The sequence below is a fragment of the Loxodonta africana genome, chromosome 3 (genome assembly GCF_030014295.1).
Source record: "Loxodonta africana isolate mLoxAfr1 chromosome 3, mLoxAfr1.hap2, whole genome shotgun sequence".
NCBI classification, from domain to species: Eukaryota; Metazoa; Chordata; class Mammalia; order Proboscidea; family Elephantidae; genus Loxodonta; species Loxodonta africana.
Window position 1 is genome coordinate 57,075,323 of NC_087344.1, and position 143,526 is coordinate 57,218,848.

Here is a 143,526-nt window from a genome sequence, read left to right on the forward strand (position 1 = left end):
GAGCCAGGAGGCCACCCACTTGCTGTGTGATCTCGGGTAAATCACTGCCAGTCTCTGAGAAGCCTCTGTCCTCTCTGCAAAATAGGAACGATAATACTTTGCTTCCCAGGGTAGCAAGGATCAAAAGAAATGTCATTGGTGTGTTCTGCAAACTATTTTTTCTAGTTTTTGAACAGCAAGCACTGGGGAAAGATGTGCCGAGTTGAATACTAAACACGTGAGCCACTCCGGCCTTGCGCATGCGCGTTGGTCCAGCGCAGCGGAGGCGGAGGAGGAATTTAGGCTCCGCCTCGAGCCGTCCCAGCCTCTTCCTCCCCTCTCCATCCCTCCCACTTCCGCGGGCACCCGGCCGTGCGTCGCCTGCGTGGTGACGTCAGGTGCGTGCCCCTGTCCGGCAGTCGAGGAGACCCCGCGCAGTGCTGCCAACGCCCCGGCGGAGAAGCTGAGGTGAGTGCGGGGCCTCAGGCTCCCCGAGGGAGCGACTCCCCCATCGTCTTGTCCCTACCGCGTCCCCCCCAGTCTTTCCCCATTCTCGGGGACCCGTGGCCTCCGGGATTCTGGGACGCCTGGGAGCGCGGAACGCGGGAGGGTGCCCGGCTCGCGCTGCGCCCTCCGGGCGAGCGCGGATCCGCGTTCTGTAGGGGCACTAAGGGGCGGGAGTCGCGGCGGGGAAGGCAGGGTGCGCGCCCGCTGCGAGGCGCGGGGCCGGTGCTCCGGGTGTCGCCCCGAGGGCACGGGCGGGGCCGGGCTGTCACCGGGCAGCGGCGGAAGGAAGGGGTCACACCCATCCCGGCCGCCCGGGTCCCCCTCCCCCTCCGGCCGGGCCCCGTGGGCACCCAAGGGCGGGCGGCCGGGCTGGGGCGCCTGGGGCCCCGCTTCACGGAGCCGCGCGCGGGCGCTGGAGGCGGAGGACGTGTCGGTGGCCGGGGCTCGAAGGCTGGGTGCTGCCCACTGCGCTCGGCTTCGACTTCCTGCTTCGCCGGGCGCCGCCGCGGACATTTTGCGGCGGGCGGGGGGAGGGGAGCGGCCTCGCGACCGCGGCGGGGAAGTGGCGGGCGGGGAGGGGGCAGTTTGCGGAGTGGCCCCGGCCGGGCCTGCGACGCCCTTCCCGCCGCGGCCGCCCAGCTCGCCGGCTTCTCGGGGCAGGGTGGGTCCGGTCGCCCTCTGGCCGGGGTCCTTTTTCCTGCCCTAGGTAGAGTTGCCCACAGCGTTGCCGTTTGCTCCTCCAGCACCTGACGCTCTCCTGGCTCATTCAGCTGCGGCTTCCCCTTCAGGGAGTTACCTAACCCCTCCCGAAACTGTCGCTCGGCCGTCGGCTTAATTCCTCTTACTAAGGGGAAATTTTCTTTGTTCGTTTGTTTTTTTCCTCCCCTTTAAATCCTAGAGAAATGCAGTGTGGAAGATTACGTCATCGCAGTCTAAGGGGTGAGAGTTTTAACTCCTCCAAGTCAGGGACTCAGCAGAGTAAGACAGCGTTTTTGCAGTTTCAGTGGGTCACCCAGAGACTTCCCTTGCTCCGGTCCCCAGCGCGTCATATTCGGAGGTGGTTTTTTTTTTTTTTGATATCCTGTTACTTTTGTTCTTGGCCACCTCAGTTGCATCTAAAGGAAGGTTTAAATGTCAAAATTAGGTTGTGACAGAAAATAAAGCGTAAGACAACACCTTCTGTAGCCATTTGCATAGAATATAACTTTAAAATTCCCCTCTGACTGTACTTGAACGAAGCCACCTTATTTGTGGGTGCATTTTTTTGGCCCCCAAATGACTTTCCGGGAGTGATTGACTTGTCCCATATACTTGTTTGATGCACGGTACCTACCTAGATTGCCTCAGTTGCTCTCTTTGTGGCAAGGGTGTGGTAGTGAGAGGATCAGTTTTGCTTCCTAGGCACTTTAGTTCTTTAATTCAAAACAGTTTTGAGCTTTTACCAAAAAAAAGTAAATGAGTGATATTTTTAGGCTTTTGGGATCACTGTTTTTGTTCCCAAGAATGTGAGGTACAGTCTAAATTTTCCATCCTTGTACAGAGTACGGTAGCACAGAAAAATGTTAGCATTGTAAAGCAGATGAATTTCAGTTGTGTGAATGCATTGTTACAAAGGGTAGTTCATGTTGGTACAAGTACTTTTCTATTGTTTCTCATTTGTGTAGAGAGAACAGATTGTTTGTTAAGAACCACAATCTTTAAGAAGTGGTAGATTTAAATGCGCTTTCTCCAGTGTGGGTGTTGAAGATAGGTATGGCACATGAATCTTCTGAAATAGTTTTCTTTGCATTAAAGTGGTATCTTGCTTTAGAAGTATAAAAATGAAACACTGGTCTGCTGCCTTATTTCTCGAGTCCTCCATTTTTAAGAAGTCTCTGTGTATCAGTTCACATCTTTCTTCTTAAAAATATAGCAGAATAGTTTAAATGAACAATTTTTAGACTGAGACAACAAAATAATTGAGGATTGAAAATGAGCTCTTCCAGTAATGTCTTTAAACATCCTCTGTCTACTCTTAAAATGGTTTCATGTAGTAGCCAACACTTGTGCTCAGTGAAACTTTTTTCTTTGGAATTTAAAGGTAAATACACAGCTTTGAGTAGTCGGGGCTTAAACATCAGTGAGATTCTTAAAGACTACCAAGACCAAATCTTGAAGTCTTTTTGTAACTTCAAGGTTTGTTCCTCTTTTTTAGGATGCTTTTCCATTTGCACTTTTGTGGACTATTTGGAAGAGCATTTCTTGTTAAACGGTTATGCTAATAAAATGTTTTGATTCAAGAGCTGTCAAATTTGGAAAACTACAATTGCTGTGCCTGTCTGACGAGTAATATTGATAGTCATTCTTGAAAGTAAAAGTCAAGTTATACTTGTACTTATGGATAGATTTCTAAATGCATTTGTTTATTGTTTTAGTGTCTTTTGAGAGCAATGAAGAGCACCTAATGAGAACTGTAGGCTACAGGGCTTTTCGGGGAGCAGGGAGTAATAGTGTGTTAACTTATTTCCCATATATGAATCTGTATATCCTCCTATTTGTAAAGGGCTCCATTCTAGTCTTTTATTATAATTCCTTATTCAGTTTTCTTTTCTAAATGTGTTTGTTGTCAGTCTCTCCCACTAGCATGTAAGTTCTGTGAGGGCAGAGCTTTGGCCTGGTATGGTCACTCCTATATCCTAGCATCTAGAATAGTGCCAGGCACAAAGTAAGTCTCAAGAAATATTTGTCAGGTGGATGAATTTGATACTGTCTAAGGGTTGACATTTTTCGTCTATGCGTATTCCATAAGCCCTTGTACTTTGTTTCCCAAGGCATCTTTTGTGCTTGATCAGCTGTATCCATATTTGGGCTCATTGAAGTGAAATTACTAACTTATACTTGCTTGAGTTTATTTATCTGCAGCTTCATTACCTGGACAATTTACCATCACTTAGAAAATCTTTTCTGATGTCCAGCTCCCTTATTTCCTTAAAAATTACTCAGATTTAATGTTTGTTTCCTTATCTTCATCTATTTCTTTGCTTGCTGATAACAGTTTATTTTCTTCCACTTACTCCCTTCTAACCTGTTACTGTCGGCGTAGAATTGCCTCACAGAGTTTCCAAGGAGCGGCTTGGTGGATTCAAACTGCTGACTTTTTGGTTAGCGGTGGAACTCTTAACCATTTCTCTACCAGGGCTCCTATTCCCCTCTACAGTATCAAATTCCTAGTCATGTTGTGCTTTGTCCTTTACCAGTTTCTACTTTTAGTTCCTCATCCCTTCAGTCCAAAATATTTTTGCTAAAGTAATTTTCACTGCTTGTCATTTCAGCTGTGTCTGCCAGTGCTGCTATTATAAGTCCTGGGTGTCAAAACTCTTCTTCACCTGTCACCCCTGGGACATTGGTTCTCAAATGGTTTATTCCCTGAGGTGAAAACCAGGTGTTTTGCCACCAAAATGGTATCTTTCCTTTCAATTCTAGAAAAATATTTTTTTTCTTCAAATACTTGGCATTTTTTTTACTTGGCATTAGCTCTTATGCTAAAGTTGAGAACAGTTTTTAATGTAGCAAAGAACTACATATTGTGAAGTCTGGTATTCACCAAGCAACAAAGTTTGTAGGTGGTCTGTCATCTGAAGAGAACCTCTAACTTAGGCTATGTTACTCTCTGTTTTTCACTTTAATATTTGGCATTCTGTTCTCCAAAGTAAGCTGTTTCTCTCCATTTGCTGTTTTAATTCTGCTACTCTGTGTTCTTGAGACATGTACTGCTATTATAGTGGTTAAAAGTGTAGACTGTAGAACCAGATTTCCTGGGTTCAGATCATGGCTCTGCCATTTATTATCTGTGTGATCTTGGGCAATTTAAGTATGTCTCTGTGACTTAGGTTTCCTTTTTGTAAAATAGGGGTAACAGTAGTCCCTATCTCACAGTATTGTTATGAGGATTAAATTAGTTAATATATGTGAAGTGCTGTCTTACTCATGTATTGCTGCTGTAACAGAAATACCACAAGCAGATGGCTTTAAAAAAGAGAAGTTTATTTCCTCACAGTAAAGTAGGCTTAAAGTCCAAATTCAGGGTGTGAGCTCCAGGGGAAGGCTTTCTCTCTGTTGGCTATGGAGGAAGGTCTTTGTCCTCAGTCTTCTGGTGGGGGAGCTTCTCAGGGACCCTGGGTCCAAAGGACACAGTCGGCTCCTGGTGCTGCTTTCTTTGTTGTATGAGGTTCTCAGCTCTCTGCTTGCTTCCCTTTTGATTTCTTGAAAGAGAAAAGGTGGTGCAGGCCACACCTCAGGGAAACTCCCTTTACGTTGGATCAGGGATGTGACCTGGTAAGGGTGTTACAGTCCCACCCTAAGCCTCTTTAACGTAAAATTACAATCACAGAGTGGAGGACAGCCACAGAGTACTGGGAATTACGGCCTAACCAAGTTGATACACACATTTTTGGGGGGACATAGTTCAGTCCATGACAAATGCTGTATAGGTATTTGCTCTTGGCATTACCACAACCTCCCTCAGATCCTTGAGACACTATCAGTGTTTCTCCCAGACATCAACATTTTAATAACCATCCTCTCCCAGACTAATCTCATGAAATCATAAACACTATTAAATGAAGTGGGGGTTGTTACTTCCTTTAAAGTTTTATCCATTCTTTTTACCAGTGAGGAGCCCTGGTGGTGAGGTGGTTAAAGCCGTGACTGCTAGCTGAAAGGTTGGCATTCGGAACCCACCAGCCTCTCCACGGGATAAAGACGTGGCAGTCTGCTTCTATAAAGATGTATAGCTTTAGAAGCCCTATGGGCAGTTCTGCTTCTGTAAAGGTGTATAGCCTTGGAAGCCCTACGGGGCAGTTCTGCTCTGTCCTGTAGGCCACTGGGAATTGGAATCAACCCGACAGCAAACCACATTCTTACCCGTGTCCTAGAAGGAAGGGTGTCAGGCATCAAGCGTGCAGCATGTGGTTGAAGGACTAGTAGCATAAGCGTCACCTGGGAGCTGATTAGAACTCTCAGGCCCCATCCCAGGCCTACTGAATCAGAATTTGCATTTTTTACAAGATCTCCACTTAATTTTTATGCACATTAAAGTTTGAAGCACCCCGATTAGGGCTGCTAGACTAATGTGTTAATGAATTTTATTAACAACGTGGAGTGCTTTTATTTATAAAATTTTATTGTGTTTTTAAAAAAATATATAACAAAACACCATTTTAAGCATTTTTAAGTATACTTTTATTCAGTGACATTAAATACATTCACCATGTTGTTTGAGTGCTTTATTTTATGTTTATTTTTGTTCCTTGCTTAAGTATAATGTAGTTTTAGCTTATGTGACAGAACTTACTGCAGGAATGATAATCTGTAGAGGAATCTCAAGCCTGTTTGGCTTTTAAAGGAATTAGTTAATAGTTTTTCTTGCCTGCTGTGTAGAATTGCCTCATGTCGATGCTGATTATCAGCAGCTAATGTGCTGATTAAAGTTAATAAATCGGCCACTGCCCCCGATCTTAAGTTCTAGTTCAGTATATGAATTAATATTTGAACCTAAATGATGCTTTATTGAAAACGAATTGTTATAAAGTGTACGATCAGGATAATTCGTATAATTATTGACTATGAAAACTTTAGATAAAATAAAAAATTGGTGTTTAGCTGGTCAAATGTAAAAATGTTATCTTCTTTCTTTGCTAAAATAAACCTTGTTGCCACTCTCAAGGGAAAATGTTAATGACTAAAATCTAGTCCCATTTAGCTGCCATCCTGGAAAAAAAATTATTGCTATTTTGCAAAGACTAAATTGAATTTGGGGGCATTGGTAGTTCAGTAAAAGGAGACCTGGTGGCACAGTGGGTAAAGTGCTTGGCTGCAAACCGAAAGGTTGGCGATTAGACCCTACCAGCTGCTCTGCAGGAGAAGGATGTGGCAGTCTGCTTCCATAGAGATTTACAGTCTTGGGAACCTTATGGGGCAGTTCTTCTCTGTCCCGTTGGGTTACTAGGAGTTGAAATCGACTAGACGGTAGCAAGTTTGGTTTAGACTGAATTTGGGAACATTGGTAGTTTAGTAAAAGGAGCCTTGGTGGCACAGTGGTTTAAGTGCTCGGCTGCTAACTGAAAGCTTGGTGATTTGAACCCACCAGCTGCGTCTCAGGATAAAGATGTGGCAGTCTGTTTCCATAGAGGTTTACAGTCTTGGAAGCCCTCTGGAGCACTTCTCTTCTGTCCTTTCGGGTTGCTATGAATCAGAATCGACTGGACAGCAGTAGGTTTGGTTTCTGTTTTTTGATAGTTAAGTGGTACAATTCTCGTCTTCCATGCAGGAGGCCCAGGTTCAATTCTCTGTCAGTGCACCTTATGCACAGCTACCACTCACCTGTCACTGGAGGCCTGCGTATTACTATGGTGCTGCACAGGTTTCAGCGCAACTTGCAGACTAAGAGGAACTAGAAAGAAAGGCCTGGTGATCTTCTTCCAGAATTCAGCTAGTGAAAACCCTATTGATTGATTACCATGGTCCGGTCTGCAACTTATCATGGGGATGGTGCAGGAATAGGCAGCATTTAGTTCTGTTGTGCATGGGTTTGCCGTGGGTCGGGAGCTGACTTGGCAGCAGCCGACAAGAAGAAGATTAAATTTATATCTCTAATACTTTCAGATTTTCATTTTTCTTAAACTACTTGGTTTAGGAGAAAGTGTCGTAAATGGTTAAGTACTCAGCTGCTGAACAAAAAGTTGGTGGCTTGAACTTACCCAGTGGGGCTCTGCAGGAGAAAGACCTGGCAGTCTGCTTCTGTAAAGATTACAGTCAAAGAGAAACTAGGTAACTGGGAGCCCCTAAGAAGCAAACACCTATGCTCATCCAAAAACCCAAAACCAAAAGAGTAAAAAGATTACTTACAGACTGGGAAGAAGTTTTTAGCTGTGGCATTTCTGATCAGCGTCTGATCTCTAAAATCTACATGATACTGCAAAAACTCAACTACAAAAAGACAAATAACCTAGTTAAAAAATGGGTAAAGGATATGAACAGGCACTTCACTAAAGAAGACATTCAGGTAGCTAACAGATACATGAGGAAATGCTCACAGTCATTAGCCATTAGAGGAATGCAAATCAAAACTACAATGAGATTCCATCTCACTCCAACAAGGGTGGGATTAATCCAAAAAACACAAAATAATAAATGTTGGAAAGGTTGTGGAGAGACTGGAAGACTTATACACTGCTGGTGGGAATGTAAAATGGTACAACCACTTTGGAAATCGATTTGTCACTTCCTTAAAAAGCTAGAAATAGAACTACCATACGATCCAGCAATCCCACTCCTTGGAATATATCCTAGAGAAATAAGAACCTTCACATGAATAGATACATGCACACCCATGTTCATTGTAGCACTGTCACAATAGCAAAAAGATGGAAGCAACCAAGGTGCCCATCAATGGATGAATGGATAAATAATGGTGTAGTCACAAATGGAATACTGTGCATCAGTAAAGAACAATGATAAATCCGTGAAACATTTCATAACTTGGAGAGTCTGGAAGGCATTATGCTGACTGAAATTAGTTGCAAAAGGACAAATATCCTATGAGACCATTATTTTAAGAACTCTAGAAATAGTTTAAACAGAGAAGAAAATATTCTTTGATGGTTACGAGAGTGAGGAGGGAGGGAGAGGGGTATTCACTAATTAGATAGTAGACAAGAACTATTTTAGGTGAAGGGAAAGACAACACCATACAAGAGAGGTCAGCACAAGTGGACTAAACCAAAAGCAAAGAAGTTTCCTGAATAAACTGAACGCTTTGAAGGCCAGAGTATCAGGGATGGGGGTCTGGGCTTCATGGTTTCAGGGGACATCTAGGTCAATTGGCATAATAAAATCTATTAAGAAAACGTTTTGCATCCCACTTTGGAGAGTGGCATCTGGGGTCTTAAATGCTAACAAGCGGCCATCTAAGATGCATCAATTGGTCCCAGCCCACCTGGATCAAAGGAGAATGAAGAACACCAAAGACAGAAGGTAATTATGAACCCAAGAGACAGAAAGGGCCACATAAATAAGAGACTACATCATCCTGAGACCAGAAGAACTAGATGGTGCCAGGCTACAACCGATGACTGCCCTGACAGGGAACACAACAGAGAACCCCTGAGGGAGCAGGAGAGCAGTGGGATGCAGACGCCAAATTCTTGTAAAAAGACCAGACTTAATGGTCTGACTGAGACTAGAAGGACCCTGGAGGTCATGGTCCCCAGACCTTCTTTTAGCCCAAGACAAGAACCATGCCCAAAGCCAGCTATTCAGACAGAGATTGGACTGGACCGTAAGATAGAAAATGACACTGGTGAAGAGAGAGTTTTCTTGGCTCAAGTAGACAAATGAGACTATGTGGGCAGCTCTCATCTGGAGGCGAGATGAGAGGGCAGAGGGGAACAGGAGCTAGTTGAATGGACACGGGGAATACAGGATGGAGAGAAGGAGTGTGCTGTCTCATTAGGGGGAGAGCAATTAGGAGTATATAGCAAGGTGTCTATAAATTTTTGTATGAGATACTGACTGGATTTGTAAAGTTAAAGCACAATTTAAAAAAAAAAGATGGCAATCAAGAAACCCCTGTGGGACGGTTCTGCTCTGTCACACTGGGTTGCTAGGTTAGAATCGACTCGACAGCACCCAGCAACAATATCCCTGTGCAGTATATCTCTAGAGTAGTACTTCCTTAGGACCTTTTTCAAATCGGGGCAGACATAGAAATATTTGTATGCTGCACTGGGGTAAATTGATGGTGTTGCTCTTGGCTAGCTGTATGTGCTCCAGACCCCAGGTGCCATGAGGACTGGGGGATCAATGTCTTCAGGCATAACCGTGTCCCAGCCTCTTTGTCCCAAGCGGCAATATGAAGCCGTAGCCATCCTTTGAGTTAAAAAGGTTATCCTGTTACTTTGTGGAAAGAGAAGAGCTTGTTTGAGAACATCAAATGAGCAGTGAAACCAGAGGGAGAGACAGAGGTGGAATAAAAGATACTTTATTAGCCTTAAGGAGCATGAGAAAAGAGGATAATTTCATAGAAGAAAGTAAGTGCAAGATTTCAGTTGCAAACTATTTGCTTGGTTGGCCGGCGATTCAGGAAGAGGTATTTGGTTTTTGTTTGTTTTTAAATCTGATTAAAAACAAACGAGTGGGAAGTCAGAATAGATTCTTAACAGATAAAGAATGCTGTCTGTGGTTTCAGGAATTTTCATTATAAGACAGCTTCACTATTACGCATGCGCACGAAAACCAGTGGCCATTGAGTCAACTCCGACAGGTGAGGACCCCATGTGTTTCAGAGTAGAACTGCGAGCCATGGGATTTTCAATGGCTGTGATTTTTGGAAGTAGATCACTAGGCCTTTTTTTGGAGGCACCTCTGGGTAGATATGAACCGCCACCCTTTGGGTTAGTAGCCGAATGCTTAACTCTTTGCGCCACTCAGGAACTTTTTAATTTCATTATAAACCTAAAACCAAACCCGTTGTCATAGAGTTGACCCTGACTCATGGCGACCCCATGTGCTTCAGAGTACAGCTGTGCTTCATAGGATTTGCAGTGGCTGTAATCTTCAAGAAGTAGTCCCCAGGCCTTTCCCAGCGCTGCTGGGTGGATTTGAATCACCAGCTTTTTGGTTAGTAGCTGAGTGCAAAGTATTTGAGCCACCCAGGGACCTAAAACTTCACTGTAGCTACTGATAATGTGTCACTAGCTGAATGTTACTTGAGAGGAGCTCAGTTTGAGAATCCCTTCTGAAATGTAATTAAGCCAATCATATCACTTATTACTTTCCCAGAAAGCCGAATTTTTAATGTGGGGTTTAAGATTAACATTGCTATATTTAAATTATTAGATTTTAAAACGTATATTTTCATTTATCAGGTTAAGGAAAACAATGGATAGATAGTTCCTATGAGTTCCACAGTGGTAGGTTTTAAATCAGTATCTAATACTTTAATTTGTTTCAGAAAGTGTACAAATAGTATTCCTAACATATAAGCTTAATGGAAATATTTAGATTCTTTCATGTCATGTTGTTTATTTCCTTTTCTCATCATAGGGCTAAAGGGAATGTTAGATCATTGTATAGTTTATAAACCAGTTGAGGTATAAACCAGTAGGAAATAATTGTAATTTTTAGACTAATGCCTATTTTTTTTGTTGAATGTGTTTCAGGGTGCCTGTAAGATGTTTCCATGGGCTATAAAATAAATCGAAAATCTACTTTTTTAATCTCTCCTCTTTGGGAATTTATTATGTGCACAAAAACCAAACCAAACCCATGCTGTCAACTTGATTCCGATTCATGGTGACCCTGTGCGTAGAACTGCCCCATAGGTTTCCAGGGAGTGGCTGGTGGATTTGAACTGCTGACCTTTTGATTAGCAGCTGTAGCTCTTAACCACTGTGCCACCAGGGCTCCCGTTGTATGTATAACTTTATTAAAAGTTCAGAGAAGTCAGGGAATCTTTTTAACTCAGTGTTTCTTAAACTTGTTTTGTGAACTTTTTTTTTTTTTTTTTTTTAAGGCTCGAGGGCAGTTGGTGTGGCCAAACAATGTTTAGTATAGGTAGAAAAAGGGGGAAAAATTCCTCTTAAGTTCCTGAGGTAGGTGAATGGAAGAAACTTCAGCAGAGGCCATTGATCATCTAGTGGCTTTGGCCAAAACCCCACTGGGGAGCTGTTTTACAGCTACTCTAATTTGGAGTTTCTTGAGATGGGACTGAACATGCTATGTATGTGAAAAATCTTTGTGGTATCTATGGGAAATGGGCCCATCTCAACCTAGAATCGGGACAAGGGAGAAGTAGACCAATATTAGGGATTGGGGAAGGGATCGTCCGTTGGCTGCGGGAAAACTTCTGAAACGGAATCCATGTATCCAATTTCTTCAGGTCTTGAATCGGTGAAACTAACTGGAGTATTTTATTGTTTTCTAATGCTCTGAAAAGCTTGCAGTAATTTCAGAGCTATATTTTAATTTGGAAACCCTGGTGGCGTAGTGGTTAAGTGCTACAGCTGCTAACCAAGGGTTGGCAGTTCAAATCTGCCAGGCGCTCCTTGGAAACTGTATGGGGCAGTTCTACTCTGGCCTATAGGGTTGCTATGAGTTGGAATCGACTCGATGGTATTGGGTTGGGTTATATTTTAATATTCTGAAAGTCATATAATTCTTGTTTTATTTGCTCTTCAAAGAATTTGATAGTCATTATTGCTATGTAGTTTTTTCTTAATCGTTCACATTCATGGAAAGTTAAGTTTTTGGGGAGCTTGTGGTAATAATTTCCTATAAATTTTTTGTATTTTTACAGTTCAGAGTATTTCTTTTGCTGTTTATTCTTGGGGTAACACACACCTCCCAGCCCATCTCATCCTCTGAGAAACTTAGATTCTGTCCTTTAAATTGAATTTTCTTCTAGTTGCGGGTATTAACGTGGGCATGAAAATGGTATCATTTTGTACTCTTTAAATGTTGAACTTGGTTCTAGTTAAATCAGAGCCAGGAACAGAGAAATCATTCCATTTCTCTTACATCTGTGTTACCAGTTACTCAAGAGACATGGAGGAGTGGGGAAAGTTGTAACTTTGTATATCACGGTTAGGGGTAAGCATTCAGTTTGTTTTATATCTTAAAACACATTGCTCTTTTTTTTGTAATTCAGTGAATTTTCTTCAGGGTCAAGATTAGTTAGTATCCTGGATATGACATGTTGAAAAGACAAAAGTTGGTTTTTTCCTGCCACCAAATCCTTTACCTCTTACTCACAGTTGGGGAAATTGGTATCATTTCTCCTCTTAACTTACAAAAAATAAAAACCTGCGTCTCTTGCTCTCAGTCTCTCTCTTTTTTTGTCTAAAGATGAAGTCATTATTTCCAGATATCAAAAAGACAAGTTTGTAACTAACTTAATATGTAGAAGCAGCTTTTAAAATACAGCCTAATCAACGGCAAAGACTTTCTGAAGACCTAAATTCTGGAGGTGATTCTCTGACAATTCCGGGATTCCTTAAGTTCATTATACAGTATTTTAATGAATTGAAATCCAGGTAGATTGTTCCAGAATTAAAGGCATGATTGTAAAACTACGGACTGTAAAATGGGTTACACTGTTTCAGTGTGATACTCCTGTAGTTTTTGAGAATGCTGCAGCTTTTTGTAGAGTGTCTTTATTTTTTTTTGCTAGTTTCAAGGTCAGTAGAAGCATGCATTCCCAGAAGAGGATAGAGTTGCTCATGATGATACAGAATGTTTATCCTTTGAAAATGATACTGGCTGGCTTTAAACGTTTGGTGTTAACTACTTTAGCTAGTTTAGGTTGTAGACTTACGCTTTAGGAATAGGATTTTTCTCTTTCAGAGGGGTAGCCATTAATTTTTTTCTCTAGACAGTAAAGGAGAGGTTTTAGGTGCTTTGAGGACGTGTTAACAAGTGTATTCTGCATCCACTGAGCGAGTGTTTTGATGTGCTGTTTCTGTTAACCATGCTGTCTTACTGTTCAACAAGTCCTGGAGCACTTGCTCTGACAGTCACTGTCGTAGGTGCTGGGGCTACGGCTGTGGATTAGACCACAACCAGTTTCTGGCCTCATGAGATTTACATTGTAGTGTATGATTTGGAGAAACATGAAGGGAGGGTCAGGGATAGGGTGGAGCGGGGTACGGTAGGGTCTAGTAGAACTCCGGCTGCAATTTAAAATAGGGTAGTCAGAGGAGATCTCACTTAGAAAATGACAATTGAGCAAAGACCTGTAGGGAAGATGACTGAGTGAGCTATCCAGGCAAGAGCATTCCAGGTAAAGGGAACAACAGCCAAAGTGACTTTTAATCAGTGACAAGTACTGTCGTGCTTAATTGTGTATGAAACCTTTAAAAATAGACATTAAGCAAATGTATTCTGTAATGCATTAGGGGAACCATTATAGGAGATTTATTTTACCAAATATGATGTGTATAATTTCCATAGAAAAAATTGATAGGGTAAAAGTTTGTGCCTTGATGCTGGTGTTCTTGGTTTCAAAGTATGCTTGAAAAGGCAGATCTGTTGCAAACGCAGGATTGGTTATTTTTCAGAGTCTTTGCAACTCCGTCTTTGTTGTTTTTCTCTTGATCTCTTTTAGCGGATAGAATTATACTGTGACTGCTGTGCAACCAAGCCGAACCATCTGCAGTCATGCCAGCTGTACTGATTTGACACAGACCTCTGTACAAATGCTGTACCGTCTCTTGTTTTTCTTTCTGGAATTATTCATGAAGTTTCTGATTGAATGCGTCTATGGAAGTTCACTCCGTTAATAACAGGCTTTACATCAAAATAGTAGACTGCTTTGATTCAGAATCTTGGTAATCTTATCTTGCCCTTTTAAAAATGGCTTGTGGTTTATAAGATTGTTTGGGAATTTGAATGTGAGTACGTCTCCTTCATCAGATATGACAAAGAATCATGACTTGTTTTGTAGTTGGCACTTACTCTGGTGACCTTCCAAAGAATGTGCCAGGGTCCCTCATTTGGCTCTCAGTTTGTCACTCATTTACAGTGTTGCTTAGATAGTACAGTATAGTGATTTATTTTATGCTGCAAATGTATGCATGTATGCAGGATTTATGATATAATCTGGCACATGATTTCATCCTTGATAGACTTATGATCAAATTCCTCTGTATTGATTTTGAAAAGGGTGTAGTGGTTAAACACTCAGCTGCCAGCTGAAGGGTCAGTGGTTCGAACCCACCAGCTGCTCTGTGGGAGAAAGATGTGACAGCCTATTCTGTAAAGATGACAGCCTTGGAAACCTTACGGGGCAGTTCTAGTCTGTTCTGGGGGTTGCTGTGACTGGGCGTCAACTCGCTGGCAGTGGGTACGCCCTTGGACATAGGAAGGAAGCACTGGTGATCTGCTTTAGAGAGACCAGCCGGTGAGAACCCTGTGGGTCGCAGCCGTTTGATCTCGTCGGGCCTGAGGTTGTGGTGAGGCCGAGGCGACTCATGGCAGCTGAGCGGCAACCCTAGTGTAGGTTTTTCCATTTAAGTCTCGAATTATTGCATTGGTTTCTTAGCAGAGTTCCCTGACTTTTCCGCTTGCTTTTAGCAGTCTACTTTGGAATATAGGTACAAGAGTGATTTTCCTAAAAAACTGTAGTTCTTGGATAAGATATAAATGATAGCTTCCTGCTCTCTACCAAGTTAAATTAAAACTTCTCTGTCTAGCTTTCAGAGACTCTCTGACCTGGACTTTTCCAGCAGGTACTACTTATGCCATTTTTCTTGGTATTCCTTCTAACTGGAGATTTATTTTCACATTCTCCCAGACCACTCTCTCATACTTATTATTCTTTTAAAAACCTGTGGCACTTGGAGTGTGTAGTAGAAGTTCGTAGCAATCTGAGACTATTAAAATTGTGTTAACCTTTTCCTTTTATAGCCAGTAAAGTATATGGGTGATGTATGTCAAGTTGTCTGGCATAGTACTTGGCACAGTGCAGACATTGTGTAAATTATTGAAGTGTTTTGAGGGCAGGCTTTCTTTCTCACCTAGTGTTGTGCTATTATAGGCATTTAAATATTTTGCTGACGTGTATAGTTAATAGAATCGCTTCTTGGAAAAACAGAAGCCTATTGTAACAGATGTTTTAGGCCCTAACTTGTGTTCAGATGCAATTAAGATTGAATAGGATCTGTTCAGTCCTTGGGCCCAGCATAGTTACTGTTAAACTTTTTATTTGTTTTTTTTTCCCCCAATAGAACAACAATAACAAAAATCTTAACCATTAGTGATAATGTATGTTTTTAATAACATTAGGTGTGTTACCATGTAGATAGTCTTCACAACTATTTTTCATATGTATAGCATTTCATCCTATAGTGTACTTTTAATCATTTTTCTCTTGCATTAACTATTTTGCTGTTATAGCATTCCAGTGTTTCTTGATAAAGTATTTTTTTTTCCTTTTGGATAAATTTATCTAAGGTGGAATTACTGAGTCAAAGGATGTGAATATTTTTATGCCTCTTAAAATATTTGTGCAAGACTTTTTTTTTTTTTTTTAAATTTTTATTAAGCTTCAAGTGAACATTTACCATTCCAATCAGTCTGTCACATGTAGGTTTACATACATCTTACTCCCTTCTCCCACTTGCTCTCCCCCTATTGAGTCAGCCCTTACAGTCTCTCGTTTCGTGCCAATTTTACCTTCTTCCCTCTCTCTCTATCTTCCCATCCCCCCTCCAGTCAAGAGTTGCCAACACACTCTCCTGTGTCCACCTGATTTAATTAGCTCACTCTTCATCAGTATCTCTCTCCCCCCCACTGACCAGTCCTTTTCATGCCTGATGATTTGTCTTCGGGGATGGTTCCTGTCCTGTGCCATCAGAAGTTCTGGGGAGCATTGTCTCTGGGATTCCTCTAGTCGCAATCATACCATTAGGTGTGGTCTTTTAATGAGAATTTGGGGTCTGCATCCCATTGGTCTCCTGCTCCCTCAGAAGTTGTCTGTTGTGTTCCCTGACAGGGCAGACATCGATTGTGGCCGGGCACCAACTAGTTCTTCTGGTCTCAGGATATTGTAGGTCTCTGGTTCAAGTGGCCCTATGTGCAAGACTTTTAAAGAAATAGATCAAGGCTTTTTGTGAATTTGGTTTACTAGGACTTGTTAGGCTGCTGGACCTCAGGTCTGCCGATGATGTTTTTCTTAATTGTTGAATATGTTTTGGACGTTTTTTTATTTTAGTAAATTAATTTCCCTTAGTAGATTGTTCTTTTAAATAAATGAAAATGTTACATGCATGTGGTGTAAAAATGGTGTGAAGGCAGTGTTTGACCTCCTCTAACTTCACCAGGGGGAAGGAGAATCAAGGTCAACAGCCCAAGGCTGATGCCTGTGAGGTGGAGGTCAGATGTGCCTCTTCTCTCTGCCATCTTTACCAATTTTGACACCAACCGTCCCTCCCACAGCACTCTATTTCTCTGCTGGGTTCAATAATTCATTGCAGTGGCCACAGAGAACTCACAGATGGTACTCAGGATTATGGGATTTATTAGGGAAGTAACGTTACAATTCAGGTTCCAGAATGCTCAGGATACAGTTCTTTGATCAGAACAGCCCGCCCTCAGCCGTGTCTGCAGGCAGACCTCTCTCTGACCCCTCGGCCTCTGCCCTGCTTGGGCAAGTGTTACGAAGCCGTTTTAGCTCTGGCGATCAGTGTCCAGAGACATACTGCCCAAAGGCACTCCTGTGGGCCCGTGGATGCCTACTGCTCTGTCTCCTGCCTCTGTTTCTTGCTGTCTTCAGTGTTACAGCTCTCTTTGTCTGTCTCCTGGTTCCAGGAGCTTCTTGGCGCAGGGATCCTAGGTCCAAAGGATGCACTCCACTCCTGGCTCTTCTTTCTTGGTGGTGATGAGATCCTTTCCTCCCGCTTCTGGGATGGCTCATTTTAAGCCTAGCAGAATGGCAAAACTGACCAATCCCTTTGCTAAGGTTCCATAGACATTATCTGCACAGCCCCATCCCCACACAGGTGTCACAAACTTTATTTGCATTATCATCAAGCTATCCAATCCCCTTGGTGTGGGAGACATTTGCCTTATTTACATGGTCCCAACCAGGTACTTGGGTGGGAGTTAGAAGGCCATGTCCGGAAGGGCTGTGTAAAAGCGATCCGCTGCGCTGCACGTGGTGGAAACTTTAGTACAAGAGGGAGTACGATGATATCCATATCTCCTTCCCAGAGGAGCCAGTTACCAATTTCTTAAATATCTTTGCAGATAGTCTTTAGGTGGTGTATATGTGTATACACACATGCAGTCCCTGACTTTAACGGGGTTCCATTCCGATGACTGCATGGGAAGTTGGCTCTGATGCAAGTTGAATACCTCCTTTTTTTTTGAGTTTTCATTGATGCCTTTTATTATCAGTATCTTCATAAATCTCATCTTTATTTGTCTTTGGGGTTGGAAACATTACGTTTAAATTTACAGATATATTTTAATAATATATACATAAAAAAACTACATGTAACATAATTTTCTCCGATGAAGAAGAGTTTGATGACATTGGTGTTCTGTCAGTTGCGGTAATAACTCCACTTGTGGAAGGTTCTTGATTATCTGGATTATCCCTAGGAATGGGGATGGTGTGTCTCATCAGAAAAGTAGTGGGAGTTGTCTGTATGGTCCTTTTTTTTTTCTTTATTTATTTTGTAACATCTCACTGCATCCTAAACATGTCTGTCAGCTTTAGCAAAACGATCAGCGTTTGGGTCCATGTTTTCAAGCAGCTGAAGCCCCTGATGTAGTGTAGAAAAAACTCCAGCTAATCATTGCACCGTAAAGTTCTTTAACAGCTGCTGCTGCTTCTTCATTATCTCTTTCTCCTTCAGCATTTCTTTCCTCTTCAGCATTCGTTAGATTCTGATATGTCAATTCCCCTTCTTTTGTGATCTGTGAGCTCTTTTACATTGGCGATACCAAATTCTAAATTCAGCGTTCTTGCCATATGGATGATTTTTCTACTGATCTCTTCCATCGTATTATTCTGATCAGATGCTTGGAGCGTGTTCACATAACTCAGCAATTTTTCCAACATCCCCTGCACCCCTGGATGCATTTTCCCTGCACGTGAACATCTGAGAATGATAACATCAGCAAATTACGCATTGCAACACTGTGTGTAGTACATATTACTAACGATAAAATGTACCCAAAAAGTTAAAAAAAAAAAAAAAAACCCAAAAACCAGATGGTTGTAAGTGTGGTTTGTTTTAACTCAAATACGTTGTAAGTCAGGAACTACCTGTATGTCACCACCAGTTGTTGTCAAGTTGATTGCAACTCATGGTGACCCTTTGTGTGTCAGTAGAGCTGTGCTCTATAGGGTTTTCAGTGACTGATTTTTTAGAATTAGATCTCCAGGCTTTTCTTCCCAGGTGCCTCTGAGTGGAGTTGAACTGCCAACCTTTCACTTAGCAGCCCAATGCCTTAACTGTTTGCACCACCCAGGGATCCCAGAGAAGTTAAGTAGCTTGGCCAGAGTCACACAAGAATAGGGATGTGCGCTTAGGACTGCTTGACTTGAAAGTCTATGCTCTTTACTGCTACTTTATATTGCCTTTCTTGGACATAGTTGAGATTTGGTAAATATTTGTTGAATGTTGAGCAGTGTTATTTTGTCTCTTCTTAAAATAGAAGTGGGTTATATCCCTCTCTAACATTCAGAATCCCCTGACTACAAATGTGACATTTATTTTAAACCTCTCTTTGAGATCAGAGGTAGGGAATTTCAGAAAGGAATGATCAAGTTAGCTAATAACCCTGTCAAGTAGAAGCAAGAATTTTTCTGAGTTTTCTCTTATATTGTTTAGATGCTTTCACCTAATAGCAGTAGTTCTGAACTTTACCACAGGGCCATTTGGGTTTCTCTCAGTTTGAATTGGAGATAAGGATAAAGGTGTCGTATTTGGTGTTTATTCTGCCAGGTGGCCTACTAGTGCTTTATATACCTATTTTATATATAGCAGTTTTGCGCATAAGATATTCTGTAAATGAGAAAATTAAGGTATAGCAGTGAAGTGACCCGCCAGGATCACATATTGAAGTGGAACCCATATATTTGCTTGTCTTCAAAATCCTATGCTTTTTTTCATATTATTACATTATAGTCAACGAAGTGTTAAAAATTTTTTAATACTTTACTTTTTTCTTTCCCTAAATGTATACTCAGTACTGTATTAGGTGCTTTGCGAGGGGGATAATGAAGTGTATAAAACAGAGAGCTTAAAATCTGTTAGAATAAAAACAGCGTGAGTAAGTACTCAGGGAGTCCCTGGGTGGTGCAGCTGGTTAATGTGCTTGGCTGCTAAATGGAAAGGCTGGAGGTTTGAGTATACCAGAGGCACTTTGGAAGGAAGGCCTGGCCATCTACTTCTGAAAAAGCAGCCACTGAAAATCTTGTGGAGAACAGTTCTATTGACCGACATGGGGTTGCCGTAAGTCAAGTTTATCCTGAGGGCATCTGGTTTGTTTGTGTGAGATCCATTTACTCAGTGAGTGAGTACCTATTGTGTGGCAGATACTGAGTTATTTTCTGAGAATATAGCAGAGACTAACATGTCCACCTTTACAGAGGTTTCTTTCTTTATTATCTGTCTCCTTTACTGTGATATAACAAACAAGATAATTATAAATGATGGCCCTGCTATAAAGGAAATAAACAGGGTGATATGATAGAGAGTGAGGAGGGAGGGGCAGCTACTCTGGGTAGTGTACCAGGAGAAGATTTTCTGAGGAGATGATGACTGAGTTGAGATCTGAAGGATGAGAACCTTTGTTTTAGTTACCTAGTACTCCTATAACAGGAATACCATGAGTGGATGTCTTTAACAAAGAAATTTATTTTCTAACAGTTTAGGAGGCTAGGAGTCCAAATTCAGGTTGCTGGCTCTAGGGGAAGGTTTTCTCTCTCTGTCGGCACTGGAGAAGTGTCCTTGTCTCTTCTGAGCTTCTGCTTCTGGGCAATCTTCTTGTGGCTTAGCATCTCTCTTGCCACATCTCTGCTTCTCTCCCTTGCTTGTTTTCATCTTTTTTGTCTCAAAAGAGATTGACTCAAGACACACCTGTATCATTAACATAACAGAGACAACCCATTCCCAAATGGGATTATAACCACAGGCATAGAGGTTAGAGTTATAACACAGATTTTTGCGGGACACAGTTCAGTCCATAACAGTATTGTAGGCAAGTGTAAAGCCCTGAAGGCAGGACAGGGTCTGGAATGTTTGAGGTCTGTGCAGCTAGAGCATGGAGAGTGAAGGGGAGAAGAATATGAGATAGGAGATTTAAGCTGTAAGAACAGCCTTGCCTTGGGAGGTCAGAGGAGAATTGGGGGTAGTTTTTGAGAGCTGGAATAGTTTGGGACTGCTTCCCAGATAAGGTGGGATTCTGGGATAGAAGCTTAGAATAGAAATAGAAAGAGTTGTAAAGCCAGACATCCAAGGTTTGGGGGAACTATGTGAATAAAGACTTTGAAATAAACAACAAGCCATGCTGGATAATTTAAATATTATCAGGCACTTAGCAGTTGATTAGATGGCAGAGTAAGATGCATAGAAGCTGGTTGATCAATTTCTGTCTGATTTTCTCTAGGTTGTTTAGACCTCAGTCAGAGCTGTGGTAAACATAGCTTCGAGAATTGGGATAAGCCAAATGCTTTTATCTTTTGTTATCTGGTCTTTTGCATGAAAATAAGAGGATTAAAAAAAAAAAAAACACTCCTTGTTAAGAAAGTAGGATTGTGTTGCCCTTTATTAATTTGGAAACCCTGGCGACGAAGTGCTTAAGTGTTACAGCTGCTAACCAAAGGGTCTGAAGTTTGAATTCACCAGGTGCTCCTTGGAAACTCTACAGGGCAGTTCTTCTCTGTCCTATAGAGTCGAAATAAGTCAAAATTGACTTGACAGCAACGGGTATTTACGGGTTATTAATTAGAGATCAGGATTGTGGGAAAACTGCACATCAGTAATGTTACAGAGGAAAAATATGTGCGTTAGAAGGGTGATGCTTAATTTGTTCATTGTCTGTCTACTCCAGTAGGATTCTTGCTCCAAGAGGCATGATCTTTGTTCCAGATTTTGGGGGATGTGACTATGTATAGGACAATGCTTGGTGCATAGCAGATGCTTCCTAATAGCTTAATAAAGGTTTGTTGAATAAATGAATAAATCTACAAGTCTTGAATATTTGTGGGAAAATCTCATTGTAATCTTCATCTCTTCTAATGGAATACCTTGTTAGTGCTGTTATATGTTCATGCACTCTTCAACTTTTCTAAATTACTTGTTTTGAAATAATCTAAAATTAAGTAGCTTTATTTAAATAATTACCAATTTAATTTTTAAATACCCCCCCCCATACAATATAAAATGATGACTCTGGCTAGTATCCCTTAGTTTTTGTAAATTCGAGGAAGGAAACTCAGCATTATAGTAAAAATTCTGATACAAGTTCTCATTGTATCAGACATTCCAGAATGAAGTCATTTTCAGAAATGAAGCTGAGACAGCAAACCCCTGCCACTGCTGAAAACATCTTTTACCACATAGAACTGTAGCCCTTCATTTTATAAATGTCACATCAGCATATTTTCTCATGTATGTTGTGATTTCACAACATGGATCAGTTTCACATGAGGCAGAAAATGAAGGAGTTTGAATAATTGCTTCAATAAGTGCTTGCTTAATATTTGCCATCCAGCACTTTACATGTATAATGCATTTAATTGGCATCTGGAGATGTTAGTTTTGCAGCCATTATGTGGGAGACATATGCTTGAAAAATTCCAGATGGTATGTAGATTTGCCAAAAACCCAAAGATACTTTTGCTTTATACGATATCTGAAAACGTCAGTGTCTTTCCCAACAATCAAAAGTTGTAGTGGTGCCGTTGTCACATGTCTACATGCATCTATGCTGATTTCTTTGACTGTTTTTTTGTAAAATATCGATGAATTTTTCACATATTCACCAGTCTCATGTCAGAAATCAACAAGAGGAATGCAACAACAGGGTTCTCTGCCATGTATCATGGAAACCCTGTCCTTTAAATTTTTATCATGATTTGATCTTAGAGGTGGATACATGAAATTTGGATAGAAAACAAGATTACCTACAGCTATTCAAGGATAGTAGAGAACAAAACAAGATTTACTTGAAAGATTAAAAATGTAATTTGCGTTCTAAATTTACAGCTAAACAAGCTAATAGTAAATAATTCTCGTTTATTTTTATAAGCTCACTGTGAGGAACCACCTTGCTTACCACCTAATTGTTCTTGTTAGAATAGACACACCTAGAAGATGGAACATGAACTAATTAAACAACCAACTCCTAGAGAAGATATGCTGGCTGGTCTAGGAGTGAGGGGAAGAACAAAAAACCAAAAACCAAACCTGTTGCCGCCGAGTTGATTCCGACTCATAGCCACCCTATCGGACAGAGTAGAACTGCCCCATAGAGTTTCCAAGGAGCACCTGGTGTATTTGAACTGCCTACCATTTGGTTAGCAGCCGTAGCACTTAACCACTTAATGCCGCCAAGGTTTCCGAGAGGAAGAAGGTAGAAAAAAAATGCAAATTATTTTAAGAACATTTTATCTCTCACAAAGTCAGTCAAGTAAACAATGTAAGGGCCTGGGGGTTTTATTTTATCCTGCTTACAAGCTGGCACGTTAACCTGGTACTAATGAATTAGCTGGCAGAAGACACAAGACTCCTGGGTCAGAGACGAAGAACTTAATTACTTAAGGCACACTAGGTGGCATGAGCATTTGGTGTAAAACCCATGGAGAGATACAGAGGCCCAGATGAAGAGTTTGCTACACAGCTGGGGAACACTGAGTTTGGGGAGCCCACCATTTAACAGCAAGCAGTAAGCATACCTAGGCTTTGTCCTAGAGGGAGGTGTTACTGCGTACATTTATCATTGAGAGCTGAAGGCAAACTCCTGGTGATATTCAGCCTCTATTGGGTTTTTGTTAGAGCAAATACTTTGAGCAGTAGCTGAATTACTTTGACTTTAAGAGTGAGTGCCAAAAGTTCTCTTGAGATTATTTTCTGCCTACTGAAGACTCTGAAAACAAATTATAAAGGTAAATAAGAACTGTCTTTATATAACTTATTCTGTATTTGCCAGAAGTTATAAGAGTTGGAAAAGAATGTCAGGATAATTGGGTGCCAGATTTCTGGCTTTGGGGCAGGTCTCTTGGCGGGTTAAGTTAGTTCATTAAGGGACGGTCCGTTTCTTTAATTAAAAAAAAAAAAAAATTCATCCTTTGCTTTGATTCTTTTGAGTAATATTGGCTGAAGTCATATGTTTTAAGTTCCCTTAAAATTTTTTCGAAGTGCATTTCAGGTTTTAAAAACATTCCCTTTACAGTGCTTTCTTTGTTTTGCTGGAGAAAGGTAAATGTGGTAGAGGTGTAATAGGATTTTGGGGTAAGACTTTATAGGCAGTATTTTAGTCTCAGTTGAACATACAAGGTCAGTCATATGCTTTTTATTTTCATATATGAAGGAAATAAAAAACCAGGCAAGACAATATGTTAGCACAAATGCATGGGATACATCTCTCTAGTTTTGTATACTTAATAATCACAAAGAGCAGATATTTAAAAAGTTGTAGTTGAGGTATGCTACCATAATGTACAGCAAAAAAGTGCCTGGATTTGATAGGAGAGACTAGTGGTCTTGACTTTGTTGTTTATTCTATCTATAGTAAATTCTGCCACCAGACCAGCTGTTCCGTTGGATTGGTACAGAGGCTGACTTGTGAAATTAGGTCATTTCTCTTGATTCTTGTAGTGCCTCTTTCCTATGTCCTAAGAGTGAAGATGGATTACTTTAGGGGAACATGTATTTCAAATGAAAACAGCTTTATTTTTAGTGTATTTTGGATTAGTGTGAATTACCAAAAATTTGGTTTGCCTTTTATTCACATAGTTTACTATTATACTTGATATAGTTTTATGAAAGATACAATAATCTGGTTGAGAATACACATTTTGTGCAAAACAAACACACTTATTAGCAAATACTTAATCTCAAAGCTTTTCGTAGGTTATCTGTTCATTGTACCTAGAATGAACCATGGGACACTGGACGATAGAGTATCTGTAGCTGCGACCTTCCTCTTTGCCCATGCAAATCCTTTTATCAGGGATTGTTTATGGTGGAGTTTAGTTGGCAGCCAACCGGTAAGTATAGTGGTACTGAAGAGGGTTCAGTAGCTCCTTAAAATCTAGAGCTCGTGGATCTCTGAAAACTTCAGGGGCTTTAGCCCTAAGATTCTCAAAGGGTAATTGGGCCACCAAAGCATTAAGATCCTACCAGGTACAGATACCGGCATGGCTATCTGGTCGAGGGATAGGTGCTGTGAAGGAAGGTGACAGATACACCTTTTCACAATCTCACATTTGCCTTGTAAGCCTCAGAACCCCACCTCCGATTCTAAGTTGTAGTACAAATGATCTTCTATTAAAGAGAGATTGTTGTTGTTTTTGCTCAGTCCTGTGCCATTTTCACGATTGTTGGTATGTTTGAGCCCATTGTGGCTCTTATGTTAGCCCATCTCGTTGAGGGTTTCTCTCATTTTCGCTGACCTCTTTACTTTATCATCATGATGTCCTTTTGTAGTGATTGGTCTTTCTTGGTGATGTATCTGTAGTAAGTGAGCCAAAGTGCCATCCTTGATCCTAAGGAGCATTCTGATCCCAGTTTCCCTAAACCTGACTGGTGTGTCCTTCTGGCAGTCCCGGGATAGTGAGTGTTCTCATCGGCACCACAATTTGAACGCATCAATTCCTCTGTCCGTTTTCATTGCCGAGCTTTTGCATGCACCTGAGGCGACTGAAAATACCATGGTTCGAGGCAGGTGCACCTCAGTCATCAAAGCGACAGCTTGGCTTTTTAAACTTTAAAGAGGGGCAGTATTCAGTTTCTGGGGCACAATAATTTTTTTAGCCGCTCTGGACAGCAGAATGGTCATTGGTACTATGTAGCCTCTTTTCTCCATAGTGATTTGACATTCTTTCAGTAGAAAGTGAACACAGATGTGCAGACAAGTCTGGCCTACTTTCCTCCATGCTGTTAAAGCAAAACCGGTCTCCTCCTTGATCGCTCCCTTCCCCCAAAATCTGTGGGTCATCTGGTGGCATTTTAATACATGAATTTAATTATTAATACATATCAGATGATTTGCGGAGTAGTTTTTTTTAATTGAACTTGATTCTAAAATGATCACCTTTGTAATGGTGGTTCTGAATTTGACTGCATTTGTGATAAGAACAATGAGTAGTATAATTTTAGGCAATAAATAAAATTTTTTGTGTGCTTCTTTCTAAGCAGGTTGGAATTGTTGCTGTTTTAAAACTTCTTGTATTGACTTGAAGGTGCCCTTAATCTTTTAAGAGTGATAGTTAAGATTATCAAGTATGTACCATATGCCGGGCATTGTCGTAAGCTCTTTACATGTATTATTTTATTCAGTCAATCTGTACCCTATAAGGAAGGTACTACTGTGTTCATTTTTAAAGAAGGGAAAATTGAACCACAGAAAGTTTAAATAACTTGCCCAAGGCTACATAGCTAGAGTGGTAGAGCCAGTCTGACTCTAATACCCATGCCTTTGGTTTGGGACCCATAACCATTTCCAACAAATTGCTGAGCTATCAGATCAGGGAGCCTAAGAAATGGAAGGTTTTTTTGGCAAATAGAGAGGAAGAGCAAATTCTCTCCTTGCCTCTCCCTCTCCATTAAAATTCAGTAGTTGTCTGCAGGATGAAGAACCAGGAAATGAGTTTAACTCCTATTTCTTACTTCCTCTTGAAATTGTTGGCAACTGTCGTAGGTATCCAACCCAAAACCAGTGCCGTCGAGTCGATTCCGACTCATAGCGACCCTACAGGACAGGGTAGAACTGCCCCATAGGGTTTCCAAGGAGCACCTGGCAGATTCGAACTGCTGACCCTTTGGTTAGCAGCCGTAGCACTTACCCGCTACGCCACCAGGCATATATTACTTGCAATTCCTATAGCAATGATCTTGTTTGTCTCTATTAATGTTACCTCTTGCTTGAAGAGTATAACGTTTAAGAGCAGGAACTTGGGAGTCAGACTGCTAGGGTTTAAATCTCAGTTCTGCCACTTACTGATTGAGTAAACTTGGCATAGTTACTTCATTGAGCCATTTTTCATAGCTGTAAAATGGGGATAATACAGTACATGCCTAATAAGGTTGTTTGGGAGAATGAAATGTGTGGACATGCTTAGGACAGTACCTGCATTACCAGGTCTCCACAGAGCCTCTAAACCAAAACCACTGCCGTTGAGTCGATTCCGACTCATAGCGACCCTATAGGACAAAGCAGAACTGTCACACAGAGTTTCCAGGGAGCACCTGGTGGTTTTGAACAGCCGACCTTTTGGTTAGCAGGCGTAGCACTTAACCACTACGCCACCAGGGTTTCCACAGGGCCTCTAGGTGGATTCAGATCTCCAACCTTTTGGTTAGTAGCCGAGCACTTAACCATTGCACCACAGGGCTTCTTGATATTCTCTTACACAACCACAAAACAGTTACTAATTTCAGGAACATTAACATTGGTAATTATTGTCATGCAATTTATTCTCCATATTCTACCGATTGTTATTCAACTAATTATTCCTCAAGCATAGCAAGGATTGTGAGGATGGCGCAGTACCAGGCAGTGTTTCGTTCTGTTTTACATAGGATTGCTGTGAGTCAGAACCACCTGAATGGCACCTAACAGCAGCAACAATTCCACTAATTTTTTGATAGTATTTATTTTCCTACTCCAGGACCCAGTCTATAATCACAGATAGCATTTTGTTGTCATGTCTCTTTGTTGTGGTTAATTGCCATTGAGTGGATCCCAGCTCATGGCAGCCGCATGTGTGCAAAGTAGAATTGCTGTTTGAGAACACTTATTGGTTGTGTTACAACCTCGCGTTTAGTAATTGTGTTAAAATTATTATAAAAATCCGTTGTAAGTTGATTCTGACTCATTGTAGCACTTCTGAAATCTCTTGGTTCATGACCTCTCAATATCTAAAGTGAGATTTATTGATCATTTGGATTTTACTTTAAAAAACTCACTTCCAGGTGACCCAGAATACCAGTAATGTTTATTTTAGCTTGGATTCTTGTGTTATGGGTATTCCTCGTCTTGCTCATGTAGGGCAGTGATTCTCAAACTCCACATTGTGTATTTAGAATTACATAGGGAGCGTTGAGTTCTAATTTAGTAGATCTGGGGTGAGGGCCCAGGAATCTGAATTGTTAACAAACTCAGTCCAGGTAATAATGATGTTGGTGGTCTGGGATGCTATTTTGAGAATTGCAGATTTAGAGGCTGAATTCAAGCATAACAGGAAAAGGTAATGACTGTCAGATTTTTGTTAGTTTGCATAAAGGCAGTGATGATTTGTAAACTAATAAAGCATTTAATTTGGTGTTTAAAGATAGGGTTAGTTCTTGTATACCTAAATTATTTTGTTAAAACCTGTTAGATAACTTTGTTTTGGGGACTACTCTGTAAATACTTAAAGAATAGTATAGAAATCTTCAGATGAAGGAGAAATATTTGAGTGGATTTCTTGGTTTTTATGTCATTAGCTAACTAGCAAATATATTCATTCAGCTCATTTTAACTTTTGTTTTTGGTGTACCTGCTATGCAAAGTGTGAAAAGTTTTGATTAGATAACAGTTCACCAAGCAGGGAGAAAGTACAGTATAAGTTTTTTTTTGTTTTGTTTATTTTTTATTTATTGTGCTTCAAGTGAAAGTTTACAAATCAAGTTAGCCTCTCATACAAAAACTTAAACACACCTTGCTATGTACTCCTAGCTGCTCTCCCCCTAATGACAGCACACTCCACCTCTCAACCCTGTATTCCCTGTGTCCATTCAACCAGCTCCTGTCCTCTGCCCTCTCATCTTATCTCCAGACAGGAGCTGCCCACATAGTCTCATGTGTCTACTTGAGCCAGGAAGCTCACTCTTCACCAGTATCATTTTCTGTTTTATAGTCCAGTCCAATCCCTGTCTGAAGAGTTGGCTTTGGGAATGGTTCTAGTCTTGGGCTAACAGAGGGTCCAGGAATCACGACCCCCGTGGTCCCTCTAGTCTTAGACCGTTAAGTCTGGTCTTTTTTACGAGAATTTGAGATCTGCATCCCACTGTTGTCTTGCTCCATTAGGGATTCTCTGTTGTGTTCCCTTTCAGGGCAGTCATTGCTGGTATTTCTTCTGGTCTCAGGCTGATAAAGTCTCTGGTTTATGTGGCCCTTATCTGTCTCTTGGGCTTGTATTTACCTTGCGTCTTTGGTGTTCTTCATTCTCCTTTGCTCCAGGTGGGTTGAAACCAATTGATGCGTCTTAGATGGCCATTTGCTGGCGTTTAAGACCTCAGATGCCACTTGCCAAAGTGGGATGCAGAACGTTTTCTTAATACATTTTGTTATGCCATTTGACCTAGATATCCCCCAAACCCCCGTCCCTGCTGCTCTGGCCTTTGAAGCATTTGGTCGTATTTAGGAACTTCTTTGCTTTTGATTTAGTCCAGTTGTGCAGATCTCCCCCGTATTTATTGTGTGTTGTCTTTCTCTTCACCGAAAATAGTTCTTGTCTACTGTCTAACTAGTGAATACCCTCCTCCCTCTCTCCCCAAACTTATACTCATCTCAATATAAGTTTTGACCCATTGGACAATCAAAAATACATGTGATTGAATTGATTGATTGGCACGTAGTAGAGGGAATGCATGTATATTGAATCTGTGCTGTCAGCCAGGTTCTTTTATGTTACTGAATCCTCATAATAACTATGCAAGGCATTGACCTAATTCTATTTTACAAATGAGAAAACTGAGCAAAAAAGATTAGCTAGTAAGTGCTTGAGCAGAGATTAAAACCCAGAGTTTTCCTAACTTCAGAACTGCTCAATAACTTAGTCTTAAGTTATTCTATTGGGACCTTGAGACTTTGGAGTTTTTTTTACCCCCCACCCTTTTGGATTCATCATCTTTGCTTTGTTGATATTCTTCTCATTTGATTGCACTTAAGATTTGATTTGATGTGGGTGATTAAAACTCTCGAATTGTTACATCATTTGTCATATTTTATTTTTCCTTTTTAAAAATACGACAGATTTAAGAACTGAATTTAGACGTTGTACAGTTTAGAGCAGGGATTAGTAATTTGTATATTTTCAGTATGTTTACAGCTGTTTCAGAAAACAGAATGACCTTTTTAATCTAGAGATTTGTTGTAATCGTGTTCTTTTAAGAAGAACAGCAGGTAATCACAGGAGTATTTTATACTGTAACAGATGGACAGAAACTATAACAGTCCTTTTAATTATTACTAAAAATGGCAAGTTTATGTATTTTGGATATTTTTTCCAGTTATTAGGCAGGATACACGAGAATGACTGAATCGACTTGGGGGTGGTTTCTCCTATCATAAGAAAATAGAAATTAAGTTCCCAAAGTGGTAGTGTCTCTTTAATAATCTAGCCATATTGTCTGCAGAGCACTTTTCTGCTCTATGAATTCTATGTTATGTGCTATTGGAAAATCCTAAAGCTCTCCCTCAGAAATTTGGCATTTAATTGTAATGAATTCATGCTTAAGGATATAGAGATATTTTAAAAAGTACACATTTAGAGGATAAAACTCATGAGCCGTTTTGAAATATTGCTATTTAGCCCTAAGCTTACCTTGCAAATTTCTTTTAATGCAAGTTGTGTTGTGATATGTGCTTAACTCAACAGCTGTGAGTTTCCTGGTAGCCAGAATAGTCTCGTTTTTTAACATTTTCTTATACTGGTTCTTTGTCTCAGAAAGAGAGAGAGGGGTACAGCATTTAAAGTTGCTACTACATAAAGAACCAATATTCTAAGACAGTTTATTTGTAGGTGGTCTTCTGAAGACAGTTCATTTTAAAGGAGTTTCCAGATACATCTATAAAAAAGGAATTCAACTTGAATCAGATCTAAGTTCTTCTCCTTTAATGCAGTTATTAATGATAGCTTTTCCTTTTTCTGAAATGTTTTAGACAGCTCTGACCTTCTCCAGCACAGCTGTGTTTGTGATTTAGCCATGTGTCCCTCAGCTCATCATACTCTGGGAGCTTGTGTGTTGCGTTGATGCTGGAAGCTATGCCACCGACACTCAGATACCAGCAGGGTGTGACCTATGGCAGACAGGTTTCAGCTGAGCTTCCAGACTAAGACAGACTAGGAAGAAGGACCCAGCAATCTACTTCTGAAAAGAATTAGCCAGTGAAACCCTTATGAGTAGCAGCGGAGCATAGTCTGATACAGTGCTGGAAGATGAGCCCCCCAGGTTGGAAGGCACTCAAAAGACGACTGGGGAAGAGCTGCCTTCTCAAAGTGGAGTCGACCTCAGTGATGTGGATGGAATAAAGCTTTCGGGACCTTCATTTGCTAATGTGGCATGACTGAAAATGAGAAGAAACAGTTGGAAACATCCATTAGTAATCGGAACCTGGAATGTACAAAGTATGAATCTGGGAAAATTGGAAATCATCAAAGATGAAATGGAACACATAAACATCGATATCCTAGGCATTAGTGAGCTGAAATGGACGGGTATTGGCCATTTTGCATTGGATAATCATATAGTCTACTATGCCGGGAATGACAAGTTGAAGAGGAATGGTGTTGCATTCATCGTCATAAAGAAGATGTGTCTTGCAGTACAGTGCTGTCAGTGATAGGATAATATCATACACCTACAAGGAAGACCAATTAATACAACTGTTATTCAAATTTATGCACCAACCACTAAGGCCAAAGATGTAGAAATTGAAGATTTTTATCAGCTTCTGAAGTCTGAAATTGATTGAACATGCAGTCAGGATGCATTGATAATTAGTGGTGATTGGAATGCAAAAGTTGGAAACAAAGAAGAAGGATCAGTAGTTGGAAATATGGCCTTGGTGATAGAAACAATTCCAGAGATTGCATGATAGAATTTTGCAAGACCAACGACTTCTTCATTGCAAATACATTTTTCACCAACATAAATGGCGACTGTACACATGGACCTCACCAGATGGAACGCACAGGAATCAAATTGACTACATCTGTGGAAAGAGATGATGGAAAAGCACAATATCAGAACAAGGCCAGAGGCTGACTGTGGAACAGACTTATATGCAAGTTCAAGCTGAAACTGAAGAAAATCAGAGCAAGTCCACGAGAGCCAAAATATGACCTTGAGTATATCCCACCTGAATTTGGAGCCCATCTCTAGAATAGATTTGACCTGTTGAACACTAATGACTGAAGACCAGACAAGTTGTGGAATGACATCGAGGACATCATACATGAAGAAAGCAAGAGGTCATTGAAAAGACAAGGAAGAAAGAAAAGACCAAGATGAATGTCAGAGGAGACTCTGAAACTTACTCTCGAACGTCGAGCAGCTAAAGCAAAAGGAAGAATTGATGAAGTAAAAGAGCTGAACAGAAGATTTCAAAGGGCGTCTCGAGAAGACAAAGTAAAGTATTATAATGACATGTGCAAAAAGCTGGAGATAGAAATCCAAAAGAGAAGAACACACTCGGCGTTTCTCAAGCTGGAAGAACTGAAGAAAAAATTCAAGCCTCTAGTTGGGATAGTGAAGGCTTCTATGGGGAAAATATTAAACAACACAAGAAGCATCAAACGAACATGGAAGGAATATACAGAGTCATTATACCAAAAAGAATTGGTTGACATTCAACCATTTCAAAAGGTGGCATATGATCAGGAACCGATGGTACTGAAGTAAGAAGCCCAAGCTACACCGAAGGCATTGGAGAAAAACAAGGCTCCAGGAATTGACAGAATATCAACTGAGCTGTTTTCAACAAATGGATGCAGCACTGGTGGAAGTGCTCACTTATCTATGCCAAGAAATATGGAAGACAGCTTCCTGGCCAGCTGACTGGAAGAGATCCATATTTGTATCTGTTCCCAAGAAAGATGATCCAACTGAATGTGGAAATGATCAAACAATATCATTAATATCACATGTAAGCAAAATATTGCTGAAGATCATTCAAAAGCGGCTGCAGCAGTATATCAACAGGGAACTGCCAGAAATTCAGGCTGGATTCAGAAGAGAACATGGAACCAGGGATATCATTGTTGATGTCAGTTGGATCCTGCCTGAAAGCGGAGAATACCAGAATGATGTTTACCTGTCTTTTATTGACTATGCAAAGGCATTCGACTATGTGGAGTATAACAAATTACGGATAACATTGCAAAGGATGGGAGTTCCAGACCACTTCATTGTGCTCATGAGGAACCTGTACGTAGATTCGAACAGAACAAGGGGATACTGATTGGTTTAAAGTCAGGAAAGGTGTGTGTCAGGGTTGTATCATTTTACCATACCTATTTAGTCTGTATGCTGAGCAAATAATACGTGAAGGTGGACTCTGTGAAGAAGAACAGGGAATCATGATTGGAGGAAGACTCATTAACAACCTGGGTTATGCAGATGACACAACCTTGCTTGCTGAAAGTGAAGAGGACTTGAAGCACTTACTGATGAATAGCTAAGGGTACAGCCTTCAGTATGGATTACACCTCAGCATAAAGAAAATGAAAATCCCCCCAACTGGACCAATAAACAACAACATGATAAATGGAGAAAAGATGGAAGTTGTGAAGGATTTCATTTTACTTGGATCCACAATCAATGCCCATGGAAGCAGCAGTCAAAAAATCAAAAGATGCATTGCACTGGGCAAATCTGCAAAGGACCCCTTTAAAGTGTTGAAAAGCAAAGATGTCACCTTGAAGATTAAGGTGCACCCCTAGCCGTGGTATTTTCAATCACATTATATGCATGTGAAAGCTGGACAATGAATTAAGGAAGACCGAAGAAGAATTGATGCCTCTGAATTGTGGTGTTGGTGAAGAATATTGACTATACCATGGACTGCCAAGAGACTTACGTGAGAAATAAATTTATCTCTAATTAAATCTGTCTTGGAAGAAGTATAACCAGAATGTGCCTTAGAGGAGCCTAGATAGCAAGACTACGTCTTACATACTTTGGATGTGTTGTCAGGAGGGATCAGTCCCTGGAGAAGGACATCATGCTTGGCACAGTTCAGGGTCATCGGAAAAGAGGAAGACCCTCAATGAGATGGATTGACACAGTGGCTGCAACAGTATGCTCAAGCATAACAATGATTGTAAGGAGGGCGCAGGACTGGGCATTGTTTCGTTCTGTTGTGCACAGGGTTGCTATGAGCTGGAACTGACTCGATGGCACCTAACAACGACAACAAAGTCATATTCATGGCTTTAATTGTAGAAAGTTTTTGTTTCCAATTTCTTCTTCCTTATTCCCTTGTTGTGTACCACCAAGTCAATACCAACTCATAGTGACCCTATAGGACAGAGTAGAATTCCCCCATAGGGTTTCCAAGGAGCCACTGGTGGGTTTGAATTGCTGACTTTTTGATTAGTGTTGGAGCTTTTAACCACTGTACACCCAGAGTTCTCTTTACTCCCTAGGGAATAAATGAAAATTTCAAGAAATGATAGGTCTTCCTTTACTAGAAGTTTAAAGTTTATAGATGGCCTCTTGGTCTTAAATTTGCTTGTTAGTGTGGGGTATAATTCTTAAAAGTGAATACCAGATATAGAATGATGATAAGGAGTTTTGCCTTTAGGGATCACAATAAATTTGATTTCAACCACAATTAAAACTTAAACACAGCATTTCTTTTAGGTGATTTTGAGCCATGAAGCCAGTGATCAAGTTTCACTATAAAGTTACTCAGTGAATCCAAATATTTTTTATTGATTCTAAGCCTTTCCCACATGCATCGTCTCTGAATTTAGAGTGCATGTAATTGTCTTCTGTTAGAGTCCATAGGATAAGTAGTTGATTAGAATTTCAGTTCTGTTGTTGTAACAGAGAAATCCAAAATACTAAGGGAGATAAGTTTCTTTCTTTCTCATGTAAAAGTCCTGAAAGACAAACCAGGGCTGGCCCCTGCTGTTGTGTTGGTCATCCTTAACATATAATTTCTATCTTGTGGTTCAGCATGACTGCTTCAGCTCCCACCATTATGTCTGCATTCCAGCCTAAGTAGGGAAGGCTATCCCCTTTGCTTTTTTAAGGCTACTCCCAGAACTTGCATCTATCACTTCCATTCCCATTTTCCAGAGCCTAGTTACAGTGGTCACATCTAGTTGAAAAGGACTCTGGAAAATTCTTTATTAGAGGCCATATACTTAGCTTTGGGAGCCCTGGCAGAGCAGTGGTTAAGTGCTGGGCTGTTAACTGAAAGGTTGTTGGTTTGAACCCAGCTCTGCAGGAGAAAGACCTGTTGACCTACTTCCGTAAAGATTACAGCCAAGAAAGCACTGTGGGACAGTTCTACTCTGTAACACATTGAGGTTGCCGTGAGTCGAAATCAACTTGATGGCACCCAGCAACAACGTGCTTAGCTAAAAATTGTACTAAAGAAGAGGGAAAGAATTGGCAGACAACTTGCAATTTCTGCCACAGTGATCAAACATTAATTTCTGTCCAGTGTTGATGATTAAATTCTATGCTAAAAAAGATCACCTAATAATACTGGTCAGGAGAAATAGAAGATAGGTAAAAGAACTGAATTTCAAATACATTTATAGGTAACTGCAAAACAGTCTGCAGAGTGATCAGAACTCTACCTGCTTACCTTGTTTTCCTTCACTCTGAATTGAAAAGAAGTTCTCCAGAAGACCTTATTTCTTAGTAGGACATTGCTCTGTTTTTCACAGGTGGACGCATAGGAACCGTGAGAGGACAGCTATTCTTTTTCCTTTTTAAATTTTTATTGGGAAAATATATACAACAAAACATTGGCCAATTTAATAATTTCTGTGTGTATAATTCAGTGACATTGATTACGTTCTTCATGTTTTGCAACCATTAACTATCCTTTTTAAAATTATTCCACCACCATTAACAGAAACCTCCTAAGCAAAAACTCCGCCTTTACCCACCCCTCCCCCTAGTAACCACTTATAATCTTTGATTTCTATATATTTGCTTATTCCATATAAGTGAGGTCATAGAGTATTTGTCCTTTTGCCACTGACCTATTTAATTTTTTTTCCAATGACTTATTTCATTTTGGGGGGGGGGTTTATTTCATTCAGGACCCAAAACCCACTGCCATTGAGTCGATTCCGACTCATAGCGACCCTATAGAATAGAGTAGAATTGCCCCATAGAGTTTCCAAGGAGTGCCTGGCGGATTCGAACTGCTGACCCCTTGGTTAGCAGCTGTAGCACTTAACTGCTACGCCACCAGGGGACAGATATTCTTTTTTTTTATAATTTTTATTGTGCTTTAAGTGAAAGTTTACAAATCAAGTCAGTCTCTCACACAAAAACCCATATACACCTTGCTACACACTCCCAATTACTTTCCCCCTAGTGAGACAGCCCGCTCTCTCCCTCTACTCTCTCTTTTCATGTCCATTTTGCCAGCTTCTAACCCCCTCCACCCTCTCATCTCCCCTCCAGGCAGGAGATGCCAACATAGTCTCAAGTGTTCACCTGATCCAAGAACCTCACTCCTCACCAGCATCCCTCTCCAACCCATTGTCCAGTCCCATCCATGTCTGAAGAGTTGGCTTTGGGAATAGTTCCTGTCCTGGGCCAACGGAAGGTCTGGGGGCCATGACCACCAGGGTCCTTCTAGTCTCAGTCAGACCATTAAGTCTGGTCTTTTTATGAGAATTTGAGGTTTGCATCCCACTGCTGTCCTGCTCCCTCAGGGGTTCTCTGTTGTGTTCCCTGTCAGGACAGTCATTGGCTGTAGCCTGGCACCATCTAGTTCTTCTTGTCTCAGGCTGATGTAGTCTCTGGTTCATGTGGCCCATTCTGTCTCTTGGGCTCGTAATCACCTTGTGTCCTTGGTATTCTTCATTCTCCTTTGACCCAGGTGGGTTGAGACCAATTGATGCATCTTAGATGGCTGCTTGCTAGCGTTTAAGACCCCAAACGCCACTCTTCAAAGTGGGATGCAGGATGTTTTCTTAATAGATTTTATTATGCCAGGGGACAGATATTCTTATTTCCTTCTCTTTCCTGTCCTGGAGTGGCAAGAGAGCATGCTGGCAATTTTATAGACTTGGGCCTTGTCTCAGAGCATAGTACCTGAAAGACAATGTTCTGATTATCATTGAATTTCCCTCAAATCTAGTAAAGGACATTCTTCTAGAATAGTTCCCTAGAATTAATTTAGCTTTAAGTTTAGTATGCTTGGTTTTTTATTTTGACAAATAATTTTGATTTAGTTTAGGGATCAGATTCTTTAAACCTTTATTGCTATTTCAGTGTGAGTGCTTCTCTGGTGTGTAATATAGAAAGGAAAAAGGAGAGATAAAAGAAAGTTAAAGAAATAGAATCGAGATGGTTTTGGTGAGAAATGGGAGAGAGTGTATTTTCTGTAGGTTACTCATCCACGAATAATTGAGTTTCATGTTGTGTATTTTGTTTGTTGTCATTATGTGATTTTCCATCCATTCAAGAACTATGTGCCAGTCTTTGTGCTAAGTGCTAGAATTTCAGTGGTGAGTACCTGCTATGGATTGAATTGTGTTCCTGAAAAATGTGTGTCTACTTTGCTAGGCCATGATTCCCAGTATTGTGTGATTGTCTACCATTTTGTCATCAGTTGTGACTTTCCTATGTGGTGTACATCCCACCTTTATGATGTTAATGAGGCAGGATTAGAGGCCGTTATGTTAATGAGGCAGGACTCAGTCTACAAGATTAAGTTGTATCTTGACTCAATCTCTTTTGAGCTATGAAAGAGAGAAGCAAGCAAAGAGACAGGGGACCTCATGCTACCAAGAAGGAAAATGCCAGGAGTGCAGTGTGTCCTTTGGGCCCGGGATCCCTGCGCTGAGAAGCTGCTAGACCATGAGAAGTTTAATGACAAGGACAATCCCCTGGAGCCAACAGAAAGAGAAAGCCTTCCCCTGAAGCTGGCACCCTGAATTTGAACTTCTAGCCTCCTAGACTGTGAGAGAATAAATTTCTCTTTGTTAAAGCCATCCAGTTGTGGTATTTCTGTTATAGCAGCACTAGATAATGAAGATAGTACTGATTTAGGAATATAGAGATGTTAACAGGCATTTATAAAATAATCAGTTTGGTTAAGTGTTGTGAAGGTGCTGTAGGAACACACAGACATGGCATCCAACCCATTGCTAGGTGGTTCTATGATATTTTTATGTTTAATAAGGTGGTAGCTCTAGCCAACAAGGAATTGTAACCCCTTTAGGTTTATAATTGAAACTGAAATTTATCTTAAAAACTAGGCATACATGGGGTGATTTTTTTTTTTTTTAATGTAGTTAAAAAATACACAACAAAAACATTCGCCAATTCAACAGTTTTTACATGAACAGTTCAGGGGCATTGACTATGTTCATCATGTTGAACAACCTCACCACTACCCTTTTCCAAAGTATTCTACCACAATGAACAGAAACTCAGTGTCCCCTAAGCAATGGCTCCCCCTTCCACCTTTCCATTCCTGGTAACCACTAATAAACTTTGGTCTGTGTATTTGCCTCTTTCATGTAAGTGGGGTCATACAATATTTGTCCTTTTGTGACTGATTTATTTCACTCAGCCTGATGCTTTCAAGGTTCATTCATGTTGTAGCATGTATCAGGACTTCATTTCTCTTTATGACTGAGTCATAGTCCATTGTTTGTATATATCACATTTTATCTGTGTATCTGTTGATGGACATTTTGGTAGTTTCCACCTTTTGGCTGTTTTGAAGTGCTGCAGTGGACATTGTTGTAGAGGTTTCTGTTTGCATTCCTGCTTTGAATTTTTTGAGTATATACCTAGGATTGGGATTGCCGGATCATTTGGTAGCTCTGTGTTTAACTTTTTGAGGAATTACCAAACTTTTCCATTTTGTATTCCCACCAGCAGTGAATGAGCGTTCTAATTTCTCCATATCCTTGGTGTTTCTTTTTTATTCCCCGGAAAACTATACATCATTTCACTGAATCTAAGATGCCATTTATCCCAATTTTGTAGATGTCAAAATGTTGAGCGAAATGGCTGATAATGATTGTTGTTGTTGCTGTGTGCCATCCAGTTGGGTTTTGACTCATACCAACCCCATGTGACAGAGTAGAACTTTTCCATAGAGTTTTCTAGGCAGCAGTCTTTATGGAAGTGGAACATCAGTTCTTTCTCTCTCGAGCTGCTGGGTGGGTTTGAACTGCCAACCTTTTGGGTAGCAGCCAAGCAATTATTGTAAGGCTCCCTTAATAAAGACACATTGTGATTGTAGAGATTGTTTAAATGAGAAAAAAAAGTATCTCAGAAGTGATGAAATAATAATCTTTACTAATCTTTGCATTTGTAATAACATCTTAGAATGGAGGAAGAGAGTAAAAGAAACTGAAGTAATATATCTGTCTATAAGTCAGAATGATTTAGAGCAGTCTTTTCATTATAAAATGTAGATTTTGGCCCTTCATGTCATGAATATTGAATTAGTAACTAGGCAACCTAGTGCTGAGACAGCTGCTGAGATCAGGGAGCAATCCCCCCGATGTTTACCCAGCTCCTCATGCTGCTCGTGTATCACAGGGAGGTAGCGGTGATGCCCTGCTGCTTGTTGGTTATAGCCTGAGCAACTACAACTCTGAGGCTGGGCAGATGGACAGTTCTTTAAAGCAGTGCCCTTTGTATTGCAGTCTGGTACACATACACATACATATGTATGTGTGTGTGTACACACCACTGAAGGAAAGCTTTCACAAAATAATACGTGTGATTCATTCAGATATAGCTTCTTGTCTTATAAAACGAATTATGCTGCTCATTACACCACTTGGACTTTTTTTTTTTTTTTAATACTTAAGTCAAAATAACCAGGGGTCAGAAATTTAGAAAAATTGACTCAGATTTGGTGTTGTGACTTTCAGTAAGTCACTAGTTCTCTTCTTTTAGGTTCCTTTGTCTGTAGTAGTTGTGGTGCTCTGGATCAGTGAGCTTGTTGCAAATTGAGAAAATAATACATGTATAAATATATAGAAGGAAATAAAACAAATATAATCTTTTTATAGGTCAACGTCGAATCTGAAATATTTAAAGTGGATACAAAACTATTTCAGCAATGCAGACAATTAAGTGTGTCGTTGTGGGTGATGGTGCCGTTGGTAAAACATGTCTCCTGATATCCTACACAACAAACAAATTTCCATCTGAATATGTACCGACTGTAAGTATAAAGGCTTCTGTCTGTTCGTAAAATGTATTGTGATTTGCTATCCTTTTGAAAACTTTTCTTCTTTGTGTACTGAAATTTTTCTGTTGTCTGCCTTTGTTTCCTGTTTTTAAAGATCTTGACTTCTCATGGGTAAATTATATACACTTTAAAGTTAAACAGCTGAAAATTCAGTGGAAAGTCAGAAGGGGTGACACAAGGGTTTGCAAGAAGTACTGGGAGGCAAATCTCCAGTAGACAAGATTCTAAAGAGTGGTGGTCTCAGTTTGGAGAAATATGCCCTACATCTTGGAATGAGGTGACTTTTATTTTTCTTTGATATCTTAGCCAATGATTGATCAGTGCTACAAGGTTCCCTAGGATGTTTTTTAGGATTTTGTAACTTCAGAGAAACTAGTGTGTCTCCACTTAGAGGGAAAGGAAAGAATCTTGTGGAGCTATTTCCTTAGAAATAATGGAGTTCCACACTGGTTCTTAAGGGTAGAGAAGACATGTTTTGTATGAGAATACCCATCAGTAGCCTTTTGGGGTCCTTTCCCACAATTACTTTACATCAACTCCTTAGGAGGAGGGTAGAGGGAAAATGGGAATAACAAAGATGATAGAGAGAGAGGGGACACAACTTATTTAGAGTACCACTCACTCGTGAAAGAATGGGTTTGGGATCTAGTGTTTGTCCCAGGTTGGTTGACTGACCCAATGGTATAATTACGTTAAACATAGATGTCTATTCAGTGGTGAGAGGGAAGTTGGGGGTGACCTGTCATGGCAACAACCACCTCTGTTAAGTGAGCTGTTTTTAGGGGTTATGAGGATCCTATGTGTAATTAACATGGGACTGATATTCTTTGGAAGTGAAAAGGAAGGAAATATGTGAGTAATTTAGGTTAATCATCAGAGATACGAGCATTATTAGGAAGATGAATATAGGGTTAAAGCCTTGGTAATTGTGTTCCATCGGAATTAACAGTCTCCATAATGTTCCAAAGGAGCACTGGTGATGCAGTGGTTAAAGTGCTGGGCTGCTAACCAAAAGGTCAGCAGCTCGAACCCACCAGCCGCTCTGTGGGAGAAAGATGTGGCAGTCTGCTCCTGTAAAGATTTACAGCCTTGGAAACTCCTGGGACAGTTCTGCTGTGTCCTAGAGAGGATTGTTTTGAGATGGAATTGACTTGAGGACAATGAGTTTTTTTTTTTTTTTTTAAATAATATTCCAAGACAAGAAAAGAGATTGAGGTTATAGGAGAAAGAAGGTGAAGTTTCTTAGAGGGGGAGAATTCGAAGGTGTAATTAAATACAGAATCACATTTTTGGGTTGGTTCACTGGGGACGGTGTAGGTGGATGAAGTTCTGAGGTTGAAAGGGACTTTTAGATGCCAAGATCTTGTGTAAGAAAAGGACAACTGTAAGAATTTTTGTGTTTAGTCTTCATTAGAGTTATTTACCTATAAACATAGTTTCTCAGTGTTTTATGACTTTGGTCATTAGGTGTTATATTAAAGGTGAACTTGTGTTTGTATGTGAACCTCTGGGAAAAGGGTAGGGATGGGGGGTAGTAATAGAAAAAAAAAATTTAAATAAACTTTTTAAATACATGGACCATGAAGCACCAATAATGTAATCATGGTATCTGTTTAATCTGTTATGAAAATGAATTTGGTATGAAATGCTTTTTGTGTCCATATATAAACTGGGAGTTGCCATTTCTAAAAAACAAATTTAGAGCTAGAAGGGATTGTATCATCTTAACGCCTTCTCTTATAGTTGAGGAAGGGAACTCAGGCTGAAATGAAGGACGAGACTTAATGTCTTCAGTAGTCAAACACTAGATTAAGTGGACTGGAAAATGGAAACCTGCTTTTCTGACTCTTAGTCCAGTCTTGTATGTGAACAGTCAGTAAAGGAGGACTATTTTTGAATTTCTTAAATGCGACTTAAAATAACTTGTACGTTTTGCAAGCTTAAACAAATTCATTACATCTTTTTGTTCTTGTTACCAAGAACCGAATTCATTTAACTTACGACCTTTCTCATGCCCTTGCTTCCGCTCTCCACGTTTAAACCAACTTCCAAACAACCCATAAAACATGAACCAGCACATTTTAGAGGCAGATAACAAGATAAGCAGCGCTGGTCTTAAAATACAGCATCTTTCCCCTAGTTTGAAAGCTTCGTTTGTCAATTGTAAATTAATTCAGAGGAAGCCATGTCTTAGTGTTGGATCTTTACTACGTTCTACAGATACAGTACCGTTACCTCCCTTTTTCACAAGTACTCAGTCCAACCAATATTAGTATAAACTGAGTTTGTTATGGGTTTTATGGCTTATTTATAAATAAAACATTAGTCAAAAAAAGTATCCTAGATCATGTGATACAGTTTTGTATCCAATAACGTGAATTTTCTTCATGAAATTCCCAACAAATAATCAGCCAGCCCTTTCTTGGACACTTTCCTTGAGTACCTTGAGGGACCCTTCATTTCTCTCAAATGGGCTTGTTTGCAGCAAGGTTCTTCTTGACTTGGACCTTGAAAGGAAGAAGATTACCATGACTCTAGGAGATTATAATTTTGATTAACAGGAACTGTTCCATTAAGAAATAATTTTTTTAGAAATCACATTGAACACCGAAGTAAACTACTGTCTCAAAAGTTTAAAACTTGAGCAATTAAACTCAAAAGTTTAAACTCGTATAGCTAGAGGACTCTGCTCCTGTGACACTTTTAGACCTTCTGGGGCTCTTTATCCAAGCTGCTGGGGTAGAGCAGACATCCAAGAACACATCCCCTGTCACTTTTTCCAAGAACCATTTAGCTCTTCCAAGAACTTCATTGGCAAGTTTGATATTATATAAGGAAGAGGGATAAGTCTTAGGAAGGAAACATGGCCTTAGTTTGGGAGTTTTACAGTCCCATCCTCCTGCATACTAATGATGTTATATTTTTGTGTTTTTAGGTTTTTGACAACTATGCAGTCACAGTTATGATTGGTGGAGAGCCATATACTCTCGGACTTTTTGATACTGCAGGTGAAAACTTAATGTCTTTTGTAACAATGTTCTGGGCTATAATTACAACAGTTGCTGGTTATCTGTCTTTTTGGATGTTTTGGGAAACTAGCATATGAGCAAATCACTTGTTTTTGTTAGTAGTTAGCAGGATTGAATGTCATCATAGTTGATGCCTGACCAAGGAGCAGTCCCAGACCTGGACTAGGTAGCTGTCAGCTGGAGTTTAGAGTACCCTGGGTAGATAGTGTGGCAGGAGAAAAAGTAGACTGAGAGCAGAGTACAGCAGACAAACTGTGAATTGGACTAAAAACTGATGTGTGCACCTTGCAAGAGGATTGGGGACTGTCTTAGTCATCTAGTGCTGCTGTAACAGAAACACCACAAGCAGGTGGCTTTAACAAAGAGAAGTTTATTCTCTCACAGTCTAGTAGGCTAGAAGTCCGAATTCAGGGCGTCAGCTCCAGGGAAAGGCTTTCTCTCTGTCGGCTCTGGAGGAAGATCCTTGTCATCAATCTTCCTGGTCTAGGAACTTCTCCGCTAAGGAACTCCAGGTCCAAAAGACCTGCTCTGCTCCTACACTGCTTTCTTGGTGGTATGAGGTCCCCCTTTCTGCTTGCTTCCCTTTCCTTTTATCTCTTGTAAGATAAAAGGTGATGCAGGCCATATTCCAGGGAAATTGCCTTTACATTGGATCGGGGATGTGACCTTAGTAAGGGTGTTACAGTCCCACCCTAATCTTCTTTAGCCACAGGCAGAGACTATGATTTATTGTAACATACAGGAAAATACAGCCACACAGTATAGGGAATCATGACCTAACCAAGTTGACACACATTTTTGGGGGACACAATTCAGTCCATGACAGGGACTATATTAGTGATTGAGGGGAGACTAAGGGAATCAGTATGTGTGAAACATGCCTACTGATTATCTCCTTTCACAACACCCTCACCCTCCTTCTTTCTTTTTAAAGCACAGAATTTCCTAAATATGCCCAAGGCTGTAAGCACATAACCATATCCAATATTTGTTATCATCACCCTCTGAAATTTGAAGGCTTATTTAGTATATCTTCTGTATAATATATGTCTAGATAGCTTGTCGTTTTATATTATTACATCTGAAGATGTTTTGAGAGTGAACTAGTATCTAGCTAACAGTATTGAATTTGTGGTCAACTTTCTAAATTATAAGAACATGTTACTTTCTTCCTTAAACGTACCTAATTCCTCAGTGTTATTTCCTTCTTATTTTAAGAGTGGCCACTGATCTTAATTTCTCCCTTCTTTCTCTGTAGTCTCTGTAATCAGCTCAGTTAGCCAAAGGAAAATTTCAGAAAGGTATTGTTGTAATATGTAGGAATTTTAAACTCCATGCTTTTTGTGAGCTATCTTCTTGTTCTGTGCCATCTAGCAACCCTATATGACAAGGCAGAACTGCCCTGTAGGGTTTCCTGGGCTGTAATCTTTACAGAGGCAGATCATCACATCCTTCATTTTGCGGAGCCGCTGGCACGCTTCAACCGCCGACCTTTCCCGCTTAACACGGCACCACCAGGGCTCCTTTATTAGAAAACTCTTCATCTTTTCTAAGTTGAAGTGTTCACTATTAGTACTCTTTGCATTTTACCTTCTCGATCAAATCCAAACAGTTCCTCAAAGTGGGCAGTATAATATGTTCCATGAACAGCAGTGTGTCAGTTATACTGCCCACTTTGAGGAACTGTTTGGATTTGATCGAGAAGGTAAAATGCAAAGAGTACTAATAGTGAACACTTCAACTTAGAAAAGATGAAGAGTTTTCTAATAAAGGAGCCCTGGTGGTGCCGTGTTAAGCGGGAAAGGTCGGCGGTTGAAGCGTGCCAGCGGCTCCGCAAAATGAAGGATGTGATGATCTGCCTCTGTAAAGATTACAGCCCAGGAAACCCTACAGGGCAGTTCTGCCTTGTCATATAGGGTTGCTAGATGGCACAGAACAACAGCAGTTTTGTAAATGTTTCTTAGGCCTTTAGAACTAAAAGTTACATGAGTAATGTTATATTAGGGCTTTAACCACTGCGCGACCGGGTCTCCTTTACTAATGATAAGATGTACAAAAGAAAAAAAACAAGCAAGAGACAGACAGTTTTAAGTGCATTTGGTCATAACTCGACTATGTCATAAGTTGGGGATTACCTGTACTTATATGTCATCATTATTAGTTACATAGTAGTCCATTTTGTGGCACATCACATCACAATTTATTTAACTTCTTTGTTGAATATTGGGAACTTGCAGTTTCCTTTTATATTATGACCTATTTCAGTGCAAATACTTTAATATTTTGACACACATTTTTAAGTCACTTTTTATCTTGACTTAATTTCAAGCTTACAGAAAAGTTGCTAGTACAAAAAACTGTTTACCCAGATTCACCCATTTTTAACATTTTTCCACATTCTGTATATTCTGAACTAGTAGATTAAATGCATCATATCCTTTTGCTCCTTAATGCTTTAGTGCATATTTCTTAAGAATAAAGATGTTCTCTTACCTGATATACTATAGTTATCAAATTCAGAAAATTTGACATTTTGTATAAAAATTTAAACTTTAATCTATAGCCCGTGTTCTAATTTTGTCAATTGTCCCCAGTAGTGTCCCTTATAACATTTTTTTTTTCCCTCTGGTACAGATTCTAACCCAGGATCACACATTGCATTTAGTTTTAATGTGTCATTAGTCTCCTTTAACATGGAACTACTCCTCAACTTTTGATGACATTGGTATTTTGAAGAAAACAGTTTCTCTGTTGTTGTTAGGTGTCGAGTTGATTCCGACTCATAACGATCCTGTGTACAACAGAACTGTCTTTCCGTCCACACAGTCGTTACTGTTTGAGCCTGTTGTTGCAGCCACTGTGTCAGCCCGTCTTATTGAGAGTCTTCCTCTTTTTCGCTGACCCTCTACTTTGCTAAGCATGATGTCCTCCAAAGACAGGTCTCTCCTGCTAACATGTCCAGAGTACCTAAGATGAAGCCTTGCCATCCTCCCTTCCAAGGGCCATTCTGGCTATACTTCTTCCAAGACAGATTTGTTTGTTCTTCTGGCATTCCATGGTATATTCGGTATCCTTCACCAATACCATCATTTGATTCAAAGGCATCAGTTCTTCTTTCTTCTTACTTATTCATTGCCCAGTTTTTGCGTGCATATGAGGCGATTGAAAACACCATGGCTTGGGTCAGGCACGCCTTAATCCTCAAAGTGACATCTTTGCTTTTTAACACTTTAAAGAGGACTTTTGCAATATATTTTCCCAGTGCAATATGTCATTTGGTTTCTTGACTGCTGCTTTCCTGGGTGTTGATTGTGGATCCAAATAAAATGAAATCTTGGACAGCTTCAGTCTTTTCTCTGTTTATCGTAAGTGTTGCTTATTGGTTCAGTTGTGAGGATTTTTGTATCTTGATGTTGAGTCCATTTCTTTCTGTTGAAGTCCATTTCCTCATGAATAGATTCAGTTTATATGTTTTTGGTGGGAATACCACATTGGTGATGCTGTATCCATCTCAGGAAATCACCTTTTGTTAATAGTAATTTTGAACATTGAGTTAAGCTGTTGTCCAGTGTTTCTACTGTATGATTATACTTTTTCCTTTGAAAATTAGTACTGAATTTGTGGGGAGATACTTTGTTGTTCCGACTCATAGCAGCACTGTGTACAAGAGAATGAAACATGTTGCTTATTGGTCCAGTTATGAGGGTTTTTGTTTTCTTTATGTTGAGGTGTAATCCACACTGAAGACTGTGGTCTTTGATCTTCATTATCAAGTGCTTCAAGTCCACTTCACTTTCAGCAAGCAAGGTTATCATGCAGATGACACAGGTTGTTAATGAGTCTTCTTCCAATCCTGATGCTTTTTCTTCTTCATATAATCCAGCTTCTTGGATTCTTTGCTAAGCATACTGGTAAATAAGTATGGTGAAAGGATATAATCCTGACGCACACTTTCCTGACTTTAAACCATGCAGTATCTTCTTGTTCTATTTGAACAATTGCTTCTTGATCTATGTACAGGTTTCTCATGAGCACAATTAAGTGTTCTGGGTAGATACTTACAAGACCATGTAAATATTCTGTTCTTTATTAAACAGCCCCTTCTCTAGGTTTAATATCCATTGATGATTCTTGCCTTGAATCAGTTTTTCCTATGATGGTTGTAAAATGAGATCTGGATGATAGCTGTGTTCATTCATTGCTACTGGGGTCTGGAGAGGGATAAGACAGCTAAATCAGATTAATTGCACCACTGTGACTTGTTCTGAATATTACTCATTCACTAAGGAAGAGAATAACATTAGTAAATTTAACCTGGATAAATAGTTTTTATTGATATCACCAATTTAATCCAACTCCTCCTGGATAATAAGTTTTTATTGATACCACCAATTCAGACCCACGTTTCAGGATTCTTCCCTCCCTGCCATTCCATATTTTTATCTCTTTTCTACGGTTAGAAGGTTGGTTCCCAAAACAATATATTTGCTCAGTCCTACAGCACAAATAAAATAGTTTCACAATTGCTATACTATACCACTATGAAACCCTGGTAGCGTGGTGGTTAAGAGCTACAGCTGCTAATCAAAAGGTCGGCAGTTCTAATCCACCAGGCGCTCCTTGGAACCCCTATGGAGCAGTTCTACTCTGTCCTGTAGGGTTGATACGAGTCAGAATCGACTTGACAGCAACGGGTGCCACTATGAAAAACAAACCTACTAATAAAAGCTCAAGATTTGTTTGCAGCTCTTCTTTTATCTTTAGCCTGATAATAATATATAGTTCTGTGTTCAAAAGTGAATTGAATTTGTTCTTTTTTTACCCCCATGTAATGTGGTTATGTTATTCATTTGGAATACAGTTGAGTTCATTTGTTTCTCTTTGCATTCAGTTTTAGGGTTGTTTTTCCTGACCCTTATTGATTTGTTTATGTTCGGATTCAGTTTTATTTAGGGTTGTTTTTCCCCATCCCTAGATATAAAAAATGTATCCTTAATTGTTGTCTTAGGTTGACTTTTCAGAAGATAGCTTCTTTTTGATTATTAATCATTGTAATCAGTCATAGCCCAAGCCCAAGCCTGCTACTGTTGAGTCGATTCCAACTCATAGCAACCCCATAGGACAGAGTATCACTCAGTAATTTCAGGTGTTACCATGGTGATAGAAAAGAGAAAGCTTCTACTTTGAAGCTAGATGGAGCAGTTAGCTTGGTTGCTGGCAAGTTGCTCTACTGGAGCGTAATTTCCTTGAAATGCAAAATGCTTAGAGTATTTCCTCTTAGTGGCGTTGTGAAGTAATGAGTTTTAAATATAAACTATTGCAATCGAGTTGATTCCAACTCATAGTGACCCCGTAGGACAGAGTAGATAGTACTGCCCCACAGGGTTTCCAAGGAGCGGCTGGTGGATTCTCACTGCCAACCTTTTGGTTAGCAGCCAGGCTTTTAACCAGTGTACCACCAGGGCTCCTTTAAAAGCATACATGTGTACAAACTCAGGAGCTGCATACTTAGGATTCATATACTTTAAAAAAAAAAAAAAAAGAATTTTTTTTTTTTTTTAATTTACTGTGTATTATAAAAAAAGAAACAACACAGTGACTGAGATTTGGTGCCACCTTTGGTATGTGATGCTTCAAATCTCCAGTTGGTGTTAGAGCCCAAACAGTTTGGATTGAAAGAATTGTTCATGAGGGTGGCTGATTTTTTTCTTTAAACCCATTCTTTAATTTTTAATCCCTGAGGAGTGAAAGTTACACATTTAAACAAACACCTTTGAATTCCTTTTGATGCCAACTGTAGTGCATTGTAACACTAAGTGTTCAGTCAGTGTTGGAGGTGCTGATGGTGATTTAATTTTTTGTTGCCGTCTTCATTTTGCCATCTCTTTTAGCCTTTATTTAATTTTTATATTGTCCTGAGGATACCTTTGTTGTTTAATTATGGTATATTACTTATTTACGAGGTAATAATAGTAACACCTTATGTTAACTGTGTTTTGATAGCTCCCCATACATTGTAACAGTTTCCCTCAACATTGGCCAAAAGAAATAATCACAAAATATTTAGCTGTTCTTTTAATACATAGGATTTCTGTAGCTCAGTTTAGAAATTGGGATGATAAATCCTTTCCCTCTGTCTCCTTCATCCCCAAAATTTTGGAAATTTATCTGGGTATTTTTAAAAACCTTTTATCTGGAAATAATTTCAAGCTTATAAAACAGTTACGAGACTATTACAAGGAATCCCCATATATCCTTTAACAAGATTTGCCAGTTAAGATTTTGCCCCATTTGCTTTATTATTCTCTTTCTATGTACATGTACATGTACATTATTTTCTTTCCTGCAGTATTTGAGAGTAAGTTGCATATACCATGACCCTCTAGCCTTGAATAAGTATATATTTCCTAAGGACAGGGCCATTTTCTTACATAACCACTACTAGTGTCAGGAAATTTAACATTGACTTTATATATATATGTATATTTTTTAATTGTGCTTTAGATGAAAGGGAAACCCTGGTGGTGTAGTGGTTAAGTGCTATGGCTGCTAACCAAAGGGTTGGCAGTTCGAATCCGCCAGGCGCTCCTTGGAAACTCTGTGGGGTAGTTCTGCTCTCTCCTATAGGGTCGCTATGAGTTGGAATCGACTTGATGGCACTGTGTTTGATTTTTGGTTTAGATGAAAGGTTTACAGAGCAAATTAGTTTCTCATTAAACAGTTAATACACATTATTTTGTGACATTGGTTGCCAAACTGCAACGTGTCAATACTCTCCACTTGTCAACCGTGGGTTCCCCATTTCCATTTGTCCAGCTGTCCTGTCCCCTCCTGCCTTCTTGCTCTTGAGCTGGTGTGCCCATTTAGTCTTATATACGTGGTTGAGCTATGTGTATTATTGTTTGTTTTATGGACCTGTCTAGTCTTTGGCTGAAGGGTGAACCTTAGGAGTGACTTCAATGCTGAGTTAAAAGGGTATCATGGGGCCATATTCTTGGGGTTTGTCTAGTCTCTGTCAGACCAGTAAGCCTGGTCTTTTTCTGAGTTTGAATTTTGTTCTGCATTTTTCTCCAGCTCCGTCTGGGACTCTGTTGTGATCCCTGTCAGAGCAGTCGGTGGTGGTTGTCGGGTACCATCTAGTTGTGCTGGATTCAGTCTGGTGGAGGCTGTGGTAGTGTTGGTCCATTAGTCATTGAGACTAATCTTTCCCTTGTGTCTTTGGTTTTCTTCATTTTTTCCTGCCCCTGACAGGGTGAGACCATTGGAGTATCTTAGATGGCCACTTAACAAGCTTTTAAAACCCCAGACGCTACTCACTGAAGTAGGATGTAGAACATTTTCTTTATAAACTATGGTATGCCAGTTGAGTGAGATGTCCCCTGAGATTGACATAATACTTCTATCTACTTTAGTATCCATATTCTAGTTTTGTCAGCTGACCCAATAGTCTTATTTTTGCCTCCTCAGTACAGTTTTATGTATTGCATTTAGTTGTCAAATCTCTTTGGTCTCCTTTAATCTGGATCAGTTCTTCAGCCTTTCATGACATGATTTTGTAGAATACAGGGCCCACCCCCTCTATACAATTTTCCTCATATTGGATTTGGTCGGGGTTTCCTTATGATCAGATTCAGGTGCCTTTTTTTTTTTTAATTAATTTTTATTAAGCTTCAAGTGAACATTTACCATTCCAATCAGTCTGTCACATGTAAGTTTACATACATCTTACTCCCTTCTCCCACTTGCTCTCCCCCTATTGAGTCAGCCCTTTCAGTCTCTCGTTTTGTGCCAATTTTGCCGTCTTCCCTCTTTCTCTATCTTCCCATCCCCCCTCCAGTTAAGAGTGGCCAACACACTCTCCAGTGTCCACCTGATTTAATTAGCGCACTCTTCATCAGCATCTCTCTCCCCGCCGCTGACCAGTCCTTTTCATGCCTGATGAGTTGTCTTCGGGGATGGTTCCTGTCCTGTGCCATCAGAGGGTCTGGGGAGCATTGTCTCCGGGATTCCTCTAGTCGCAGTCATACCATTAAGTATGGTCTTTTTATGAGAATTTGGGGTCTGTATCCCATTGGTCTCCTGCTCCCTCAGGAGTTGTCTGTTGTGCTCCCTGACAGGGCAGACATCGATTGTGGCCGGGCACCAACTAGTTCTTCTGGTCTCAGGATAATGTAGGTCTTTGGTTCATGTGGCCCTTTCTGTCTCTTGGGTTTTTAGTTGTCGTGTGACCTTGGTGTTCTTCCTTTGCCTTTGCTCCAGGTGGGTTGAGACCAATTGATGTATCTTAGATGGCCGCTTGTTGGCATTTAGGACCCCAGACGCCACATTTTGAAGTGGGATGCAGAATGTTTTCATAATAGAATTGTTTTGCCCATTGACTTAGAAGTCCCCTCAAACCATGTTCCTCTGACCCCAGCCCCTGCTCCGCTGACCTTTGAAGCTTTCATTTTATCCCGGAAACCTCTTTGCTTTTAGTCCAGTCCAGTTAGACTGACCTTCCTTGTATTGAGTGTTGTCTTTCCCTTCACCCAAAGCAGTTCTTATCTACTGATTGATCAATAAAAAACCCTCTCCCTCCCTCCCTCCCTCCCCCCTTTGTAACCACAAAAGTATGTGTTCTTCTCCGTTTTTTCTGTTTCTCAAGATCTTATAATAGAGGTCTTATACAATATCTGTCCTTTTGCCTCTGACTCATTTCGCTCAGTCAGGTGACATTTTTTGTTGTTGTTGGAATACTATGTTAGTGATGTGTCTTTCTCAGGATGTAAATCTTGCCACTCATTGGCGATGGTGATTTTGATCACTCAGCCAAGGTGTTGCCCAGTTTCTTTACAGTGTTGTTACATTTGTCCCCTTACAGCTTACAAACAATCTGTAGGGAGACACTTTTAAGACCAAACAAATACTCTGTCATCAAAATTTTCCCCGCATAGATTTAGCCTCCATTGGATCTTGCCATATTAGTTTTTCTAGGCATTCTTAGTTTCAGGTATCTATTTTGTATGCACACAACTGAAAAATTGAACCTGCTTTGATAGTCGTGTTGTAATGGATTTTGTCAGCTGAGTTTCCCTGAGATTTTGTTTCCTTGGATGTTTTCACTGTTTGTTTAACTAGATCTGACCAGGATTGGTTTTTAACCTTTTCTTTAGCAACAGTTTATTGTTTTACATTATTTTCGGGCTACAAGTGGATACAAAGATTGAAAACTACAAATTGGTAATACAGTAAAATCCGTGAAAGCTGGAACCTGTGTAAGGCAGAAACCTGTCAGAGAAGGAAAACACAAATATTTTCCACTAATAGAGAGTGATAGGACAGTGGTGAGACTACCCCCTGTCAGAGGTGGAAAACTTGAGGGATCTGGAAAAACAAAGTCCTGGTGAGCTCTGGCTCTTAACAGGTTTCACTGTAAAGGCAAATGATTAAAAAAAATTCATCACTGTTCTAAGCGCTTGACATGTTAAATTGATTTAGCTGAGTGAGAATATTGCCCAGATTTTATATTATGAAGCCATACCTTTTATCAGATACGTCTGTTGTTTCTGTTCTGATAGTGATCAGTGTGCTGTTAAGCTCCATGCTTAGTTGACTTAGCACGTTAATGCTATGAGGACACACAGATTCAGTCCCTGACTTCTTTCTGTTTTTTCCCCCTAGGGCAAGAGGATTATGACAGATTACGACCGCTGAGTTATCCACAAACAGATGTATTTCTAGTCTGTTTTTCAGTGGTCTCTCCATCCTCATTTGAAAATGTGAAAGAAAAGGTGAGTTGGTCAAGCATTCTTTTCCCTGAGAAAGGTTGTCCCAGAACTTCTGTTGACCTGCTGTAAATTGCTTTTGAGGATTATAGAGTAAAATTTTTAAATACCTTTTCTTTAGTGGGTACCTGAGATAACTCACCACTGTCCAAAGACGCCTTTCTTGCTTGTTGGGACCCAAATTGATCTCAGAGATGACCCCTCTACTATTGAGAAACTTGCCAAGAACAAACAGAAGCCTATCACCCCGGAGACTGCTGAAAAGCTGGCCCGTGACCTGAAGGCTGTCAAATATGTGGAGTGTTCTGCACTCACACAGGTGAGAGCTGTTTAACCATCATCTATTTGTTACCATTGAGTAGATTCTTAGAGCACTAGGATGTAAGGGTTATGTCTAGCAGTTGTCAGCAGTGCTCAGAAAAGCTGCCCAGGAAGAATCTGACCAGCTTCATAATGTATATTATTTTGCTTGAGGTCTCTCTAAAGAAATTATTAGTCTCTAAGTAAAGCTCTGGAAACCCTGGTGGCGTAGTGTTTAGGTGCTATGGCTGCTGATCAAAGGGTCGGCAGTTCGAATCCACCAGGCACTCCTTGGAAACTCTACGGGGCAGTTCTACCCTGTCCTATAGGGTCGCCATGAGTCGGAATCGACTTGACGGCACTGGGTTTTTTAAGTAAAGCTCTTATGTTCATAAGCTCCTGTGTTGTACTGAATGATTTGCAGTGCTTAGGGATTGCATTAAAAAAAAAAGAAATTATGGGAAAAGTCCAGATCAGTGTAAATTTAACACAAGAGGTTGTGATTTTTTTTTTTAGACTTAAATTTTCTTCTAGATATATCTAATATTTTCTTACCAGTTCTGACGATTGATGTTACTGTTTCTGGAGTAATTCAGCTGGGAGAGGGAATTATTCATAATTACTGAGATTTCCATGTAAGAAAGCTGCCTTGACTGTTCTGCCAGTTATCAAGCACGCTTTGCAGAGTGTCTCTATTTCTATTTGTTTTTGGAGGTGTTCTCCTTTTGTGGCCCTGTCCTTCCTTCTGTCCAATTCTGGGTGACTTAATTAGAACACCTTTCTTAGTTTGATGGGAAGCAGCAAATTGTGAAAACAGGGGGACAGTGTTAGAATATTTAGAGTGAGAGCTGTAACTGACTTGTATAATCCTCACCTTCATGGTATTACGGATTCCCTCCTTTGAGTACTGTTCTTGGGGACAAGGGAAAGAATTATGGAAGCAATTAGCATAGAACCTTTGTATTTTACTGGTGCTTTGAAGCTTGACTAATGAGCAAACATGCTTAATTAAAATAGGGCAGGGATGAAGGGTAGAGGTTTCTAATACACATATTAAATCCACCTGTATTTATCAGGGAAACCCTGGTGGTGTAGTGGTTAAGAGCCATGGCTGCTAACCAGAAGGTCGGCAGTTCAGATCTACCAGGCACTCTTTGGAAACTCTATGGGGCAGCTCTGCTCTGTCCTCTTGGGTCACTATGATTTGGAATCAAGTAGACAGCAGTGGGTTTGGTTTGGTTTTTTAATATTTATCATGCTTATTTTTTCAGGTAATTGTTCTTTTTAAACTTTTTTTTGTTTTTTTACACTATTGGAGTCTTGATTATATATACACTAAGGTAGATGACATATGTGATTACTTATTATATATGCATTAGGTGTTTAGTATATAGAGCCTAATGCATAATTTAAGAACTTCTAATTTTTTACTTGGTTGGTTATTTCAAGATAAAACTTTCTATGTTTACCTGGATATTTCATAGGATAAATTCAGAGCCTAATACCAGGTAATTTAAACGCGTTCTCCCAAGCCCAGTTTTTCTTGGCAGCTTAACGCCATTATAAAGCAGATATTTTAAAAGTTCAGAAGAATTTACGTTCTTGCACACAAAGCACTGATTAAGCTTTAAAAAAAAATTTCTGGTGCTTCTCTCTGGTGTTTTGATGCTATCCTCAGGAGAATATGGTGATGTGTGTTGGGAGGAATGGATGGGGAGCAGCGTGTCACCACTGAATGAGCTCTTTCTGTATCTACTGCATACCCCAGTTCTCTAAATAAGGGATGCCTTTAGGGAAATGGAGACAGGTAGGCCATGTGGACCCAAGTAAAAGTCACTGTTGAAGCTTATGTTAGATAATGGATACTTCCGTAGAAGATTTTTACGATGTGAACAGGTTTATATATGTATAGTAAGTCGTTTTGCCAAGAATATTCAAAAGATCACCTTTAGCAGGTATGTTTTTCTTAGATCAGATTTTGAAGTTTGGAGACGGCAGAAGAAGAGATAGGAAATGGGGTCTATGGTTGTGTTTGAGGGATAGAACTTTGAGGATTTGATTCCGTTTGTTGACTCCTCTAAAACTAAACTCTATAAAACAGATAATAGGTAAAGCAAAGATTAGTTTTATTCTATAGGGTATTTATTGATCTTTGTCCAGAATAAGCAAGAAACAATTTGCTTCTTTTTAAGGGATATACAGTAAAATGATTTCCCTTTGTACTCTCCCTCCTTTTTATATTTGACCATCAATCAGAGTTTGTTCCTAGATGTGTAGAAAGCATTTCAGAGGAACTTCAGAACTCTTGTTTAGCTTTTCTACTTTGTAAGTGATATAGAAGGATTTTTTGACCTGTTTTTTTAAAAAAAGTACTTGTTGATATTTCTCATTTATCTTGTATCTAATGGAATGTGTGGGTACCAGTCCCCTGGGATGCTGAGGTGGGAATAGTTCGGTGTGTGTGTGGGGGGGGTGGGGGTGGGTGTTTGACTTGGGGTGGCCTGGGGCTGGTGTTTGACTTGGGGTGGCCTGGGGCTGGTACTTGTTACTGGATCTGTGTTATGGGACTTCTGGAAAATTTTTACTTGGGATGAAACTGACCTAAAGAACATGTGAAACTCTTTGGGTGGTAAACCTGTGGCTTCAGATTTAGGTGAGTTTAGGTGAGTCTATAGACCTGGGCCCAAAGTACCACTACTGCTGAGTCACACTGTCACGGTGGAGTTTCTGGCTGTGGTGTAAGTGTATTTCTGCATCTTAACCCCCGTAGACCTGAGAATAGTCTTTGTTTTCACTCCATGCTTTATGCTCTGATACCCATGCGGACATCTTAAAGCATTGGACTGCTTGCTAAAAGTCATTCTAGGACCCCATTCTTTGTTTTCCTGTGACTTGGGTGGTGGTTACTTGCTCAAATAACATTACTGAATAACTGAAGTGTGTGCTGTTTCTAGAGTCTGGTCTTTAAATGCCTTCCATTTGATACTGTTGAATAATTAACACTTTCTAAACGTCTAAAACTTTTTGTTCTAAGAAACCACTTTACTCTGAAATCCTGATATAATCCCATCCTGATATGTCATTGAACCTAGAAACATGTAGCATGCCTGTTAGTCTGCTGTCTGTGTCCTTCAGTTATTCAGGGGCTGAATTCACATAAGCTTGAAATTATAATAAATTTATTTCCAAAATGTATATGCTATTGTTATTAGTAGAGATACTGAGGAATTCCGCAAAGCTTAATTTTCCAATTACTTCATTTAACCAAATATATATCTTATGTTTACATATTTTTTTCTCGGCATTATTGTAATTAAAATGCTGTAATGTTAGATTTCAGTGTGCTGTTATTATTTCAGAGGTCAGTGTACTGCATTTTCATAAAAATTGTTTTCTTGCTCAATTAACCTTTTTTGAGGTAGGGAGTTTCTCCTAGTAATAGATTTAAGATCTAAAAAAGCTTTCTGGAATTTATTCTTGACATAGATTGCTTCTGTGAATTCAGCTCATTTGATCCGGACTGCTATGTGTATCTGCTAGTCTTTCTAATCCTCTAACCTGGCTGCTATTCTCTCTCCTCCCCTCTGTCTTGTAGAGAGGTCTGAAGAATGTGTTTGATGAGGCTATCCTAGCTGCCCTCGAGCCTCCGGAAACTCAACCCAAAAGGAAGTGCTGTATATTCTAAACTGTTTTCTCCTTCCCCTCTTTGCTGCTGCTTCCTGTCCCACTACTGTAGAAAGATCGTTTAAAAACAAAGGAATAAAACTATCCTGTTTGAAAGCCTCTGCGTCTTTTTACTCACTACCTTAGAGCACCTCTGTATTAGTTTTTGGTCAAGAATGCAATATCTTATAGAATATTTTTTGTGATCAGTAGTCAAATTGGACTTGTTTTACTTTCTGCTGCTTGAGTTGCCTGATGCTCAGAGCTTTTTGGTTTGGATTACTGTTGCAAAAGGGAACTTGGTCTGGCATTAAGAATGTCCTCTTGGAGAAAATAAGAAGAGTTTTAAATACTTCTAGATCTTAGTTCTAGATGGAGAAAATGACACAAACATCATTTTACTCTTATGATCGATTGTTAATTGTAATTGCATGACAAATCTTCATGGAAAAAAGGTGACCTGCTAGTAGAGCTGTAATGGGGAAGGGAAGATTCTTTTTCGGTTTTCCTTCATGCAGTGAAACTTTGTGTTGCTGTTGCTTTGGCTGTCTGTGCTGTGGCGGAGTGTCAGTCTGGGGTGGGAAGATACTGATGTATATGCTACTGCTTTATGGGATCGTTTGTTACATTATCTTTTAAGAATAGCATCCGTTTTAACAGTTGACTGAAGGTTTGTTAATGTTGAGATGTAAAGCTGCCACCTTTATATTTTCCTGCTTCTGATTTTATTGTTGTGAGGGAAACATACAATTGTGGTTACCTTAAAATTTTGAAATTAAAAAAAATACAGTTGTTTGTATAAATGCCTGATGAAGCCTTCTTCCTGTTGCACTGACTGGCTCTAGTTTTACATTTGTACCAGGTTCCCACATTTTTGCTTCCTTAAATCTCCGTGGCTCTGTCTGATTGGTGGGATAAAGGGAGTTCAAAGTGAATATCTTTGACACAGCCGCCATAATTGCTCTTTCCATCTTTGCCTGCGCCTTCCATATAATAAAGTTGCTACTCTCGTGCTGGTCCTCTCAGTCCTGTTCCACATCCAGCTGGTTCATTTGAATGCAGAGCTGCTTCACTTCTTTTTATGTAAAATGTTTCAGCAGCACATTACAAAATTTATATTGAATGAGCAAATGACACATGTGCTTGTTTGCTTCTTGTGACATACATTGGTCTGCAGAAAGCTTTCTCAAAGGACCACTGTCTCGCTCATGAATATCCGCTCCTCTGCTCCTGAATTGCTGGATCCTTCCAGTGCCCTGCCTGGACAAAACTTGGTGAAGTGAGATTACAGTGTTGAGATTCAGGGTTGTTTTTAATGTTTCATTCTTTGCCGTCTCTTGAGGATTTGAATGTTTTTTATTTGATCTTCGACTTCACTGAAAATCAGACTGCCCATTTTTTCTTTCTACCCCTTTTCAGAAAGGCCTAAAGAATGTATTTGACGAAGCAATATTGGCTGCCCTGGAGCCTCCAGAACCGAAGAAGAGCCGCAGGTGTGTGCTGCTATGAACATCTCTCCAGAGCCCTTTCTGCACAGCTGGTGTCGGCATCATACTAAAAGCAATGTTTAAATCAAACTAAAGATTAAAAATTAAAATTCGTTTTTGCAATAATGACAAATGCCCTGCACCTACCCACATGCACTCGTGTGAGACAAGGCCCATAGGTATGGCCCCCTTCCCCTCCCAGTACTAGTTAATTTTGAGTAATTGTGTATTGTCAGAAAAGTGATCAGTACTAGTTTTTGTTTTGTTGTTTCCAAAAAAAAAAAAAAAAAAAATTTTTTTAAAAAAAAATTTTTTTTTTTTTTGGTTTAAAAGCAAGGCATGCTTGTTCATGACTCTGTTAACAGAAACTAATTCAAATTGTTGAAGCTGCTCCCTGGTTCCACTCTGGAGAGTAATCTGGGACATCTTAGTATTTTTTTGTTTTCCTTTTTTGGGGGGGGTATGTGGGGAATTCGTTTTATTTAGTCTTGTTTTTTAATTCGTTAACCAGTGAATAGCCCTTGAGGGGAGGAGGACGGATTGATTCCACATTCCACTTCCTAGATGTAGTTTAGAAAGCATGTTCCCCACCTGGTGCTCTTAGGAAGGAGTATGGTAAATGCCTCATTTAATAGCATACTCCTTTTTGAAAGTTGCCTTTCTCTCCACCCTTGAGTAGGTCCAGTATTTGATGAAGCTCATGAAAGTGGGTGGAACCTGTCTTGCCCCTCCTCTTTTCTAGGATGCACTATATTTGTGACTGTGACTTTCAAGGAAATTTGTTTGCCATTTGCTGATTTTTTTGGAAGTTAATTTCTAACTTCTTTTACTGATAAATGAAGAAAAGTATTGCACCTTTTGAAATACACCAAATGAATTGAGTTTATCATTAAAAAGAATTTTTTTTCCCTGTCAGTCATTGTCTAATATGCTTAGCTTAGATATGCAGCTTAATAGTGTATGATGTGGTGTTCCTAGAACACAGCCGAAGACCTGGTGTATAGAGGAAACATGAGGGGTGGTGCTAGCAGACAGATGTCTATGGAATGATTCACATCCTCTTTCAAGTGATGAGGATGGAGGCCTGCTTCAGTAAGAAGCTAGGGGTGGGGGTGGGGGTGGGGAGAACATTTAACAACATGGGGACCAGTCAGGGGAATCCCCTTATTTCTGTTTTACGTATGAGGAACCCTAGAGCAGCCAGTTGAGGCTCTCTAGTTTAATAAAAATCACAGAAAGGGTCTTATGAAGACTCTTCATAAGTGTTAATACGGATTTTATTGGCTTATTTTGGTTGCAGTTTCCAATTTTTTTTTTAAATGTTTAGGTAATCTTTTTCATCTTCCCAAAATCCTAATTCTTGTAGATTCATCAGTGTTGGACAGTGCTTTCTCATGTCTCAATTCTTTGTATATGCATTCTTTTCAGATGTATTAAACAAACAAAAAAATCCTTTACAAGCCAGCCTGAGGGTTGTTATTTTCCCTCCGCCTCCTTTCAGGTATATAGGAGTGGGAACTTAACTCTTAACATCAATTTCTAACAGATTTGGGCATAAAATTTTCAAGCTCTAATATTTTTATTTATTTTGTTTCTTTTCTGGCATTCAGTTTGTTTTCCGGACAGTACATTCAGGTTTGTGCTTTCTCCCCCAAGTTTGGCAGGCAGCCCAGAAACTCCTTTCCTTAATACCACATGAGTTCATAATAGTTCTTAATGAAGAAATGTTCAGGAAGCTTACTGCCCATGTTGTTGCAAGAAATAGTAATATACCTCTAATCCATAGATAAGTTGGCATGTTTTCTGCAAAAACTTTACCCCAAGCTTTCTGTATCAGTGGTTCTCAGAGTTGGCTGCATACTGGAGTGCAGCCTGTGTAATGGAAATCTTAAAAGCTTTTCAGGTATTTCAAAAGTGCAGCCAATTTTGAGAACCACTACTCTTAGGTTGTTACCTCAAACTATATCTGTCAGGTTCCAGCTTCTGCTGTGGATCTGAACACCAGACACATTTTCTTAAAGTGGCAGGAATGATTCACTTACCTTAAGAGCAACACACTGATCTGGGACTCTGAGAAACTCAGGACTGTGATTGCAGGCAGGATGATACAGTGCAGCCACATTTTCCTCTACGTGGAGCCATGTTTGTCTTGGTTTCATACTGTCTGCTAGAATCAAAGTGGGTTGGAACGGCGTTAGGAAGAGGCAAGTCTAAGCATTGCCTGTTTTAACCGTGTGTCTTATTATTCCTTGTTGACCACACTGGGGAGAGATACCTGGCTCATGCTGTGAGGCCCTGGGCAGCAGAGACTATATATCCCTAGTTACTAACACAGTGACATATAGGACCTTAAGATATATTTGAATACACACTGGTCGTTTTTCCACGCATGAGTGACCAATTGAATGCTTATATCCTCATTTTCTATGTCACTTTCTTCTAGGAGAAAGTTTACTGTTTTCTCTTTTCCCCTTCTGAAATAATTTCTCCTCAAGCTAATCCTTGTGCAGAGTTCCTAAATGCTCTTAAAAAATCTTGTTCTCTTAATAAAAAATTTCAAAAATTGCAGGAAGTGCCTAGTAATCAAATTTAACCTATTTTATGTACTACTCAAAGTTTGCATTTCTTAGAAGCAGTTTCCTAAAGTAGATGCATGAGATTGACTACATCAGCAGATAAAACAGATGGGAAGTTTTAGCATAGTTCAGTGTTTTGCAACCTTTTTTTCATTTTCTCTCCCCTCACCCTGATCGCCACTCCTTTCTCCCACCACGAAGTTAAATTTAAGGAATAACGTTTTGTGGAGTGGGGTTAAACTTGGGGACTGGGAAGGGGCACAAATGATTATAATATCTAAGATTTTTTCACTCTCCAAGAACCAGTGTTTGCTACATTGGAAGCAGTATTAAACCTGTTAATACTGCATGAAGAGGAGCCCTAGTAGCACAGTGGTTAAGCTCTTGGATGGTAACTGAGAGGTCAGCGGTTTGAAACCTCCAGCTGCTCCATGGGAGAAAAACGTGGCATTCTGTTTCCATAAAGATTTACAGCCTTGGAACCTCTATGAGGCGGTTCTCCTCTGTTTTAAAGGGTCATTATGAGTTGGAGTCGACTTGACAGCAACAGGTTTTTCATACTGCCTGGGTTTAGCTGTTCTCACTTCAAAGTCATGTTTGTAATTCCTGATAGCCATCCTGGTTCTTTTGGGTGGGGCTGAATAACTAAACTGGCAGGACTTTGGGTAAGTGATGAGCAGCGCAAATCCTCTTACTATCCAATTTAAGAGTATCTGCCTGTGCATACGAAATTTTGGTGCCATCTTGAAGTTGTTTTCAGAATTTCAAAACAGTATATTTTTATCCTTATGTTATGGACATTTTTCTGCACATGGGCTTAAGTAGAAAGATATGCAATAAGAGATTTTAGAAACTTGCCAATCGGTGTAATTCAGGGCAGGTTTGACAGAATAACTTTTTGTATTTAATATTAAAGCCTACAGAGCTTGCTTCTAGTCAGTATTGGCCTTTAATGGCTGTGTTTTGCATCATAGAATTTCTTAGTTGAAGAGTATGTACTGACAATCCAGTTGTTACACATGCCCAGTTGTGTACAGTTTGCCCCTGATGTATCTAATGCTGACTTTTCCATAATCCCTTTTGGATAGGACATTTAAATGACTTTATTAGTCTCATTACTTCATGATGCGTACTGGGTGCCTGAGACAGTATTGGTCAGGGAAGGTAAAGAGCCAGTGTACGTTCTAAAAGGTGAGGAGAAGTCTTGAATATCTGAGAAGATGGCAAGTTTTTTTGATTTAGGAGGCAAGAAATAACTTGTAAAAAGTATTTTTCCATGAGTATTTATATGTGGTATATCAAAAGATTCAGTTCTCTTCCTTCTTACTGAAGAGTACCATTTAGTTGAAGCTAAGTCATCTTTAGTCTAAAGTGGGTAGATCATAGACAAGTTGTTTACATTTTGTGGAGACTGACTTCTCAAGTGCTTCTCTGATTCTTGAAGTTGTTCGCAAAAGCAGACGTTCATTGTGAGATTTAATGCATATAGCAATATACAACATGTCCCCCGTTTTCCTTCTTCCTTATGGGATTCTAATTGTCAGAATATGATCCAAGTCTGAACTTGGCTTTTATCTAATTCATCTAATTTTCTATATATTCAGAATTCTGTGTTTTCATAGTTCACCTGTATCTGGTAACTGGAAGCACAAAGAAAGAACCTCATTCTTTTCAGCATTTGAAGCAAAATTGCCAGTCACCAATAGTTACCTGCTAATTAACTTTTTCAAGCCCCCAATAGGGACACTTTTTTTTATTATTATTATTCCTTTCCTACACGTTCTGTGGGATAGGATCATTGCTCTGGGAATACACTTTTTACTTTATACATGTTTAGGTGTATACTCATGTCTTTGAAACATGGTGTGTGATTCTAGCCATAGTTTTCAGAAGAGGTCAAGATTTGCTCCCAACCAGCATACTGCTAGCTGTGTATTGGTGTGAATTCTACTTTTATCATACTTCTGGTTAATGCAGCTGTTGCCTGTATTTGGGGAGAGAAGGATTGTAGGTACTAGACAGTGTCCTCCCTCTGAAGAGATGGAGTTCTATGGACAGTGGCAAGTAAGCACCAAGAACTGAAAGGGGAATAAAATCGAATGTTTAGAGAGTATGGGAGGACGCATTAAAAAATGTGTAGAATGTCAAGTTTGATGAGTATAAGCTGAGGAAAGATAAGGGCGTTAGGAAAACTGTAAGTGTGTAAAATGTAAAGTTTGATGAGTGTAAGAGGAGGAAAGATAAGGTGGTAAGGAAAAGTTGGGGAGCACTGAGGATATAGGCAGAGGACTCTCAGCCATTTTGTGAGGAAATAATCTGCTGTACAGAATCCGTCATGGGAATTCTGGAAAGCCCAAAATTGGTAGTGCTGATTACTTGGTGATATTACAAGTACTACTTTTGCCTGTAGTTGCCCAGTCATTCTAAACCAAAACGAAACCCATTGCCATCTGTTTGATTCCGACTCATAGCAACCCTACAGGACAGAGTAGAATACTTGCCTTTGGTCCTGAAAAGCTGTCATTAAATTTAATAGTGTCTTAGTAATTGTTACATTCTTAGAATGGATAAAATAATGTATTTTCTTCATTATTAAGTTTGGACTATTTTTTTTCTCCTTCCATTTTGAGGTTATTAATAGCTGTTTGGGTGTTGAGTACTAAGAAACTTGATATACAGGGCCCTCCCTGCTCAAGGATTGGAACTTAGTCCCTGCTGGGTACTGCTAACAAATGTTGGAGAATTGTTATATAACAGTGTGAGGAAGGTACAGCATTTCACCAGGAAGTAGCAACTCCGTTATCTTTCAGGGCTTCATAGTTATGGTATCTCTGAACAAGGGAAGTGGCTTTGTTATATGTGCTGCTGGAGTGAGCACGAGGGAGGTGGCTTTAAATCTCACACCTATTTTAGCTCTTCCTGTTTGTGTGCTGCTTGGAAACTCAGTGGGGCAGTTCTACTGTGTCCTATAGGGTCGCTATGAGTTGGAATCGACTGGATGGGAACGGGTTATGAGGAGCCCTGGTGGCACAGTGGTTAAGCTCTTGGCTGCTAACTGAAAGGTCAGTGGTACGAACTAACCAGCTGTTTCCTCGAGAGAAAAGATGTGGCAGGCAGCTTCTGTTAAGATTACAGCCTTAAAAGCCTATGGGGTAGTTCTGCTCTGTCCTGTAAGGTTGTTAGGAGTTGGAATCAATTTGATGGCAATAGGTTTGGGTTTTTTGTTGTGTTTTTTTCTCTGTGTGAGCCTTACCATGTGTTCAGCCAGCTTCAAAGAATGGTGATTTAACTACATAGAAAAACAGAAAACCTCACTGTGTTATTTTCTTTCCAGGGCTTCTTTAATACCTTAAGTTTATGTGCTGCTTTTAGGTTTTTTTCTCAAGTGCTTCCGACCTTATTTTTTTTTTTTTAAATAAACCTTGTATTAGCTATTGCTGCAATAATGTTGCATTTTAAACCACTGGCCCTCAGTAGCTTTCTATAGTAAACATTTATTTTCCTGACTCATGGGTCTTTTGGGCTTGTCTCTAGGCTTCAGGTTGAGCTCAGGTTGACTCCTTGTTTCTCAATTCAGGAGCCCGGCTCTAGAGGCCAGTGGTTACCCGAGAGTGAACTTCTCATGGTGAGCCTGGTGAAGTGCAGGGGTGCCAGGTCAGGCAGTTTAAACACGCCTTTTATATTCCATCGATCAGAGCATGCCATATGGCCAGGCCCAAAGGTAGTACCATTCATTCAGGGCCATTCATTCATTTGTTCATGGGTACATTTATTTAACAGATTTCATTCTAGCTAATTATTTTAACACTTAATAAGGTACTGAAGATAGGGCAGAGAATAAAATAGATGTAATCTCCTGACTTTTAGTTGGGATTTTCTTTCCCTTACAGTTTTGATAGCTGCGTATTCTTGAATAACCATGTCGTCTCATTCTTCTATGAATTGCTCTCAAGAGAGTAAATGTGTGCACAAGCCTGTGACACACATTCATTTGTCACTGTTTATCGGGCATCTGTTTTGACCTGGGCACTGGAAAGATCAGAGAATGACAATCTCAGGCAATTGGAGATGTAAGCAGGCTAAGGTAAGGGCTTCCATGTAACCATCCCATATGGTATTCAGTCCACTGTGTTGTGTGTGTGTGTGTACTGCTGTGCTATGGGTTAGCTGGAACCCCTGCTGGGTACCTGGGCCAGTGGTAGCTGATGTTGAGCCTTGGTGCAAATTAGAAAAGGCTATTTCAAAGACGCTTTACTCATGTGTTACAATACACTTTTTTTTTTTTTAAAAAGAGTACAAGAATTCTGGTTACCCTTTGCTAGAATTGTCTTAGTAATTATACAAATCACTTTGATTGTGAGTGTTGCCTTAGATGTAGTGCTCTGATATAGCATGTTGGAGTGACTGTTGTTCCCTGTTCTTGTGGGGTTTAGAATGGGCTAAGAAGGAGAACTGGGTGAAGAAGCGGTTTTGTAGTCCATTCATTTTGCTGGCAAGCTAAAGGTGAGGAAGTTCATATGATTTACCTACCATTGCACAGTTACATAGTTGCAGAACTGGCCTTAAAATCCATGTTCCTGGCTTCTCTTTTTATTGTGTTTACAAATGCCGTTCTCACTAGGATTAGGCCCAGGTTGCGCCCTCTCAAAGCTAAGGGCTGTCTTCCTGCACTAGTTAGTTTCTCCCAGGATCTATCTTTCTCATCTTGCTGCCCTTAGGTAATTTGGGCATTAGAGCTAGTTTGTGACAGAACTCTTAAACTTTTGTGAAATCAGAGACTTGTCTATTTGAGGCACAGCCAGTGAGTCATTAAAGTCTTCTGTTAGAAAACTGTAAAATATGTTTAAACTGTAGAGTGAGTAAGTAGGAGATTTAAAAGCACTTTGCGGATTAGCGGGCTCAAGATGGGAGAAGAACCCTGAATTTAATGAAATGCTGTAGGGGTATAGGTGATTTACCAAAAAGCATGTGCTTTTTCCCAAAAGTAAGCAGACTTGGGGTTCATTGTTGTATTCTTCTCTGTGGTAGGAGTGACATTTCCAAGTCTAAGGTAAGTGTGTCATTTTCTTCGCCCTATGAAAGTAGAATCCAGGGTCACGGTGAGCTCTGATGGCACTGAGGCATCCCACAGAGCAGTGTTTTTCTCAGCGTGAACTGTAGACCACCTGCCACAGTCACTGAGATTCCTGGGCCCCACCGAACTCACGGAACCTCAGGGAGTCGAGGAGCCTTTATTTTAAGCAAGCATCCATTTACTGTGATGAAGTTTAGAACCCACTGCTGAGAATTTTACTTGCAGTGCTGCTCCTAACTTAGCATGCCGTTTGGCAGTTACTTCCACTGTCCTGGACTGAATGTAAAATAATTGTGAATTTAGCTATTTTCGAGGTCACAAATGCGAGTCAGGTACCTGGTTCATCAGTTACCTAGGCATTTAAAAAAATTCCCCTGAAATTCTCAAGATATAGTATGGAGTGAGACCTAGAAATCTAGTTTTTAAAAGCTCCTCAGATATAACTTTGATTAGCCATATTTGGGGACCAGTATACACCTCAGTCGATCTTATCTCTGGCTATGTGTCACCGAGGGAGCGTATTTTTTAAAATTGAAGAAATACTTGGGGCCATTTTAATCAATCTGTAGAGGTGGGATCAGGGCATCACTTAAAATTATTCTGTAAATGTTTTGGGGGGACATCTTTAAAGTTCAGCAGAATATTTTAAAGTGCTACCAGGTTTGAGAACCATAGCACTAGATGATTTTGTAAGGTTTCATTTAAGTCTGACATGAATTTTAGAGTAATTCCTGGATTATAGGTCTTTACAGCTTTATCTGTTCTTTGAGGAATAAGGTTTTCTAACTTGTGGTCCCAGATCACCATTCAGCCTTGATAAAAAAGTTTTCCAAAGTTCATAGTCAGGTAATCTTATTGGTGAACTGGCACTGAGGTCGTTTGGGCAGATTCTTAAGAAATTACTTAGGCAGCAGTTTGAGAGAGGACAGGTATTTGAGTTGCAGAGATCAGTTGAAGGTTTTCTAAGTCAAAGTCAGAACGTAGAAGAAGGCTGCATTTCCCGGATAACTTCAAGAAATTGTTCCAGGCAAGTTTCACTGGAGATGGATATCCTTTTTACTCCTCTGCAGTATTCTGAAACACCTGCAGAGAGTATACAAGATCAAATTCCAAATAATGTAAGGTAGTGCTAGAAGTTAATACGAAATTGAAGCTATTCCAACAGGCTAAAAATTGAACTTGATCACGTCTCTTGCTAACTTAGACACATGGTCTACTTTGTTCTGTTGTGGACCCCCTCCTACTCCCATTTTTCTGATTTGCCAGACCTTTAGGCCGGTGTGTGGTTTTACTTCTCCATCTCCTGTAAGTGGATATATAGTTCTAATTGGATTGCTTTTTTAAGCCGGAGTGATTAAACAGCTGCGATTCCTTTGTGTATTGGCCTGGTACTGATGAATTAGTTCAGGACTTTGAACTGGCTCGAACTGGTTCATTCATGGCTTAGGAAGTGAAGCCAAATAGACCTGAATTTTTACAGTTTGGGTGCTTCAGAATGATAAGGAACAGGAAAAATTATGGGTCGAAGCCCTGGAATGGGAGACTCAGAAGAGGCCTAGTGAGCCCTTTCTCCTGATGCGGGAAATGGGATTATTGGCAGAGCTGTGGAGAGTGACACATATTCAAAGCTGTGTGGTGGGCTGCCTTCTTTTTTTTTAAATTGTACTTTAGATGAAGGTTTACAGAACGAACTAGCTTCTCATTAAACAATTAGTACACATATTGTTTTTTTGGTTACCAGCCTCACGACATGTCAGCACTCTCCTTTCTTGGTCTTGGGTTCCCTATTACCAGCTTTCCTGTTCCCTCCTGCCTTCTAGTCCTTGCCTCTGGGTTGGTGTGCCCCTTTAGTCTTGTTTTGTTTTATGGGCCTGTCTAATCTTTGGCTGAAGGGTGAACCTCAGGAGTGACTTCTGAGGGCCCTACTCTTGGGGGGTGTCTCTGTCAGGCCAGTAAGTCTGGTCTTTTTTTGTGAGTTAGAATTTTTTCTACATTTTTCTCCAGCTCTGTTTGGGACCATCTGTTGTGATCCCTGTCAGAGCAGTCAGTCAGTGGTGGTAGCCGTGAACCACTGTCTTTTGAGTGGTGCACTGCTGTTTCCGACTGCTCAAAGTCCAGCGGACAGGAGATTTGGTTGCTCTATAACACGTATGCTGCTCTTGTTTTCGAAGATGGAGATTAGGTTTCTAGCAGAGCTTTGACCCACAATCGTTCTGGTTCACTCAGATTTAAAAAATTCGGGTCTGTTCTGGTTTTGCTTTCTCAGCTGTGACTGAACTGGGAAGAACTGGTTCGAAACCCTAAATTACTTGCTGTATCTTTGTGGTTTAGCTGTAAATTGATGCAAAGTCACTTGACCAGTTTTCACAGAGGCAGGAATTGGAGAAGGGCACTTGGGTGGATTTACAAATTTTTAGTGCTTTTTGAGCCACAAAATTTGAACTGTAAAAAGTTCTCTTAACTCCCTGGCTGTTGGGGTGTGGCCTTATGAAGGTGGAGAAGTTTGTGCCAGTACCACACTATCTATTTCTTGCTTCTTTTAAACCATTGAGCTGCTTCTAACTCCTGCCAGTCTTTGCTCCCTCTCCCAAAAAACTAGCCCATGAGCTTCTTGGATGGTCAAGATTAGCTCCACCTAGTGGTGAATTTAAGTTAAAATTGGAGGTTGCATCCGGGGTGCGCTTTACCAAATAACTGGATACCACTTCCTTATGGGGTCTTGATGGATGGCAAAAGGGTGGGGAGAAGGTGGTGAGAGAGAAGGGAATAGAGGCTGAGCCAATACTTTGGTGGGTAATTATTTAGGAGAGGTGGTTAGTCACCCGGAGACTTAATAGTCCATCAAAATTTTAAATCCAAGGTAGTATCTCCTGTAGGGTATTAACTGCCGAAAGCCTTGACTCTGCCCTTACTAGATGTGTGATCTTGGATAAGCCTATGAATGTCCCTGTGCTCCATTTGCTTCATCTGTAAATTAGGAATAATGATAGATTTCAGGGGTGTGTGTGAGGATTGAATGAGATCATATAGGTGTAAGTTTTTTGTAAACACATAAATGCCATGCAAATATTAGCAGTTACCAGATTTACATTGCAATGGGAAGAATTTAGGTTATATACGAAGTAGTATTTACTGATACCATTGTGACATGTTACTGGACCTATGTGAGAGATTTTGTGTTTCAGTAATTACAGGAGTACAGATTCAGTATTTATGACACTAGGATTTAGAGTTCAAGGTGGTTTAGGAATTCCTTTAAGAAGAACCTAAGACCCAGAGAAGAGGTTTCACCCAAACTCTTTAATTTCACAGAAGGACTTCATGTACATAGTACATTGTTTCTTAGGAACTCTAGATGCTCTACCTCCTAAATTGATTTTGTCTTTTTAGGATCCTGGGAGTCAGGGAAACAAGAAACCCCTGAAGATCAGGTCCACTGGGCAGTTTCCTCTGTGTCCCAGAACTATCAGGACTGTTTTCCTTAGATTGAGGCTGTCATCAGGATCCTTTTGGTCCAAGCCAGTTTAATGAACAACAAGGGATAAGATATGTTCAGAAGACATCACAATATTAGGAACTCTAAATCTCCCAAATGCTTTGTCTTGTGTAAGGTCAACTTAATAGATGTTTTTTTTTTTTTTTTAGCACTGAGATGCCTGCCGCAAGGCCCTGTGTTAGCAAAATGGTTGACTGTAGTTCTAGAAAGAATGAAATTAAGGGGTAGGGGTAGCTGAATACATCAGGATGAAGAGAAATCACATTTAGTTGTTTCTCTATATTGAAGTGGAATGAGGGGAAGGAAATCATGAAAGGCTTCTTGAAAAAGGCGACATTTAGTTGTACCTTGAAGGATGGGTCTGATTTGGACATGCAGAGATACGTAGGTGTTCCAGTGGACAAGTATGGACATTCTGGGTAGAAGGAATGTGAACAAACATGGCAGAGTCCTGACATGTTTGGGGAGTAGCCAGGAGCCCTGCTTAGCCACAGTGTAGGATAGGTCTAGTAGGAAGAAAGCTAGCTTTCAAGACCCCGATTAACAAGTGAGTGAGCTAAAGAGGGATCACTGATCACATTCAGGGACAGCTCTGCTCTAGGTGCTGAGGATCATAAAAGGAACGGAACATACTCTTTGCTGAAATTATAGCTACATTTATTGAACACTTACTGTGTGCTTTGGACTGTGCTAAGTACACAGTATTATCACATTTAATCCTCAAACAGCTCTGTGAAGATACAAGTATCTTCATTTTATTAACAAGGACTTGGAGTCTCTGAGACTGCATAATTGCTCAATAGCTTTCTTTAGTTGGCATTTGAACTCAGGTCTGACTCTGGAACCTGTGTGCTTAACCATTATGCAGCTTCTTGTAGAGTTAAAATGGGCGTGACTAATTACAAAGCTGAGCACTGTAGCTTCAGTGACATGTAATGCCCAGGGCAAGCATAGCAGTATAAAGCTTCATCTGTAAAGGTAGGTTAATCGGGGAGGAGCTTTTTGGGAAGGTAATTTAGTGTCATTTGTAACATGAGAGAATGACACCCTTTTCCTTTGAGAGGATGTACTGTGCCTCTTGAGGTACCTTTGCCCATTGTGTTATTTGGTCTTTTTTTTTTTTTAACATTTGAGTGTTTATTTTGTACCGACAGTCTTCTAAACCCTTAAGTGTGAATAAACCATTTAGTTCTCACTGCAAATTTCCATTTTTAGATGTGAAGACTCAGGCAGGCATGAATAAGTTAAATAACTTGTCCTAGGCTTTAGAACTAGCAGATGACGGAACTGGGATCTGAATTTGGATCTCTTGCCCCTAGAGTCTGTGCTCTTAGCTGTAATTTTTCATTAGAGCAGCCCTGTGAATTAGACAGAACAGGGGTCATTTCGTGAGAAAGCCAGACCTTAGTGAATACCCAAGGTCAAGAGGATGATGGGGGGATGCTGGCTCTGGAACTGAACTCCCTTTCTCTTTACCACCCCACCGAATGGCAGCTAGCACAGCACCATTGTTTCCCATGTATCCAATAGGGGCGGTCAGGAGAAAGGTAAGAAAACTTCATAAGCTTGATCGAAACACAGGGAGGTCATTGGGGCTCTGGAGCTACATCTTCTCGCCAAATATCAAGGGTCTTCCTACTGTTTTGAGTTAGGTAGTAAACTCATAAACTTCAAATCATGTTTGCATTAATGATTTCACTTGACCTTTAGTACAACCCTATATCGGAGACAGGATACCAAACCAAACCAAATCCAGTGCCGTCGAGTCGATTCTGACTCATACCAACCCTATAGGACAGAGTTGAACTGCCCCATAGAGTTTCCAAGGAGCGCCTGGCGGATTCGAACTGTTGACCCTTTGGTTAGCAGCCATAGAACTTAACCACTACGCCACCCGGGTTTCCAGGAGGCAGGATAGGTGGTTTCATTTGTCAGATGGGAAAACTGAAGTAATGAACTTGGCATTGTGGTGGTGTAGAAAGTGCATGCAAAGGCTTTGGGTCTGAGTTGTGGCTCTGCCACTAACTTGATCTCCGACCTTAGGCAAGTAACTTAAACCTTCTGGGCCTTGCATTCTCCTGTATAAAATGGAAATACCTTGTTTCTTTGCCCTGAGAGTTGTGATGGTTAAATGAAATGCCATGTGTAAAGAACTTGGCTCAGTACTTGGCAAGTAGTAGGTCCTCAGCAGGAAATGGATAGTGGCTATCATCACCATTGTCATCATTATGTCAAACTACAACCAGAAAACCTGTTGGCTTCTGGGTCCTTAGATTGCTATATGAGTGAGGGGCCCTCAGCCCCATTGCAGGAATAGGAAAGGGCTTTAAGGGAGCTTGAGAGTCTATCATACTCCCTTATGTCTTATTTCTAAGAACTCTGTGATAGGGCTGGAAATTTGCCTGGAGCTCCGATCTACCATGAACCCTCAGTGTCAGTTTCTTGGCCCTTCTTTGGAAGGCTTTATAAGATTTGCACTGGTTTAATGGAGAGAATTTAGGTTTGATTTGAAGCTCTTGTTTCCTAAAGAACTGCAGCTTTTTCTTCTTGTAGAGTTAGAGATGTTAGGCAGTCAGGAACAGGCACCTGTGAATTCTTCACTTACCTCAGGCAACAATGACTTGTTTAGAGGATGTGGGGTATGTGGTTACCTCATCTGTTACTACAAAACTTCCCTGTCATGGATGCCAGTTTGGTCTAAGACCAGTCTTTTGTTAGCCCCCAAGGGACTTTGTACCCTGGTAAAGCTAGTATGGCTAACCAAGTCCTGTTTTTCCTGTTAGCTTGCATTGTGGTGATTGGTCTTACCTCTTCGTTTCTCCTGCAGTAGTAATATCACTACTGGGAAATGCTCTGGATTGGAAGTTGGAAACCTAGGTTCTAGTTGGGACACCAGAATTTCCTTGATCAAGTTCCTGTAACTCTCTGTGCCTTTGTTTGCCCATGTGTTCACAAAATGGTTTTTTTGGTGTGTGTGTGTGTGTGTATGTCTTTAGCTGTACACCTCCTTTTTTCCAAAGAAAAATCTTAAGTAGAGCCCCATTATATAAACAGAAAAGGTATTATATGAAACAGCTGCTATAGTTGAAGCAAGCCCAGGGGTTTCACTCCCTCCCACTGCTTTGCCCCAAACATAAATACAAACTTTCTGCACCCTTATGGGGCTTCTGAGGCTCTGCCAAGAGATTTGACCATCGTACGATCCTGACGTAGGATTATTTCTGCAGCCTCTCCTATAGCTATAAGAGTTTTTGTTAGCTAGCTATTGACAGGTAGTTAATAAAAACCCTATAAAACCTGTATACTTAAATATAAAAACAACCAGGTACTGTTGAGTTGATTCTGACTCCTGGTGACCCCATGTGTGTCAGAGTAGAGCTGTAGGATTCTCAGTGGCTGGTTTTTCAGAAGACGGTCACCAGGCCTTTCTTCTAAGGTGCCCCTGGGTGGACTTGAGCTGCCAAGTGCATTAACCATTTGTACCACTCAGGGACTAGATACACAAGTACAGGTAGCCCCCAACTTGCGATGTATTTGAGTAACGAACCCCACTTATGACTGTTTTTTTTCCTCCTTTCTTTTCTTGGGTACATCTTATCATCAGTCATAAGTACTGCATCTAATGTTGCAGTGCATAATTGGCTGATGTTGTCATGCCAGCCCCCTAAAATAAAGATCAAATTTATGAAGATATTGGTAATAAAGGGCAATAATGAAAACTTTAAAAAAGAAAAAAAGATACTTAGAACTGACTCGTGATGGAGTCGTTGGAACAGGACCCTGTCATAAGTTGGGGACTACCTGTAGACTGTTGAGTATTTAGGAAGATTTTTGTGATTATTACCTATTTTCTTTGATGAGTTTAGATTTTCATTGGTATATTTGAGAGGCCCTGATATTTGGTTCAATCTCTTGTGTTTTGTATATTTGTAGTGTTCCATAAAGACTGACTTGGTTTTTGCTTGTAAGATAAATACGGTTTCTTAACAGTGGCAGACACCGTATCTCCTTATCTGATGGATCACCCTTCTGGGAGTGCCAGTAGGATCCAAGCATAAATATAACTAACTCAGTGGTGAGACTAAATCCCTTTACAGGGACCGCTTTTCTTAGAAGTATTCTGGCATTCTCCATTACAGCTTATATAAAAAAGCACGTTTACTATAGTTACTTGTGTTTTAGAAATCCTTCTAGTGCTAGTTCTATATAGAACTTTTTAATTTTAAAGAGAAATAATATTGAATAGTAGGAAAAGCACATGCAACTTCGGACTAAAAAAAAACCAAAGCCATTGCCATCGAATCGATTTTGACCTAATGTTGAATCTGACTTTGTCAGTAACTGGCTGTGTTTGGGGAGCTTTGGTGGTACAGTGGTTAAGCGCTTGCCTGCTGTATGAAAAGTTGGTGGTTTAAATCCACCAACCACGCTGAAGGAGAAAGATGTGGCAGTGTGCTTCTGTAAAGATGACAGCCTTGGAAACCCTGCGGGGCAGTTCTACTCTGTTCTTTAGGGTTGCTATGAGTCAGAATTGACTTGATGACAATGGGTTTGGTTCGGTTTGTTTTTACATATCTGTAAAATTGTGCCAGTAATACCTTCCAACATTTTGCAGAATTGTCATGAAGATTTAGGGATAATGTGTTGTTCCTTCTTCCCTCCCACAGTGAACACTCAGGCAGACAGATACGTAAAATGTGTGACATGTCAGAGATTGTGCTAAGTACCAACATAAAGTAGGGGACTCCGTAGTCTCGTCAGGTCTAATTCCTTAGACTTAGGAATCTTTAAAAAGAAGGAAGTCCTTGAAATTCTCAAAAGGGAAAAAATTGCTTCTCAAAATCTAGGTTATGTATGACATAGAATTGCAAGCATTTTAAAGAGCTTGAAGAAGACTTTTAGATTGTTATGTTTATTTCCCCTCTGGTTTTTAGTTGTTTTGAGGATGTATTTTACTATTAGGACTATTTAGGACCCTCCTAGGGGTTTTTGGAAACACTGGTAGCGAAGTGGTTTAGAGCTACGGCTGCTAATGAAAAGACTGGCAGTTTGAATCCACTAGGTGCCCCTTGGAACCCTATGGGGCAGTTCCACTCTGTCCTGTAGGGTTGCTATGAGTCGGAATTGACTCGACAACAACAGGTCTGGGTTTTGGTTTTGGGGGGGGTTTTAAAAACTGGGGTGACAAATCCTTTCCTGATCCTGGAGAAAGAGGAAAGAGCCCACAGTTGGAGGGAGGGCCTGACACCAGTGATAAAAAAAAAAAAAATAGAGCTGAATATTTAGCAAAGTTGGCAGATCTGACCCTTACAACATATTTCTGCTTTGTGGTTTGAAGAGTCTTTTCTGCCTCATTTTAAGTGCGTTTTTTTTTTTTTTTTTTTAATAAAAGAGGCCACAGGTTTTATAGGAGGGTCTTGTACACCTAGAAGAGATCTAAGATTATCTTCAGAACTTCATTTTACACTTGGAGGGGGGAACGTGCTTGCGCAAGGTGTCCCATACACACAGTTCTTGGGCAGAGCCCATCTTTATCTTAGGATGCATAGTCCAGAACTGTGTCCCTGTTACACAACAGAGGGTACTCACTTTCTTCAAGATTGGGTGAATAATTCTTGGCCAGTGCTGGTGGAGAGTAGCAAAACTTAGTATTTAATAAGTTACAGAAAAATAAGGAATCTGCAGACATGGAAGAGTTTTTTTCCAGAGGTCCTGGATCATGAGGCTCTATACCTGCTTGGAAGACTGATAGGGAAAGTACAGTGAGATGGAACTGTCAGATAGTACTTTTCAGAGAATGGAATTCTTGAGCTAGGGCTCAAAAGAAAGGTTGTGTTCCTGATGTCTTGTATAGTAAGCCTAGCTTGTTATACAGGAAATTTACATTTACAGTAGCTAAGTAACTTGCCTGAGGTGAGGCTTCTAAATAGTGAAACCAAGATTCAAATCCATCTACTCCCAAAGCCAGTGTATCTCCCACAGTGCATGCTGCCTCCCAGAGGACGAATGGATATACTCGGAAGGGTTGAGCTCAGGCTGGATTCAGGCTCATGGAGGATGTCTGTAAAAAGAGGAAGGACCAGAGCAGGAGGTGGGATGCATTTGTTCTGTTTTTCTTTCTTGGAGCCAGTGGGTATGCAGAAGTCTAAAGTATAGGTTGTTTAACGTAGAGAGAGGGGGCATCCACCTCTTGTAGGCAGAGAAGCTGCTCTGCGCTTGGAAGGAGGGCATGTAGGAAAGTTATTCAGGTGGCATTGATGGGACTGGTCTTAATACCAGTTTGAGTTAGTTTAGGCCAAGTTTAGGCCAAGTTGTTGATGCTGGTAATGACAATGATAGATGACTCAGTCAACTAAAAAGACAGCTGGAATAGCCTTTAGAGCTTATTTAGATCAGTCCTCTTTTTTTGTTTTTGGTGACAGCCTTGTTGATATAATTCACATACCACACAATTCATCTATTTAAAGTGTACGGTTCAGTGGTTTTTATTATATTCAGAGTTGTGCAGCCATCACCGCAGTCAATTTTAGAACATTTTCATCACCTCAAAAAGAAACCTAGTACGATTTCTAACCTCCTATTTACCTAGCCCTAAGCAGCCAATAATCAGCTTTCCGTGTCTATAAACCAAAAACCAAACCCACTGCCCTCGAGTTGTTTCCAACTCATAGGGATCCTGTAGGACAGAGTAGAATTGCTCCATAGGGTTTCCAAGGCTGTAAATCTTCCCGGAAGCAGGCGGCCACATCTTTCTCCCACAGAGTGGCTGGTGGGCTCGAACCACTGACCTTTTGATTAGCAGCTGAGCGCTTTAATCACTGTACCATCAGGGCTCCTCTATGTTTATAGATTTGCCTATTCTGGGTATTTTATATAAGTGGAATCGTATAGTATGTGGTCTTTCCTGGCTTGTTCCACATAGCATAGTGTTTGCTGCAGCATGTATCAGTACCTTGTTCTTTTTTATGTGTGAATAATATTCCATCGTATGGATATGCCACATTTTGTTTATTTAGGTACAGTTGCTAGACATTTGAGTTGTTTACACCTTTTGGCTGTTATGAATAATGCTGCTGTGAACATCGTGTACACTTTTTTTGTGGCTTCTCACTTCAGATGGTGAAATTGAGCAGGGTGATTTGCCCAGTTCACAGTGCTATTTCCAAGGTATCCTGGGGCTGGAGGAAGCTCTGGTGCAATATACTTGACCAGGATAGTAACTAACCATTTAAATTATTTTTAGTTTTGGAAACTTCTCTTCCTTCAGAGATGATACAGTGGCATAAGGGTAGACTTTGGTATCACATTTTCTACTGACCTTTTCTCCGTTTTACCCTGGACAAGTGACTTCTGTAAGCCTAGGTTTTCCTGTTTGGAAAATAGGATTAATTCTCACCTTGCAGTGTTATGAAGATTAGCAGTAATTTAGGTAGAGCACCCAGCATAACGTGGGAATGTCTCTAAGTGGTAGTAGTATTTAGGAAAATACTGAAGGGGCTGAGAAAAATGGCTAGGAGATGGGCCTGTAGTGACCCAGAGCAGCCACTAGATGGCAGAGAAGCAGCAAGAAAAGCCTGGCGGTTGTGCACCAGGCACTTAGAAAAGTTCTTGAGTTTCTGCCTTTCTCATTGTCCCTGGGAAGAGAGCGAAGACTTCTAAATTGCTAGGGAAAGAGCTTACTGCCCACAGTGTCTCCTCACCTGTACCTGCAGCCTGCAGTTCAATTCTGAAAACCATTACTACCTTCCCAAGCCAGTGATCTTGCTTCACATTTCTCAAATAATTGGTGCCGGTTCCCTAGACCCCAGTCTGCTTGATTCTCATGGAACTGTATACCTCTCAGCTAGCCTTCAGGAAGGCATCAGTCTTCATCCTTCTCCCCCTGCCCCCGTGTGTTTTTCTTTTAATTACATCATAAACTAAGCCTTGGTGCAGACTCTGGGGGAGCTTACAGACCAAGACAGCTCCTTTGCTATGTATACACATGACACATGCTGCCCCTGCAAGCAGCAGCATCAAAGTTGGGCTGTCAAGGAGTAGTGAGTGCCCATGTGTGGGATCAGATTTGAGGGGAATTGGCTTATTTCAGGGCTGTAGAGAAAGTTTGCATTGGTTGGAATGTGTGCAAGCAGAGAGCCCCCTTTAAGGGTGCCCTTGGGGATCGCTGTCCCTGGGTGGTACAGATGGTTAAGTACTCAGCTGTGAACTGAAAGGTTCGTGATTGGGGTCTACCGAGAGGCACCTTGGAAGAAAGGTCTGGTGATCTACTTCTGAAAAATCAGCCATCAAAAGCCCTATGGAGCACGGTCCTACTCTGACACGCGTGGAGCTGCCATGAATTTATAATCTACTCCATGGCAGCTGGTTTGATTTTGCTTTTAATTGGGATTGTTAGGCCAGATGACTTCCATATTCTCTTGCAATGCTGAGCCTAGCGGGCCAGGATGGGTATGTAAGGAGAATGTTTAGCTTTCCCCATGGCCATTCAGAAAGATTTCCCACAGCTTGGTCTCTCCCAGCCACTTTTTGCTCCCAAGTAGGGCAGTTTTGTCTCTCACAGAGCTGAGGCTCTCCATTTTGCAAAGGCCCATGAGTAAAGGATGGAAAAAGCAGGTGTGCTAGGGCCGATAGGTGAGATTTTGGGGCTGGGAGGAGCCTTGAAAGATCATGTGGTCTGTATCCTTGCCTTTGGGCAGATGAATGTCTGAATTAGAGGGTACCTAAGCCTCTGTTCCTGAGGTCCCTCAGCCAGGCAGGCCTGAAGCTGAAGCAGATAGAAGTGAATGGACCCCGGGCGTTCCTGTGCCTGAGCACTTCAGCACGTCATTCCTTCAGTTCATTGGTAGCCAGTTGGTTCTGGTCTCACAGTGTCTAATCATCTTACGTCTCTCATCTTTTCTTAATGTGAGTGGGAGCCTCTCCTGGTATCCAGCATGGTGTTGAGCACACAGTGAGTTCAAATGTTTGAAGAGAAGAAAGGCAAGGAGAAGAGGGGGAGTCAGGAATGTAAAAGAAACCAACAGGGAAAAAAGCATGCACAGGCCATAATACCATCTATTTATAAAGCTGCTGATACTAATGCTTTCGTGCTCATCCTCCTAAAAGCCTGTGAGAAAACTGGATTAGAGTTGAGCTCCTACAAGGTTTTGCAGATTGAACCGGAGTCTTGGTTCTGAGTCCAGTACTCCTTCTCCTCGAGCACTTAACTTGTGTGTGGGAAATTCGCTCATCCATCCAGTGGGTTCCGTGGTTGAGAAGGCTGGGACTGGCCGCCTGCCAGTTCACAAATTGGGCAAGGCTCATCCTCAGCACCTCTCACGTCCCTCTTCTGCCCCCACGAAGCCACATACCCTTGGGACAGGCCTTCGCCATCACTTGGTCAGGTTGAGGTAAATGACTCATGAGAGACCAGGCTGGTAACTGCTGCTATGGCTTCCAGATTAAGGAGTCTAGGTTTTACTTTCTTCATGAATTTTCCCCTTCAGATATTAAAGGGAAACCAGTTCCACCCTTTTGGGGCTGAGAAACCAGAAGTTGGGGAAGAAGGAAAACACACAGAAAGGCAGTTTTGGAGTTAGAGCAGCAGAAAGGCTTTGGAGTGAAAACATCTAGGTTTCTAGCCTCCTGTCCCATCTGTTAGCTGAGACTTTGAACAGGTACATTAACCTCTCTGAGCTTCAGTTTCTTCATCCCTAGAATTAAACAATTGTTGGGCTGATAAGAATTAGAGATGTGTGCACAGAGAATGGTGTTATCTCCTGTGTGCTGCCACGGGTTGAACCCCTGATTGCCTTCTGCTTTAGTGAACTGATAGCAGGCATCCTGGACCCAGGCCTGCTTCTTGGGAAGTTCACCCCAGGGGCTCTAGGATCTGATGCATTTGTACTTTCCCAGTAGAAGAGGAGGTTGTCTTTGAACTTCTTGCTGGCTGCTGAGCCCTGGGACAAAGAGGAGACAAGCCCCAGGGCTGAGACAATCGTGTCTTTATTATCTCAGATGTCTCGGGCCTGTCCCCCGCCTGGAGATATATGGCTGGGAAGGCTAGCTCCGTGGCCTCGGCGCGATTCCAGCTCCTAGGAATGTCTGGCTGTTTTATAGCAAACAGGATCACGCACAACAGCCCAGCATCCAGCATCTCCACCCCAGAGAGCTTATTCTCTCCGCCAGCTTGTAAAACAGTGGGACCTACAGCAGTGTGACACAGGCCTCATGGCTTTTCGGGCCCCAGCATCCTGGCACAAGGCAGCAATCCTAGGCAATGGCACATCCGCCCAGGGCTCTGGGCACAGGGCCGTGGCATTGCCATACCCAAGGGCCTCTTTTTACACCGGCTCAGTTCTCTTAAACATGGGCTGCCCTGATTCTAGACTGTTTCTCCCTTTTGACCCTTTGGGAAGCAGCTGCAGAGAGCCACTGAGAAGGCTTGTTTACAGATGCACTTGGCACAGAATGGAGAGACCAGCAGCGATGAGTCCTTGAGTTCCAACCTCCAGCTGCTCCCAGGTGCTGGGGAGCCTTCCACTCTGGGCTTCGAAGAAATGAGTCCACACTGTTGTCTTTGGCTAAGGCTTCAGGAACTTGGAGATGAGGAGACCAGCAGACAATGGGTCAGATGGCTGTCCAGGGCATCATTTATAACAAAGCCATGTGGGCTGGCCCTCCAGGGAGGCCTTGCACAAGGACCAGGGGTCATGAACCCAAGCTGAGACTCTTCTCTGGGGCCCTGAAAGAGGAATTGGTTCCTGATATCCAGGGTCCAGTAGTGGGTGGAAATGGTTTAATCCTTCCCCGATTCCTTTATCTTGGAGGGGGAGCCCGGAGTTACAGCCATAGAGCTGTGGCATTTTAGAGCTTTAAGAGGATTAGCGCCCACTTCCGGGCCACCTTTCATCTGGAAGTCAGTCCACCTTGTACCTAGCTAGTGCTCAGTAGATGGTTGGGTTGGATTGCTTCTAGTGCCTCACATCTTTTGGCATTTATTCAATGCTTCCTGCCCTCTAGCCCCATAAAATAGAAGATTCAGATCCCACCCTCAAGGGGCTCACAGTCCAGAAGGAATATGAACATGTGAACAGTAATGTGGCACCAGGACTGGGTGGCATGTACCTGAAAGAAGCACCAGCCCTTTTTTTTTTTAACCCCCTGCCCAACTTAAGTGTGGAGAGTCTGCCCTGAAACATCTCCTGGCTCAGTGATTCTCAGGACGGGGGCTGGGAGGTGGAGGCAGGTACATTCTCGGATGTTAACAACAGCAGTAGTAACAGCTAAGGACTGAGCGCCACTGTGTAATAGGCAATGTGCTAAGTGCTTTGTCTTCACAATAGCTGTGTGAGGTAGGTGCTGTTTTTATTCTGATTTTATAACTGGTTAAATGACTTGCCCAAGGTACACAGCTGGTGGAGGTGGGGTTATTTGACTCCAGAGCTTTTAACCACTAGACACCACTTGAGGGGAAGTATCAGAATAGCCAGTAGGCAAGAGGTGTGTATAATTTGAAAATACTTACTTTGAAGTCACCGTAGCTTTGATTGTTTTTAGTCACAGGATTTACTTTGAAATGTCAGAATTAACAGAAGGCAGGGGTTTTGTCTCAAAGTCAGGGGCGTGGGTTAGAGATTGAGAAGCTCTTTCTCGCTAATGAACTTATACCTCTGCTGAGTAAGCTGTACTGAGCTCTGACCCTTGAGGGTGTATTGGAGGGGATTAACCTGCCTTTCCCTCACTGTACTGGGTCTCCCCAGCAAACTGAAGCTGCTGTGTGGTTGAAAATGGCAGCTGGCAGCTGGGGTACCAGGCATCATATACCGCATTGAATGTGCCCAGGTTTCTGAGAGGAGAGGACTGGGGCGTGTGTGTGGAGTGCTGCTGTCAAACATCTGGCCAGGTGGGAAGGTGAGAATGGGTGTTCCCGAGCAGAAGTGAAGGGAATGGGAAGGAGAACTGTTAACCTACCTGCATACACTTCAACGACAGCAGCAAAAAAAAAAAAAACAAAAAAAAACAAACTTGTTGCGGACGAGTCAATTCCGACTCATAGAGACCCTATAGGAAAGAGCAGAACTGCCTCCTAAGGTTTCTAAGGAGTGGCTAGTGAATTCGAACTGCTGATCTTTTGGTTAGCAGGCAAGCTCTTAACCACTGTGCCACCAGGGCTTCATGTTACGGTTCAGTTCTCTCAGCAGCCCTTTGAAGGGGTATAGATGGGGAAACTGAGACAGGGCTTAGCTTATCTGAGGTCACCCAGCTAGGGAGGGGCCTAGAAGGGGTTCAAACCCAGATGTGCGTGCCTTAAGCTGTCAGACTTTATCACATCATGACTGATCTTTTGAAGAGCAAGTCTAAACCTCCCCTCCTCATCCCCTTCTGATTTGAGTGATTGAGCTGCCCCTCTCTCAGCCTCCGTCTTCCCAGACTGAAGCGGTCTGAATTCATAGCAGCAGCCCTGCATCCTCTTGGTCACCTCTCTGGATCCACTCTGGCTCCATGAAGAATCAGAGGGGCAGCAACTTACCCTGTCCTGCCTGTGATAACCATTAGCTATTCCTGAAGCTTCTAACCTCTGCCCAAGAAGGTGGGGGAGGAGGCCCAGGCTGCAGGAGGTGCTGGAAGGATAAAGGAGGAGGAATGGAAAGACTCCAAGGAGAAAAGACACCCAGCAAATTCTAGTGCCATCTAAACCCGACGGGACCAGGAGCCATTCTGAACCTACAGTACTGTCTCCCACATTCCCTCTTTCTTAAAGAAGACTGCCATCAGCATCCCTTACAGCTCTCCACAGTCCTCAGAGCACTTCCCCATTCACTGCTGCACTGGTCCTGCAATAGCCATAGGTATGGAGGCTTTGGAATTACGTCTGGGTCCAGTTGTGGCTCTGCTGGTTATTTTCATTTCTGTTCACAGATGGGATTTGGAGGTTTACTAACTTGCCTCAGATTCCATAGATCATCAGCAGTGGAGCTGGAACGAGAACCCAGATCTTCTGATGCATAGAAAGAGGTTTCATGAAGAGGAAAGGGAGAAGCAGTCTCTATAGGGCTCTGGTTAGGTGCTTGTTAAAGTCCTGCTTCAGATCTTCTTGTTTCTGTGTACTTAGGATCTGTTGAGCTTCCTTCAGTTTCCTGGTAAAAGATCTTTTTGGAAAGTATTTACCTCTCGGCTGAACTGAAGAGGAAAAGGACTCGTCTACACCTTGGTCCAGGATAGATGTCTAGAGCCAGATGTGGGAGCAGCCCACAGGGTCCGGACCATAGATTGTCCGCCTCTTCCTACTGTGGGCAGGAACTTAACAGCGTGTCTGGTGGGCTCAGGGCTGGGTCTCAAGTCTTGTGCCACTCCAGCCAGCCCCAGTGGTGGGACTCCAGCCTTCCTCACCGCCCCTCTAGAGAGGAAGCTGTGCCTGCAGAGTGATATATAGGTCCCCAACAGAGCAATGTAAGGCCTCCATCAGAGTGATAGACTTTAGCTTAGCCCAGCCAGAGACAGATAGGACTGCTTTGTGTGGACGAGTGGCAGGGGTGGCCTCAAGGTTCTGAGGTGCTTTGCCCAGGAAGCATCAAAGAGCAGGGACAATAGTGGGGTAAAGGAAACAGGCTGGTGACTTGTGATACCCGAAGACCTGGGATTTGACCCTAGGCAAGTCTCTTAGCTTCTCTGGGCCTGAGTCTCCTTATCTATAAAGTAGGGACAAACCACATACCTACCTCAGCTTAGGGAGAAATATTTACGGTCAGTTCTTTGCATGTGACCGTGACATGGGATAATGCTGGTAGAGTGGTGGTTTAATGGTCTGATCCACAGCCAATAGGTGCTCTGTGAATGGTGGTAGTGTTGTGTTGATGATAGTGATGTGCTGTGGGGGCATTGAGAAGGCTTCCCAGAGGAGGCTGTGTCTGTTGCTTTCCCAAGAGAAGCTCCAAGGAAGCTTCATTTTTACCTTTAGCCCTGGCAAGGGGTCTTTGAGGACTTGGAGGGTAAGGAGAAAGGGGTACCTAGGTAGGTGAAGATGGAATCAAGAAGGGGAGGGGTGGGGAGTAGCATTAGGTTAGCCTCATCTGGGGTCTGTGCTCTCCCAGTTGTTGCTGACTTGAGCTAATTAAGCCCAGAGGAGCCACTCCCTGGTCCAGGACTAGTCATTGGCAAAGCTTGTCCCGGTCCCCTTCTGCCTCCCTGGATACCATTTTCCCAACTTGTCAACTTGTGGGTCTCAGTTTGTTTCTCCCCCTGGGGTCCTCTCTACCTTCTCTGTTTTGGGGAGTCCTACACCAGCCTTTCAAAGTCTGGGGGTTGCTGCTTGGGGCTAAGGCTTGGTTCTGCCCCAAGGTCAAGCACAGGTCTCTTCCCTCACTAGACTATGAGCTCCTTGAGGGCAGGGTTCAGGTAGGAATTGCCTCTGGGCTTCCTTCCTCAGCGTGGAGCCTGCATTCCTTGGGTCCTGAGCAGAGGGTACAGCTCCTCTTGGTTTCAGTTGTTGGCCTGGCCAAGGTGAGTTGGGCCTTCTCCCTCACAGGTGGCTTGGGTGGGTTGGGGGTGTGTGCTGATTGAGAATACATGGTTCCTTGTGTCCAGTTTCCTCTTCCCTGCTGGCCCAAGGCTTGGGAACAGTGGCTGCCTTTCTGGGGCAGCTAGGGCACCTGGCCAGAGTATGCTCTGTCAGGCACTGTCCGCTCTTCAGCAGGCCCCGGTCCTCCTCTTAACCTAGCGAAGGCCCTGGGTTATTGGTGTTGTTCTTGGCGGACCACCGGGCCCCTCAGCAAACAGGGAGGCGAGTGTGCACCCGGCCTGGGCCTGTTTGTGTTGGCCTTGCCAGGCGGGGGATTAGCTCAGCTGGGCTGCTAATTGCCTTCGAAGTGCCGGCTGGGATGCTGACAAGGGCTGGGCCCTTAGTCCCCTCCTCCCTCAGCAGGCTCAATGCCAGGCTTGGGGGCCTGGCCCAGAAGGGCCCCTTTTCTCCCCTGTCAGTGCTTGCTTGGCCTAGAGCCTTGAGATGCGGGCAGGGGGTCACCAGGGCTGGCGGCTCAGGAAAAAGTGGGGGAGATGCCTATGAAGTCATCGCATGGGCCAGGCCAGGCCAGACTCCCCATGCCCCTCCCCCACATCCCTGAGAGTCTCCCTTCCTGAATCAGCTCCACTTACCTCACACCTTCTCTTGAAGCTCAGCACTTTCTCCTCTTACTAGGAGGTTGCTAGGTACCTCTGCCCAGATGTCCTCTACCTAGTAACTACCCCATGGTCTCTCAGCCTCTCTTCTCGTCTGTCTCCCTCTCTGTTCCTCTGTGTCTGTCCTCCCACCCTCTGCCTTTTCCTCACTCTATTTCTCAGCACCCCATGCTTTCCCTTCTGTCTTTGGTGTTCTCTGGCCCTTCCTAGGCCTGTGGTTGACCCCAAACCCTGCCTGTGGTGTTCCCCAGACTTCCCAGGATGCCTGCTCTCAGGAAGAGGCTGTGAGGAGGGCCACTTGATCACTGTGTTCCACTGCTTCCCAAGAGCTCTTCAGGCCTGAGCTCAGGGCAGCTGCCAAGGATAGAGTCTTCCTGTGTAACTGCCCACTCTAGGAGCCTTGAATGCCCCCTAATCTGCCTGTCTGTGGCCTCCTCCTATCGTCACAGGCTGAGCCGTCTGGGCCTTGCTACATACTCTTCCTGTTGCTCTGACATTCCCTCCTTGGTCCATGCTTCTGACCTACATTGGGACCTTGGTTTAGCCTCTATAGCTGGTGCCTAGGGGCTGCCTTGCCATAGCCTTGCTTACTGCTGCCTAGATATCTTCATGCACCCCTCCCACCTTGAGTCTCCGTTTTCTTGTTTGGAGATCTCTGCCCTGAGAGATTTGCCTACCTTTGTTCCTGGAGATGAGTCCAAAGTGGAATCACAGTCTGGGGGCACCTGCCTTTGGTGTTCTAAAGGCTCTTCATGTTCTAAACCCTCTCCCCCCTTTCCCCCTGCCTTTTCTGGCATCTTTTTAGCTACTTTAACTGCATCCTGAATTCCTGAAAAGGGAATAATTATAATAATTATAATATTTATAATAGCTGCCATTTATTGAGCTTTGCATACGTTACCTTACTTAACATCCCCCCCTAAATAGGATCAATTATTATTTAGCCCCTTTTGAAATGGGGGGTGGGGGGGCAATTCCATATTACAGATGAAGAAAATGAGTCCCAGAGATGGGAAATGAGTTGCCAAGGTCCACTTATATCAAGGAAGTGGCAGCACTGAGATTCAAAGCCTGACTCCTTTCACAGTTCTAGAAAACGACTGGGCATGGACAACTTTACCATTTTGTTGCCATCTTGGACTTTCTACATCACCGGTCCCCGTCTCTTTGCCTTTGACATCTTCACTTGAGGATGGTGTGTCTTTTTCCGTCTACCTGTACTCTAGACCCATTCCCTTTGTCCTGGCTCCTCCTCCTGTGTGATATTCTTTCTACCCCTCCCCCAGTTTTTTCACAAACTCATGTGTGTCCCCTGCCATCCTGAAAGCACTTTCCTTCAGCCCTCTTTACCCCCACTCAACTTCTGGAAAGGGAAGCACATAGCAGTCTGCTGGACTTCATGTGACCAGCTGTTCCCAGACTGGTCCAGATTTACTGTAGTGAGGTGGAAGGGATACAGGGTGGGTGATGGGCGCAGGCTATGGCCTCCCTTGGTAAGGATGAGCACTTTGCCCACCTAGGCTGGAGGTTCCTGGAAGCCACCTTGGGTCACCCCGGCCGCAGGGTCCCCCCTTGGCTGTGACTTTTGACTGGAGTTATATGAAGTTACTCTACCCACACTCCCTATCCTGACTGGGCTCGAATCCCTGGGGTTTATTTCCAGCCACAGACCTTGGGTCCCTGTATGCCTGGGCAGGAACTAAGTTTTTTCCATTGTCCCCTACCTCTTCTATCAGTACCCAGACCCTCTTCACCACAGCAACGCTCAAGAAAGGTTCTGATCAGCTCGTTCCGGCCAAGGTTTAAATAACTGGTCATGGCTCAGCGAGATGCAGATCTAGCCCCTGTGTGTTACTGGTGGAATTTCAGATGGTGTGCTGGTGGGTCCTTTCCTTGCCCTTAAACCAGTTAGTTATTCAGAAGAAATGGGGGTCACCACATCTACAACTTGCTACTGTGAACCTGCTTTTCCCCTGTTTTTCTCCAAGTTTCTCTTCCCTCTTCTACAAAAAAAGTCACTGCCACAAGTGCGAGATAAAGAAATAATCTTTTTATCGTGCATCAGACTATGTCGTGGGGATGTCACAATGGCAAGGAGCCTAGTATAAAAACTGGACGATGGGGGTGGGGACAGCAGAGATGGGTAGCAGCATCCAGAGCTGGGGCTTATCTAGCCCTAGGCCTCAGAGGGCATGACCATTGCCTTGGGACAAGGCTAGTAGAGAGGGTTTCAGACAGGACAGGGACCCTCTGGCCAGCTTCCAGGCCTCTGTGGGATCAAGAATGGGTGGACTATGTCTGGGACCTGTGCTGGTTCCTCTTCTCCTTTATTGGGACAGCTTGGAGCTGCCTGTGTCAAAGGAAGCTCCATTTTCCTGGGGCTGTAGATCCCTTTGGCCTTTGGGGGAAGTGGTAGTGGTAGTGATGGTGGTAGGGCTAGTGCTAGGCAGAGGTGCCCAGAATCTGGTCCAATTCTCCTGGGTCATAAGGCTTCAGAACCCCAGGAGGGTGAGCTTTGAGCAGCCCCCAGGCAGGCAGCAAGGTGAAGCCTGTGAACAGGCACAGACCCCTCCCACGACCACTACACCAGCCTGTACTCACTCCTTCCTCAGCTCTGGGGAAAAGACCTGGGGGTGGAGGGGAGTGGCTTAGCCCTATTTTCTGGGGAAAGGAGTCCCCACTGCATCTTTTGGGTCTGGCTTCTGCCAATGAGGGATAGTGTTTTCCCTGGTGCTGAGAGCCAGCTGAACTGAGCTCCACAGAGGAACAGTGGGCCCAGCCGGGCAGCTGTGGGGATACTTGGGCAGCTCAGCTTTCATACACATGAGAGCCGGCCTGCCCCAAGATTATCCCCACATTCGGCTCCAGCATCTCACTTGGTTTCGACCTCTTTTCTGGATGGACATTGAGCAGAGAGCTTGGCTGGGGGCCAAGGGTGCTGACCCTCTCTTCTTGAAGGAGCCAATACCAGGAGGCACAAACCACAAGGCCTGGAGGAGTTTTTGCAGGCTGGAGCCATATTCTGAATCTGGACTTTGAATTCAGACACTGAATACTGGAGCCTAGAGCCCTACTGTGGTAGCAGCTTGGAGGCTGGGCTGGGGGCTGAGCGGGAGCCTCTCTGACAGTGAGCTCCTCTGGTGGTTGGAAGCCCAACTGGGAAGTGACCACGTCAAGGGCCAGGTCTTGCTCTGCACATGTCCCACTCGCTGAAGTCTGGGCCAGGCACCTGAGGGTTTGGCTGGGACACAGGGTCAGGCCCAGGCTGCTGGTGCTGTGTCTTGGGGACTACTCATGGAACCTGGGACTTCAGAGGTTTGGAGGTCCAGGAGGTGGCGGGGGGAGAGGGCTCAGCAGCTCATTTTGCCAGCCTTCTAGCGGTGCACCTCATCCCTCAGAGCCTGTCCTACCCTTAGGAGCCACGCGGGCTCTGGCTCAGACGGTGTGGCTCCTGTTGCTGTCTTGCCCTTGCCCTTGCCCTTGCCCTCCAGTCGGAGCCCCCTTCCCAAGGCTCCTATGTGTGTAGGTGGAGAGTTGTAAACTCTTTTTTTCCTGGGGGTTGGTGGTGGTGGTAGTTGTGGTCGTGTAACTTCCGTCATGATGGCAATGATTTTTCCCTGCCACAGGGCCACCTCCCCTTCCTAGATAGCAGGGCCAGTAGCCATGTGGCTCTAAAACTCCTTGTTACCCACCTTAAGTCTGCAAGTAGAAAAATGGGCACGGATAAGGGAGTGGTCAGTAGCAGCCCATGTGACAGCCAGAGGCATGAGCAAGGTCCCTTTGGTCAGTGGCAGCCACAAAGGCCTAGGCTTCAGGGAGACCCTGTTTGACCTTGGGGTCGCCTGCCTGGTTTCGGCAATAAATAACATGAGGACCCAAAAACCAAACCAAAACAAAAAATAAAACCAGTATCTTTTGGGGTAGGTGGTGGGTGACTTTAAATTATCGGCCTTCCCCGGGCCACTAGGTGGTTGCTGGGCTTGTGGCCGGGCAGGCAGTCATCGGCACGTGTGCAACTCTACGAGCCGCTGGCACTGCCGGCACTTGACGAAGCAGCACCAGTGGAATTTGCAGCTGCAGCGTTCAGCCAGCTCCACCTGGGCTGTGTGGAAGCCGCGGCCACAGCACAGCAGCTCACAGCCGTCGATGGCCTTGGATGTCTTGTTGCATGTGCGGCCTCTTGTGCCCAGCACGCCGCTGCGTATGTCTTGCTCACAGAAGTCTGGGCTGGGCTCCAAGTACACCAGGTCCTCATCTGTATGTGGCTTGAACTGTGCGTTGCGCGGCACCAGTGCCCTGGAGGAGCCCACACGACGTGGCTCCACCTCAGTGGCGCCATCAAACTTCTCCTTCAGTGCATGGCCCACCTGGCGGAAGGGCGGCACGGCCCGCCAACACGTCTTTACCTCACAGGAGCCTGACACCCCATGGCACTTGCACTCTACCCGCATGTGTGACAAGATAGCCTGTGGGGGAGGGGCAGAGAAGAGGTCAGTGGAGGCTGGAGAGGGAGCCGTGGGGACACTTACCCTGCAGATTGGAAGTCTACTGTCATGCTTTCTCTGCATCACCACCACCACCAGTTTCGACTGATGGTGACCCCATTTGTGTCAGTGTAACACTGCTACTATAGGGTTTTCATGACTAATTTTTCACAAGCGGATTGCCAAGCCTTCCTTCCAGGGTACCTTTTGATGGACTCAAACCTCTAGCCTTTCAGTTAGCAGCTGAGCTTGTTAACTGTTTACACTACCCAGGGACTCCCCTTTGCATTAAGCACCTAGTGGTTAAGAGCTCGGCTGCTAACCAAAAGGTTGGCAGCTCGAACCCACCAGCCGCTCCTTGGAAACCTTATGGGACAGTTTTACTGTGTCTTTTAGGGTCGCCATGAGTTGGAATTGACACAACAGCAATGGGTTTTTTTCTTTTTTATATGCTGTGGTGGGGCCGTAAGTAGTGTTGGGAACAGATGGACAAGATAATTATCTGTCCTTGGGGTACTCAGAGTTGATGGAGGAGAGACACTTAAGGGCAGTGTCATGTGAAACAGTGAGTGACAAATGGTATGAGGAGGAAGAACACTGCAGCATTTAATCTTCACAGGAACCTTGAAAGGAGGTATTGAGAAGGCAAATGGTATCATAGTTAAGCACATGATTTTTACTGTGACACTGAAGTGTTCATATCCTGGCCCTACTCCTTACCTGGGGGTGTGTGTATGACAGAGGAATGGGCACACACATGTACATATGTGTGGGTGGGGGCATGTCCGCTGTGCTGGGGGCTGTTTACACTGTTCTGTGACACCTACTCACCTGTCTACTTCCCGCACCTGCTAGCCTGGGGCCTTCTTGCCCACAGGTTCTGGGACTTGGTCCCAATGTGCCCATCACACAGCTCAGTTCCTGGCTTATAGGAGGTGCCTGGTGCTGGGTAGAAGCTTAGCACATGTTCTCCGAGTGGCTGTATGAGTGGGGGAGTGCTGTGGGGCCTTCCCCATGCCCATCCCTCCCCTAGTGGTGATGGGCAGTGGGTTCCACACTACCTTCCTGCCGGCCTCATTGTTGTGGAGGTTCATGAGGGCCCGGCTGGACGAGGCTCCCTTGCTTCTCTCCCGCACGTCCACAAATGATTGTGAGAAGGCCACGCCATAGGCGATGTTGTCCGAGCATCCTGACCACTGGAAGCCTGGGGCACAGTGGGGCATAGAGAGGGCCACAGGTGGGTGAGGGCCAGGACCCTGCCCTTCCACTCTGGGTAGTGGAAGGGCAGACGTGAGGGTGCAGCCCCAGCCTGCATCCTGCACTTACCCTGTGGGCTGACCCCGTGCACTGTCCGGTCACAGCCGCACTTTTCTAGCTCCCCACTGCTGCACGCCCGTGTCACCGCAAAGGCCACACCTGCTGAAGAGATGGCGTACACGAAGGCCGCCTCCCGTGTCCCTGGGGGAGGCAAAGGGAGGACAGGGCTAGGTCTTGGTGCTACCCCCTTGCACCCTCCTTTTCAGGTGGGGAAGGGGTACCTGGGGCCTCGTGAATGATGGAAGCCCATGGTGGGCGAGGCAGGTGGAACTCACGTGTGCCAAGCACTGTGCTGGCACTTGTTCTTATGCCTGTAGCTGAATGTGCACTTACTGTACGCCAGCACTGCTCTGAGTTCTTCATATGTTCTGATCTTTTAATCCTCATAATCACTCCATGAGCTAACTACTGTTAGAGGTTAGGCAACTTGTCTGCGGTCACGCAGCCCGTGGTTCAGCCAGCAGGCAGTCTGGCTTCAGAGCTTGTGTTCGTAGCCACCGTGGGATACTGTTCCCACAAGCCCTCCAGAAGATTAGTGATGTTAACATCATTTTACAGGAGACAACAGCCTGGAGAGGTGAATTTACTTACCTGAGATGACAGGGCTATGAAACAGCACTGCTGGACTATAAATCCAGGGCTAGCTTCCTCTAAAACCTGTTTTCTTTTTCTCTGTTTCCCAGCTGGCCCCACTGTGCTCTGAGTGGGGTCCCCTGGCCCTCTGTTCCTGCCCCTACCCTTCCTCCTGAGGCTGGGCCTGTTTCTGAGTATGTCATAAGTTTCTCTAGTAGGCTAGAAGTCCGAATTCAGGGCGTCAGCTCCAGGGGAAGGCTTTCTCTCTCTGTGGGCTCTGGAGGAAGGTCCTTGTCATCAGTCTTCCCCTGGTCTAGGAGTTTCTCTGCGTAGGAGCCTCAGGTCTAAAGGATGTACTCTGCTCCTGGCACTGCTTTCTTGGTGGTATGAGGTCCCCATGTCTCTGCTTGCTTTTCTCTTTTTTATCTCAAAAGGTATTCGGCTTAAGATCCAACCTAATCTTGTAGATTGAGTCCTGCCGCTGTTAATTCCATCTCATCACATCATATAGGATTTACAACACAGGAAAATCATATAAGATGACAAAATGGTGGACAGTTCACACAATAGTAGGAATCACAGCCTAGCCAAGTTGACAGATATTATTTGGGGGTGGGTGGGGAGGCACGATTCAATCCATGACAGTTTCCTTATGACTTTAAGAATAAGTCATAATGTCACTGAATTGTACATGTAAAAAATGTTGAAATGGCAAATGTTTTGTTACATATCTATCTACTGCACACACAGGTGCGCGCAAATCATAGTAACACTGGCTCCTCCTACTTACCACGACGACTGCGGGTTACTAGGTGTCTGTTACGCACAAGCCCTCCACCACCAGGGCTTTATCTACCTCCATTTTACAGATGATGGAATGAAGGCTCAGGAAGTGAGGGAGCCTGGACTCAAACACAGATCTGTCTGCCTGTGCTGCCTGCTCTTTCCCTTCCGCCCATGACTGCTCAGAGATTTCTATTTTGGTGCCTGCCCTCGTCCCCTGCCTGAATGGGTGTTTTTATCCTCCTAGGAACTGTGCTGTTTAGAACTGTGCCTCCGGGTGTGTATGGGGGGTGTAGCGGCTCTAGAGACTCTTTCTGGGGGTGGGGCTGGGGAAGAATGTGCAGAGCATGTGCACATGGCTGGCTGGGTGTGCGACCAGACAACCCTGCTCCCCTCCTGGGCCCTGTGAAGGCCTCTGTGTACCGTGACTGTCCTTCTGTCTCTTGCTGGACTGCCTATGTTCACAGGAGTGGAGGGGGCAGGTTTTGGCCCTGTGGTTGGCAATTACCTCTGCGACACCCAGGCCTGTGCTCTCGGCTGCCCCAGGGAGCAGTCATCGTGGTCAGACTAAACAATCACCTCCTCTGTCCCTGCGTCTGTGGACAGAGGCAGCAGAAGCCGGCACTAGGGTGGGAGGCAGCTCAGTCCTCAGCGACTCAGGACACCCAGTTCTTGGTTCGGGCCTTGAGCTGGGGATACCGCCCACCATCCCCTCTCCACTGCTCACTCTTTGCCCTGGCCTGGCCACTCTGGGCCAGCACTGGGGGCTTGGCTGGAGCAATGGGGCCTTGACAGCTTGAGACAGAATCTTCTCCAAGTTAATTGAGGTTAATAGCAGGATCATGTTGGTTGGTTTTGTGCTGTGGCCGCCCAAAGACAGACGACTTCAGTTTCTGGTATTTCTGGTATTTCCAGGCCTGAACCAGCACACATCTTTGCCCCAAAGACAAAGGGGGAAGGGAAGTCAAATCAGGAGATTGGGCTGATGGGACCTAGCGGGTAGTTCTAGCTCTTGACCTCGTGTGGTCCTCTCTCCTCTGCTTCTTGTGGCTCTTTGGCAGCCCCACGTGCACCCCTAGCTCTGGGCTGACTTCCTCCCCTAAGTACTAGTAGCTCCTGGGGTGCAGGGCCCCCGTCAGGTTGCTCAGGGAGACTTCTGCCTCTTTCCCCAAGCCAACATCCATCCGCTGGGACTCTTGGACCTCCTTGCCCCGACCTCAGGAATAAAGACACCATGGCTTTCTCAGCATGGGAGTGGGCCTGAAGGAAGAGATTCTGGAAGAAGATCATAATAAGAGCTAAAGCTGAGAGATACAAAAGTCAAACCTGTTGCTGTCAAGTGGATTCCGACTCATAGCAACCCTACAGGACAGAGGAGAACTGCCCCATAGAGTTTCCAGGGAGTGCCTGGTGGATTGGAACTGCTGACCTTTTGGTTAGCAGCTGTAGCTCTTAACCACTACACCACCAGGGTTTCTGAGAGCTTACAATAATATGTTGGGCTAGCACCTTACATATATTAATTTGTATACTCTTTACGACAACCCTATGAAGTAGATGCTTTTAGTCCTCATTTTACAGATGAGGAAACCTAGACACTGGTTGTCCAAAATACCCAGAACTTGAATTCCGGCAGTCTGGCTCCAGAGCTTTCAACCTCATTATCCTGCTTCGTGGAGGCCCTGAGCCTCCAGGGAGTATACAAGCAGCCCATCTCTTTCTACCTCCCATGTGTTAAGTTGAGAAGGGCTTCTTTAAGTCTACCCTGAATCCCATGGGCTGTAGGATAAGCCCAGTTCCTTTTGTGGGTTCTTTACCAGGGATGGTGAGCAGTTGGCCTCTGTGTTCAGCACAGGAGGCTCCAGAAGGCCTAGAGAATGTGGTTAAGCCATCTTGCCTCTAAAACTGATGCCAGAGGCTTCTGCAGCCTTCTTTAACCAGCCCTGGTCCCAGCCCTTTGATTCCAGTGCTGTGGCCGCTCGCAGCTCCCACCTCTGCCTGGTGTCCAGGAGCTCAGGCTGGATGGAGCCTTGCTTGCTAGTGGAGGACCCTGGCAGGGCCTGCTGTCCCCTGAGGCTGAGGAGACAGAGTTGTGGTGAGTCTGGGAATGTTGCAGTGGGGCTCCACATCGAGGTGGTGGATAACTGCTCCTGGTGAGGAGGTTTGATGTCCCAGCCACAGGAAGAAGGCAGTCCTCACTTTATCCTTTCCTGGGACAGTGAACTGGGCCCAAGTAAGGCAGAATTCTCTAAGGTGCTGATGAAGTTTGTTCTTTTCCATAAAGCCACTCACCCTATCCCACACCCAACTCTTTCTTCCTGCTGTTTGCTCTTCCCAGATCACATTCCTTCCCTGGCTCCGTGGGTCCGAATCTTGCAGGTACACTGGGCCTGGCTTCTATGCTATCTTTTTTGAGATGCAAGACTGTCTGAGACTGGAAATTCAGCACTGTCCTGTGGATCCAATGATGGCTACCCTTTCTGAGGGCCACTGTGTGCCAGGGCCTTTCCATATGTGTCTAAGGCACATGACAACTGGCAACCCACTTCCTCCAGCTCTGCTCTCCAGAGGAGGAAAATGAGGTTCAGTGGCTTGCCCAAGGTACTCTCAGCCAGTAAGTGGCCAAGCAGGAATTGGATCCCAGGCCTGTCAGACTCAAGACTCATGCTCTTCTGTCTCTCCCAGATATTGGAACAAAGGACATTGGATGGGAAGGAGTGTTTGGGGGAGAACAGGCTGAGGCTGAGTTGGGCTGGCAAGGAAGCCATGGGCATGGTGATCCCCTGGGCACCAAGGCAAGTGTCCTGGTGGAAGTGACGGAACAGGCACAACTGAAGTTGTTCCAGAGCAGACCCAGCTGATGTCTGAGGGAGGTAGGGCAGGACAGGCACACGGCTCAGAGAAAGACCTTATCCCCTGCCCTCTTTCCATCCTTGCCCCGAGACCGCTTTTCTGGTTCCCTTTGTCCCTCTCTCATCTACAAAGGCTCACCTTATTCTGAAACCACCTCCAAGAAGCCTCATTGGATTTAAGTAAAGAGCAAAGGCTTTGGAGTCAGACAAAGCTGTGTTAGATTCTTCTTAGCAGTGAGGCCTTCCTCTCTGAACCTCATTTCCCCACCTCTGATGCGGGACTGGTAATGCTGGCCTGCAGGCCAGACTCTAGCTCTTCTCTGCATTTTGCTTGCACCCTCACATGCTTCCCAGGACCCCAGGTGCTCTTGAGGGCATGCCTGCCCCATGTGATTTGTACCAGCCTGCAGGCTATTTTATCTTCCGATTTTCTGGTGTGTTTGGCCTCTTCACCCAGACTGGAAGCTCCTGGGGCCAGACTGTCCCTCATACGTCTCCTCTGGAACCCCCACAGGGCTGGCAGGCCAGGCCCTTCACAGCTACTTGGAGACAGTTGAGCACTGGGAGAGAGCATGGGTGCTCAGCCAGGCAGGCTTGAGTTCTAGTCCTGGCTCTGCCACTTCTTAGAGGTGTGATTTCAGTTTTCTTGTCTATAACATGGGGTCAGTATGAGTACCTACTCACCGGTGATTGTGAAGATTTAATGACATAAAATATGGAAAGTGCTTATAGTCCAGTGCTTAACACATAGTAGGCACTCGATACATAGTAGCTATTGTGATTGTTAGTGGTGGTGGTTAATGCCCTTTTATTCATTTGCTAACAGAGATCAGCTGGGGAAGGACACTTTGAAGGTCTTTGAGTTGACCACTTGTTTGCATTGACCTTTTGGCTTCCTCAGCAGCATCTTTTGCTCGCTTTTTGCTGATCGTCTGCTCTGAGCAAGGCCCCATGCACTAGGTGTACTGAAGTGAATCCTGTCCTCAGTGAGCTCCCAGTTCAGGAGCGTGTCTGGGGTGCTCCCTTCCCTCAGGCCTCCTGTGACTTATCTGATGGCACCGAAGAATGTTCTCACCCAAACTGGGTCTGACTTGATGACAAGGTTGATGACAAAGGTAAGAACACAGGTTTTAGTGGGTTGCAGCCCAGGACTGAAAAGCATTTACTTCTGAAATCTAGCCTGGTGCCAAGTCAGTAAGGTGTCCTAGATGGTGTCAGGTTCACAGGGAGTGGAGAGGTTGGGCTCTGGAGTCAAAGATGGGCCTGGGTTTGAGTCCTCACTTTGCAAGGCCAGGGCACACATGGCCTCCTAACCATAGCAGTCAGAGCCTGAGGAGGCATTGAGCTCATTGAGTTCGTCTTTCCGGAGGGAGACTTGAACGAGGTCACATGATAGAGGTAGGAGGAGGCCCACTGTTGTCTACAGATGGGGGAAAGCAGGAGGAGTTTTTCTCACCTTTCCTACTTCTGTCAGTCCCCACTGGGCAGCCCACTCTGACCCTCCAGCACTGCCCGCTCACTGCAACCTTGAACTTTTGCCTGCTCCTCTCCCTCCCACCCTCAAGCCCTTTACATTCATTCATCAAGTATCTGTCGATTACCTCCTTTCAGCAGGTCGAGGCACTGGGGCCAGGCAGTGACCAAAACACACAAAGGCAATCCCTCATGTAGCCCTAATGCCTGCTCAGTCAAGTACTCACCTCCCCTTTTCCCAGCCACTCCAGACACAAATCTACCAAATTTTCAGCTTATAGCACAGAGTTTGGCCTCAAATTACACAGAGTCCTTATCATTCACCATTACTTCATCACCTGTCTTGGCCCTGTGGGCCAAGAGCATGGGTAGTAGCCTCCACTACAGGGAACTCAGGGAGCATGGAGTTGGAGGCTGAGACCTTGGGTAATGCTGGCAGTCATGGCATTGCCCCTGCGAGCCCTGGGCGGGTGAAGGAGCCCCTCATTTGCATCATCTCCAAATCTAGGAGGTTGGTCCTACGATTGTCCCCATTTTACAGGGAGGAGGTCACTGAGGCTTAGAGAGGGGATAGAACTTGCCCAAGACCTCATAGCCAGGAGGTGGCAGATGCAGGGTCTGGGCACGTGACCACCCTCTGCTGGCTGAGCCTCCTTTCCCAGGTGTACCATGGGAACATTACAACCTCACAGAGTTGTCGTGAGGATGTCTGATGCAGGAGCACATAGTAGGTCCTCGACAAATGTCTCTTTAATCTCTAAGGAGTGCCTGGGTGATGCACATGGTTAAGTGTCCGTCTATTAACTGAAAGGTTGGCAGTTTGAATCCACCCAGAGGCACCCCAGCAGAAAGGCCTGGAAATCTACTTCCAAATGTTCATAGACATTGAAAACCCTATGGAGTGCAGTCCTACTCTGACACATGTAGGGTCGACATGAGTTGGAGTCAGCTGGATGGCAACTGTTGGTTATTTTTTCTTCTCTAACTATGGCCTGGATCGTGGGTGGGATCTGTTGGCTGTGTCTTCTTCCACAGCCTGAGGCCATGACCCCAGCCAGGCTGCTCATGTGTGTGGGCTTCAGCCAAACTCCCTAACACCAATAGCTCAGGAGTATGAATGAGCTGGCAGGCTGAAGCCCATGATGATGAGGATGGCAACATTGATTACTGACGGCTCCTCTTAGGTCAGGGTCATTGGATCTTTGTGACAACCCTATGAGGTAAGCACTAGTGCCGGTCTCATGGACAGGTGAGGACACTGAGGCTCTAAGGAGTGAAGTCACTTGCCCAAGGTCTTACTTGCCCCTGCTCCCGTCCTCCTGCCTCATCAACCCCTGCATTTCCTGAGGCCAGTGCTTTGCCCTCAGGCCTCAGGATTTTTCCTCTTGGCACTCCCTTTTCCTCTTGTTCAGTGGAAAATATAGAATTTTCCAAGAGGAATTTTACCAGGGAAAAAAACCAGAAAATACAAAAATGGGGAGATGGGTGAAAGGGCAGAGAGCTCAGACTCCAAACACGATGGACATGTGCCTGGTGGGGCTGGCCTGGGTCAGGGTACCTTGACTGAGCTCTGAGGGGACTGGATGCTTGACCTAGCCACTCAGACATTAGCCTGGTTTAGGCTCTAGCCAGAACTGGTAGGATTCTCAACATCTCCAAAACTTGCTGAGTCAGGCCTGGGTGCCCCCTCCTTGGCTTCTGTGGCCACAAGTAAGGCAAGCACTTCTCTACTGGGTCTTGAGGATGCTTACTGGATTCAGGCCAGCACTGGCCCATGCAGCTGTGCCCCTTCAAGTCCTTGCCCCAACCTGTCTCCTGTCATTAGATGACATCCGTTGACTGTTCCATACCAGCCTCTGCCATGTGCTGGGGAAACAGGTACAAGAAACCTCACTTTGGCCTTCAAAGACCTCAAGGTTTAGTGACTGGGGAGTGGGAAGAGGGGGGAAGAGACAGGTATCACAGTTCAGTCCAAAAGATGTAAATAATAAAACAGTGTGAAGCAAACGGCTTAGAAAAAATGTGCATATGTATAAATACATAGAGAGCAAACCATAAGGCAAATGGGTTAAGATGTAAACAGTTGTTGAACCCGGATAAAAAGTATATAGGAATTTCTTGTACTATTTTTGCAACATTTCTGTACTCTTTTCAAAACTTTGTACCAAAACAAAAAGTTACCAAAAAAAGGAAAGGAAAAAAAAAAAAATCCAGCGAGAACAAACAGCCACGGGAACCCCAAGGAAGGAGCCACCACCTGCCTGCAGGAGCTGGGAAGGGTTTGTGAAGCGGGGATGGCTGAGCTGGTTGAGAAGAGGTGTGGGCATTCGGGGTAGAGGACTTAGCGTGGACTAAGACGTGGACGGGAGGAAGGGTCTGGTCTATGAAACCCTGCGCCTTATCCATCAATTCATGCCGAACACTCACTGAACACCTGCTGTGTGTGAAGGGTTGTCCTGAGCTCGGGGTCATTGCTTGAGGCTTGTATCTGGGCCTCATCAAACGGGCAGCCACCGGCCCTCAGGAGTGGGCACCATCACCCCGAAGATCCTCCACCGCCAGGCCGTTCACTGGGTCTCCACCTCTTTTCCAGAGCAGCAATGTTCAGCAATGCCAAGCATGAACATGCCTTTTTGGCCCTGCCAGCTCCTAGGAGAATGGCTTCCAAATTTCTATCACAGTTGGTTTCCAACAACATCCACTTGGTTTGCCACAGCCCAGCAGCCCTAGCCATCCAGGACCACAGGTGCCAAGACAAAGGTTGGCTCAGGCAACCTCTTCCTGCAGCCTGAGCAAGTCAGAGGGCCCTGCTGACTGTTGGTGGCTCCGAAGTGTCAGTTTCATGCTCAGAAAGTAGAAAAAGCGGCAGCTGGTTTAGAGCACTCCCTTGAGGGCAAGGAGCCTTCCCGAAAAGTCAAAAAACAAAACAAAAACAAAAAAACCCGTTGCGTTTGAGTCGCTTCCGACTCATAGCAACCATATAGGACAGAGTAGAATTGCCCCATAGAGTTTCCAAGGAGCGGCTGGTGGATTTGAACTGCTGACCTTTTGGTTAGCAGCCGAGCTCTTAACCGCAGTGCCTTCTAGTTTCATGGAATGTTCTCTGTGCCCTGGCCCACCTTCCTTTGGCTTAATGCCTTCTCATCTTTCTGGTCTTAGCTGAGCGCCTACTTCCTCCAGAGAGCCTCTGCTGATCACCCCACCTGGCCAGGAGAGGCGTCCACCTTTGTGCTCCCCCAGGCTCCTGTGCCCCCACCATGACGGCGTTTTCCCATCATGGGTAAGAGCACAGACTCTGCAGCGTTGTCTGTGCTCAAGTTCCGGCTCTGCCACTTCCTAGCTCCGTGACCCTGGACAAGTTACTTAACCTGTCTGTCCCTCAGTTTCTTCATTTGTAATATGGGGGCCTATCCCAAAGGGCTAGATGAGTTAATATTATTAAAATGGTATCTGGTCCATAGGTAGTGCTCTAGATGTGCAAGCAGCTAACGCTACTATGTTGTAATGCACTTATCTGCCTCCCCCCGGGACTCTGAGCCCGAGAGAATAGGAGCTGGGTCCTGTTGATCCCTGTGTTCAGGGTCAGGCACGGCAGAGCTACTCAGTATGGTTTGTCAGATGCACAAATGAATGAGATGCACAAATATGTGAGCAGAATGCTAAGGTAGAAACAGCACTCGACCGGGATCTGGAGCGCCCCATTTTGCATTCTGGGTCTACTATCAACTCTGAGGAAGCCTGGGCAACTAAGTCTTGTTCCTACCTGAGCCTTGGTGTCTTCTATAATGTGAAGCTGGGACTGAATACATTGCACACTAACGTGCTGCGGCCCAAGCACCAGCCCACTTGCCCCACTCACCTCCCGCTTGGGTCCGTCTACCCCAGGGTCCAACGACCGCATTGTTTATGTTCCCCATCATAGTATTCCCCACCCATCAAAGTGGTGGTTTCTTTGGGCGGCCCAGGGCCCAAACCCCTGGCACCATGGCCAGCCCCAGGACCCCCCACCTCTCAGCGGCTTCCCTCACCTTGCGTTACCACCTTGCCAAAGACTGGCAGGGAGTCAAGCGTGGAGCAGTTCCAGCGCCGGTTCCGGAACTGGTACTGGCACTCCTCAATGGCGAGCTGGGCGCCGCGGCGCACTGAGTCCATCACCTCCAGGTTCCGCTTGCACATCTGCACCTGCCTCTGGATCAGGCCCTTGAGCTTCTCGCACGTTTCCTCCTCCGAAATGCTCCCCACCGATGACAGCTTGGCCAAGTACCTGGGGAGAGGGCGGCAGGAGGTGGGACGCCATGCACAGCCGGCCCCAGGGCCCCTGCCCCTCCTCTTTCCATTCCTAGACAAGGCCTAGACCCCAGCCCTGGGGTCTGGAAATGACTGGTCCCAGCAACTGGTCCTGGTGGCTGACTTCTTTCTGGATGCCGTGACAGGCCCTTCTGCCTGGGGGGCCAGCAGGGCAGGAGTGCTGTCTTCCACAAAACGGCCCGTCTCCAGACAGAGCAGGCAGCAGGGCCCCCAGCCATGGGCTCCCTCCTCACCCCGGGGGCCTCCGCACCAGTGTCTGTCTTCCTGATGGTATCCTGTATCTCACTGACCTATGGACTCCTACACATCCGGGGGGGCTGGAGCTGCTGTCTGCCTAGGCTATCTGTTTTCCCACACCCCAGACAGGGACCCTGGTGACCTTAGTCTACCTTCTGGCTGCCAGCGAGGCTAAGTTCCTCACTGCCAATTGTATCCCAGGATGGCCAGATGCAGGCTAGTGTCATTGCTGCAGCCCTCAGAGTTGGCATAATGAAGGCCAAGATGGGCTATGGGGTTGAGGGGGGGGGACAGGACATGGGTGTCTGGGGGGCTTTTAAAGATAAGGTTTGCTGTGCTATACCCTCCACTTCTTGAGCTTTTTAGCCTTAAAGTGGGGGCAACGATGCTTGCCCCACCTCATAGGGTTAATTGTGAGGGTCACAATCCATGTGAAGGCTCTGTGACTAGGGAAGGGGTTGTAAATGCTTCAATTTCAGGGGAGGACAGGAGTGAGCACACTGTTTATTGAACACCTACTATGTGCCACACACTGCGGCAGGCACTTTGCCCTGTTGCACCCTCCCCACAAATTTGTGAGGTAATAATTATTCTGCCCGTTTTATAGTTTCTGAAATAAAGGCTAAGAGAGTGATGTGCCCAAGGTAACACAGGTAGCAAGTGCTAGAGCCGTGCTTCAAACCCCTTCTAGCCCCTTGGGCCTTCCTATGGCCTGTCCTCCTGGGTGGTGGGTTGAGGGGCCCAGGAAGGTCTGCTCATCTGGTGACATACACTTTGAGAGCCAGCCAGAAAGTAAGAGGGCCTGGATCGAGGCTGCAAAAATGCTCACTGGTATGGGAGCAGAGCTGGGGAAGGCTCTGTGAGGGAGGAGCAGCTCCCCTCTCGAGGGAAGCCGATCCCTCATTAACTGAGCACCTACTAAGTATAAGCTGCTTTTCAGAGAGGTGACATGCCTGGGTCCTGGTCACCCAGCTTGTAAGGGCAGCCCTGGATTGGAGCCCAGGTCCAGATGGCCCCTTGGCTCGTGTCCTAAGCACTGCCTCTACCTTCTCCATCGTCCCGGGCCAGGGCCAAGAGCACATCGAAGGTGCCCAACAAAAGGCAGCAGCAGCTGGCAGTGGGAGGAGAGCTGAGGGGTGGCCTTCTCTCCGTCCCCTGCCTCCTTCCCCATGTGTCCACTGGGGAGGTGTCTGAGCATCTTCTGGGCAGGGCTGCCAGGCTCTTGGAGGAAAGCAGAGTGCAGAGAACGACAGACTTAGGGAATGCTCCCTGGCAGTGGTCTGGCCCAAACTCTCATTGTACAGGTGAGTGTGCTGAGGCCCAGAGAGGGAACAGGGCCTTCCTGTGGCCTCCCAGGAGGAAGCTGAGGCCCTGACTCTACCTTCAGCCTCAGCCATCCAGGTCAGGGGTTCGGGACAAAGGAGAGTGAGTGTCCTGCCACCCTGGACTCTGCAGTGAACCAGGCCCCCAGAGACTTCTCCAGCAAACTGGGGCTGCCAAGGTGGGGGCCTTCTGGGGGTGAGAGGTAAGGATGACGTTGCACCTGATAACCAAACCAACCAAACTCAGTGCCGTTGAGTCGATTCCGACTCCTAGCAACCCTATAGGATGGAGTAGATCTGCCCCACAGAGTTTCCAAGGAGTGCCTGGCGGATTCGAACTGCTGACCCTTTGGTTAGCAGCCGTAGCACTTAACCAGTACGCCACCAGGGTTTCCTTGCACCTGATAAGCTGCATAAATTTCTTATCCTAGAAAAGACCATGGGAGAGGCAGAGCCGAGGGGCTGAGTCTGAGTCCTCAGGCAGGCAATGGCTTTCTGGGACTCAGTTTCCTTGTCTGTAGCATGGAGAAGATAGCAGTGGTTCTGCCTGTGTCAGGGGGCTACTGTCGGAGGCCAAAGGGATCCTGTGGGTGAAAGATGGACTGATGTAGGGCCTGAGGCCATGAGGCAGGAACTCGAATTTGTTTGCTGAATGAAGCAATGAATGAATGACAACCGAATGGAAAAGTACATGGAAAGTGTTATTAAAATAGGAGACATATTTATGACTGTGGTAATAAGGACAGCTAAATTTTATGGAATTTAGCTAGGACTAGCCTAGGTACTCAGCTATGAGTCACAACTGACTCGACAGCAATGGGTTTGGTTTGGTTTTAGCCTAGGTACTTCACTTACAGTATTATTTAATCCTCTCAGCAAGTCAGTGAAACTCCAGAGGAGGAAACTGAGGCACAGCCAGGCTAAGGAATTGGCTTTGTGTGCAAGGTTACACAGCTGGTAAGGGGTGGAGCCAGGATTTGAACCTGGTCGTGCCTGACTTCACAGCCTTCGATGGAGACAGTAGTCTTTTATATGCAGCTCAAGGATTAGAATTGGGACCGGTGGGCAGAAGTCGTAGGGAGCTGGGGTGGTTCACCCTAAGGTTAAGGGCCAGGGTGGGCTGCCTGAGGTGTGCAGGATTTGATCAGTCAAGCATGTGAGTTGGACCAGAGCAATGGTTCTCAAATCCAACGGTGCATCAGAAGCATCTGTGGGATTTGTTGAAAATGTAGGTACCTGGGCCCCACACCAGGTGAGGCCTGGTGGGCATCTCGGTTTTTAACACTCTCCCAGGTATGGTCACCCAGCTGAGCTGGCACTGGCCTGGAGGGCATTTAGGGGGATGCTCTGGGTAACTGCTGGTGACATTTCCTGCTAAGCCCGAAGAGGGAGACCTAATTCAGGGATACTGCTCTCCTCACCACTGAACAGGCCTCCTGAGATGCTTCCTCACCCCCCTGGACGTGGGCTGGTCTGAGTCTGTCTTTCCTCATCTGCCTGTGGAGATAACAGCTCCTCTCGCGGAGGGCGGCTGAGAGAAATGGACATCTGGCTCTCAGCAGGCACACTGTAGGGATTTGTAATGGTGAAGGTCTCTCCTCTTCTGGCAGCACGGGTGAGTGGGAGGTGGGGGGCAGCCCAGTTCCCCTCTTCCCCTGTACTCTTCGTCTTCTGGGCCTTCTCTGTCTTCACCAGGCCCTGCCCAGAGGAGGCAGAGACTGGCAGTGTCCTGAAGTGGCCCGAAGCTTTCAGAGGGGAGATGAGGGTGGAAGATGACTGAGGGGCAGGGAAGTGTGCATCTGAAAGGGAAGGAGGCTGGCCTGGCTCCTCAGCCCTGCCTGGTTACTCCCCCTTCCTGGGCTAGCTGCGGGAAGGGGTCTCCTAGGGACCCAGTCCCACCTGCTGTTCTTGGCCTGCAGGGGGCGCCAAGAGCCCAGCTACTGGCGATGGGCCAGGTCCATGTTTGGGAGGTCAGAGGTGTAGGTTGAGTGACAGGACAGGAGTTGCACCTGAAGTTGGATCCTACTCTGCTCGGACTCAGACTTGGCCTTTTGGAGGGGGGTGGGGCCCTATTCCCTCTGACATTGGGGCACAGAGCAGGCCTGTCCTCATCCCAGCCTCTGCTCCCTCTCTGTTCAGCCGAGGTGGCCAGGTCAGGCTGTGCTAGCCCTGGCCTCTGGTGATGGGGGTAGTGGTGAGGCTTCTTCTGGCAGGGAGGAGCAGGCTGTGTGACCTCGGGGAAGTCCCCACTGCACTCTGGGTCTCAGTCTCCCCACGGGTACAATAGACTAGTGGGCCTGTCCAGCCTTGGCCTTTTCTGCTGTCTGAGTTGACAGTCCTCCTTCTACAGACTGAAGTGGGGGTCCAGGCTGAGAGATGGAAATCTCGTCATTGAGCAAGGAGTGAGCTGCCCACCCCCTCTGCCCTCAGCTCAGAACTCCATGAGGGGAGCTAGGCTGAAATGACAGTAGCAGGGATTTAGGGGTGAGCGCAGGGCTGCCACGGCCATGAGTCACTGGGACAGCTTCCAGGAAGAAACTGAGAAAACTCTTCTGCTGAGGAGCCTCCCTGTCCCCATGCCTGGCATCAATGCCCACCACCCCCAGCCCCTGTCTTCATCTGGCACAACAGCTATCCCCTTCCACGCCACATAAGGCACAGCCCCATCCCCGGCCTGCTCTCCCTGATCCCAGGGTCTTGCCTGCGAAGGGCTGGGTGCTGGAGTTGGGAACAGAGGGTGGAGGGAGGTAGGATCCCAGGCATCACAGACCCTTGTGTGCACTGCTTCAGCTTGGGTGCCTGACCTAATTTTATAGGTGAGCAAACTGAGGCCGAGAGAGGCAAAGTGGCTCACTCAGAGTCACACAGCTGGACAGTGGCAAAGCTGGGATGCAAGCCCAGCCTGGTCTGCTTCTCATCGCTTCACTGTGGCCTTGCCCTGTTTGATGGCTGAGAGGGGCCCACTTCACCTGTGTCATATCTGTCTGTTTGTCCCTCAGCCTCCTCAGTGCCTAGCACAGATGTGGCCCGCAGGAGGTGTTCAATACCTCCTTGCAGCAGGAATGGAGGGCTTGTCCTGCCTTGGTCCCCTCTGCTCGCCTCCTGGCAGAGCACACAGCATAGGGAGAGCAGGGGCTGAGGACTGAAGACAAGGCTGCCTCTGGAGCCCTTCCTGCCCTTCGCCTTCAGCTGCCGAAGGCTGGGAGACCCTTTGGGGCTAGGCCCTACTGGTCCTGGGGACCCCAGGAACCTCTCCCTGGGCCCTAAGGTGGCTCAGCCTTTCCTCCAGAGCCATGCGTGCCACTCGCCGACCCTGGCATTGGACCAGGCTGAAATATCCACTGCACCATCCATTTCTAGGGGAGACAGAGTGCCTGGGCGTGATCAAAGGTGGCCACAGCTGGCCTGGGCTGAGCCTGGGAGGGCCTCGACCATCCCTGCTTTTTCTCTGCTTCTGGTGGCACTGCCCCACTTTAGACTTCTTTCTGCCACTGCTGAGCAATTTGCCACTGGCCACTTGGCCACCCAGGCCTCTCGACATGGCCATGCCATCAATTGGGTTACCCTGCCAGTGTGGGCCGCCCCTGCCCCAGAGCCTCTCTAAGGGGGACTGCAGGTCCTTGAGGCCCCTCCCAGGAAGCCCCCCCTGCACCCGGCCTGTGCCTGCAGCCTCCAGGCTTGAGGGCCCTGCCAGGGAGATCAGATCCTCTCGGCCACCTGCTGTTTTCATTAGAAACTAAAATTAGCTGGGCTTGTCCCAAGCTTTTCCAGGTTTGCTTGCTTTTTTAAAAAAAACATACAAATTCCTAGAGGAAAACCTGCACCTCTCGAACTCCTCCCTGGCTCTTGCTCTGTGAGTCCAAAGGAGAGGGGACGGGAAATAGCTGGAGCGTTTGGGAGGCCAACCAGATCAGTGTCGTGGGTCCTGGCCCGCGGGCGTCCAGGTGGGGGCTGGGACGCCGGCCCAGGCCTCTCTGCCCCCTCCCTTTGGCCTCTCCGCCTGCCCGGGCCACATTTAGAGCCTCCTCAGGAGCGGTCGTGCCTGCGATACCAGGGTGGAAGGAGGCCAAGGGGCGGGAGGAGGAGCCGGAAGGAAGCCCAGTGCCTACTGAGCAAGAGCTACCGTGGGAGCCGAAGACCAGGGTGAAAGCAACAGCGACTACAGCTCCATCCAGGACTGTGTTCTGGGGTGAGGGTACCTGCTCCCCCAAGGCCCTTACGGCACCTGCTCTCCTCCAGTCATTTTCAGGCTTCTTCCCATGTCTATAACCATGGTCTTAGACTCCTGTTCTCCTCTCCCCCAGGGCACCCTAGCCCCTTGGACCCTTGTCCCCAGCATGGCACACTGGTTCAGGGGATGCACCTTGGAGCCCGGCAGCTTTGTCAAAATCCCATCTCTGCCACTATGGACTATGTGACCTGAGGCAAAATAGTAAACATCCCTGAGCCTCAGTGTCTTCATCTATACAATGGGGGTAATAACACTTTTCACCTCAGGAGGATGAAATGAATTACATGTCTGCAAAGCACTTCATAGAGTAGGTGCTCTCCCCCTACTGGCAAGATTATTATATTATCATTATGAAGAGGTTCACCATCACCTTCATCCCAAAGCCTACCCACAGTCCCTGTAGCTGGCCTCTCTACTGGACCATCACCAGCCACTGGGTTCTGTCCCTTTGTTCTTCTTTTGCTGGCCTCTGACAGCCACCTAAGGCCCGAGCGCACTAAGGGTTGGAGCACACTCCCACTAGGAGCGGTGGATCGCTTGAGCCGTGATTCCCAGCTATAGATTTTGGTCAGAACTTTCTGACAGAGCACGCAGAGTTACAGAACATGTTTCCAGAGATTCTGACCCACCAGTCAGACCCTCTGAGGACCAGGTGTATGAAAGATTGGGTGGGGGCGATGGTGCTCTTGGGAAATCAGGGGCTGGTGACACTGGAGAGAAGGACGGGGACAGCAGGGGCTGGAGACACTGGAGAGAGAAGGACGGGGACAGCAGGGGCTGGGGACACTGGAGAGAGAAGGGCGGGGACAGCAGGGGCTGGGGACACTGGAGAGAGAAGGACGGGGACAGCAGGGGCTGGGGACACTGGAGAGAGAAGGACGGGGACAGCAGGGGCCGGGGACACTGGAGAGAGAAGGACAGGGACAGCAGGGGCTAGGGACAGGATCAGGTGTGCCAAGGGGACTTGGCTCAGTTGTTTCTGGGCACGTGAGATGACAGGAAGAGTGGGACCTATGTTCCCTTGTCACTTGTGCTAGTCAACAATAGTCACATGCCTCAGTATATCCTATTGCAACAATGCAGGGTTGGCCAGGCAGGTATGGCCACCTCCATCTTACAGATGAGGAAACAGAGGCTCAGACAGGGATGTGTTCAAGGTCATACAGCCAGTCAGGGTGGGTCAGGATTTGAACACAGGCCATTCTGGTTCCCAAGCCTGGGGACTGGCTGGTAAGGACCAGGCTCCAAAGATGGCCCAGGGCACCCAAGGGTGTGATGGTTTGGCAGTCAGTGGACTTGAGGGAGGTGGCCTGATTTTCCATTGATGAGTCCCTCTAGAGCCCCATGTATTTTCTGAACCACAGTGAGGGCCTGTGCCGTAGGGGCTTCTGAGCTGCTTTTAGGAGTGAGCAGTGCTGGGGAGGGCCATGTCCTGGTAGTTATGTGGCTACCTGGATGGCGCCTGGACCTGTGGTCTCTGCAGCTATCAGAGCCATGGAAGGAGTTGTTGCTCCTGGCCTGAAGCCCCCCAGCCAGTGAGGAGAAACGCACATGGTAGTTTACAGGTGGTGGGTGCTGCCTCCCTCCACCTTCTTCCCACCTTGGCATAGCTCTAGGGTCTCAATACCCAGTCAAGTTCTCTTTGCTCCAAGTACATGTCTCTAGCTGGAGGCCTCCTTTGGAGCCGAACCCCCACTCCTGTGCTGAGGGCTCTAATTCCTCGCTTTCCTACCTCCTGGCATCCCCAGCTCCTCAGAGGCCTTAGCATCCCATTTCCTGTCTCTTGGCTTCCCAGTCTTCTGTACTTCCAGTACCCTGGTGCCCCTGCTCTTTTATGTTTCACTCTATGTCCCCCACTTCCTGTTTGGGAGCCCCCTCACTGCCATTTTCCAGCGGAGCTGGTGGCTAATCCAGGGCCAGGAAGTGGCCGCTCAGACCTGATGGCTCCAGAGCTGTGCCCGAGGTAAGAATTGTCCATTTCCTGGGGCATTTGTGGTTGTGGGGTGAGTGGGCGTCACATTTTGGGAGCACTTTTTTTGACCTCACCTTGCCCCCTAATTTGCCAGCAGAGAGCTTCTTCTTTGCAAAGACCTACCCAGCTCCTCATTCCCAGACTACCTTTCATGCCCTTGTGACTGACTATTGAACCGTTGAGACCTTGAGCTGTCCTCCCTAGCTTGGGGGAGGGAGCCCTGGGTGTGGGGAGCAAGAAGGGATGGATGAAACCACAGCTGACCCATCCAGAGCCAGTGCTGGCTTCCTGGAGGGAGGCTCATACTCTGCTGGCCCCAGGTTTCCAGCAGGTTACTCTGTCTTGGCGTATCCATTCTAAATACTCAATTCAGGGAGCGTCTATGACCGAACCCCTCTTCCCCAAACCAGGACAGATGGGGAAACCTTGCTCCTCCCTTGCTCACCACCTCCAGCATAGAAAGATTGGCTAGGGGTAAGGGGGTACAGGCCTGTTTTCATCTGCTCCAGAGAAAGTTCTGGAAAGATAGTCAGAAGACCTGGGATCAAGGTGCAGCTCTACCACTAATATACTATGTGACCGGAAGTGCCTAGGACAGTGCCTGACTCGAGTAGGTCTTGACAAGTGCTTGATGTGTTCGAATGGGGCACACTAGGCCCCCCACTGGGAGCTGATCATCCCTGAAAACCCTCTAACTCTGATGCCTGTGTAAGCCTAGGGTGCAGGACAGCTGGGTGTCTCTGACTTGACAGGGAATATGCTGCTGCCTCTAGCCCTTGGGGAAGAGTTCCTGGACCCAATCCTGAGATGATAGGATTTGGGAACAGAGTGAGAAATAGGGTCTGAGAGGATGATTGAGAGTCACAGCAGGGAAGAGGCCCCTCAGCAATTCCCTGCTGCTTCCAATGGGCCTCTCAAAAGATACTTTGTGAGCTTCTGGAGGCTCCTTCCCTCCCCAAAGACCATCCCTCCCTCCCTCCAACCCCCTCCTTTCCTCTCTCTCCTCAGACCAGGTCCCCTCCACTGTGGGGGTTCGGACTTGGCTGGGGAACTTGTAAAACATAGTTTGGTTTCAAGTTTGCCAGGAGATGGGGAAGGTGGAGAGAGGTTTGGATGGGGAAGGGGGGAGCTGGCGGGTTCACGGCAGGGAGCGAGCCTTCTCTGAGTTTGGCTGAATCACAGAAGATGCAGTTCAGGACTCTGGAGATAAAACCTGGCAACCCCTGTGGAAATCTGGAGAGCGAGCATGGGGTCGCAGGTTCACCTTCCAGCTGGGCTCACCCAGCACGCACAGCTCTTGCAAGCTTGGTTGGAGCGCAGGGGTGGATGGAGGGGCTGACAGCAGGCAGCTGTCACCCCTGCCAGTGGCTCCCTGGCCAAGTCCATGCCCGGCTGAGCCAGCCGACGCTTTTCTCCCCAGAGGGAGGAACAAGAGGAGGGAGGCTTGATGTAAATGCTTAGCTTCCCAGATGCACCCACAGGGCCGATCTGGGCGAGTTTCAACAGGTTTGGGGAGCACTCTCTTGTCAGAGGCTTGCTGAGTTGCTCAATTGCTAATCCGGGGTTGAGGGAATAAAGTCAAACCATAGCAGACAGCTGGGTAGGAGCTGCTGCCTGAGCAAACCCCCCGGGCAGAACCCGGTCATGGGGCCCCGTGACAGAGGTGTAAGAAGCTCAGCCTGGCTCTGAGGAGTCTGCTCTAGCCGAGGATCTGGGGGTCGAGCAGCAGACGGGCTGGCTGACCCACCGCACACCTGGACACCCACAGCCCTGACACTCACTTTGGCCCATTTTGGCATCACTGAGATGTAGGGCAATGAGGCTGAACCTCCTTCCTAGTGAGGGCTTTGAAGACGGGCTACCATTTGATAACAACTTCAAACCCTCTGTGGTGAGCAAGCCCTTTTTTTGTTCATCCATCAAATACTGACAGAGCACTTTGACGTGTCAGACATAAACTAGGCACTAGGAGGTTATTCAGAGGTGTTTATGCCACGGCCTTGGCCTCTAGATACTCAGAACCTTGTAGAATAAGAAAAGAAGTCACACTACTGGCCTATTGTTGTTGTTAGGTGCTGTCGAGTCGATTCTGATTCATAGCAACGCTATGGGACTGAGTAGAACTGCCCCATAGGGTTTCTAAGGCTGTAATCTTTAAGGAAGCAAACTGCCACATCTTTCTCCCCTCGGAGATGCTGACCTTACGGTTAGCGTTCGAGTGCTTGACCACTGCGCCAGCAGGGCTCCTTAAAGATAGCTTAGGAAACCCTATGGGGGCAGTTCTACTCTGTCCTATAGGGTTGCCATGAGTCAGAACTGACTCAACAGCACACAACAACAATCTTTACCGCAACAGATCCCCAAGTCTTTTCTCCCTCAGAGCCTCTGATGGGTTCGAACCCTCAACCTTTATGGTTAGCAGCTGAGTGCTTAACAATTGTACCACCAGGGCTCCTACAGGGCGTAGATATATATAATATGAAACTGTTTTATAGGTAGGGGATAAAAACCATGAGATTTGGATGTGTGAGAATAAGTCAAATTCAAGTCCTGCTTCTGATGTGCAAAATGAAGCTGGCTGGCTCAATAGGATGAAGGGTGTGAAAGTGCTTTGCAAACCGTGATTCTCAACTAGAGTGTGATGTTGCCCCCAGGGAACGTTTGGCAACGTCTGCAGACATTTCTGGTTGCCCCAGTGGCGGGGGTGGGGCGGCGGGGTGGGGGAGTACTATTGTATTGGCATATTGACATCTGGTGGGTAAAGGCCAGGGATGCTGCTAAACATTCTATGAGGCACAGGGCACCCCCCACAGCAGAGAATGACCCAGTCCAAAATATCAATGATGCCAGTTGAGAAACCCGCCTATAAACTGTAAAGTGCTATGAGTGTGTTAGTGATTATAATTCAATGCCCAGAGCTCTGGGAGGTGCTCCAAGGAGCTGGGTTTTCACTATTTAGAGGGGCAGGAGGAGTCCTTTCTAGCTGGGAACTAGGGGACACTTCCTGGAGAAGACAGACCACACCTTTACCTGTGGGGCTGGCACTGCACACCTGGGCCAGCTCAGCCCCACACCTGGCCTAGTCATTGTGGCCAGAGTGCCAGGCCTCCCTCTGCCCTCAGCCAAGGGGGCTACACACCCCCCTGCTGGGCAAGCAAGTGCAAGGGAGCAGGCCCAAAGACACAGACCCAGGGAGGAGTGCGCCTGCCTCCTTCACCTCCCCTGAGTGGCACTAAAGGGTGCTCCCAGCCACAATGCCTCTGGCCAGCAAGCTTTGCCTGTGAACCAGGCTGGGCCTCCCTGGCTCTGTGAGGCTCTTGGGGGGCCCTGGTTCAAGAACAGGGAGGTGGCAGCCCAGGATCCTACCTGTGTGACCCATGTAAGATCATGGAATCCAGACAGAGCAGTTTGGGATGAAAGGGACTTGGGAGCAGCAGCCTGAAGCCCATTCTCTCCATCATCCCTGTAGACAGGGACATAAGTATCCCAGCCCAATGACAGCAGCCCTCAGCGTCCAGCAGCAGCTCTGGCATGGGGCTTGGTGTCCTACCAGCACAAGCTCCTTCTTTCCTCACCAGCCCCCACAAGTGGGTATCATTTTACAGATGAGGAACTTGAGGCTCAGGGAGGTTAAGTAACCTGTCCAAGGTCACTCGGCTGCTAAGTGGCAGTGCTGGCATAGGACTCTGGGCAGTCTGTCCTGGAGACCCAGTTCTTAGCCACCCTGCTGGGCTGTCTCCGAGAGCAGCAAGGACTCCCTGCCCCTTGCCTCATGGACCTCTCGTAGGGCTCTGTACCATAGCCTTCTTTCTGGACATCCATAATAACAAAACCTTAGCTTATCTATTCCCCAACTCTTCCCAGTACTCTCATTTGGGGTTCAGAACAATCTGCTGAGGACTGTGGCCCAGCAGCAGGGAGAGACCCGCCCCAGGCCACCCAGCATGTGGAGCAGAGCTGGGACTGGAACTCAGGTCTTCCAATGCCAGTGCAGCTCAGTGCCAGGGAGTGGGGTAGGGGGGCATTCAGAAATGTTTCTGAGCCCAGGTCTGTGGCAGGACAGCCTCCTTGAGGGCAGAATCAGGGCCTGCAGGACTTGGGGATTTCTACCGACCGACTGCGTTCATCCATCCATCCCTCTCTCCATAGTGGAAGCTGCCACAAGCTGTCAGCTTGTTCCGGGTGCCAGATGCAAGTCTAATCAACAGCTTCCAGCTTCTCTGGACTTGCCCAGGCCTCAGGCTGCAGAGCCCTCCCAGCTCCAGGCTCTGTCCTGCCCAACAGCTGCACACAGCAGGACACCTGGTCTCCCCACCGGGCCACCCGCCCTTCTAAGACAACAGACAGCACCGGCACATGCAACCAGCCAGCCGACCAACCCTGGGTGCTAGGAGGGGACCGGACACTCAGGCCTTTCCTCTCAGTGAGCGCTGCAAGCCATCCTCTGGCTCACACTTAATAGGCACAGTGGCAGCCTTCATGCCTGAGTGGATATCTGCTTGCCCAAAGCTTTTCCTTCTAGAGGCAGCTTTTGGGTCAGAAGGTTCTGCCATTTACTAAGAGAGTGATTGTGGGCAATTACGTCTGTGATCTTCAGTCTTCTCATCTGTAAAATGGGATTCTAATGTTGCCGGGATTTAGAACATGCAGTGGAAGCTATTATATTATTCTCATGATGCTACAACCTCCTGGCCAAGTCCCCCCCCTGTGACTGATCCACCTCCCACTCCACTCCTTCCTCTGACAGCTCTAGCACAGACACTGACCCACCCCATTCGTGGTTTTGCTTTTACCTTGTCTGTCCACCTAGACCCCAAGCTCCTTGGAGGCCAGGCTGTAATATCTCTTTCCCCAGGGCTGGCTGAGGGGTAGAGGCTGATAAATACAAGGCAAAGGACCCAACCTGGGAATGTGCCCAGTGATCATCACAACCTCTCTTGTTGGGTGGGGTCTTGGGAAGACCCCTGCTCCTGTGGTCCCGGGCTGAGCAAAGACCCTTGGCTAGAAGTCCGGGGTGCAGCAGGAGTGAGCTGGGTCATCTAGAGACCTGCTTCGTGGCAACCTGAACCATCACCATTGCAGAGAACAGGTCTGCCAACCTCTCTTCTCCCTCTAGGCTGCCCCTCCTCACCCCACCCCCCATGTTGCAGGCACAAGAGCTGAGCTCTTGGAATTCCCTACTGTTTGTGTGACCCAAAGCTGGGGCTGCCTCCCTGGCTAGGATTCTGGACTTTAATGTGGCTGAAGGTGAGTGGTGACACTACCTGGGCCACAGTGGCTCAATACTGGGAGGGCTTCAGGGAATGGGGTGTGGTGTTACTGCCTGGGAGCCAGGACACCTGAGTTCTGGTCTCAGCTCTGAGCTAGGTCAAGTAGCTTCCCCTCTCTGGTCCTCAGTTTTCTCATCTGTAAAATGAGCCCAAAGACTAAACACTCCAGAAGCACTGTCCGCTGCAGATGCCACTGTCTTCCCTGAAGGCCTGGGTCAGACACTTGAGTTGCTGCTTTTCTCTCTGTTCCTTGCAGCTCTCAGGGCTGGGTGGGTAGGTCAGACTCACTTTGGAGTCCACAGCTCTGAACGCAGGCAGTCAAGAGCCAGCTCCAGGGGCTCCAGGCTCCCCCAAGTCCAAACCAGCTCCCCCCTTCAGCTCTGTGCCCTGGGCCCCACTCAGGGGGCTAGCCTCCAGGGGGGCAGCAGGAGGAGGTGGCGGTGCCCTGGTTTCTGTACACCCTGCCACTGCTCCTGAAGTGTTAATCAAATTAAGGCTCCAAGAAAAACAAAAGCTCTGCAGCCACTTCAGACTGCCTTGGAGTCGCTGGCTCTCAGAACAGCTGGGAGAATTCCACGTCACCTCCGTCCCCCAAGCCCTGGGTGGCTCTGACCCCAACTGAACACTCTCCTTCTAGCCCTCCAGGTCCCGGCTGGCTGCAATGACCTCAGAGCAACAGGCATTGGACACTTGGGGCAATTTCATGGGAGATATTTGTTCTTTGGTCTTGATGCAGAGAGAGAATTTTTTCCTCTCCCCCTGTTTCCATGGAAACCCAGCTACACTGCTGGCTGTCCCCCTTCCCACCTCATGCTTCTCAGATCAATATTGGAGCTAAGCTGCCACTGGCTGCCCACAGCGAATGGGGGCAGAGCTATGGGGAGGGGGATTGCTGCCAGGGTTAAGACTGGGGTATGGGGGCAGCTACAGAGGGGGCTTAAGGGGTCCAGGGTCCTCTTGCTTCCCTGTTCACCCACTCACCTAGCTCATCCTCCTACGCCCCATCCCCCCAGTGAAACTTCTGTGCCTTCCCAGGAGCCGCATGAATGCAGGCCCAGTCAAGGAGAAACAGACAGACAGACAGGTCACTAGCGGTCACCACCCCTCCCTCCTTAGGCGAGCCACAGGGAGGTGGGGGGCTGTTGCCCCCTCAAAGGGCTAGACAGAGTTTCTTCCTGCCCCAGGGAGAACCAAGGCCCGGTCAGCGCCAGCTGGGGCTCTCAGAGGCCCCGCGCCCCGGCCCCTTCCCTTCTTCTACCACTGGCCCCCGCCTCCCAAAGAGAAACAGGTCCCTGCACGCCTCCAGCCCAGCCCGCAGCGCGGCGCAGCTCGGCACGGGGAGCTCGGTCTCGGACTTCTCGGGATTAACCTGCTGTTATGTCCGAGCCCTTCCCTGGAATGGGCTTCCTCAGCGACCTGTCAGCCCAGCTTGGGTTGCGTCCCGCGCCCGGCACCTCTCCCCGGCCGCCGTCCGGTGCTCTCACCCCTTGCGCCCTCGGGCGACCCGGGACGCATTTAGGCGCGGACGCCGCCGCCACCGCCTCTGGACTGGGAGTCGGACCCGGGTAGGGGGCGACCCGGGGGTTCCGGAGGGAGGCCCGGGCACCAGCGGTGACAGCGGCGAGGGAGAGCGAGCTTCCGTCCCGCGGCCAAGACACCTGCCGGGTGCCCCGCGCCCACTGCCCCGCGCCGCCTGGCACGGGCTGCTGCCCTGGGCCCTGCCCCGCCCCACCCTGCCCGGCCCGGCCGGCCCGGCCGGTCCCGGCCCCACTTACAGCCAGTTGCTCGCAGCGGCCGAGAAGACGGCGAAGACCAGGAGGCGCAGGGAACGCAGGCACGAGCGGGGACTCATGGTGTCGCCGCGGGCGCCCGGCGCGGGGCAGCGGCCGTGGCCGCGGGGGCCCTCCCGTCGGGGTGGCAGGTGGGAGTCCGCGGGCGGGTGGTTCGGGCGCGGCGCCGGGCGCGGGCCGGGGCGCGCGCGGCGGGCTCTGCCTCGGAGCTGCCGGCCGCCCTGCCCGCTGCTGCGCCCGCTGCCCGGCGCGGACCAGACTGTCAGCGCCGCCCCAGAGCCGGGATGCGGCGGCGGCGGAGGCGGGCGGGTGGCGGGGGGGCGGGCCGGGGGCGGGCCAAGGATGGGGTTACCTGGGCGGGCCCAGCGGCCCGGGACACCCCCCCGGGGGCGGGCCAGAGCCGCAGCGGCTGCTGCCGCCGTAGCCCGGGGGACTGGGCTTCTCCCCGGGCCTCTCCGGCCGGGCGCCCCGGAGGACTTAGGGCCGGAGCCCGCTCCAGGCACGCCTGTCTGCGCTCCGCCTGGCCCGGCTCGGCGAGAGGCGCGGCGACCCAGCTGCCTGGTCTCCGCCCGGGCTCTGGGGACAGGCGGGCACAGCTCCCCCAGCCCGCTGCTGCGGGCACTGCAGCGCCGCCCTGGTCGTCTTCCCCCTCCCCCCGCGCTCCCGCCAGCGCCTCGGAGCCGGGCCCCCGGCCGGACCGTGGCAGACGGACCAGAGCGCGGCTCCCACTCGCGCGCACCCAGCCGCTTGCGCTCCGGCGTCCCGGGCTGCGCACTCCAGCGCTGAGCGCAGCAGGCCGCCCCCCGCCAGGCTCCTCCCTGCCTCTCGGCCCGCGAGTCCTCCGGGCCAGCCCCTCCCTGGCGCTTACCTCCCTCCAGCCTTCCGGGAGCTGGACGGGGCCTCCCCAGCTTTGGGCAGCTTGGGACAGTGGCCGGAGACTGCGGAAATCCGAAGCCTCTCTTCTGGCTAGCCGCAAGATCTGGGCGCGCCCTAAGCGGCAGGGTCTGGGCCAAGCCCCTTACCTCTCTGAGCCACCGTTTCCCCATCTGAGAAATGGACATACGACCCTGGGGTTGTGAGGATGGAAAGGTAGGGACGGTCTCATTTTAGAATACTCACCAGGTCCTACTTGCGTTTTGGCTTTTTCTATGTGCCTGTTTTACTTACACTCCCCGACCTTGCAGATTCAGCATCTTGCTGGTCTCTCGGCCCCCAGCGCCTTGCTCGATCCCTGGCACAGTGAGTGGCTGCCGGTTTGTGGGATGCATGCATGGAGTGGAGTTGGCTGCCACGACCCACATCTAGAAAACTCAGTTCCACGTGATGATAACCCGCAATAGTTATCTGGCCATGCCCAGGTCATACCTGGATCTCGTTCTGCCTTAGGCTTTGTCCCACAGAACCACAGCTTCTCAGAGCTGGAGGCACCTCTTGTCTAGATGGGAACACTAAGGCCCAGACAGCGGCAGGGCTCTGCCTCACCTCACCAGGGCTTGGGGACAGAGCCAAGGACCAGGCCTATACCCTCACCCCTGACTGGGTGCTCTTCACTGTTTTAGGAGAATGAGGGCAATGGATGGTCATGTTTGGGTGCTGGGATGGTGCCCTTCACTATATAGAATCCCCCTGGGCTCAGCACAGGGGGTGAGGAGCTCAAAAAGCACTTGGGATTGAGACTGGGCAGAAGGTGGCAGAGATTTGAAGGACCTCGCAGGAATACAGATGGAGGTTCATGTACCATATGTCTAAATATTTGCAAATTATAAATCAAGGTAACAAAATGTGAAATAAAATATGTTTTATTCTCCTATCTTGACAAACACACTTTCATAACAAACTAGAAGCTTTTGAACGTAGAATTCTCACACTCCTCGGACCTTGCAACGGAACATGGTGGTGCAGGGGGAGGGGGCCCACAGTGTCTGACCAGTGCTCTCCCCCCCCAACTTCTGCCTCTGTCCTGCCCTGCAGGGGGCCTTGTGCACACGCCAGTGAACATCTCAGCCCGCACATGCAAACACTGTCCACACCCCACAGAGAGCTGGCCCTTGGCTGTTGTTCAGGCCCAGGGATGGGCACACAAGGGGTCAGTCAGTCCTCGGTGGAATGGAGCTGGGAAAGGCCCCCACACAGGCCCATCTGGGCAGGCAATTCCAGGGTCTCGGGTATCTGAAAGTCCCTGGGTGGTGCAAATGGCCTGCTCTCATCTACTAACCTAAAGGTTGGTGGTTTGAACTCACCCAGCGGCACCAAGGAAGAAAGGCCTAGTGATAAAAATACATGTTGGTAAAGATTAGAGCCAAGAAAACCCTAAGGAGCAGTTCTACTCTGTAACACATGGGGTCGCCATAAGTCAGAATCAACTTGATGGCAATTTTTTTTTTTAATGTTTGTTTTTGGATACTCAGAGTGTGACCTAGAGGAAGGTGTACAAGTGGGCATGTCCCCTTGGCCCCTGGTGACTTTGAGCCGACATATTTGCTTCCTGGAGATTCAGTGCGTTGTGGTGGGAATAACAACAACAATAAAAATTTAAATAGCAATAGGCAGTTACTTTAGGGTGGCCAAATAATTTTCTTCCAAACCAGGGCATTTTTGAGAGTGACAAGAGACTCAAGCTGAAAGTGCTGCTGGGGTATCAGGCAGAAACTGGAACTGTGCCAGACAAACCAGGATGTACCATTCTGCTAAAATATCCAGCCTTTATAGGCCAGGCATTGTTCCAAGTGCTTTACGTTTTCACTCACTCAATCCTCACAACAAATCTATTATTTTCCCCGTTTTTACAGATGAGGGAACAGCAGCTCGGAGAAGTCAGTGACTTGCCCAAGGAAAGTGGTGGAACTAGAATCCCAGAGCCATGTCCTCAGCCTCCACGCTGCCCTGGGCTTGGGCGCAGGCATTTGGGTTTGAGCCTGTGCCCCACGGCACATGCCCCTTGACCTTTGGGTAGCTGCTGGACCTTCAGTGTCTGTACCTGTCAGATGGGGACAATGTTGCCTCACTGGCCTCGTCCTGGGGCTGCTGGGAGGCTCATGTGCATGAGTCCTGTGAGCTGTACAGGCAGTCCTCAGATTACGAGTGAGACCCGTTCCTGAGTCTGTCTTCAAGTCCAGTTTGTAGGTAAGTCAGAACAGGTACATACGTACGGTTGTTATTCAGCGTCAGTCAAATGTTTGTCTTCGTATATAGTATGTATTTTTATCTTTCTATGCATCTAAAGGAAACCCTGGTGGCGTAGTGGTTAAGTGCTATGGCTGCTAACCAAAAGGTTGGCTGTTGAAATCCACCAGGTGCTCCTTGGAAACTCTATGGGGCAGTTCTACTCTGTCCTATAGGGTCACTATGAGTTGGAATTGACTCCACAGCAATGGGTTTGTTTTTGTTTTTTATGTGTATAAAACACTTAAGAAACACTTTTAAACCATGCAGTGTTTTCATGAGCATCACAAAGTAGTGTGTGTGTTTGTTATTATGAACCATAGTATTTAAGCCAGTTTTTTAATGTAATAGGCTTTATGGCAGTCCGTTCTTAAGTACCAGTTGTCCGTAAGTCAGTCGTTGGTAACCTGGGATCTGCCTGTAATGAGCTGAGCTGAGGGAGGGAACTGGAGCCCAAGGCCAGAGAGGACCACCCTGATCTGTGATAACGCTGAGGAGGACCCCTTTGGTCTGAGTCAGTGGAAAGTCTTAATGTGAAAGTCTTTTTTTGAGGAACTGTCTGAAGGTGAAGTTATAAATGCAAATTAATTTTAAAGTTCTATTGTCAATAGCTCTTTAATATGGAATAAAATATCATAATAGTAGCTAATGCTTATCCAGAGCTTCCTGTGTGCCAGCGCTGTTCTGAGTGCTTTGCCTATTAACTCTCTTACTCCTGGCCACAGCCCTGGGAAGTAGATAGTGTTAACTATTCCCTTTTTTAAAAAATTGGGCCCTGGTGGTACAGTGGTTAAGTACCCGGCTGCAAATCGAAAGGTTAGCACTACACGGGAGAAAGATGTGGTAGTCTGCTTCCGTAAAGATTACAGCCTCGGAAACCCTACCGGGGCAGTTCTACTCTGTCCTGTAGGGTCGCTATGAGCCGGAATTGCCTTGATGGTAATGAGTTTGGTTTTTATTCTCATTTTACAGATGGTGAAGCCCAGGTGCTGCTCTGAAATGGTTTAAGATATAGCCGTGACACTATGGCATAGAAGGACCCGAATATACCAGCAATTGTGAAGATGGAGCAGGACCGGACAAAGTTTTGTTTTGTCATTACACGAGGTTGTCATGAGTCAGAGCCAATTCGATGGCAACTAACAACAACAATGGCATAGATACTATTAGTACTCCCATTTTACATAGGGAGAAACTGAGACACAGAGAGGTTAAACAAATTGCCTAAAGTCACACAGCTAGTACGTGGCACTGCCAGCGTTTGGAAGCAGGTGGTCTGCGTGCTGAGCTACCTACTAAACTGTTCAATAGACAAGAGTCTTCCACACGGAAGAATTAACATCTGGGTCCTGAGGGTAGATCTGGGACGTTCCTCTGAGCCCCTCCTAGAAGGTACCATAAGTCCTTCAGGCCTGAGGCTGCTTCACTCCATACCCCCAACCTTGCCCAGTGCATTTAGTCCTCCTCCCTGTCCATAATGGAATCCGAGCACATTTTTGCCAAGGAACCAATTCCTTAACTTTCTGAGGGATCCGTTTTCAGAGTAAATTCTCCTTCCTTATGAATAAAACTATGGAAATTCACTGAAGAAGGGAAACTTTGCCAAGTGTTTAATCAGAAAGAATCACATACACCGTGTCTAAATTAGCACCAGCTCTCAGTGAGCGAGTCCAAGGCAGTGTGGTGGGATTCGTTTCTAGTCCAATCCTAGGGGCACCTGCTAGTGGAGTGTCTGTGCTGAGGCTCTCAGTATCAGCTGGTGATTGGAACTTCCCCCAATTTCTCAGATTTTTAAGGTGGAGAAACCAAGGGCCTAGGCTTGGGCTCTTGTTATCAATGTTAGCTGCTGTTCAGTTGGTCCTTGGTTCATGGTGACCCCACACACAAAGGAATGAAACACTAACTGGTCCTGTGCCATCCCAATGATCAGTTGCGGATTGGACTGGTGTGATCCATAGTTTTGTTTTTTTTTTAATTTATTTTGTTGTTGAGAATATACACAGCAAAACATGCACCAATTCAACAGTTTCTACATATACCGTTTAGTAACACTGATGACATTCTTCAAGCTGTGTAACCATTCTCGCCCTCCTTTTCTGAGCTGTTCCTTCCCTATTAACATAAATTCACTGTCCTGTAAGGTTCCTGTCTCATCTTTCAAGTTACTGTTGTCAATTTGATCCCATATAGATAATTCTTAAAAAAGCGTAATGCTCAAGGCAGACATTTTTTACTAGTTAAGCTAAACTATTGTTTGTTTTTAAGAAGACTTCAGAGGATACTTTTGGTTTAAGGTTTAAAGATTATTTCAGGGCAATAGTTTCAGGGGCTCATCCAACTGTCATGGCTCCAGGAAGTCTGCAATCCATGGGAATTTGTAATTCTGTTCTAATTTTCCCCCTTTGGTTCAGGATTCTCCTATAGAATCTTTGACCAAAATGTTCAATAATGGTAGCTGGGCACCATCTAATTCTTCCAGGCCTGTGGCAAAGGAGACTGTTGTTCATGGAGGCAATTAACCACACATTCCATAGCCTCCTCCTATTCCTGACACTTTCTTCCTCTGTTGCTCCAGACGAATAGAGACCAGTTGTGCCTTGGATGGCCGCTTGCAAACTTTTAAGACCCCAGGCACTATGCAATGAACTAGGAGGTAAAACAGAAGCACTAAGCAAGTTATCAGGTCAGTTAACTGGGTTGTCCCATGAAACCATGACCCTAAACCTCCAAATCGACAAACAAAATTCCATGAGGATTTTGGTTGTACATAAGCAGCCTCAGCAGCTGCTCCTTTTTTTTTTTTTTTTTTTTGGTCGTTGTTGTAAATACGTCCCTCTTAGTTATCTAGTGCAGCTATAACAGAAATACCACAAGTGGATGGCTTTAACGAAGAGAAATTTATTCGCTCACAGATTAGGAGACTGGAAGTCCAAATTCAGGGTGCCAGCTCCAGGGGAAGGCTTTCTCTGTCTGCTCTGGGGGAGGGTCCTTGTCATCAGTGTTCCCCTGGTTGAGGAGCTTCTCAGTGCAGGGACCCTGGGTCTAAAGGACATGCTATTCTCCTGACTCTTGTTTCTTGGTGATGTGAGGTCCCCATATCTCTCTGCTTGCTTCTCCCTTTTACATCTCAAAAGAGATTGGCTTAAGACACAACCTAATTTTGTAGACTGAGTCCTGCCTCATTAACATAACTACTGCTAATACCATCTCATTAACAGCATAGAGATGGGATTTACAACACACAGGAAAATCATATCAGATGACAAAATGGTGGCCAATTCACACAATACTGGGAATCATGGCCCAGCCAAGTTGACAGATATTTTGGGGGGGGGGGGTGTGCATAATTCAATCCATGATGATATCTATCACACAACTTTCGCCAATTCAACTATTTACAGGTGTACAATGTATTCACAGCTATTACAATCATCTCGATGGCACTAGTTTTTTTTTTTTTATTATTACAATCATCAGCTGTACCACCGTAGTCTTAACCAATGCGATAGTTCCGTCAGTGTTAACACCCCTTTCCACCTCCCTCCTGCCCTGGCAACCACTAATGAACTTTGTTCTCTATACTTTTGCCTCTTCTTGTCTTTTTATATAAACGAGGTCATACAATATTTGTCCTTTTGTGATTGACTTATTTCACGCAACATTATGTTCTTCCAGCTCCATCCATACTGTAGCATGTATCAAGCCTCCATTTCTCCTACTGGCTGAACAGTGTTCCATTGTATATATGTGCCACATTTTGTTTATCCATTCATCTATTGGTGGACTTTAGGTTTTCTCCACATTTTCGCTATTGTGAATAGTGCTGTAATGAACATTGGTGTGCAGATCTCTGAGTCTCTGCTTTCAAGTCTTTTGGGTATGTACCTAAGAGTGGAATTGCTGGATCATATGGTAGTTCTATTTTTGGTTTTCTGAGGAACTGCCACACTGTTTTCCACGATGGCTATACCATTTTGCATCTCTACCAGCAATGGTTTAGGGTTCCAATTTCCCCAGATCTTGCCAACATTTGTTATTTTCATTTTTTTAAAATCTGAACCATCCTAACCCATTGCCATCTAGTCAATTCCCACTCATAGCAAGCCTACAGCCATCCTAGTGGGAATGAAATGGTATCTCACTGTGGTTTTGGTTTGCAATCTCTGATGGCTAACGTTGACCATCTTTTCATGTGTTTGTTGGCCATTTGAATGTCTTCTTTGGTGAGATGCCTATTCAAGTTCTTTGCCCATTTTATGATTGGGTTGTCTTTTTGTTGTTAAGTTGTCAAAGTTTATACATATGTTTTGGTTATTACATTCTTGTCAGATATATGGTTTCTGAATATATTCTCTCAGTTGGTAGCTTGTCTTTTTACTTTTTTGATTAAGTCTTTTGATGAACAAAAGTTTTTAATTTTTATGAGATCCCATTTATTTGTTTTGTCTTTTGCTGTTTGTGCTTTTGTTATTATGTTAGATAAATCCATTATTAAAAGCTAGGCCTGACAGCTTTGCTCCTGCTTTTTCTTCTAAGAATTTTATTGTCTTAGTTTGCACATTTAGGTCCTTAATCCATTTTGAATTTATTTTTTTGTGCATGGCATAAGGCATGGATCCTGTTTCATTTTTCTCTGTGTGTAAATCCAGTTTTCCCAGCACCATTTATTGAAGAGACTGTTCTTTCCCCATTGAACGGATTTAGCATCCTTGTCAAAAATCGATTGACTATAGATGGTGGATTTATTTCTGGACCCTCAATTCTATTCCATTGGTCTATGTGTCTATTGTTATACCAGTACCAGGATGTTTTGATTACTGTAGCTGTATAGTGTGTTTTAAAATCAGGAGGTGTGAGTCCTCCTACTTTGTTCTTGTCTTTCAACATTGCTTTAGCTATTCAGGGCCCCTTTTCATTCCATGTAAAGTTGAGGACTGGTTTTTCTATTTCTGTAAAGAAGGCTGTTGGAATTTTTATCAGGATTGCATTGAATTCATAGATTGCTTTGGGTAGTACTGATATCTTAACAGTATTAAGTCTTCCAATTGATGAACATGGAACATCTTTCCGTTTATTTAAGTCTTCTTTAATCTCTTTCAGCAGTGTTTTATGGTTTTCATTGTATAAGTCATAGGGTTTTCATTAGCTGATTTTCAGAAGTAGATTGCCAGGCCTTTCTTCCTAGTCTGTCTGGGTCTGGAAGCTCCACTGAAACCTACTCAGTGTCAAGTAATGCGCAAACCTCCACTGAGAGATGAGTGGTGGCTGTGCTTGAGGTGTATTGGCTGGAAATCAAACCTGAGTCTCCTGCAGGGAACATGAAAATTCTGCCACTGAACCACCATTGCCCAGGTTGAGGTCTAGAACATTCTTAAGCCTATACAACCATTTTTCAAGAAGATAAAAAATACAAGGTTTGTGCCCTGCCACCATAGCCTGCACTGTCTCGAGCTTGGCTGAGTGAATCCGCACAGCCATCCAGAGTGTTACCCCAGGGCCCCAACCAGGAAGGGAATGGGAAATGTGGTGTCTGTCCCTGCTGGCCACTCGTGTTTGTGTGCTGCTGGGCAAGTTACTGCTCCTCTCTGGGTCTGGTGTTTGTTCCCTAGAACGATGCCTAGGCCCCCCTAGGAATTTAGAAGAGCATTGAAATGGAAAGTGAAATTCTCAGGAAGACCTGCATTTGTTGCCAGCCCTACCAGATCTCTTTACCACTCTGAGCCTCAATTTCTTCATCTGTGCAATGGGATAGTAAGAGTTGTTGAGGGGAATCAATGAGATCATGTATGTAAAGCCTCCTGAGCATGGGGCCTAGCACCACATACGGCTTCAATGAATGTTAGCTCTTTGCCTGTTCTTTGGTTTAAACCAGAAGTCACACATCAGTGGTCAGCAGATGTGTATTGTTTGTCCCACCCAGTGTTTGAAAACATAAATTTGTTGACATTTTAAAACTAGATTTCCCATAAGAAACTCATCCTCAGCTTCTCTTGAAAAATGAGGAGATTTGGCAATATGGGGCTTACATTCTTGGGTGAAGAAGAGCGACCTCTGTCTTTATATGATGACCACATCTCTGGGTACTCACTCACATCCCTGCAGCCCCTGACAGAACCCTATGGGAAGGATCCAGGAAGTCGGCATTTACTGGTCATCCTACTATGTATCAGGGATCATGTCAGAAGCTGTGCCTACATATCACATTTCATCCTCCCCATAAGTTATCAAAAACCAAAACGCACTGCCTTCGAGTTGATTCTGACTCATAGTGACCCTATAGGACAGAGTAGAACTACCCCATAGAGTTTCCAGGTTGCAGCTGGTGGATTCGAACTGCTGACCTTTTTGGTTAGCAGCCAAGTTCTTAACCACCATGCCACCAGGTCTCCCCATAAGTTATTACTTCCCTTATTTTGCCAACAAGGAAATAGAGGCTCAGAAAGTTGGGGTAAGTTGCCCAAGATCACACTGTTAGCAGGTGGTATAACCAGGACTTCCAATCAGGACCTCCCACTGCTTTTCTCTCTCTCTTTTTTTAATTTTAATGTAATTTATTTTATTTTTGTTGTTGTTGAGAATCTATACCACAGAACATGTGCAAATTCAACAATGTCTACATGTACAATTTAGTGACATCGATTACATTCTTCGAGTTGTGCAACCATTCTCACCCTCCTTTTCTGAGTTGTTCCTACCTCATGAACATAAACTCACTGCCCCCTAAGTTTCCTGACTAACCTTTTGAGTTCCTGTTGTCCATTTGATCTCATATAGATAGATCTTGACTTGACGACACTGGGTTTTGTTTTAGATAGATCTTAAAAGAGCGCAATACTTCAGGCAGGCATTCTTTACTAATTAAGCTAAACTTTTGTTTGGTTTTAAGAAGACTTGAAGAGGTATTTTTGGTTTAGGGTTTAAAGTTTAAAAATTATCTTAGGGCAATAGTTTCAGAGGTTCATCCAGCCTCCATGGCTCTAGAAATTCTGGATTCCGATCGATGAACATGGAACATCTTTCCATTTATTTAAGTCTCCTTTAATCTCTTTCAGCAGTGTTTTATGGTTTTCATTGTATAAGTCATAGGGTTTTCATTAGTTGAAAATTCTGTTCTATATTTTCCCCCTTTTGATCAGGATTCTTCTTTCTTTTTTTAAAATGATATTTTATTGTTTTTGTTGAAAGTTTACACAGCAAGTTGGGTTCCCATTTGACAATTTCTACACAACTTGCTCAGTGACACCAGCTACATTTTTCACAATGTGTCAACATTCCCTTTAATTATGTTCTGGTTGTTCCATTTCCAGTACTCCAGTTTCCCTGTGGAAACCCTGATGGTGTAATGGTTAAGTGCTACGGCTGCTAACCAAAAGGTTGGCAGTTCAAGTCCACCAGATGCTCCTTGGAAACTCTTTGGGGGCAATTCTACTCTGTCCTATAGGGTCACTATGAGTTGGGTTTGGGTATTTTTTTGGTTAGTTCCCCTGTCCTTTTACATTCTCATCTTTGCTTTAGAGTAAATGTTGTCCTTTTGATCACATACAGATTTTTTTTGGTACAGTACCATTCTCACAGGTAATATCCTATTTGTGTGCCACTCTGCTATTTTGCTAAATGGTGATCTCAGGGGATAGTTTTGGTTCAAGATTTAAAGAGTGTTTCAGGGTGCTAGTCTCAGGGAGTCCTCTGGTTTCAACTGTTCCAGTTAATCTGGCCTTTTGAGTTTTGTTCTACGTTTTCTCCCATGCTATTTAGGACCATACATTGCAACCCCAGTCAGAACGGTCAGTGGTGGTAGCTGGGCACCATTTAGTTCTTATGGGCTCAGGGTAGATGAGGCCGTGGCTTGAGTAGGCTATCAGCCTAGTAGATCTGTTTCTTCTGTGAGATTTTGGTTACCTTCTTACTCTTTTGCTCCTGAAGAGTAGAGACCAATAGTTGTATCTTAGATGGCCGCTTGCAAGTTTTTAAGACCCTAGATGCTACTCACTTCACTAGGATGCAGAACTTGCATTTCATAAACTATACTATGCCAATTGACTGAGTTGTCCTATAAGACTATGATCCAAAGCCTTCAAACCCAGAAAGCCAGTCTCAGAAGGTGTTTGGTTACATCTGAGGAGTATCTGTAGTTGTGTCTCCAATGAATATATGTGTCTGCACATGATATCTGTATTTGCACACACATAGAGCTGCTTCTATCTATTCTCACATATGTATACACCTGTACCTACCTATATACCTATATGTCTATACCCATCCATATGTGATCTTACACTCGTTTTTTGGTCTTTGTTGGAGTTGTTGTTCTCTTACATTTGTCATATTCTTTAGTACCAGCATCCTTTTCTCTTGAGTGGTTCTCAGTGACATCATTTACTTTCGTCACGCTGTGCTCACTGCACCCACATCCAGTGCCACTTTTCTTATCACCAAAAATAACAGGTATCAAGCATGCTTTACCTCCCTACTCTCTCTCTGGTAACCAGCAATGACTATTAGTCTCTTTGAATATAACCATTCTTGCCTTCTTGTAAAAGAGGGATCGTACAATATTTGTCCTTATGTGCTTGACTGATTTCACTCAGCATTTTGCCCTGCAGGCCATCTATGTTATAATATGTTTTGCAGACTCATCATTGTTCTTTATGGTTGCACAGTATTCCATTGTCGGTATGTACAGGTAGTCCCTAATTTATGACAACGTTCCTTTCTGATGACCCTGTCATAAATCAGTTCTGACATAAGTAGAATATCTCATTTTTTTTTTTTTTTAGTTTTCATTATTATTGCCTTTTAGTATCAGTATCTTTATAAATCCAATCTTTATTTGGCTTTGGGAGTTGGAAACATTACATATAAACTTACAAATATTTTAATACATACATAAAAAAATACACAAATCATAAAAATTCACTCCAGCAATTAGATGATGCTGGCATTTTGCCAGTTGCAGTAATAACTCTGCTTGTGCAAGGTTCTGGACCATCTGGATTATCCTGGGGAATGGGGATGGTGCTTCTAGTCAGAAAATTAGTGGACATTTTCCGTATGGTGCTTTTCTTCTTTTTTTTTTTTTTTAACTCTATTTCTTGGTAACATCTCACTGCTTCCCGAATATGCTTATCCACTTTAGCAAAGTGATCAGTGTTTGGGTCCATGTTTTCAAGCAAGCTCCTGATTTAGTTTAGAAAACTAAATCTATACGGCAGTGTTTTGAACAGTAAATCATAAAATTGAATATCTGAGAGTAATAACGTCAGCTAATTATGTGCCTCACCAGTGTATGTAGTGTTGTTGTTGTTGTTAGGTGCTGTCGGGTCAGTTCCGACTCATAACCATCCTATGCACAACAGAAAGAAACACTGCCCGGTGCCTGCACCATCCTTACAATCGTTGTTTTGCTTGAGCTCATTGTTGCAGCCACTGTGTCAGTCCACCTCGTTGAGGGTCTTCCTCTTTTCCACTGACCCTGTACATTGCCAAGCATGATGTCCTTCTCCAGGGACTGATCCCTCCTGACAACATGTATTTTGACCCATACAGTATGTAAGACCCAGTCTCGCCATCCTTGCTTCTAAGGAGCATTCTGGTCATACTTCTTCCAAGACAGATTTGTTCGTTCTTTTGGCAGTCCATGGTATCTTCAGTGCTCTTCACCAACACCAAAATTCAAAGGTGGCAATTCTTCTTCGGTCTTCCTTATTCATTGTCCAGTACATATTGCTAACCATGAGATGTACTAAAAAAAAGGCAGTCATAATTGCGGTTCATTATAACTTGAATATGTCATGAGTTGGGACTACCTTACCAGATTTTTCTTATCCATTCATCCATTGGTGGGCACTTCCGTTGTTTCCATTTTTTTGCTATTGTGAATAAAGCTGCAATGAACATAGGCATGCATATGTCTGTCCATGTCACTACTTTTAGGTCTCCAGGGTATATACCTGGGAGTGGGGTTGCTGAATCATGGGGTAGTCCTATTTCTAGTTTTTTTTAGGAAGTGCCATAACATTTTCCATAGTGGTTGTACCATTTTACAGTCAGAGGCATAACTACGGTATGGCAGGTAGGCACGTGCCCTGGGCACTGCTTGAGGAGGGGCACTAATGAGCAGTTTCTATTGGCCATAGCAGTTCCCATCACCAGCTGTGAGAGATCATTCACCAGTTTAAAGCTAATTGCCATAGGCACTAGTTTACGGTCCCAGCAGCAGTGGATAATGGCTCCAATCTCCTCACATCCTCGTCAACACTTGTTTTCTATTTTTTTTTTTAAATCAGTGCCATTTTATCTGGGGGTGAGATGATATCTCATTGTAGTTTTGATTTGCACATCTCTAATGATGTTGATCAGAATTTTTCTATAAAATCTTTGATCAAAAGGTTCGTTAGTGGTAGCCAGGGCCACTTTCCTCTTTTTGGGGCTCTCTTTTCATCCTCAGCCTAGCATAAGGTCCATGGAGAAACCCCAGTTATGACCTGATGATGGATTGGTAGACGGATTTAGGCATGTGATGTCGTGCCTGTGGTTCCCATCCTTCACCTCCAGCCCCCACGGGGCTGTGGAGTTCAGGCAGGGGCCTAAGAATCAGTGTGCACACTTAGGATTCTTGGAATAAAGGTCTCCCACCTATGCACGAGATGATTTTAGTTTAAAACCTTGTATTTGGAAAATGTTCAAATATATACAATAGAAGAGAGTAATAGTATAAACTGAAAAATACCCCAAACCCATCGCTATCAAGTTAATTTCAACTCATAGTGACCCAATAGGACAGAGTAGAACTGCCTCATAGGGTTTCCAAGGCTGTAGTCTTTACAGAAGTAGACTGTCACATCTTTCTCCTGTGGAGCGGCTAGTGGGTTTGAATCTCCAACCTTTTGGTTAGAAGCCAAGCGCTTAACCACTGCATTACCAAACCAAAAAACCAAATCCAGTGCCGTCGAGTCGATTCCAACTCATAGCGACCGTATAGGACAGAGTAGAGCTGCCCCATAGAGTTTACAAGGAGCGCCTGGTGGATTCAAACTGCCGACCTTTTGGTTAGCAGCTGCAGCACTTAACCACTACGCCACCACGGTTTCCACTGCATTACCAGGCCTCCTTAAATAATATAACGACCCCTCATATATGCATCACCCAGATTCAACAATTATCAATATTGCTTTATCTATTCTTTTTTGTTGTTATTCTTTTCTTTACTGAATTATTTTTAAAACATGTGCTTTTGTCATGTTGTTGTTGTTAGGTGCCATCGAATTTCTTCCAACTCATAGCGGCCCTATGCTCAACAGAACGAAACAGTGCCCGTTCCTGTGCCATCCTCACGATTGTTGGTATGCTTGAGCCCATTGTCGCAGCCACTGTGTCAGTCTACCTCATTGAGGGTCTTCCTCTTTTCCGCCGACCCTGTACTTGACCAAGCATGATATCCTTCTCCAGGGACTGATCCCTCCTGACAACATGTCCAAAGTATGTAAGACGCAGTCTTGCCATCCTTGCTTCTAAGGAGCGTTCTGGTTGTACTTCTTCCAAGACAGATTTTTTCACTCTTTCAGCAGTCTATGGTATATTCAGTATTCTTCACCGACATCACAATTCAAAGGCGTCAATTCTTCTTTGGTCTTCCTTATTCATTGTCCAGCTTTCACATGCATATGATGTGATTGAAAATACCATGGCTTGGGTCAGGCTCACCTTAGTCTTCAAGGTGACATCTTTGCTTTTCAACACTTTGAAGAGGTCCTTTGCAGCAGATTTGCCCAATGCAATGCATCTTTTGATTTCTTGACTGCTGCTTCCATGGATGTTGATTGTGGATCCAAGTGAAAAGAAATACTTGGCAACTTCAATCTTTTCTCCATTTATCATGATGTTGCTTATTGGTCCAGTTGTGAGGATTTTTGTTTTCTTTATGTTGAGGTGTAATCCATACTGAAGGCTGTGGTCACTGATCTTCATTCATAAGTGCTTCAAGCCCTCTTCACCTTCAGCAAGCAAGGTTGTGTCATCTCCATATCGTAGGTTGTTAACGACTCTTCCTCCAATCCTGATGCCCCATTGTTCTTCATATAGTCCAGCTTCTCGTATTATTTGCTCAGCATACAGATTGAATAGGTATGGTGAAAGGATACAACCCTGACACACACCTTTCCTGACTTTAAACCACTCAGTATCCTCTAGTTCTGTCAGAACAACTGCCTCTTGATCTATGTACACGTTCCTTATGAGCACAATTAAGTGTTCTTGAGTCCCCATTCTTCGCAGTGTTATCCGTAATTTGTTATGATCCACACAGTCGAATGCCTTTGCATAGTCAATAAAACACAGGTAAACATCCTTCTGGTATTCTCTGCTTTCAGCCAGGATCCACCTGACATCAGCAGTGATATCCCTGCTTCCATGTGCTCTTCTGAATCCGGACTGAATTTCTGGCAGTTCCCCGTCTATATACTGCTGCAGCCGCTTTTGAATGATCTTCAGCAAAATTTTGCTTGCATAAGATACTAATGATATTGTTCGATAATTTCTGCATTCAGTTGGATCACCTTTCCTGGGAATAGGCATAAATATGGATCTTTTCCAGTCAGTTGACCAGGAAGCTGTTTTCCAAATTTCTTGGCATAGACGAGTGAGCACTTCCAGCGCTGCATCCGTTTCCTGAAACATCTCAATTCGTATCCTGTCAATTCCTGGAATCTTGTTTTTTGCCAATGCCTTCGTGTAGCTCGAACTTCTTCCTTTAGTACCATTGATTCCTTATCATATGCTACCTTTTGAAATGGTTGAACATCTTGTAATTTTTTTGGTATAATGACTCTGTATATTCCTTCCATCTTCTTTTGATGCTTCCTGCGCCGTTCAATATTTTCCCCGTAGAATCCTTCGGTATTGCAACTTGAGGCTTGAATTTTTTCTTCAGTTCTTTCACCTTAAGAAATGCCGGGCGTGTTCTTCCTTTCTGGTTTTCTATCTCCAGCTCTTTGCACATGTCATTATAATGCTTTACTTTGTCTTCTCGAGCTGCCCTTTGACATCTTCTGTTCAGTTCTTTAGCTTTATTATTTCTTCCTTTTGCTTTAGCTGCTTGACGTTCGAGAACAAGTTTCAGAGTTTCCTCTGACATCCATCTTGGTTCGTTCGTTTCCTTCCTTCCTTCCTTCCTTCCTTCCTTCCTTCCTTCCTTCCTTCCTTCCTTCCTTCCTTCCTTCCTTCCTTCCTTCCTTCCTTCCTTCCTTCCTTCCTTCCTTCCTTCCTTCCTTCCTTCCTTCCTTCCTCCTTTCTCTCTTTCTCTCTCTCTCTTTCTTTTTTTTCTTTCTTTCTTCTTTCTCTCTCTCTTTCTTTTCTCTCTCTCTCTCTCTCTGTCTCTCTCTCTCCTTCTCCCTCTCTGCCTCTCTCCCTCCCTCCCTCCCTCCCTCCCTCCCTCCCTCCCTTCCTTCCTTCCTTCCTTCCTTCTCTTTCCAGTGACCTCTTTCTTTCTTCGTATGATGTCCTTCCACAACGCGTCTGGTCTTCGGTCACTAGCGTTCAATGCGTCAAATCTATTCTTCAGATGGTCTCTAAATTCAGGTGGGATATACTCAAGGTCATATTTTGGCTCTCGTGAGCTTGCTCTGATTTTCTTGAACTTGCATATGAGCAATTGATGGCCTGTTCCACAGTTGGCCCCTGGCCTTGTTCTGACTGATGATATCGAGTTTTTCCATTGTTTCTTCCACAGATGTAGTTGATTTGATTCCTGTGTGTTCCATCTGGTGAGGTCCATGTGTATAGTCGCTGTTTATGTTGGTGAAAAAAGGTATTTGCAATGAAGAAGTCATTGGTCTTGCAAAATTCTATCATTCGATCTCTGGCATTTTTTCTATCACCAAGGCCATGTTTTCCAACTCCCAATCCTTCTTCTTTGTTTCCAACTTTTGCATTCCAATCACCAGTAATTATGAATACACCCTGGTTGCATGTCTGATCAATTTCAGACTGCAGCAGCTGATAAAAATCTTCAGTTTCTTCATCTTTGGCCTTAGTGGTTGGTACGTAAATTTGAATAATAGTTGTATTAACTGGTCTTCCTTGTAGGCATATGGGTATTATCCTATCACTGACAGCGTTGTGCTTCAGGATAGATCTTGAAATGTTCTTTTTAATAATAAACGCGACACCATTCCTCTCTAAGTTGTCATTCCTGGCATGGTAGACTATATGATTGTCCGATTCAAAATAGCCAGTATCAGTCCATTTCAACTTACTAATGCCTAATGCCCTATCACCTATAAATATTTCGGTGTACATCTCTAAAACCTGTGGTGTGCTGGAGCCAGCTGGTTCCGGCTGCCAAGATCTGATTATGCACATCTCTTCTCAACTTTGCATTCGGTGATACCATGTTGGTAGCTTGAAATCAGCCATGAGTTTTTACACCGTGGAAATTGGCAAACACTACAAACCAGGGCTTTCCTGCACCCCCAACCCAACACTGGAGACCTGGTTGTTAAACATGCCCCAGCTTACCACTGACTAGAACACATGGATATTTTCTTACATAACCACCTAATGAAATTAACACTAAGTCCCTAATTATATGTCCCCAATAGTTTCCACAAAATGTCTTTACAGACGATTTGTTCTAATCAGGAATCAGACAAGGTCCACTCATGACATTGGTAGTTATGTCTTTTGATTTTTCTTAATCTAGAGCAGTGCCCTCTAGCTCCAGCTTTTTTATGCCTTGATTTTTGCAACCCCTCAGGTCGATTGATCCGTAGAGGGTCCCCATTCTGTGTTGTCTGTGCTGTCAGTTGACATATTCCTCTGTCCCTGTATTTCCTGTATGTGCTCCAGCATCTGAATAGATTTAGTTCAACTTTTTTTGGCCAGAAGGTTTCATAGATAGTGCTGGTTTGTAGAGTTAATTTTTTGATGTTTGTAGATGATTTTGTGTTGAATGAAATGCAGTCATTGAAAAGCATTTTTAAATATTTTTATTGTTGTTAGATGCTGTTGAGTCAATTCCGACTCATAGTGACCTTATTTACAATAGAATGAAACATTGCCCAGTCCGGCGCCATCCTCACAATTGTTGTTATGTTTGAGCCCATTGCTGCAGCCACTGTGCCAATCCATCTCATTGAGGGTCTTCCTCTTTTTCACTGACCCACTACTTTAACAAGCAATGATGTCCTTCTCAGTAACTGGTCCCTCCTGATAACATGTCCAAAGTATGTGAGACAAAGTCTCCCCGTCCTTGCTTCTAAAGAGCATCGTGGCTGTAGTTCTTCTATGCCAGATTTGTTCATTCTTCTGGAAGTCCATGGTATATTCAATATTCTTCACCAACACTGTAATTCAAAGGCATCAGTTCTTCTTTGGTCTTCCTTATTCATTGTCCAGCTTTCGCATGCATATGAGGTGATTGAAAACACCATGCCTTGGGTCAGGCACACCTTAGTTCTTAAAGTGACATCTTTGCTTTTTAACACTTTAAAGAGGTCTTTTGCAGCAGATTTGCCCAATACAGTGTTTGATTTCTTGACTGCTGCTTCCATGGGTGTTGATTGTGGATCCAAGTAAAATGAAATCCTTGACTTTAATATTTTCTCCATTTATCATGATGTTGCTAATTGGTAGAGTTGTGAGGATATTTGTTTTCTTTATGTTGAGGTGTAATGCATACCGAAGGCTGTGGTCGTTGATCTTCATTCGCAAGTGCTTTAAGTCCTCTTCACCTTCAGCGAGCAAGGTTGTGTTATTTGCATTTTGCAAGTTGTTCATGAATCTCCCTCCAATCCTGATGCCTCATTCTTCTTCATATATTCCCAAAAAAACATATATTCCAGCTTCTCAAATTATTTGCTCAGCAAACAGATTGAACAGGTGTGGTGAAAGGATACAACCCTGACACACACCTTCCCTGATTTTAAACCATATGGTATCCTCTTGTTCTGTTTGGACAACTTCATGAGCACAATTAAGTGTTGTGGAATACCCATTCTTCACAACATTATCTATAATTTGTTACGATCCACACAGCTGAATGCCTTTGCATAGTCAATAAAACACAGGTAATCATTTTTCTGGTATTCTTTGCTTTCAGCCAAGATTCATCTGACATCAGTGATGATAGCCCTCGCTCTACGTTCTCTTCTAAACCCGGCTTGAATTTCTGGTAGTTCTTTGTGGATGTACTGCTGCAACCTCTTTTGAATTATCTTCAGCAAAATTTTTACTTGTGTATGATGTTAATGATATTTTTCAATGATTTTGCATTCTATTGGATTACCTTTCTTTGGAATGGGTACAAATATAGATCTCTTCCAGTCAGTTGGCCAGGTAGCTGTTTTCCAAATTTCTTGGCATAGACGAATGAACACTTCCAGCGATGCATCCGTTTGTTGAAACATTTCAATTGGTATTCTGTAAATTCCTGGAGCCCTGTTTTTCACCAATGCCTTTAGTGCAGCTTGGACTTCCTCCTTCAGTACCATGAGTTCCTGATCATATGCTACCTCCTGAAATAATAGAATGTCAACCTGTTCTTTTTGGTACAGTGGCTCCGTGTATTCCTTCCATCTTCTTTTGATGCTTCCGGCATCGTTTAATATTTTCCTCGTTGAATCCTTCAATATTGCAATTCGAGGCTTGAATTTTTCTTCAGTTCTTTCAGCTTGAGGAATGCTAAGCATGGTCTTCCCTTTTGGTTTTCTAACGCCAGAAAGTGTTTCATTAAAACCCTTACTTTGTCTTCTCAAGTCACCCTTTGAAATTTTCTGTTCAGTTGTTTTATTTCATCATTTCTTCCTTTCACTTTAGCTACTTGACGTTCAAGAGCAAGTTTCACAGTTTCTTCTGACATCCATTTTGGTCTTTTCTTTCTTTCCTGCCTTTTTAACGACCTCTTGCTTTCTTCACATATGATTTCCTTGATATCGCTCCACAACTTGTCTGGTCTTTGGTCATTAGTGTTCAATGTGTCAAATCTGTTCTTGAGATGGCCTCTAACTTCAAGTGGGATATACTCAAGGCTGTATTTTGGCTCTCGTGGACTTGTTCTAATTTTCCTCAGCTTCAACTTGAACTTGCGTAGGAACAACTGATGGTCTGTTCCACAGTTGGCCCCTGGCTTTGTTCTGAATGATGACATTGAGCTTTTGGATCGTCTCTTTCCACAGATTAGATACCTGTGTATTCCATCTGGTGAGGTCCACGTGTGCACTTGCCATTTATGGTGGTGAAAAAAGGTATTTGCAATGAAGAAGTCATTGGTCTTGCAAAATTCTATCATGCGATCTCCAGCATCATTTCTATCACCAAGGCCGTGTTTTCCAATTGCTGATTCTTCTTTGTTTCCAACTTTTGAATTCCAATCACCAATTACCAGTAATTATGAATGCATCTTGATTGCATGTTTGATCAATTTCAGACTGAAAAATTGATAAAAACCTTCAATTTCTTTGGCTTTCGAGGTTGGTGCGTAAATTTGAATAGTAATCGTATTAACTGGTCTTCCTTGTAAGCATATGGATATTATCCTATCACTGACGGTGTTGTACTTCAGGATAGGTCTTAAAATCTTTTTGACAATGAATGCAACACCATTCCTCTTCAAGTTGTCATTCCTGGCATAGTGGATTACATGATTGTTGGGTTCAAAATGGCCAGTACCAGTCCATTTCAGCTCACTTATGCCTAGGATATTGATGTTTAAGAGTTCCATTTCATTTTTGGCTACTTCCACTTTTCCTAGATTCATACTTCATACATTCCACGTTCTGATTATTAATGGATGTTTGCAGCTGTTTCTTCTCATTCTAAGTCATGTCACATCAGCAAATGAAGGTCCCCAAAGCTTGACTCCATCTACGTCATTAAGGTCGACTCTACTTTGAGGAGGCAGCTCTTCCCCAGTCGTCTTTTAAGTGCCTTCCAGCCTGAGGGGTCATCTACCAGCACTATGTCAGACAGTGTTCCACTGCTATTCATAAGGTTTTCACTGGCTAGTTTTTTCAGAAGTAGCCAGACAGGTTCTTCTTCCCAGTCTGTCTTAGTCTAGAAGCTCAGCTGAAACCTGTCTACAATGGGTGACCCTACTGGCATTTGAAATACTGGTGGCATAGCTTCCAGCATCACAGCTGCACACAAGCTGCCATGTACAACAAACTGACAGACACTTGGAAGATTTTAAATGTATAATGGCTTGTTTGTTATCTTATCATCAACGTTTACTAAAAGTACATCCACTATGGAATCTTTTGCTGTTCTGAGGGGTTGTGAGATTCAGGAATGCTGGGCTAGGCTCCTCTGGTTGGGTCTCACCAGTTGAGCAGTTTTTTTTTACCCTCTGATCTCAGGGTTAAAGAACCTGAAGCTGCCTTTGGAAGTTCATTCCGGGATGTCTAACTACAGCATCTCCTGCTTTAGGTGAAGCCCATTTATTTTCTCTACCTGGAACCCTGGAATTTTTCAGGCTCCTCTCTCTCAAGTCTCATCTGCACTGAGGAAAAGCAACAACAACAACAAAACAGAAACAATGGAAAGTGTATTGTGATTCTAGGATTCTAAATACTATACTTGAAGTGGTAATCATTTCACCCTGGAGCAATTACAGCCTTGTTGTGCCCCAGCTCCTGCCCACGAGAAGTTGTGCATACCTTCTCTATCTGCTTGAAGGATGGGAATCCTCATGGATCAGGACAGAGGGCATCACCTTTGCCTGTTGTCCTGGGATGCCTCCTTACGCCCTAGCTGCCTGATCTGGGGTCTTGTCCAGTGACCCAGCCTCGAGTTGTGGTTCTGATGTCAGGTGGGCTCCTGTCCCACCTGGTCTCCATATCTTGAATGAGTCCTGGGTGCTGATTCCGCTCAGTCTTCAACCTCTTCTCTCCTCCTTTGGGTACTGACCCTGTCTTCCTGGGCCATTTGAGAGCTTGTTCTTTCCTTCCAGAAGCAGAGAACTATGATGGAACCACTCCTGCTGCTGAGCCTTCTGCTTGAATCTTGAAAATGGGTTGGGCTAGAAGAGATGCTGAGGCATTGATGATTCAGTAGAGAATTCTCTCTCTCTCTCTTTTTTTTCTTTCTTTTTTATGGGCCTGTCTAATATCTAATCTTTGGCTGAAGGGCGAGCCTCAGGAGTGAATTCATTAATGAGCTAAAAGGGTGTCTGGGGGGCCATACTCTCAGGGTCTCTCCAGTTTCTGGCAGGCCAGTCTCATCTTTTTTTGTGTGTTAGAATTTTGTTGTACAATTTTCTCCAGCTCTGTCCAGGACCCTCTATTTTGATCCCTGTCAGAGCAGTCTGTGGTGGTAGCCGGGCACCATCTAGTTGTGCTGGACTCAGTCTGATGGAGGCTGTGGTAGTTGTGGCCCGTTAGTCCTTCGGCCTAACAATAGTAGAATTCTTGCCCTCCATGTGGGAGAACCAGGTTTGATTTCCAGCCGATGCACCTCGTGTGCAGCCACCACCCGTCTGTCAGTGGAGGCTTGGATGTTGTTATGATGCTTATTAAATAGGTTTTAGTGGAGCTGAGCTTCCAGACTAAGATGGACTAGGAAGAAAAGCCAATGAAAATCCTATGGATCACAACAGAATGTTGTCTGAGCTGCAGTTGATCATGGGACTGGCTCAGGATTGAGCAACATTGTGTTCTCTTGTGCATGGGGCCACCGTGAGTCAGGGTCTCCTCGATGTCAGCTAACAATAACAACAGCAGAAGATATGCCGACCCCTTCAGGAAGCAAAGCAGCATCTGGGGACATGTAGCCTTCATGAGTGCTGTGCCCTGAGCCAGAAGTTTGAATCTGAGCCTGTGGTGAAGCTGCTGTTAGGAGAACAGCTGTATTCAACAGGACCCGACCTGTTGCTGTTATTGTTAGGTGCCGTTGAGTAGCTTCCAACTCATAGCAGCCCAATGTACAACAGAACACAATACTGCCCAGTCCTGTGCCATCCTCACAATCGTTGTTATGCTTAAAACCCATTGTTGAAGCCACTGTGTCAATCCGTCTTGTTGAGGGTCTTCCTCTTTTTCGCTGATCCTCTACTTTACCAAACAATGATGTCCTTTTCCAGAGACTGGTCCCTTCTCATAACATGTCCAAAGTATGTGAGATGAAGTCACACCATCCTCGCTTCTAGCGAGCATTCTGGCTGTAGTTCTTCTATGACAGATTTATGCGTTCTTCTGGCAGTACAAGTATATTCAATATTCTTCACCAACACCGTAATTCAAAGGCATCGATTCTTCTGCAGTCTTCCTTATTCATTGTCCAGCTTTCATATGCATATGAAGGGTTTGAAAACACCATGGCTTGTCTGGCGCACCTTAGTCCTTAAAGTGACATCTTTGCTTTTTAACACTTTAAAGAGATCTTTTGCAGCAGATTTGTCCAACGCAACGTGTCCTTTGATTTCTTGACTGCTGCTTCCATGGTGTTGATTGTGGATCCAAGTAAAATGAAATCCTTGACTTTAATCTTTTCTCCATTTATCATGATGTTGCTTATTGGTCCAGTTGTGAAGATTTCTGTTTTCTTTATGTTGAAGTGTAATCCATACTGAAGGCTGTGGTCTTTGATCTTCTTCAGTAAGTGCTTCAAGTCCTCTTCACTTTCAGCAAGCAAGGTTGTGTCATCTGCATAACGCAGGTTGTTAATGAGTCTTCCTCCAATCCTGATGCCCCGTTCTTCTTCATATAGTCCAGCTTCTTGGATTATTTGCTCAGCATACAGATTGAATAGGTATGGTGAAAGGATACAACCCTGACCCACACCTTTCCTGACTTTAAACCACTCAGTATCCCCTAGTTCTGTCTGAACAACTGCCTCTTGATCTGTGTACAGGTTCCTCATGAGCACAGTGAAGTGTTCTGGAATTCCCATTCTTCGCAGTGTTATCCGTAATTTGTTAGAATCCACACAGTTGAATGCCTTTGCATAGACAGTGAAACACAAGTAAACATCTTTATGGCATTCTCTGCTTTCAGCCAGGATCCATCCGATAACAGCAATGATATCCCTTGTTCCACATCCTCTTCTGAGTCCAGCTTGAGTTTCTGGAAGTTCCCTGACCTAGGAAGCAAATTATCCAGAGGTGGGAAGGCCTGTTAGACCATCTCTTGTACAGGGATTGAGCTTTAGAACAGCTCATTGCCCTGAAGGGAATTTGGGGTGGGGAGTGTGAACCTGACTTTTTGCAAAGATAATTCACATGACCTTGGGTTAAGAAATTACAACTGGGAGGAACGAAAGCTAGCCCTGTTTTTACCATTATGAGGGAAACAGACAGCCTGGGAGGCCTCTGACTCCTGCAATCTTAGCATCTCAGAGAAAAGGTCTGACTTATAAGAAATATTCAAGGTAAGGTAGAAGAAGAATTCTTTCAAGTTCAAGGTAACAGGATTGAAACTAACAGCTAAGGATTACTATACAAGGTGCCAACTTGCTCTTAGATGTTTATTTTCTTGACTTGTTATTGGGATCTATAAAAAATGATTGCTAAGATGCCTTAATAAAGAACTTGATTTTATCAAACATTCCCAAGTGGGAATCTGTTTGACATGTTCATTTCTGAAATCTGTTTTTCTGGACTTGGGGCAATAATGGAGACAAATTCTGGTGATGTTTTCCTCTAGTAGTAACTTGTCATCATGGTGGATAGGTCCAAGTAAGGACTCTGGAGTTGGCCGGGATTGAGGCCTGACCCAGGCCTGCTCCTAACTGGCTGTGCGGCTTTTGACAAAACATCTACTCTGTGCTTCTACCTCCCATTCATCTCCCCTCCATCTCAACCTCCATCACTTCTCCATCTTCCCTCTATCACCCCTGTACCTCCCTGTGTCTTAACCTCCACCTCCCCTCCATCTCCCTTCCATCTCAACCTCCGTCTCCCCTCTACCTCCCTCCACCTCCCTTCTACCTCCCTCCATCTCTCCCCAACCTCCCCTCCATCTCAACATCTACTTCTTCACCATCTCACCCCAAACCTTTGCCCGTGCTGTTTCCCCTGCCAGAAATGGCCCTCGACTACTCTCCATTAGGTTAATTTCCTTCATGTCTTGGCTTACGGGTCATCTGAGAAGGCTTCCTTGGGCTCCTGATTATATATTCTCTCTCAGCCCCTGGACTTTTCCTTTGAAGAACTATCAATCAAAATGATTATTAAATAGGTATTTATCAGATTATCTGTTTAATATCATCTCCTCCAGTATAATTTCCAAGAGGGCAGGAATCAAGCCTTTCTTGCTCATGACTGTGTCCCTAGTGCTGTTGTGTGCCTCGCACATAGCAGGAGCTCAATAAATAAGTGTCGAATGAATAAATAAGGCATAATTCTCTAAGCCTCAATTTCTTCATCTGAACAATGGGCCTATGAATGCCTCTCCTATAGAGTTATTGTGTTTAAATGAGAACATATGTACCTGACAGACATTAGTTTCTTTCCTATCCTCATCCTTTGCAAAAACACTCAGAAGAAATAAGCCATCTTTTAAATTAAAAAAAAAAAAAAATTTCTTTTTTTTTTTAATCTTTTAAATTGCTAGCCTGAAAATCCAAATCTCAAGAATGGGAATCTAAAGCTGGAATTTAAATCCTGAAGTGATTTAGATATCCACGGCTTCTACAACAGGGGGATGATTAAATGACCCTCTCAGAGCCTTCGGGGAGGAGCCCGTTCTCCTGGGGACGAGACAGGTGGTTTGCGTGTGTGTGCAGAGCTCAGGACTGGCCTGAGAATCTGTAGAGAGCTATGGAGGCTCCATCCTGCCCTGGGTGTGGCTTCTAAGCTTCCCTTGGCCTTTGAGGTGGGAGGTGGGATGGCCCAGAATACCTGCTCCCCTGTTCGGGTGAGGGGAGACTTCCTGGAGGAGGTCACATCTAAGTGAAGGGTTAGCTGGGCAACGGGTGGGAGGAAAAGTTCCAGGTCAAGGGAACAGCATGTGCAAAGGCCTGTAGGTGAGATGGCATGGCATGTCTAGGAATGAAAGAAGTTCAGAGTGGAGGTGCGGATAGGTGGAGGGGTGAGTGGGTCATGTGATGAAGCTGGCAGAGGTCAGCATGGGCCAGGGCAAGAGCAAAAGAAGGAGGCCACCAGGCATATGGGGGAAGCTGTGGAGGAGGCTAAAGCTTCTGGGACACTGTGTGCATGCACACATCTGTGTGTGTATGTATGAGTGCACATGTGTATGTGTGTGCATGTGTATATATATGTATACTGCACATGTGTACATGGGCATGTGCACACACGTGTATGTGTGCATGTGCATGTTTGTGTGAGTGTGTGCACACACATGTATATGTGTGTGTGTGTGTGTGTTGTATGGGTAGTTGGGCAGTCAGAAGGGCATAGTCCCAGGCCTCCAGCCGGGAACCACGCACACAGATGCCCATCAGTCATCCCCACAGATGCAGACGCCCAGGCACTGGAGTGTCAGAAACCCGTGGAGGCAGAAGCAGCTGCTTCTAAATCAAGGCCAAAGACAGCCGAGGGGCCGGGTTGGGTTTGGTGGCTCTGCCGTATGGGCCAGTGTGGGGGCAGGGGCTGAAAGGGGCTCTCCAGCAAGGATTCTGGGCCAGAATGAACCCGGCTGGTTTGAGGAGGTTTATTTTGGAAGCTGAGATGATGCAAAATTAAGTGGGGAGGAAAAAATAGATGAGGCGACCGCGAGGGTCTGTCTGTGGCTGGCAGGGCTGAAAACGTCCAGCAAGAAAAGCGTGGTTGGGTAAACAGGTGGGGGTGGCAGCTTTCTGCATGTATACTGCTATAAATACCCCACAGCTCGGCCACCCCGCTGGGGTTTCCTGGCACCGTGGGCGTGGAGATCAAGGTGCAGACAATGGTGCTTCCTGGAGTAGCAGGGGGTGGCTAGGACGCTGCTCAGATCCCGGCTGCCATGGCGGGTAGAGTGGGTCCTGTATGTGAGCATGAGCGGGGTGTGCCTTTGCTCCTAACTGGCTGTGGATCTTAGGCGAGCCCCCTCATCTCTCAGAGCCTCAGTTTCCTCAGCCGTGAGATGAGATAACATTGGCCCAGGCAGTGAAATACGGTCTCAGCGTAGACACACAGGAAATGATGTCTCCCGTGGTCACACCTCTCAGGAGCTGTGTGACTTGTGAGCCGTCTCACCTTCCTGAGTCTTGAGCTCCTCATCTAAGATACGGGGAGAAGAGTTAATGTCTGGAAGGATGAGGTGGAATTGTGGGTGAGGTTGTGGACTGCAAGTGGGGCAGTGAGCAGATTTCAGGGCCAACTGTGGGCAGGGCACGGGACTGTTCTCATAGCTATGACTCTGTAGTACGCATTGTTGGTAGCTGACGTTGACTTGCCCCCGACTCATGGTGACTCCATGTTTAACGGAGGAACCTGCTGCCTGGTCCTTCTCCATCCCCATGATTGGTTGTGGATTGGACCACTGTGCTCCACGAGGTTTTCATTGGCTGATTTTTGGAAGTAGATCACCAGGCCTTTCTTCCTAGTCCATCTTAGTCTAGAAGCTCCACTGAAACCTGTTCAGTATCATATCAACACACAAGCCCCCACCGACAGGCAGGTGGTGGCTGTGCATGAGGGGCATAGGTGGGGAATTGAACCCGGGTCCCCAGCTTGGAAGGCTAGAATTCTACCATTGAACCACCAATGCCTCATTCACTATAGCACTTAGTAGTAATGACAACAATGGTGACAACAGCCGTGCCCACTGCTGGCCTGTGATGATCCAGGGGCTCGGTGACTGTTATTTCAGTATGTCCTCCTAACCTCCTGTCTTAGAGATAAAGAGCCTGAGGCTCAAAGAGAGGAGATGGCCTAAAGACCACACTGCCAGAAGGAACAGAGTTGGATTCACAAGTTCGTTCATTCAGTCAATAAATATACATTGAGGAACAGCCATGTGCCAGGCCCTGGACCAGGCACTGGGGATTTAGCAAGGAACAAGACAGACCAGGTCCGTGCGTCCACGGAGCTCTGTGTGGTGGGGGAGACGGGCTATACGCCAGGAATACATAGACAAGCTTCTAGCATCTAGCATGGCCCTGGGACCCTCCTGCTCTCCTGCACCTTTAACAGATGTGTTTGAGCTCCTCCTTAGACCAAGAGATTTTGTCATCCAGTCACCCACAGTGCTGGCCCTAGAGTTGACAGGTACCAGCCTGAAATGAATTGTTGTTAGGTGCCCTTGAGTTGGTTCTGACTCACAGAGACCCTCTGTATACCAGAACAAACTGTTGTCTGGTCCTGCACCATCCACACAATCATTGCTATGCTTGAGCCCATTGTTGCAGCCATTGTGTCAATCCATCTCTAAGAGGGTCTTTCTCTCTTTGGCTGACCCTCTCCATTGTGCCAGGATGCCTCTTTGGAGAAGGCACACACTTCTGTCTGCCTGCCTGAAACCTCTCTGTTCACAAGGACCTGCTCAGCCCTCCCACTTCCAGGAAGCCATCTCTGATCTGCTCCCAGCCTCAGCCAGGTGTGTCCAGGGATCTGGAGAGGCTCACAGGACCCTGACCACAGCAGCTAGCCCATAAATGTGTGTCGGCCAAATCACAGCTTGGAGGCACAACTGCACTTACAGAGAGAGGTGAGGCGTCGTGGGATGTACCAGCAGGGACGCTGGATCCCTCATTGCCCCAAACGACTCTAATTTGATGTATCTGGGACCCTGGTCCTCGGTAGGCCTCATGTGTCCATTTTGGGTTTGATGAATGTGATCATCCTAGAAATGTTCCCCCCGGCATCACAGCCCTGCTCTTGGCCCCTCCAGGGATCAGAGTGGCCCTGGGCTCAACCATGAAACGCAGGCCTTATTGTGAAAAAAAGAGGA

At 44.8% G+C, this 143,526-nt stretch overlaps 2 protein-coding genes across 3 annotated transcripts; one reads left to right on the plus strand and one right to left on the minus strand.

Annotated features, from left to right (window-relative positions):
- The first annotated feature begins 317 nt into the window (after window positions 1–317).
- On the plus strand, window positions 318–80,788 carry CDC42 (cell division cycle 42). Of its 2 annotated transcripts, none has more exons than XM_064281439.1 (6): window positions 318–447; window positions 39,206–39,360; window positions 42,323–42,395; window positions 52,077–52,186; window positions 52,302–52,499; window positions 56,076–56,263. In XM_064281439.1, exons 2-6 carry the CDS (start codon window positions 39,256–39,258, stop codon window positions 56,163–56,165), a joined length of 576 nt encoding a protein of 191 aa, XP_064137509.1. In that variant the 5' UTR covers window positions 318–447; window positions 39,206–39,255; the 3' UTR covers window positions 56,166–56,263. The 2 variants fall into 2 exon arrangements, with proteins under 2 accessions (XP_064137509.1, XP_064137508.1); XM_064281438.1 differs by lacking the exon at window positions 56,076–56,263 and adding an exon at window positions 57,563–80,788 and having other exon boundaries at window positions 320–447.
- Window positions 80,789–87,395: 6,607 nt separating this feature from the next.
- Window positions 87,396–114,614, minus strand: WNT4 (Wnt family member 4). The gene is made up of 5 exons (XM_064281440.1): window positions 114,530–114,614; window positions 99,443–99,678; window positions 89,743–89,874; window positions 89,478–89,620; window positions 87,396–88,398 (listed from the first exon to the last, which is right to left on the minus strand). Exons 1-5 carry the CDS (start codon window positions 114,604–114,606, stop codon window positions 87,931–87,933), a joined length of 1,056 nt encoding a protein of 351 aa, XP_064137510.1. The 5' UTR covers window positions 114,607–114,614; the 3' UTR covers window positions 87,396–87,930.
- Window positions 114,615–143,526: the final 28,912 nt, after the last annotated feature.

Coding starts and splice junctions, on each gene's coding strand:
- CDC42 (XM_064281439.1), top strand. CDS start 39,256: ATGCAGACAATTAAGTGTGTCGTTGTGGGTGATGGTGCCGTTGGTAAA. Junction 42,396..52,076: donor CGGACTTTTTGATACTGCAG/GTGAAAACTTAA, acceptor TTTTCCCCCTAG/GGCAAGAGGATTATGACAGA. Junction 52,187..52,301: donor TTGAAAATGTGAAAGAAAAG/GTGAGTTGGTCA, acceptor CCTTTTCTTTAG/TGGGTACCTGAGATAACTCA.
- WNT4 (XM_064281440.1), bottom strand. CDS start 114,606: ATGAGTCCCCGCTCGTGCCTGCGTTCCCTGCGCCTCCTGGTCTTCGCC. Junction 99,679..114,529: donor GCCGCTGCGAGCAACTGGCT/GTAAGTGGGGCC, acceptor CCCTCTCCCCAG/GTACTTGGCCAAGCTGTCAT. Junction 89,875..99,442: donor TGGCAAGGTGGTAACGCAAG/GTGAGGGAAGCC, acceptor TGCCTCCCCCAG/GGACACGGGAGGCGGCCTTC.